The sequence below is a fragment of the Lynx canadensis genome, chromosome B3, assembly GCF_007474595.2.
Source record: "Lynx canadensis isolate LIC74 chromosome B3, mLynCan4.pri.v2, whole genome shotgun sequence".
In the NCBI taxonomy this organism is placed as follows: Eukaryota; Metazoa; Chordata; class Mammalia; order Carnivora; family Felidae; genus Lynx; species Lynx canadensis.
In genome coordinates this window covers 140,622,806-140,763,901 of record NC_044308.2, presented here as the reverse complement: position 1 = coordinate 140,763,901, position 141,096 = coordinate 140,622,806, and the positions used below count along the sequence as shown (strand labels likewise).

General features: G+C 52.6%; 1 protein-coding gene across 4 annotated transcripts; it reads left to right on the top strand.

Annotated features, from left to right (window-relative positions):
- Positions 1-20,146: 20,146 nt before the first annotated feature.
- BCL11B (BAF chromatin remodeling complex subunit BCL11B) lies at positions 20,147-117,225 on the top strand. Of its 4 annotated transcripts, none has more exons than XM_030319936.2 (4): positions 20,147-20,298; positions 33,831-34,196; positions 60,995-61,207; positions 110,094-117,225. In XM_030319936.2, exons 1-4 carry the CDS (start codon positions 20,241-20,243, stop codon positions 112,142-112,144), a joined length of 2,688 nt encoding a protein of 895 aa, XP_030175796.1. In that variant the 5' UTR covers positions 20,147-20,240; the 3' UTR covers positions 112,145-117,225. The 4 variants fall into 4 exon arrangements, with proteins under 4 accessions (XP_030175796.1, XP_030175795.1, XP_030175798.1 ...); XM_030319935.2 differs by having other exon boundaries at positions 33,828-34,196; XM_030319938.2 differs by lacking the exon at positions 60,995-61,207.
- The last annotated feature ends 23,871 nt before the right edge of the window (positions 117,226-141,096 follow it).

Sequence of the window (141,096 nt, the reverse complement as noted above, 5' to 3'; positions counted from 1 at the left end):
AAGAGGCATACACTGTCATTTAATGGTAGTGGTGGTGATGTTATCTTTGATAATTTGGTTAAGATGGTGTCTTCCAGGTGTCCCCAGTGTAGTTACGATTTCACCTTTTGTAATTAAGAAGTATCACATGGGGAGACACTTCGAGACTATGTAAATATCGTGTTATTCCTCACACTTTTATCCATTAGTTTTGGCATCCATTGATAAATTCCTGGCTGATTTATTTATTCCTGTCATCATTATTACCAAATGGTGACTTTCTAAATAGGTCATTCCTTCTACTTTTCTTAGTTGGCTTTCTACTGTAAGGAAGAGTTTTGGGTCTCATTTATTTATTTTTTACTTATGAGTCACAATGGCCTCGTAGATTCTTACTTTATTCTGTAGGTTACCATCACTTGCTGCCATTATTTATTTTGATGGTCAGGTTGTCTCAGATTGGTCCAGTGAAAGCCCCCCCAATCTGGCTATGTGCTTTTCACATGTTTCCATCACTTTGAGGTACCTCCTCACCTTTTGCCACAGGAAGATGTACCAAGCTCATCTCGTACTTTCCCTGCCATTTACTCCTTTTAGTGGAGAATGATGTTTATATGCCGAGATCTGGTCTATACATACGTGCCCTGCTATTCAGGTCTGTTAGCACAGAGAGCTGGGGAATTTCACGTGCACATACACACACACACACTCATATACACAGTCATATACATTTATATTTACTTCTATGTTTAGCTATCCATATGTATTAAAACTATTAGTTCATATTAACAACCAAATCCAAACAATGCCTCATGGTCCATTTTATATATCCCCTCTCTGCATTGGCAACTCGTTTCTTGACAGTGAAGAGTCTGGATCCCACTGTCAACAATATATTTGTATATTTGTTCCATTCTGGAACGTGCAGAGAGTAGTTTCAGAATTGCTAACCCGTTTCTTTGCAAAAAGGAAGGCCACTAATTAGAATTCAGGATTTGTTTAAAGTCTTTTTCTGCTGTCTGGGGGCACATGATGCAAATACTGAGTTCGAAATTTACTTAGTTCTCCCCTTTGTTTTGTTCTCCCCTTTGTATTGTTCTGTGATGTCTGAAACATTGCTCTGTGTTGTTTATATTCTCATTTAGGTCCTCTTCCCCAACCTTGTTGATTTTTCTTTTCTTTTCTTTTCTTTTCTTTTCTTTCTTTCTTTCTTTCTTCTCTATTTCTTTCTTTTTTTTTTTTTTTTTTTTTGAGTATGTGAAACATTAACACGGTCAGGGTTATACAAAATATTATAGTCAGAAAAGTACATTCCACCACCTCCCATCTTCCCTATTCTTCCCACTGCATTCTCACTCAAGCTCTGCATGCAGCTGTTATGGACTTATTATGTACCTCACAAGTCCATATGGTGAAGCCCTAACCCCTGGTACCTCAGAATGTGACTGTTATTTGGAGATAGGGTCTTTAAAGAGGTAATCAAGGTTAAGTAAGGTCATATGGGTGTGACCTAATGCAACAGAACTCTTTGCTTTTAGAAGAGGAGGTTAGGACACAGATAAGCACAGAGGGAAGATGGTTATTTATAAACTAAGAAGAGAGGTCTCAGAAGAAATGAACTCCACCAACACCTTGATCTTGGACTTTCAACCTTCACATGTGAGGATATACATCCCTGCTGTTTTAGTGCCCCCCACCTCAACCAATCTGTGATACTTTGTTAATGCAGCCCCAGCAAACATACAGTAACCAACCTCACTAGTCCTTCATTTCTTTCCTGTTTTTTTTTTGTTATTGTTGTTCAAATGAGCAGGCATGTGCATATTTTTTTATTTCTCCTTTTCTCTTACATCAAATGTAGTATACTATAGTATGCTTGCATTTTTTCCTGTAATGTTATGTCCTAGAAATCACTCCACATCAGTACATCAACTGCTGAATAATAAGCCAACCATACATTCCTAGAGTAAATCCCACTTGTTCATGATGTATCATTCTTTTAATACGTGTATTAAATTTTCTAATAATTTGTTTGGGATTTTCACATCTATGTTCATAAGGGATAAAGGTCTGTAATTTTCTTTTCTTGCGACAATCTTGTCAGGTTTTGGTATTAGTGTTAGTTGTCCTCATTAAAGGAGTTGGGAAGTGTTCCCTCTTTCTCTAAAAAAATGCATAAAAATTGCATAAAATTGGTGTTATTTCTTCCTTTAATGCTTGGTAGAATTCACCGGTAGAGTCATTTGGGTCTTTTTTTTTTTTTTCTTGTTTGTTTTGTTGGGGAAAGGTGAGGAAAGAGGAAAGGAGAAAGGTTTTATTTATTTATTTACTATTATCATTATCATTATTATTTGAGAGAGAGAGAGAGAGAGAGAGAGAGAGAGCATGTGAGCAGTGGAGAGGGAGAGACAGACAATCTCAAGCAGGCTCCATACTCAACGTGGAGTCTGACATGGGATTCAATCCCATCAAGACCTGAGATGAAATCAAGAGCCAGGTGGTCAACCAACTGAGCCACCCAGGTGCCCTGAGGAAGGTTTTAAATTACAGATTCAATGTTTAGCAGACATGACTGCTACAGCTTTCTGTTTCTTCTTATGTCAATTTTTATTAGTTGTGTTTTTCAAGGAAATGTGTCCATTTCATCTAAGTTGTCAGTGTTTTAATGTACAATAGGCTGGTTCAAGAGAGCCTCTCTGTGAAAGCAACATATGAGCAGAGACCTGAAAAGGGGGTGGGGGCAGCACGTCATGAAGATATCTGGGGAAGAGTATACCAGAGAGGGAAAACAGAAGGTGCAAAGGCCTTGAGGCATGCATGTGCCTGGTGTGCTGAAGAACAATAATCAGGCCAGTGAAGAGTGAGAGTGAGAGAGAGAGAGTGATAGATATGAGGTCAGCAAGGTAATGGAGCCCACACCACTTAAGACCATCTAAGCCATTGTCAGGTCCTTGGCTTTTGCCCTGAGTAACTGAGGGTTTTAGGCAGAAGTCTGTTGTGATTTGACTTATGTTCCAAAAGTCAGACTGGCTATTGAGAATAGATTCAAGGATGGAGAAAGAAAGACCACACAGGAGGCCTTTGGTCTAGGGAGGTGGCCGTGCAGGTTGTGAGAATTAGCACATCTGGAAGGTTTTTTAGCGCAGAACCAGTGGGATGCGCTGATGGCTTGGATGTTGGGTGTGGGACAAAGAAAAAGGGACAGGGAAGACTCTGAGGGTTTCAGCCAGAGCAATGACCATTTACTGGGTTAGGGAATATTGTGGGAGGGGCAGGTTTGGGGGAGAGTTCAGAACTCAGTCTTGGAAAGGTATTATTAGTTTATTATAAGACACCCAGTGAGGAGTTAAGAGCACGTGGTTGGGAATGTGCAAGCAGAGTTCAGGGTAGGGATATAAATTAGGGAGACATTGGCATGTGGGAAGCATTTAAAGTCGTTTGACAGGTGGATGTCACCAAAGGAGTGAGTGAGAATTAGGAAGAGGTCTGAGGGATGACTCTGGGGCTGTCCTATGTCCACAGGTCGAGAGATGAGGGGCCAGGAAAGAGATTGCTGACCAGTGAGCAAGAAGAAACAACGAGGGGCATGTGGCCTCCTTGAAGCCCACTGAAGAGGAGGGAGGTCAGCCTTGCTATAGGCTGCCAATGGGTCTGGTACAGTGAGGACTGAGCGCTAGCTATTGGATTTAGCAATGGAGGTCACTGGTGACCTTGACAAGAGCAGCTGGGCACAGCCGGAGAGCCAAAGCTGACAGAGTGGTTTCAAGAGGGAATGGGAAGACAGTAATTCAACTTAGTATGTGTAGACAATCCCTTCCAAGAATCTGGAGAATTTCTTGGAGAAATGGGGTGGCACCTGGGGGAAATGTGGAGAAAGTACAGTATATTTTAATTAAAGCCACAAATACAAGAGCCATGTTCTCCATGCCTAGGATTTGTCACTGCTGTAGCACTCTGGGGACTCAGAGGTGATAGAAGATGCCATCTCTGACCGCGTGGAGTTCAGCAGCAGAGATGGGTCTATAGAGATTGACAGCCCAATGCGTGATGCACTGCGATGGGTGAAGCCCACAGGCTGGTGGGAGCCCCGCCGTGGGGCCTGAAACCAGCTGAGCAATCCGGGAAGTCTTCCTGGAGGAAGTGGTGCTGGGCTGAGACTTGAAAGGGAGGCGAAGGGGCCTCCACCCTGGGGAGGCTTTTCCATAATGTCTCTGTTTGGTAATCTTGCCTTTGTTTTTGCACGGCATTCCCCACCCTTGTCTTCTTAGAACTTGCTTCATTCTGCTTCTATTGGTCATTTATGTGGATTCCACTTCTGGGTATCAGACACCTTCCATACCCAGATGCTAAGCTTGGTACTTTCTCCTGCATTATCTCAGTGCGTCTTCAGAGAAGCACCGAATTGCCCCTTGCCTTCCTTGATCTTTGAAGATTCCCACCACGCCCATCATTTCCCTGTCACCTGGTGTTGTCCTAGGTGACTGGGATTCATGGGCCTGTTCCAAGCCTTTGTCAGGCCTAATGGAGACAAAGTCCTATGGTTTCTCAACATCCTGTTTCTTATTGGTTGATGGCACATTTAAGAGAGAGTTGGGGAATGACTGGGGCCGCAGCCCCAGGCCCCGGGATCAGGGGCATCAAGGCCCACCTAGAGGCCTCAGGCACCCGCTCTGGGCATGTGCCTCCTCCCCTGGCCTCAGACTCTCTCCTGAGGTAGGTGGACAGCATCATCTCTCGGTTCCTCCCAGCTGTAAAGTTCTCTGTTCTAAATCCATCCATCAAACACTATTTTGAGGGTTTCGAAGTGCAGCCTGGGTGTTTTACATTATCCCACACACCTACCTCACACCTTCCAGAGTTCAAAAGTCTCTTTTGATTGGCACGGGCGGCAAACGGACACATTTCCGGACCAGAGGGGCTCCGTCCGCGAGCCTCTTCCGCCCGGGAGCTGACTGGTCGTCACCTCCAAATCCTGCAGGGTTCTGTGCTCCCGGCGGCAGGTTGCACAGCGAGGAGCAAATTCTCCTAAAGTTAGGCCTCTGAACCACCCGGAAGGGCCCTTATTTCTTCAGTGTGGCGCGGCCAAGCACAGGAAGAGTCGGATAAAGACACAGGGCCATCAGTAAACACCGGGGGATCGGGAGCTGGGGGGTGGGAGACCCCGATTGGCTCAGCATGAGTAGCCTAAGTCCAATCATGTCACAAATCCTGCGTATTATCACTGTCACGGAGCCATACTCCCGCTCCGCAAATTGGTGAATACATTTCCAGTTAATTCCCCTTCGCCCTTTCAGTCAGGACGCTCACGCGGTTCCTGGATACGGTGGCCGAGAGGCACAGGCCGCCGGAATCCCACCCACGTTCGCGCCCACATCTCCCAGCCTCCCTTGCGGTTAGGCGGGGTCACGTGAGGAGCTCTGGCCAATGGGCTTGAGTGCGAGCGGGCTGAGGCCCCGGAGAGCCGGCGCGATGCTACTGCGTCCTCCTTCCTCTGCGGTGGCCTCGGAGGCCCCGAGGTGTGGCTGGAGCGGCCGGAGGACCGCCCCGGAGCCCCGTGTGGACGCTTTACGGCCAGGGGTTGGTTTGTACCGCAGCCTGCCTCACCCTGACGGACATGAGGACGTGGAAGGGAATGACTCCCGAGCCCCTGGCAAAGCAGCCTGCGGGCCCCGCCTCTGCTGCCGTGGGCAGGGCGGCGCTGGCCTGGCGCCGAAACTCGGGTGTCCCCTCCGCAAACTGGGATACGGAGTCTCACTGACAGGGCGGACGTGCCGGAAGAGAGGATTTGCACGTCCAGCTGGGGCCTGGGCCCCAGGAGGGGCACGGACCGGTGTCAGTTCTCCGCTCCCTCCGGAGCTTCGCGGCCTCGCAGGGAGACCAGCCCCTCCAAGAGCTCAGTGACATCAGCTTGCCATCCGGGCGTACGTTTGGTCAAAGGTGCAGACGCCTGTGCCTGGGCGTGAACCCAGCACTTCTCAGAAGTGTGAACTCTCCGCTCGCCTCCCCCGCGGCTGCGCACGCAGGACCGAAGGCGGCGGTGGAGCCATCCGGAGTCCGCCCTGCCCTTGGCGTCAGCTTTCTTAAGAGGGTAGGTGGACGAGGAAGGTAGAGAGGCCTCTCCCTGGTCTTCCACATGTGCAGGAGCAGGGCTGGGTCTCTTTGCCTGAATGATACCACGGGTGTGTGTTGGGGGAGAGAGCAGTGCTTCTTCACTCGGTTACATCCAGAGCGGTTTCAGCAAAAACGCAAGAGACCTGTCTTTTATCCAGTTCCATCTTCCTGAGCACTGTATGGTCAGTTACTACCACTACCACTTAGCAGTCGGTTCCTGTTGTGTGTGTGTGTGTGGGGGGGGGGGGGTTAATTCTTTGCTTGTTAAACCCCAAAGTGAAAAATGAAACCCAACCACCCACCAAGCTAACACCTCCAGCGGCGGAAGAGTTTCAGAGAGGTGCTGGCTTGTTTTGAGTGTGCTTCCTTGGGGGCTGTGATCGGAGGCTGCTGGACGGATGCTGGAAGCTCCCGGATATTTCCTCCACCAAAATGTGGCTTTTCCCCAGCTTCTGCCACTACAGTCGGAGTTTGAAGGATGCACCAAGCTCCGAGCTGGGACAAGAGGTTGGCGAGGGATGCACGAGTGGGTTTCTGGGTGGAAGGATGAGTCTGCTTTCACCTTGGCCTCCAGATAGTCATAGTCCAGTCATTACTACCCTTTTTTGAGGCCAACAGTTCTCATTAACATTTTTGCAAATGCAACATTCATGAGTTGTAGGGAGGGCCTGTGGCCTCTGAGCCCCCTGAGGGCAGGGTCCTCATCTGTGTTGTTCAGCTCTGCTCCCCTGTGCCTCGTTCATGCAGGAGCATTATTACTTTCCTGTGGCTGCCGTGACCGAAGTATCACAAACTAGGGGGCTGAAAACAACAGACATTTACTGTATCCCGGTTCTGGAGGCCAGACGTCTGAAATCAAGGCATTGACAGTGTTGTGCTCCCTCTGAACACTCTAGCTTCCCTCTGAAACCCTGTGTCTCCTTGCCTCTTCCAGCTGCTGGTGGCTGCTGGGCTTCCTTGGCATTGGATATATGACCTTTCCCCTGTGTGTCTACTCCTTTTCTTAAAAGAACAGCAGTCATTGGATTAAGAGTTCACCCTAATCCAATATAACATCACCTTAACTAATTACAGCTGCAAAAGCTCTATTTCCAAATAAGGTCATATTCACTGGTACAGGGGTTGGGGCTCAGCGTATTTTTGGGGGACACAATTCACCCCGCCACAGAGCGCAATCCGTACCCACCAAGTGAAAGATCAGATGTTTGGGAGCAGAGAGGGCATGGGAAAATGAGGCAGAACGGGTCACGGAGAGATGGGCTTTGCATGGCAAATGTGCTTATGTAGCAGTCCACACACCGTGGTACGCCGTGATGCAGGAGAGAGAAATGCTTTTTACCCAGTTCACCACTTTGCAGAGGCCCAGGGTCTTTCTCTTCTAAGGGCCATTGTGCACTTTTGCCATTCATTCATTCATTCATTCATTCAGTGACTCTATTGAGGCCAAACCCCAAGCTGAGAAGTAAGATACACTTCACTCGCCCCAGGAGCTCCCAAGCGAGCAGGGGAGGCAGCTGTGACAAGGATAATTCGGATACCTTGGGCCGGTAGATGTAGATACAGAACTCTATAAGGAATCTAGCAAAAATGTGGCAGAGCAAGGTTTTTTTTCTTTTTAAACATGCCCCTTTCTTGAGTTTTATTTTATCCAGATCAGGACCCCTGGCCTGAAAGCTGTTTGACCTCATGATTATTGGGGAAAATCTGGGTGCCTTGACAAGGCTGAGGATGTTCTCTGCAAATATCAGAGCAGTGGCACTGACGACAAGGGCACTTCCCCACGACTGCTCAGGGCTGGAAGCAAAACATCTCGAACACAGGTTGTGAAGGTTCCAGGGGCGAATGTCCTCTGCAGGAAGAATAAGAGCCATCCTGTAGACTTCCCTGTTCCAGAAGGCTCCGTGGTGAATACATAATTAGGCCCTCTGTAATTACCAGTTTGAATCTGCCTAGGACACTAGGGCTCCCACCCCCTAATTTACCTTATAAATTTATTCTGCTAAAAAAGTCGAAAATGTCAGTCTTCTGTGAAAGCTGCATAAATGAATTATCTCCCCGGATGACAGAAGGTGGGAAGGAGGGGGAAGCTTCAAGAGGACATTCTTCATTGTGAGTGTCTAAAAGTACCCCACACTTAGTGTGCACCCAGCACAGAGCCCAGCCGGGCTGCTTTCCGAGGCCGAGGCCCAAGCTGTGTGTGTGTGGGGGGGGGGGGTGGTGGGAAGCCTGAGCTCCACCAGGGCCAAGAGCATGAGCTCCACATCCCTGGTGGGTGGGGGGAGGTGGCGTTTCAAACCAGCCTCTGCGGACCTTAGAAAATCTTAGCTCTGAGAGCCGTTTCACATGCTGGAGGCCCCTAAATGGAAGGGAATGAGGGAAAAAAGAGGCAGCTTCTTGGGAAGGGTCTCATCCAGTCCGACAGTCCCCCTGCACCTAGGATGGCCCCATGCCAGGATGGGGCCCTTCTGTGACCCTGCATGCATCTCAAGGCCAGATGCCCCCATGGAGCTCTTCACAGCCCAGTGCTGGCTTTTTTAATTCTTTCACAAACCTATATAAAAAATGTATGGCGAGTCTTCAGTGACGTTTTAGGAGGTTTGGGAAATCAAGTTCTTCTAAAAGCCCTTCTAATGCCATAACCCTAGCACAGTATCGGCCGCCATTCCGGTATCTCTGTCCAGTCTTTTTTTTTTCCACAGGTGGCTTGTATGTTCCCACCCCCACCCTCCAAGCACTGCTGCCGCAACTTTTTTAACTTCTGGGGGCAGAAGTGCCGATCCTGGGGAATTTCGAGACTAAAAGGAGGGAATGACTGGTGGCACTCTGGTCCCCTTCTCTCAAGTGACACCCACTCACATTCTGAGAGGCTTCCTCCCGGCCTTTGTTCTGCGGGCTTGGCTCTTCCAGCTGCTGTTCCAGGTTGTGGATGTATGAGTCTTGTACTGAGATCTAGCTGGCTCATTCATTGATGACCTACTATGTGCCCACCGAGGGCAGGGGAGAAGAGGCACGTCCCGGCTGTCTGCTTGGAAGAAATCAAGGCCCGGCTCCGTGTGGCAACCCACTTGCCGATAAAGACTGTGGGGTTTTCCTCTGGGTGTTTCCAGAGGCTAGTCGGATCCGTGGCACATAGTAGGGGCTTCATCAGGATTAGTTGAATATGTTCATGAATGAAACCTGGGGAGGATTCCTCTCTTCCTTCCTGAGATGAAGTGCTGAAATGCACGCAGGTTGGGTTGGATGTGGTTCTCCTCCAGAGCCCAGCACGAGGCCACCAAAATAATAATGTATATAAGTTGTTAAATGCTTACCGCGGGCCAGGCCCTGTGCCTGGGGCTTTCAGATAGGTGACCTGAGGTAATCTTCATGATCGTCTCAGATGTAACACAGGGGGACCTAGGACGCCAAGACCAAGAAAAGAGGCTGTTGACCTGAGGTCTACCAGCCACCAGTGGGCACAGTGAGGCCTGAACCTGTGCCTCTCGGAGGTGTACGTCCGAGCTGCTTGTGCCCTGCCCTGCATATCTCACAAGGTTGCTGGAAGGACAGACTCAAGTCAGGGAAGTGGAGGGACTTTGTCCCCCGTGACGCTCTGTACTACTCTGAGTTAGTTGTCTGTTCCAGAACTTCAGCAGCAGAACCCCTGTCTACACCACTCCCTCTCCCTGCAGAGGCTCATTGCCTCTGTGAGTCCTTTTTGGGATTCCAGATCTTACTTCTCTCTCCTTCTTCATCCCATTTTTCTCTGCCTCTGTTATTTTGGTTTCAGAGCCATCGGTCATGTTTTTTCCGGGGATGTTGCCATCCCAAATGAAAGGGAAAAGAAAGCTTCTTCTGCTAATCCCATCGTAGACCTGGTTTCTTTTAAAATTTTCTCCTTCTTCCTCTGTCCTCATCCTGTGCTGACTTGGCCTTTGCTCTTGTGGTTCTGCATCTAGTCGTGTCCCCAGCTGCTCGCTGCTGTGGCCCTGCAGGAGGGCTGGAAACCGAGTCTGGGTGGAGACTGGTGTGGTTGGACATGGAGACAGCCTGGGGTTCATTCTGGCCCTGCCTCTTAGTGGCTGGCCTTGGCTTTCCTGGGAATGAAGGTCCTTATCTTCCCAGGATTAGATCAGGCAAATGAACTAACAATGTCATTAGACCATCGCTCTTTGACCTAGTAGGCCTTGAAGGTCTTGGAGAATTCTGTCATCTGTGACCAAAGACCCCTGCCCCCCATTCCTGTGCTCCCATGGCACTTAGGACACATGGGCTGGAGTACTTTTGGGGGGCTCTATTAGATCTGGCATAGTCCCGTCACTGTGTCACTGACTTCTGCTTTACCTTGTGTATTCCTCAGAGCAGGGGCGGTATGTGAAATTCAGGCTTGTCTGAATGAGGAACCCGGGTACTGACCGTCACACGATGCTGCCATCTGGGGCCCCAGCCCTCCACGTTGTGTCTAGCAAGCTGGCACCTTATCGGTGTGTGTTGTTGAAATGTTACGAAGTGACTGCCATGTGCCAGAGCCTGGGCCAGGCCCGCTCACCTCTGCTCCCACGGGTTCTGAAGCCCTGTCTGATGAGGGAGGTCACCCGGCAGAGAAATAAACGCCCTCTCCTCAGACCACCCAGCTGCTGGGTGCCTTTCACGTGGTGTGAGACGTCAGGTGTGCCCCCGGCTGCATGCAGCACAGGATGGTGCAGGGTGGGGGCCTGTGGCGGGGGGACTTGGGGCAGCAGGCGGCTCTCTTGGCTGGTGGGGAGGGGGCTGACAATTGGCCTGGCTGTCACTCCTGGCAGGCAGGGCTCAGGGGGTGGATGCCTCATCCAGACCCAGTGTCCATTTTTCATTCAGAAAGAACCCTCGATGGGTGCTGTGGCGGTGGCTGAGGCCAATCGAGTGGTGCTGGGAGCCAATGTCCTTGTCACCTTCTAACAACTCATGGGGAGCTTCCGCCCGATTACGTGGGATGTTCAAGGGCCATGTACGTCAGTGGCGGCTGTCACCACCAGAGGCCGGGCAGGGCACCGGTGCAGCTAGGGAACCTGTGCCACTGTGTGTGACCACTGCCCAGCCCGGCAGGACCTTTCTAGTCACCGGGAATGTTGAAGTTAAAGACTTTGATGGGGAGCGGCAGCGGGGAGCAGCCCAGCGCATCGCGGAGGAGACGGTGTTTCCTAACACTTCTGGAGGAGAGAGTGCCAACTGGCGTGGCCATCTCCGCTTCGGGGGTCTCCTGCAGCCTCTGCCCAGGAGTTCTGGGGGCTGACGTGCATTTGCCCCTTACTCGGGAACCGTAACCCTCAGAGATCAGAAGGAGCATGGGAGTAAGACGATTCAATAAACTCACAATAAAACATCCAAAGCCTTTCATACTTTCTCACTTTCTTTAACTCAATTTATTTTTCATTTTGTGGACAGAGATTTAGTCCGGGTATTAGTTTATGATTTTTTGCTGAAGGAATTACTCAACACACACACATATAAAAAGGAAATATTATTTTTATCATTTATTTTGTGCCATGTATACCATAGGAGAAAAAAATGGAGCGAAATCACTTCAGTACCGCTGTGTTTTTCATTACAAAGTTATTACATATAGAAATTACTCCAAATTATCTGAAATGAATGGAAATTATGAGGTTTAAATTCCCCAGGTTACTGCAGGCACAGCTCTGGAAATTTATTTTGTCATCTTGCTGAACATAATTGCTACAACAAAATTTCTTCCATTTTACAACTGCAGCATAACTTATTTATACCGGTGTAGCTGTAATTTTACATCAATAAGTTGAATGGGAAGGAATACACAGGTGGTAATTGAAAACAATAATTTGTGCTGAGGTCCAGGTGGAACGGTTGGCTGAGGAAAAGACTCCAGTTACCATCGGCAACAGCTTTGTGTCACTGCGGCCTCTTCCCGTCCCGTTTGCCAACACCCGTCGCACCATCCAGACATCCTCCACCGTGTCCCCCGGGGCTGCCACCGTCAGAGCCAGGGTTCGCCCGGCTTCGGACGGTGGCCCGTAGATCCTGGTCAGGAAACTGAGGCCTCGGGGCCCTGGGGGGGACCGAGGGGCCCGTGCTGCCTCTGCGGCTCTAGTCCTTTCCTTCTCATGCTTTCCAACCTGCCTGTGGGTTGGGTGCCTGTAGGTACCCGCAGCTAATTAAGGTGTTTGATAGATTTCAATTGGAGTATGAGTTCTTGCCAGAAACATTGACAGTTCGATTCCCCGAACGCAACGCAGAGTGTTAAATCCACTAATGCTTTCTGCGTTACTGTGTTCCTTCCCAGCCGGAATGTGTGGTCTGGGTACAATCCCGAAACGGTCCCCAAGCAGGCGTCCTCACTCTTCAGTTCTCTAATTGTTCCTGTTAAGCAGATACAAATAATGAAACTGCAGATGCCAGAGCTAACTCCCAACAGCTGATGAATCTACCCGCATGAATACAGAGGTCCAAATTCAGATAAAAAAAAAAAAAATGACCGTAAATCTGTCCTGTTTAGATTGCAGCCCATTGGAGACAGGTAAGAGAGAGGTGGGTGTCTATGCTCCCGTCTCGTGTCCCACTCCAGGACACGTGTGGGAGGGGACGAGGGGCTTTGTCACAAGTTCAAATGGGAAATGTTACTGCCACAGCCATATTTTAGAAGCCATTGTTGTTTCAGTGTTCCCAAAGGCTTAAAGTCACAGTGAAATCATCTTTTTTAAAGGACCCAGATTAAACTAATGCCAGAATGCACAGCAACCCAGCATCTCGGTTTTCCCTGGGTGGCATTAATTATCTTTTGTTGTAGCAAATTGTCTGCCTTGTAAATTGAGCCGAGAGAGTGTCTTCAAGCAGATGCAATGGTTTAATATGCGCACAATGAAACAACTTTTATAACTTCCATGTACTCTACATATATTATTCCATCCCCAATTATGTGCCTGCAGTTCAAACTTTGTCACAGAGGCTTGCTTGTCGTCCTGCACCCTGACCCCTTCTCTATGGAACAGAGGGGAATCCACTTAAGTGTTTTCTAGCATACAAAGTACCTTTGTTGAATTCACTGGGAAGCATTTGTGACTGTTTCTGAAACTACAAAACAACAGACGAGACCTCCCAGATCCCTTTTTCTTTTCCAGGTCTGGAAGGCATATCTGAAACAAGGTGTTGGCTGGTTCTTATTTTTATTTTTTTGGTAAGCGCCCCCTTGCAGCATTTCATTAGCTGTGCCTTCTGAGGGATGCTAGCCTGACTCATGCCTCTCTCTCTCTCCTTCTCTGTTTTTCCCTAAGCGAGTACTTCCCTCTCACTTCCCTTTCCCCCACTTCCTTTGTAGAGCGCATCAAGGCGCAGACAGGAGTTTTCAGAGCCTGGGATTGGGGGGGGGGGCGGGTGGAGCTTGCAACTGAGTCACACTCACCTACAACTCCAGTTTAGCATTTCCTGAAACTTACTCTTTCTCAAACTGCTTAAGGATACAAACTAATTAATCCTCACAGCCTCATAAAACCCTTGTTAGGAAGGTGATCATTATTGTCTCCAACCCCAGCTCCTCCCCATCTTCTATCACCAGACACCTCATTGTAGTGCCAGTCCTGACGACAGCGGGTGACAGCCAGACTCAGAACTGAAAATTCCCTTCTGGATCCCGGTTCTTTCTCCAGATGAACCATTTCAACTCTCTATCTCTTCCTTGTCTGTGCTCCAAATAGGGTAGATCGACGGTCACCAGACCACTAAATTCAGACTAGCGTGTGCATGTGTGTATGCACGCATGCATGTATGTTTTGCATTTTCAGTTACACAATTTGTAGGCTCGGTGACTAGAGGGAAAGCAGCATAGAGCCCCTTTCTGTGCAACACACACACACACACACACACACACACACACCACCGCTCAGCCACTCTGTCTCTGTATAAGTAGGGGTGGGGGGTGGGATTTGGTGGAGTTTGATCATCTTTGTGAACAATATTTTTTCCCAAGTCGACCAACTGGGTGATGCCAGTCCCTACCAAATTTGAATTGATGACTCAGAATTAAAATTAGCAAGGCAAGAAAATTCCAAATGAGGTGAGAAAGCAGTAGAAATAGTTCCAGATCCCCTAGTCCTGAGCCATTCAATATCATTTCTGATGACAGGGACAGAGCTAGGAACATTCCATGTGGGTGTGAGTCTTTTTCATATACGGAGAGTTGGGTAAGTATTTTTAAGGAAAATAATACATGAATCAGGAACAGTGAATTTGGTTTAACCCCCTGCAGGCTGCAGCTATAAAGACAGCAGGCAGTGATGTTTCTTAGTTTTCCTAGAGCTTACCTATGCTTCATGTCCTTAAAGCAATAGTTGGAAATTTACCAAGGTATCAAGCCCGTGTTTCTTGCAGAAACAAGTGAGGTGCAATGATAACCATGTTTTAACAAAAGCAACGTTGCTAAATTCATTACATGGAAAGAATCAAGCGAACAATTGCTGGAAGGCAAGTGTTGTGGTCCTGTCTCTGCAATAAAGTGACAATGCAAAAAACCCCTCCAAATCCAGCACAGCCTTAATTGAGTCCTTATGGCATTTAGAGGTTTGCTGTAATTTTCAGAAATGTCTTAAAATAATTCTAGAAGATATGCCAGGAAGCACAAAAGGCCTCTTTCGTCTTTTTATGCTTCTGGATTTGAGAGCTCCTAGAGATTCTAGAACTGTAAGGAAGGAGATAAGGGCCATTTTGAGAGCCTTATTAATATGTATATTAAGAGGCACCTGGGTGGCACAGCTGGTTAAGCCTCCAGCTTCCACTCAGGTCATGATCTTGAGGTCTGTGAGTTCGAGCCCTGCATGGGGCTCTGTGATGACAGCTCAGAGCCTGGAACCTGCTTCGGATTCTGTGTCTCCCTCTCTCTGCCCATCCTCACTCATGCTCTATCTCTCTCTCAAAAATAAACATTACAAAAATTTAATATGTATATCAATATGATTTGCTTAGTACCACGATTACAGTTTCCTCAAAAATTAAAACAAGTCAATCAATCCACTGATCAGATTGATGTGTTTTATATGTCCTCATCTTTAGTCCATAGTGTTTATAGATCCTGAGGTAAAGAAATTAACAGGCAGTTTGCTTCTGAGTTTGCTTTACACCCGTGAATATGGAAAGATCTGCCTTTTCTTTGCAGATTTTTTTTTCTTTTTAAGCACCAGAAATGAAGCCCAAAGTAATTTGGTAAGATGTGTTGCTCAGTTTTCGCATTGCTACAAAGTTATTTGACTACATTTTAGAGGGTGGATCCCTGTTTAAAAAAAACAACAACAAATGAAATGTGGATTTTCCTTCTACAGAAACATTGGGAGTTCCCATTTCTATTGACACGACTTATCTTGGTTCTTTCCAGATTTTTGTAAAGACGTAATATAAAATATAACTGCTCAGAAGGCAAAGATAACATTGTAGGATCTCAAATAGAACCCCACCTCGGCTAAGAGCTAAATATTGAGAATCATTCAAAGAATTTCAAACAAGAAGCCTTGGCTTAGGGGGTCACGTGTGTGTTTAATCTGCCCCCACTGCATGGAATGCTGCATGCGCACACACAGGGAATCCGAACCCCACACAAGGTTAATAAAAATGCACTCTGATTTGATGAAATGATTTATGATTTTTGAACTACTCCTCTATAAAGAAATTTAAAGTGACTAAGAATATGGGGGATTATCTGCTGGAATGCACTGTGAAGCTAGAAAAAGAAGAGCAGGGAAATATTTGTGAGTTCAGAAAGCTTTCTAACATCTGGCTTTCCTCTCCTTCTACCTCCTCCTCCCCCGGAGAAAAGCGTAATACGTGCCGCACGAAAGCCCGGCCTAATCCCTCCTTCCTTCCTTCCTTCCTTCCTTCCTTCCTTCCTTCCTTCCTTCCTTCCTTCCTTCCTTCCTTCCCTTTCCCTTCCTTCCCTGCAGAAAATATGGCATTTCTTTCCATCTAATTCCAGTCTGCACGAAACCCCCAGTCTGGACCAGGCACACAGTAGGTCTACAGCACGTGCTGGAGAAATGAGTTTGAGGTATGGTAATATTACTTCAGGATCACATTTGTACCTGTACTTTTTCTTTTTATATGTTACTGTGTTAAGCACCTGTGCGCACAAGTGCGTGCACACACACGCACACACACACGCTTTTTGAGGACAGGACAGACTTTTATGTATAGAAATGTTTGGTAGATAAAGGGGTGGGGTGGGGTGTGTGTGCGCGCGCGCGCGTGCAGTGACCTTCTCGGAAGGGTACTGGGCACCCCGCCTGTCTAGGGTCCTGAGTAAGGAGTAGGGCCCAAGCTCCGCCACCCCCTCTGGCACCGTCTGTGGTCTGGGCATCAAGAGAGGGGACATATTAGTGGGGGGCTAGCTGCCAAAGCCAGGCGGGGTCGAGGGAGAGGTTAAGGTCGGGGGAGAGGCGGCTATTGATCTTGCGTGGAACGAGAGACAGAGAGCGCGGCAAGACTAAAGGGGGAGCTGTGAGACCAGACATTAACAGCTTTCAGCGCTAATGATGCCCGTGCCAGACGGGCAGAGGGAAAAAAAGGAGACTGGAGCGGCAGCTGGGATTGCTCTCTGCCTGCACCCGGCCGCCTCTCGGGCGAGAAGGAGGGAGGTGGCGGAGGAGGACGACGAGGAAGGGGAGGAGGAGGGCGAGAAGGAGGAGGGGGGGGGGAGGAGAGGGCGAGGGGGCCAGCCCAGGGCTGGGCAGGGGCAGGGCGGCCTCTCCCCGGCCGCCGCGAGGTGGAGCGCGCCGGCGGGTGGCGGCGTGTCCGGCCCTGCGCCGGCCCGCCCGCGCGTCCCTCTTCCCGCCGTCGGGGCAGCGCGGGGCCAATGAGGAAGTGCTCTCCGGGTCCGTCGCGGCCCGCGCCGCCCCCTGCCCGCTACTTCCTGCCAGGGGTGGGGCAGGGGTGCCCGGGTCCGCAGACCCCGCCGCCGGAGCTCCTGCCGGAGCTCCTGAGGGTCCTGCGCAGTACGCGGAGGGGGTCCCCTTTCTTGCAGAGGGCTGTCGCAGCCCCCCCCCCCCCGCCCCAGGCCACAGACCGCGTCCCCAGTCCTGGTAATTAACCCCAAGAGGGCCAGGGTCGCAGGTTGGAATTTTGGGCGCCGGGCCACCGGCGGTGCCGAGCAACAGGCTAGCCTCGGCGATTTGAGTCAGACCTGCCCCAGGCGCTGTGTGACCTTGGGCAAAGCGCTAACCCTTTCTGGACTTCACCGCGCCGGTTCTCAGACTGAGAGCTAACTCCCAAATTTAGGAGTGTGGGCCGGTTGGGATGACAGTTTATGCTTTTTCTTAAGTTTATTAAAGGTGCGTGTGAGCATTTTTTATTTAGGCCACTTTCCTGGAAAGATTTTCACGTTGGGGCTGGATGGGAGGAGGGAGAGGTAGGTACTTCTGGACTTTGGGCCACGTGGAGGTGGGGTGGAGGGCAGCTGTGTGTAGTCGAGGTGGGGGGAATGCCGATTCCTACCCACCCCCTCCCTGCCCGGTGCTCACCTCCTCGGACGCAGACCCTTCAGCCCAGTCCTTAAAATTGCATGCTAGGGCACATTTTATTGTTATTAAATTAGGGGTGGGGGTTTGGACTGGGAGTTCACTGCGCTCTAAGTTGTTGGTGCCTTCGCCCCACCCAAGACCTTGGGGGCGAGCTAAAACTCCATGTGTCCCCCAAGGAAAAGGCCCCGAGGGAGGCGGCGCGCCGGGAGGCGTCACCGCCCAGCCAGTCGCTGGAGTGCAGCCGCCAGAGCCCGGCCTGGGGGCGGGGTGGGGTGGGTGCAGCTGGGCTCGCCCGCGAAGCCCAGCCCTGAGCCAGGCCCCGACCCGCCCTGGCCGCCTCCCGGCCCAGACCAGAGGAACCCTGAGATGGGAGAGGGGTCCGGCGCGTGGCGCTCCCAGCCATGGAGGCAGATCATCACACAAGACGAAGTTGGCCGCGGCCTGCGGAGGGATGGGGCGCGGGGTGAGGGAGATGTCCACGCGGCCGAGGCCTGGCCTTGTCCCCAGGCCACGGACAGGCCCCCACAACTCCTCTTGTCCTCGCCGGCTGGAGATCAAACGGCTGACAAGGCAGCTGTGTCCTTCCCAGTCTGACGGGAGATTTCAAGTCCTGCCCTGGGCGGAGGCGCACTGGGGGTGGGGGTGGGGGTGGATGCTTACTTGCAGGTGTCAGTAATTGTCAGGGGGGCGAGAGGGGACTGGGGGACCGAAGGGGGTCACCCACCCGAGTATCTTCAGCGATCCGGCCACGCCCACTTCTGGGCCAACCCGTGCATGTCCCTCTCCTACGCGGAGCACCCTGTCCCCTGACCCCTACGCTTCCCACAGACCCAGGCCTCAGACCCGTGTTTGACCTCAATGAGTTTATGGGGGAAAGGCACAGATTCGGGTGAATGAATATTCCCTCCGGAATGGGACTCACACAAGGTCTCACGTTCCCTTTTCCCCCAGTTAGGTGCTCTTAATTCTTTCCTTCTCTTACTGTCTTTTATTTTGTCGGCGTGGCTCTCCCAGAGTGTGTAATATAAGGATTTCTATAGGAGACATTTTTTGGAAGTTTAACCCCGACCCCCCCAATAAAACAAAAGTAAAAACAGCTAAGCTCTTCTCCAAGGGGGTGAAATAAACTGACCATGTCCCCTTGTCGACCCCAGTCCCCTCAACACAGCCCTTCCTCCCTTCAGTCCAAAAGAGCTTTTGGCGGGGTAGGTGGGGACTAGCGTTGATTCAACTAACTTCCACGCACTCCTTACTCCTCCTTCCTTCTCAGGGGGTCCTGCTCCCCGGAGGGGAGGAGCGATGAACAGGATTTTCTTTTATTTAAAAATACCCTCCTACCCCTCCCCTTTTGCGCTGCGGGTGCACAGTGAGAAGAGGAGCGCCCAAAAACGCTGTTTGCACGTGTGGCCGGCCTGGACGAGTGTGCGCACGGGCGAGTGTGTGTGTGTGTGTGTGTGTGTGTGTGTGCGCGCGCGCGCGCGCGTGTGTGTCTCTGTGTGTGCTTTCTTGTTCTCTTACAGGGTACAATGTTAAAAAGCCACCGCTAGTCGCCCCCAGTGCTCCGACTCTCTGGGTCTTTTTGTCTCTAGTGCAGATTAAACGTCACGTCCGCACTTGAACTTGAATTTTATCCCATTGTACAGAGGCAGCCCCAGCCATAGAGAGACCGAGAGCTCCCAGAGAACCCGGACTCCGCCATCTTCACGTTGCAATCTATAGCTCCCAGTCCGCGCCCGCACCGACCCAGGCGCACTGGGCGAGCCGCCCCTCAGCCCCGCTCCCCCCGGGCCCGCGGCGCCAGGGGAGCGCTGGGGAGCGCTCGCGGGGACCCGGCAGCTTCTCCGGCCGGCGCCAGCCTGCCAGGTGAACTGGGAAGGAGCCGCTCCTGGAGTCCCCCCAGAGCCTCGGAAGGGTCAGTCTCCGAGAAAAAAACAGGCAGCCCGCAGAAAGCCCAGAAACAACCGAACCCGGGCAGTTTTACATTGCTTTGGGTTTTTTGAGGGGGCGGGGTGAGGGGGTACGAGACAAGTCCCCAAGTTTTCTTTGCTTTTTTTTCCTTCTTTTATTTTTTATTTGTTTGCATTTTTCCCCCCCCCCCCCACCCCACCCCCCCCACCTCCTGGTAGAAGTGCGCTTTCCACCTACCAGACCCTGAAAGAAAGTGTCAGGAGCCGGTGCAAAATCCGGTTTAAGTTCAAGAAGACATTTGGAAGTCCAGGAGGCCAAGCAGTTTGAAGAAGTGTAAGCGATTTTTTTTTCCTTGAAAAGAATATATTTTTAAAGAAACCAGCCAGTCCGCGGCAAGCAACAGCAGATTTTTTTTTTTTTTTGCCTCTTTCTCCTATTTTAGATCGAGAGATTTTTCTTTTCTTTTTTTCCTTCTCTTTTTCTTTTTGCAAACAAAGCAAAAAACAGCATAGAAGAAAGAGCAAAATAAAGAAGAAGAGGAGGAGGAAGAGAGGGCAAGAGAGGAAGGGGGAAAAAAAAACACAAAACACCAACCCGGGCAGAGGAGGAGGCGCGGCGGCAGCGGCAGCGGCGGCGGCGGCGGCGGCGGCGGCGGCGGCAGCGGCAGCGGCAGCGGCGGCGGCTCGGACCCCCTCCCCCGGCTCCCCCCATCAGTGCAGCTCTCCGGGCGATGCCAGAATAGATGCCGGGGCAATGTCCCGCCGCAAACAGGGCAACCCGCAGCACTTGTCCCAGAGGGAGCTCATCACCCGTAAGTGTCCGCTGCGTGCGCGCCAGGGGCCGGAGGATGGGGCTCCGGGTGCCCGGGGCTGGGTACACCGAGCCGGGCGCTGCCAGGCCGAGCGCCGGGGCCGCCCGCGGGCTCGCAGAGGCAGCTGCGTCGGCCCAGAGCATGGTGGGGGGCGGGGGGGGCATAGGAAAGTTTCTTTGCAGCCCCGAGAGTCGGAGCGCTGCGCAGGCAGACGCGCCTCGGGCTCGAGGGCCTGCGGAGCGGGCTCCGGTCCGGGGAGGGGGCGCGCAGGCTGGAGGAGGTGTGTGTGCACGCGGAGCCCGGCTGGACGCTCGCCCCTCCGAGCGGCGTGTGTGGCGGCGGCGGCGCTGGTGGCGGGGTTTGGAGAGGAGGGGGAGGGGGCTGGGGGAGCGGAGGGGGAGGGGGGAGCCGGGAAGTGGGGAAAAGTTGGCGAGCGCGTGGGTCCGCTCTGACGGCGCGGGCGGAGGAGAGCGGGGTGCGCTCCGGCCTAGGGGAGATGCGGGGCTACGGGCCGCCGGCGGCTCCGAGTCCCCGGTCGCTGCACTCGGCCGGGAAGGGCGCCGGCCACGCCGGTCCTAGCATTCCGCCGCCGCCTTTCTCTCCCCTCCTCTTGCTATTTGCAAAAGAATCCAGCTGCGCGGCTGTTTGCTGGGCTCTTGCCTCCCCCCCCCCCCACACCCCATTTCCCCACCTCCGTCTGTCTCCTGGGATGATCTTGTCTTCTATCCCCCACTCCAAAAAAAGGTGGGGGGATTGGGGGCTGGTGAAAAAAACCCCGCCACGGGGAAAAAGAAGGATTGCCAGCCAGGATTGGTAAGACAGGGATGTGCTTGTAAAATAGGAAAAAGAAAAAAAAAAAAAAAAGAAAAAAAAAGAAGAAAAAAGAAAAGGAGAGAGACCTATCAATCTCTTACCCATCTTTCTATCTCAGTATGTTTCATCTCGCTTCTCTAAATAAACAAGGCAGGTCGCCGTGGAAATCCGCCGGCTGAAATCGTGTGGATTTCCAGCAAGGGGCCGGGCAGGCAAAGTCAGGCAGCGGGGCAGAGACGCAGCAGTTTCCAGCGCCCCAGTTGGGTTTATTTAGAAAGGGGAAAAAGCGAGCGCGAGCCGGCCAGGTACGGTGTTTGCAGGGGAGCTCGCCCCGAGTGCCCGCACAGTTGCAGGGGGAAGGACGGCTCGCAGCGATCCCGGCCCGGCGCAGCCCGCGGGGCCGCTGATCCGCGGCGCGCGAACATCTCCCCGCGGTCCTTTCTCTCGCGGTGCCTACCTAGATCGCCGTTGCTTTCTTTCTTTCTTTCTTTTTTTTTTTTAATTGCAATAGAAATAAAACATCCTCAGGGTGCCATCGCGACCATGGACAGGTTGTGTTCCTGGAATCGTCCGAGCACCTCGTCGGGCTGGGGCCGGGCAGCCCGCGCGGAGGTGGAGAGGGCTGCGCGCCCAGCCGCAGCCGAGGACTGGCTGCGGGGCGGCCGAGAGCCGAATATTTATGTTATATTTTAAAAAATTTAAATAAATAAATAAATATATAAAGGGGCTCTCCCCTCCCCTGAACACCCAGCATAGGAGCCATCTGCTCGGAGCATTTGCTGCTGCCGTCTCTCCTTTGTTACAGCAGATACGTTAGTAAGAATTTGTGGATTTATTATTGTTTTTTTTGGGGAGGGGAATAGATTTTAAAGCGGGGTTCGCCTTGGGAGAGGGATGCGTTTTTGGTGGGAGGGAACAGAACTTCCCTTTTATTTTGCACCATTGAAGACTCACTGGTTGCATTTAAAACAAAATGTTTTACAACCAGACTTGAGCATGGTTTGATTAAGGTCCCTTTTTGGCCGGTTGACATTCCGTCCTTTTACCAAGCCAATAGCCATCAGCTTATGCCTCTGCGCCCCCCCACCCCCTTTAGATGGTGGACTGGTGGTTACAATGTCTATATTGGCAGAGGTTAATTTCTCTAGGAGGCAATTTGCCCCTCCATACCCTCTGTGTAATTGTGAGGGGTTTTGAGGAGGGGGAAGTTGAGGGGGGGTGTTCGGGCAGTGGGGAGTAGTCTTAGGGCTGCATCTCCAGGCTGGAAGCAGCGAAAGGAGTCGGGAGTGTTTGCAGTTGTGTTTAAGGGGGGGAAGAAGCAGGTAGGTTTGTTTTGCCTTTGCTCTCTCCTCCTCTGGCATGCCTGGGACAACAGGAGAAAGCCCTGGTCAGGAAGACTGGTGGCAGCTGGGTGTGGGGGACAAGGCGTGCCTGGTGCAACATCCTTCCATCCTTCATTTGTTCCCCCTCTGTCTCTCAGCCTTGCTCGGAGTGGTGCTGGGGACAGACAGCCGCTGGCTGCCACTGGAGCAGGGAGGGAGGGAGAAGAGAGAGGCAAAGGAAAAGAGGGGCGAAGGAAATCTTGCCTGCCTTTCAGGGGCACATGGAGCTCAGGGCATGTGCAGGGGGTCAAGCAGAGAGAGTGGTCCAACCAGTTTTCAGACAAGGCTATTTATGATCAAAAAGCAGCTGGCTTTTCTGTTTGTCCTGTGTCACCCCGGGAGGTGGGAGGGCAGAAAGGGGAATGGCAAGAATTAGATGCAGTTTAGGCTGCGTGGCCTGTGGAAGTGTCTCTACACAGTGATGCAGGAGTCGTGGGTTTAGGGTGCTGGAGAGCCCTGGCCAGCAAAATGAGTGCTGTCACAGCCCTGACCCGGGGTTCGCATTTTAGATTTTAAATGTGAAAGGAACTGCCCCAAATGTGGTGTGTCTTCAGTGGGGTGGCAGCCCGTGGTTCTTTAGAGACGATGCAACTTAGCATAACTGCTGGTCTGGGAAACGGGAAGAGCACAGAAAAAGCAGATAATCTTGGGGGGGGGGTAGAAGAGCTCTGTAGTGAGCTGGTTAGATATACAGACAGGGACGGAGAGAAGTATAAACCAGTGTGGGGGACAGCTGGGGATGGAAACCTGGGCTTCTGGTTTGTTTCAAAATATTTGACCCAGATGGGTATGGCTTTTAGAACTGGAGGACAGACACAGCTATTAATAAAAACAAACACAAAACAACACAGTGACAACAGTGAGGAGGGAAGAAGAAGGGGGCAGTGGCTGACCAGGCAGAGGGAAGGGTTGTGAGCCCACTGTGCCAGACAGGGAGAGTAGGGGGAATGAAATGCAGTCCAGTCCATGAAGGAGCTCCAAGGCTCTTCAGAGAAAATAAGATGTCCATGGCAAATTATACAACCCTAGCGAAGGTGATTTTTCAACAACCTACCAACAGGTTTCCTTGGAAGATCAGTGATTTTCTGTATGAATTCACGATTTTGCAAAACAACTAGAGACCCAAGGTTTGACACGGGAAGTTAGGCTAACTGTGTTAATTTCACGGTTGCCTTTTAAATTGGGTTTTGCTGTGGCTGTGTGTTTTGGAGGTGGCTGGCTTCACAATGACCTTAACTCTCTGGGGTATAGTGTATCTCCAGTTATCCACAGTCTTTCAAGATTGGGCCTCCGATAAATTTCACAAGCCATGGGCCCCTCTTTTTTTGGGGGGGGTGGTGGGTAGGGGGAGTGAAGTTTGTCTCCCACTCTGCACAGAAGGGAACCCCATATCATTAGAAGTGTGATATAAGTCAGCTGCTATGATTCCACGGGAGAATAAAAACGTGTTCATCAGAGGTGTTATGCCAGGCTGATTTTATTCATTTGTAATTCACACCTGAGAGAAAACAGCCGTGAGCGTATTTTAACAACCCTTAATATTTTTAAAGGGTATTCTTTCCCTCCCTGAATATTATGTACATATGCATATTTCTTCCTTTAAGGGTGGGAGCTTGCTATCTGCCCGGACTTTGGCCTTGGCGATTTTTGTCTGGCCTTCAAAATATTTCGTAACCGAAAACGAATCATTTCTCAAGTGCTGGAGCGAATGCGGTGGCTTTGGTGAAGCCTTAGGAACATGGAGGGAGGCTGGGGTCAGACGGCTGGGGTGGGACACTTTGCTGACCACAGTGCAGGACCAAAGGGGGCTTCCTGACCGAAGAGAAGGCCAGCTTTAGGTGCATCTGACGGTAATTGGCGTTGGGTCTCAGGTCAGATGGAAACACGCAGAGCGGTTCGTTTACAGATGCCAGCTGCTGACTGTGGAGCGCACCAGTTTCTAGCGCCTTACCACAAGCGAGCTCTCGACGCTTTGAGCTTAGAGCATGTCTTCGACCAGCCTTTCCTTTTCTCCTTTTTCATCTCCCTTCCTGATTGCTTTGCATTCTCTGTTGCTTGTTGTGATAAAATACTTTTCCAAAACAAACTTTCAGTTGAATTGGCTTCTGGTTGATGGCAAGCCTGAAACGCCGCGCCGTGCCTGGTGCCACTTGGCAGCTAGGGGGAGCTCGGTGCCCGTGTCATGCCTTGGCGCCTGGCTACAATGGGCCAGGAGCGAGCTTCCGTGGGTTTCCACCCGCTGCCGCAGCACTTTGCATTGCTGCTGCAAAATGTCTTAAGTGTGAAGTTGTAATATTGATTTTCCTGCAGAGATTCGAGCGGGACAAAAATGAGAATATAAGTTTGAGAAATCATTTTCAAGCTATTGGCATTGATTTACAAGCCCTCACTAGGCAGATGGGGGCCTTTTTCTTTTTTCTTTTCCCGATTTTTTTTTTTTTTTTAAACAGTTAGAATGGTTAGTTCGAACGGGTGTGTTTCCCCCTATTAGTCTGTGGTCTTGACTTTCTGCAAATTCCATTAGGCTCTTAAGGCATCCGTGATCAGATTGAGGGCGGGACTCTGGGAAGAGTATACATCATTTTGTCCATTTCTGTGTTGTATGTCAGAGACCCGGGGAACGGTCGAGAATCACTGCTTTTGGGAGTCATGCTCCTAAAACAGCTTGATGAATGGAAATCCTTTCAGCTCAGGTTTTATAACACTTGGATTCTCAATTCCATTTATTAGGTAATGTTCCCACTGTACTAAGGGAAATAGCACCATTCCCCAAAGATATCAAATGCCAACTCAAATAATGTGTAAAACTTTGTTTGGAAGGAGTATAGGCTTGCTAGACCCAGCGTTGCTAATACCTTTCACCCCCAACAGTGCCCTTAATGGATGGCTCTTAATGAGACTCTTTCTCTCCTAAACGTGTAATTTAGTGCTGGGGCATATATGTGCTTTTGATCATGGGGTTTCTGGATCTATCATGTCTTCTCCAAGTTCAAGAAATCTGCAGACAGCACAGTTAACCCCGAGTCTTGTGCTTGAGTTCAGTATATGGGCAGAAGAGGTTGCCCTGAGACTGGAAAGAGTGCTTTATTCTAACCTGAAAGAGAAATAAATTAGGTCAGACAAAAGCCTAGTGCTGTCATCAGCTGAGAAAGAGGCTTCACTCTCCAGTGCGGAGGGCCAGCAATTTATCTGATGATTTCTCTACTTCATTCAATGTTTGAATTGAGCCAGTCTCGAGCATATCGCGGCTCATTTGACAACTCAAGATGAAGTGGCACAGTCACCTCACAGCCTTGGGCTGGGCAGTGGCCTTCGGCCTGCAGAATATCGTGAAAAAAATTCAGTTTAGAAATAGCCAATCCTTCACCTTGGAACTTGGGAGAGTTTCACGAGCTGTAACTGAATACGGACTGCAGATATGACGGTGCTTGACAAAAACAGTGTATGTGGGGAGGGTAGAGATGGGGTTCTTGACCTTTGGGGACGGCCTCCTGCATCCCGTGTGGCTAGAGGAAGGCCCCTCTGGCTGTCCCGTTAGGGCCTACCTTTAGCGGAAGCTCTCTGAGGACTTGGGACTCCAGGTTTAATGCTGGGGTCACATCTGGGAGGACAAGGAAAAATAAATGCTCCTTGGGGACTGCACCCAGCACCACACGGTCAAGTTGCTGATGCCGGCTGAGCATCCTTCTCTGAAGGTGGTGTTAGCTGTAGGCACACTGACGTATTTTTTCATGGGGAGAGGGCACAGAGAGATACTGGGAATGAATGAATGTCACCCAGCTGCTCTGAGTATGGCTTTGTCGCTTCGCAGTGCTCTCCATTTACTCACACGATCGGGTCTGGGGTCCTGCGTGCCCTGTGGGCCCCCCCCACCCCATTCCCTCTTCCCACAAATCTCTCTTCCTTTCCAGGGAGGCAGTGAGATCTGCTCGTGTTCTGGTCCCCATTTCTCTACCCCTCCCCAAGAAAAGCTGTTTGTTGATTGCCTCTTTTGAGCAGTACTTTCCCCAAGGCGTGTATAAAAAGTGCCAACAGCAGGCTATTTGGAGACCCGCGAAAGCACAGGGACACACTTCTTTCGTCTACTGCACGAGCCAGTGGGGGGGGGGGTGCGGGGGGTGGGGAACAGCATCGGTTTTACTGGCAAAAGTGACACCAGATCGAGGTTTGATTAATGGTGCTGCGTTCACCGGGACTTTGCGTCCGGCATTTTGACACACGCAAGTCTTTTGTGTAGTTGCTGAAATTCAAGAAATTCATTCTTTCTTTCTTTCTTTCTTTCTTTCTTTTTTTTTTCCTCCAAGAGAGCTGATAATCTGCTTGGGTGTTGAATTAGCCAGCCCGAGTTATTTTACTAGAGTGAAATCCCAGACCACACAAAATTAAGTAACTTCAAAGTAAAAAAAAAAAAAAAAATCCTCTGTTGTATACAACTTTTTTTTATGACCTCCTTCCACTGAACTGCAGAAATACAAATACATTTGTGAATGTGCTGGTGAGTTCTCTACTAAAACAACGTGCATAAATGACTCGAGAAAGTTGAATGCCAGTGTTGCTGTGATTAGCGTGTGCTTCAGAAATGGATGTGCTGCTAAGAAAAAAAAAATTTTTTTTCATGGGGTCATGTTTAAATTTCTACCTTGGAAAGGAGATGTTGAAAATGGCTTCTGTCCTTCCTCTGTCGCTCTCAGCCTCAGAGAATGTCCTCCGGCTAAAGGCTTACAGGCTGGTGTCCTGTAAGGGTCCTTCTTTTCTTCTGCTTAGCACCTTTGGAAAAGCATAGCATTAAATAAAACAAATCTCTTCATTTGGCCTCAAAGCGTGCTTTTATATCCTGCTTTTATATTTATATGAGCCCTGTTGTGGCTCTGCAGATTTAAGGCATTTGCAGCTTTGTGGACTCTGCTGAACGTGCTCGGAAGGGTTTCTATGGTGGTAAATCTTTTTTCTTTCTTTCTTTCTTTTTTTTTTTTTTTACTTTTAAAGCAACTATTTTATTTATCAAAACATAGGTCACTCCATTCTCTGGTTTTGTGGAGTTGGCTTTTTATTAGCAACCTTTTAGTCATGGACAGGATCTGTGAGTGCACCTGTACGCTGTTTTCTTTATTCATTTCGCCCTTTTTTTTTCTTTGGCTGCCTTTGAATGTGTGAGACCAGGCCCCCTGAGCTCAGTTTTTGGAGTTCTGGAGAGGTGGATGCGGTGGGGGGGAAGGGAAGGTCGGGTGATGGTCTTCAGTGCAAGTTGGGATGTTTTTCAAGGAGCTGTTGTTGAAACCAGGCTGGGTTGTGTAGGGCAGTGTGTGCATGTGGGGGGGGGGGGTCCTCCTCCCACCCTCAGACCTCCCCATCCAGCCTCTGTCACAGGGCTGGGTGACTGAGATTCTTCCTGTACCCCCAACAGGAATCCCTGCCTTCCTGGAATGCAGGCCAGACTCAGGCCTTCCCCTGCAGGCCCCGTCAGCCAGACCCCAGGTCATGTCCACGGGTTGCCCAACAAGGAGGTGTCTTCAGTCTTCTCCCTGTCTTCCTACCCGGCTGCCAGAAATCGCGACAGTTTCACTGGAGGCTCCAGCAGGGGTTGGTGTGGAGCAGAAGGGGCCTGGTGGGGTGGTGGCCCCCACGTGTGCCCGTCCTGACAGCGGATTTGAGGGCGGTAGACAGGAGGCCTTTGGAGCATCTGGGAGAGGCACAGGGTCTCGGCCAGCAGCTCTGAGACCTGGACCGGCTGCACTGCTCAGTCCTCCCGAGAGGGCAGGGGGTCAGGTGAAGGAGCTCACCTGTGCCAGGCGGCCTGCTTATACCTGCCAGGCTGTGTCCTCCCAGGGCCAGAGGCCGCCCTCGGCCTTGCTGGCTGCAGGAATTCGGTGGGCAGACGGGGCTGGGGCCCGGACGGTGGCTCCCACCCTCAGACGTGTTCTAACCCCTCCTGGCCCCGTGAGGCCATTCCTCCTAACGCATGCCTGGCTGGGCTGACGTTCTGCTCTTATCTCCGCTGCCTCTGCCGGGCACTTCATTATTCCCAATGTTCGGAGAACTTCATAAAACCTCTTGTCGTGCCTTTAAGCGCCATCTAGTCATAGATTATTTTCTCCACCAAGAATTGATTCCTTCTCTCTCCCATCCACCCGTCTCCTTCCTCCCCTCCCCACGGTTGTTATTTTCTCTTGGATCCAATAAATTAAAAATTGATGGCAGCTCAGAAAGTGTTGTGCTCCGTCGAGTGCGCGTGTTGGTGGCGGTGTCGGTGCCGCCTGGAGTCTCGGCCCCTCCCGGAACGTTCTCGGGGAGGAGAATGAAAAGATCCCTTCACAGATTATTGGTGAGCATGGCTTCCGTCTTCGTAGGAAGCAGGTGTAAAGTCTCCAGTCGGACGCAGAGCTCTGGCGGACAGATGCTGAACATTTCTCGTAAACACGCGTACACATCGTGATGGCGGCTGTGACGTTGGTGGCACACGATTTTAAGAGCCTGGCACCCCTCCCCCCACATCCTTCTCCTACCCACTCCCCCATCACCGAAACAATAATTCTTCATAGGTTTCTCTTGGACTGGGGCTTAGCGGTTAGGGATTTGGATTTGAATCGGTGCAGGGTAAGGGCGACATGGGCCTGTGTGCTGTATGTGAAGCAATGCACGCACACTCTGGGGACAGCAGGCGGTCGGCCCCTTGGCTGGAATCCCCCAAAGGGCAGGTGCATGGGCAGTTGTTACAGATGGACCAGGGCGGGTGGGGCCCTTGGAGCCCTGCGTGTGGGGGAAATCACTGGCCAGGTAAGGCCCTGCTAAGCCTTTGCAGCTGCTGGGGGGTCCTGTTGGCTGCTTGGCCGGGTCGGTGTTAACGATGTCTTTCCATTTCTGTCTTCTGCCCCAAATTCCTTCCCAGCGGAGCTAAGGCATGGGGGAGTTTGTCTTAGGCTCAAGCGCTTCCCCATCTACTTGACAACAAATAACCATTATTATTTGCGAACCCTGATTTCATTGCTTCTAAATGCGTTTATCAGCTGCGAGGAGGCCTACCCTTGTAAATAAAATGTGGTTTTGTTGTAAAAGAAAATTAACTCTGTGTGTGTGTGTGTGTGTGTGTGTGTGTGCGTGTGTGTGTGTTTGAGAGGCAGGGTATGTATTTGTCTGGGAGCTTTAGGATTTCGTAGTTCAGAACTCACCCCAATGTGACAGCTGACCCTGCGTCCACTCGTTTTTCCTCTTAATAAGTCAAACATTTTAGCAATCCCTGTACTTTATTCGGCTCATAATAGTGAGAGCAGCAAGCAGTATTTTCCAGAGCCGCCTGACAGTTGGGGAGCTTTTCACGAAAGCAGAAATCCTCCCAGAGGAAGGACCTCATCTCTGCCTTCTTTCTTTAAGGCCTGAGTTTGCCAGACAAGGCAGCCTGAGGGGCTGGTTTGTTGGGTGGGTCTGGGAATTCGAAAAGCTGTTTTTGTTGTGTGTCTTTTCTCTTTCCTGGTGGTTTGTTGTCTCTGGGTGACCGTTTGGGCCGCTCCGGCTCTTCCAGCAGAGGCATGGGGTCAATGAGCTGTGTGGGGCCCTGAGGCCCCAGGTGCCCGCAGGACAGGGAAAGGAGGGTTCCCGGAGGGCCAGACGTGTCTCCCTTTGCCCTTCCTTGAGCGTGGCCAAGTGGCTTTTTCTCCTTTTATTTCTTCCAGCGTCGATACGGTTCTAAGAAGGGACGCACACGCGCGCGTGCACACGCACCCCACACACCCGGCTTGGTATCCGCCTGTCGGCGGAAATGAAACCACAGCCCGTCTTTGGGGGTGTCTCCGAGGGCTGTGAGCACAAGCCTCCAGGCTCAGCCAGCTGTCTCGGTCCACCCCCTGCGACCCAAAACTTGACAGTTGAGGGGTTCATGCTGACTCTGTTCCCTGAACTTTGGGGGTGATGTTGCCACCTTCCTGGGAAGTATCTCACCCGGCAGGGCCCCACACCCCAGGGCTGGAGAGAGGAAACCCCATTCTTGGAGCTGTCATCTTTGAGTTTGACTTTCAACACTGACAGTGGGAGGCAAGATTTGTTTGTTTCTTTTGCCCCTGGCCCTCCCTGGGAGGCCGCTAGCTGGGCCCTGGGCCCTGGGTCTGGGAAGTCCGGGTTCAGAGCTGTGCTGTGGGACACCCTGCAGGGCTGGCTGCCCAGGAGGCTTGGCTGCAGACCGGGGGGGGGGGGGGGGGGGGGGGGGGGGGGGGGCTGGGGGGAGGGGCGGTGCCCAGAGTCAGGACTGCAGCACAGTGAAGGGTTTTGGATACTTTCAAACTCAGTGCAGGGTATTCACAGGGCCTGCTGCATGAGGAAAGTGAAAAGGCGGAGAGAGCCAAATAAAGGAAAGAAAACCAGATGTTGCCAAAAAAAAGAGAGAGAGAGAGAGAGAGAGGTTGAGAGAGAGAGAGAAAGGAAAAAAGTGTTGGTACTCAGTCCTTAGCAAAGGATAGTAGGCAGAGTCAGGAGAGCTTGGGGACAGGCAGGCTTCCTTGACCTTTGCTAATTCTGAAAGAAGTCTGTGTTTCTTTTGAATTAAAGGGACGAATTGAAATTACGTAGCTTAAACCCTGGGAGCAGAGAGGAGGTGTTGGAGCTTTCTAGAGCTCCTCCCAGGGGAGCGGACAGACAGGGCTGAAAAAGTTAATGAAAAGCAAAACAAAACACAACAAGGAAAAGAAAGATTAAACTACTGAGCAGCAGGAAACACCTCCCGGTCCTCAGCGAGGATGGTCACGCTGGAAGGGTGGCCGCCTCGGTGACGGTGACGCAGCAACGTGCCAGGCCTACTTGCGAGTGGCAGTTCAGACAGGACCGGGTCCGGCCACCCTTCCCACCACGGAGCTTGGAGCTTGCCCCGTCTGTCGGAATGCTCTGTTTCATTTTGTACATTTTTTTTTTTTTTTGCTTTTCATCTCATTTCCTTTGTGCTTCTCTCCTTTTTTTTTTTTAACAAAACAATATTTTGACATCCTCCTCCCATTTATTAGAGCTCCCTCTCTAGAAATGGCGCACAATACATCCTTATATTTCTAAAGAACTGTTTTCACAGCCCTCTCCTTTGGCTCTGAAATTATGTATATGTAATTGGTAATTAAAGGTGCGAGCTTTTCAATATAAACAGTATTGCTCAATGTTAGATCATTAAAGGGAAAAGAAGCACCGAATAATTACCTTTTTTACATTCTGACAAACCGTTCGCAGGAATGTGGGTCCCCCCTACAACCACCGTTCGGGCGTGAGGGTTGTGATTACATTTGAGCCATACCAAAGCATCTTTTCATAAAATAAATTGGTAAATTAATTATGTATCCAACTCCTTTTTAAGTAAATTCTTGATTTCTTTCTTTTTTCTTTTCTTTTTTTTTTTTTTTTTTTTTTTTAGAGTGTAATGAACAGTTCCCAGGGCCGGCTTGGTGAAAACTGTTTCTCTTACCTTTTAGGTTCTTTGTGTTAGAGGTATGCCGGCAACAGATTTAGGATTTCCTCATCTTCGTGGTATTTTTGTGCTGCCATGGGTCTCATGCATGTCTCCGTGTAATTCACGGAGGAATCTGTCTGTTTTTCTGTAACCACAGGCAGGATCTCAAATCGTAACTTCCCTTCCCAGCAACACCTGCGTATCAACCTGTCCACGCGGGTTCGACCACGTTCTGTGGATTACACAGCCCGTTCTAGATTCAGCATCACCCATGGACTCTCACAGGCCCTGAAGAAGCTGTGTTTAGAAAATACAGAACAGTGATTTATATGGAGGATAGAAGATGCCACAGAATTTTTTCCTTAAATTATCTGTTCTTTGGCTCTGGCCCGTCAGTAACTTCACTGCCACGGAATGTGTTTTCCTCCCTTCCATTCCTTCTCTCTGTTCCTCTGTGGTTTTCATCATCCCTCACTAAATACCATACAACTGAAAATTTACCTGCCTCCTCGGGTCGCAGACCTCTGGCTGTCCCTTGGCTTTTCTGAGGACCCCGACACTTGCTCTGTCTTTACGACTAAGTCGTTGGCTCCTGAAAAATTACAACCCAAGTTTGCTCAGACCCCAAGGGAGTGTGCAACCTCGTTGCCCACTTCCCTTATTTATGACACTTTCGGCTGCAGAGCCCTCCAGTTTTCCCCCTGGGGGTTGCTGCTTTTTGAGGCATTTATTGGCTTCAAAATATTTGGGTCCTATGTCCCCTACCAAAAAAAAAAAAAAAAAAGGAAATATATCTGCTGCTAAAGAAACGTGAAAATGTACAGCCCATTGAAAGTGTGGCTTGTCATCTGCCAAGAAATGCGTTTGGAGCCTGAACAGTTTTTTTTTTTTTTTGTTTTTTGTTTCTTTTCCTTTTCTTTTTCTGGGAGTGAAAATAAAACCAACCAACAAAAAGGACAGTGGGGGAGTTGATGAGTGTTGGGAAATCTACAAAGTGGTGGAGGGCTGACCAGGAGCAGGGTGTTTGGCAGGAAAGCCGGCTCCCTCTTTCAGCCAGCCGACTCTCTCGGCGTCCTTTCCCCGGCATTGTGTTTTTCTTCAGCATTTCTTTTTGAACCAACACTCACTTGTTGCTTTCTGAGCATGCGGGCTTCTTTCTCTCCTAAGGACTGGCTGCCTGACGCCCGTCTGGGGTTCTGCTTTCTTGTCTGGGGTGCAGCCAGGTCTGAGGTAGAGGAATACAAGCAAGGCTCCCATGAATGGGGAGGACATGAATGAACGGTGGAAGGGAAGGGGGGAGGGGCGGCCGAGCCAGCCCAGGCAGGGGGAACCGGCTGGAAGCTCTCAGCCTCGGCTGCCCACTGGAATCACCTGAGGAGTCTTAAAAAAACAAAAAGACAATCTGACGTTTGGATCTCCCTGTAACTGGTCTGGGCTGCCATCTGAGCACTGTGTGTATGTGTGTGTGTGTGTGTGGGGGGGTGGTGTTCGGAGCTCCCCGGGTGATTCTCAGAGGATGTAAAGTGGGAGAGATTCGTCTCTAGCTTGAAGCACTGGGCTCGTGACACTGAGCCTCTTGTGAAAGCGGGATGGGTGTTCTGTGCACGCGCACGTGTATGTGTTTACATGCCATGTCGTAGGGGGGGTGCAGGGAGGGGGGGAAATCGACAGCAAATAAACTACAAAGCAGTCAGTTCAGCAGTGAGTTAAGCAACAAACGGGAGCTGCGGAGTTGCTCCTGGGGCCTCAGTTTGCCCATCTGTGGCTTCCAGGGGTCATGCGCGGACTTGGTGACCTCTAGTACCCTGCAGCGGAGGGGCCCCCTCTTGGTGGGGAAGGGTTGGGATGGCCGAGGGGTGCCTGTGATTGCCTAAGCCCATCTCTGTCTTCTCTACCCCCCTCTCCTCTCTCTCTTCCAGCAGAGGCTGACCATGTGGAGGCCGCCATCCTCGAGGAAGACGAGGGTCTGGAAATAGAGGAGCCCAGCAGCCTGGGGCTGATGGTGGGTGGCCCCGACCCTGACCTGCTCACCTGTGGACAGTGTCAGATGAACTTCCCCCTGGGGGACATCCTGGTTTTTATAGAGCACAAGAAGAAACAGTGTGGCGGCAGCCTGGGTGCTTGCTATGACAAAGGCCTGGACAAGGGCAGCCCGCCGCCCTCTTCGCGCTCCGAGCTCAGGAAAGTGTCCGAGCCGGTGGAGATCGGGATCCAGGTCACCCCCGACGAAGATGACCACCTGGTCTCGCCCACGAAAGGCATCTGCCCCAAGCAGGAGAACATTGCAGGTATGGAGCATTGCACTGGCCAGGGCACCGCTGCAGCCACCTCCCGGGTCCCACGCCTGCCTCCCCCCTCGCTGTGCCGGGGGTCGGTACTGGGAGGATCTGGGGCCTACGGGGATAGGACCGCCAGCCAGGGCTGGCCCTTTCTGAGGGGCCACTGTCTGGGTGACCCTCGGGACGAGACAGGCCTGGGGCTTAGAGAGGCACAGCTGGCCGCTGGTGGCTTTGCTTTTGGCAGTGAGACTGTGTTGTGGGGCCTAGTCTGCAGGTGGCCGGGAGTACGGAATGGAAATTCGGAAGGCTAACTGGCCCTCGGTTTGCTGGTGTTCTTGGCTCAGTCTCTGGCTGTGCAGCCAGATAGTCTCGGGTTGGCGTCTGTGTTCACGACTTGGACAAATCAGTTTTTCCATCTATGAAATGGAGCTAATGAGACCTATCTCCGTAGGGTTGTTGTGAGGTGGAATGAGATGTGGCCTGAGGGGAGGGCCTGGCGGGCACTTTGGAACAGGAGCCCTCATTTCCTCCTCTTCCTCTCTCTGGCCTCAGATTCCCATCTGTAAAAAGAGGTGATCTCGGAGGCCCCTTCTGATGTTGCCTGATCCTTCCAGGAGGTCTAGGGAAGGGCCTGTGGGGACTTGTTGGAGCACCGCGCCCCTCCCCTTTGGCATGCCCACTCAGCTGACCACCTGGACAGCCGACTCTTACCACCTGGACGGGCAGGTGTCAGGTTGCGTCCTCCAGCTGGGGCTGCTCGCCACAGTGAATGGGCACCCGTCGGGCCATGGCTGTGGCACACCAGAGCCTCGTCCGGGGAGCCCACGCTCCGTGGAAGCTTCTGGGTCGTACTTCTGAGCCTGGGAGGCCCAGCAGAGAAAGAGGGCCTTGGTTGCCCGTGTTCCCTAGAGCCTACAGAAAGATGGCGTCAGGGTGCCTGCGGATGAGGGCTCAAATCCTGCCGGTTGACATTGGACAAGCTGCGTCATGAGTCTAGGACTCAGTTTCCTCATCTGTTAACAGTGGGTGAAAATACCGGTGGGCCTGGGGTGAGGACTGAATGAGCAAGGGGCTCCATAAATGATTTGCTAGCGGAACTTTCCCATCGGGGTCCCCTCTGGTGCCTCAGTGTGCGAGTAGGTGCCGGCTGAGTTTTCGGCACGGCAGCTAGCAGAGGTGCTGGAGGGACCGAGGCTCTGTGTGTTCCTCCTCGGAGGGTGGGCCTGCTGGAGCAGAGGGCCCCGTCACCCAGGAGGCAGTCAGGGCGATGCAGGAAGCAAGCCACCTGGCAGCTTGGAGAGGTTGGGCCTCAATGTGCCCATCTGTAAAATGGGATGAATGAGCTCTCTCTTGGGAAGAGACTGTGGTTGTGTGCAGACTCCCACTGGCACATGCGGGTGCTGGGGAGACCCCGTCAAATCCTACTGGCCTGTGGGCTTTGCCTTCTGGTGGGGGTCCTGGAGTGACCCCTCTCACCTTGTCAAGTTGCCAAGGGCTCTGAGGAGAATGTCCAAACACGCTCAGGGCCATGGTCATGTAAACCCCGGTTTCTCAGAATGCCCTGTGGAGCTTAGCGATGCTGCCTTCGTTAGGGTTGGAACCTCCGGTCGAGAAAGGTGCTGGGTCCCTTAGGTTGGTGTTGTTGGTGTTCCCGTGGCTTTCTTTTCTTTGACACTGGGGGCGTAGTTTTCTCCAGTAGAATAAACACCTGGCGTCAGTGTCCACAGACCTTTCTGGCACGGGGGGGCTTCTGCCCATGAGACTCTGGTCCCTACTACTGTTTCAATGGATGGAAAGGCATTTTGCTTTCACCAAAAACCATCCGAATCCTCGTTTTACGTTGAAGGTATTTCCCAGCGAGAGCCTGCCGATCACTGTGGGCAGGTTTGTTTAAGAAAGCCACTGAATGCGATTTCATAAAAGGCAAAAGTTAATCTGCAAGGCGGCTTTGTCCTCATCCCCCCACCCCTCCCCGCGCCCCTTTTCTCGGGTTCTAATACTGCAGCAGCCTACAGTATTTTTATTTTATGTGTGACGAAAGATATTCTTGGCCTTTTCTGTTCAGCAACAGGACGAATGGATTCCTTCATTCTCGAAGAAATATGTAAAATAATCCCTTAGAAGTCTAAAGAGATATGTTTGTTCAAAGCATTTAAAATGTTATTTTAATCAAAGGCACAAAACAGTCTCCATGCTGTGTCAGCTGAAGACAACCACGATGTCTAAAGACATCATGCTTTCTTTCCAGTCTCCCTTTTCCCTTTTTCCCCTCCCCACTTGGGCACCAACTTTTCTTTTTCTCCTTCCTCTTCTTCTTCCCCTCTTCCTCCTTCTCCTCCTTCTCCTCCTTCTTCTTCTTCTTCTTCTTCTTCTTCTTCTTCTTCTTCTTCTTCTTCTTCTTCATTTAATAAAAAGGAAAAGATTAAAGAATAAAACTTCAGTGGCTCCAATGTGTAAAGGAATTTAATATGGTGGGAGCATTAATTATTTTAGCTTAATTGAATTCTGAGGACTTGCATTACTTGCATTTCTGTAGACAAGCCCTGTTTATTATTTCTCTGTGTAGATTAACAGTAAAGGAAACACAGATAACTTTCAGTTATTTATTGTAAAATAAATGTGTCAATTCATGTGTAAAGCAAGCTGCTCAAAGATAATTGAGTCTTTATATTTTAAGAGGGGGACTAGGAATCACAGGCGCTTCTCCGCCCGGGCTTCCGGAAATCCGCACAGCTGCTGCCCAGGCCCGTGGCACCGCTGGCCTCGCCCGGGCCTCCCCTGTTCCTGCTTCCCGTCTGTGTTGGGGAGGGATGCGCTCGAGCAGCCCGTCTGTGCCCCGCTGTGCTTCCCAAGGCCGGTTGCCGGTGAGCCGGTGGCTGTTAACCTCTTGGGTGTTGGTCTCTGGCTTGGCTGTCGCGAGTGAGGTGCTCATGGTGACCCCGAGTGCCTTTTCTTTCCTGGAACCAACAGTCTGTGTGTGTTGTCCAGACGGGTTCTAGCCCTCCATGCTTCCAGAGGCGGGGATCCCGAGATGGAGGGGCGGGGCTGGCCTGTAAATATGTGGGCTCCCTTTCACCCTCACGGCCCGCCCCCCCCAGGGTGAGATGGGGGTTGAAATTCGGTCGGTCATTGCACCCCGGTAGGACTCTGGATCAGCCCTTTCCTTGGGACTCTGCAGTTTGGAGACGGGCATAAAAGGAGTAGTTAATTATTTCTTTTCTTTTTTTTAATGACAGAGAAGTAGGAGAGTGGCAGGAGGAACTTTCTGGACTTTGTGTCCTGGAGGGCGTTCATTCTTCGTTCATTCATTCATTCATTCGTTCGTTTGTTCATTTACTAAACAAGCAGCTGTTGCTCTTCCCCTGCCCGGAGCCTCCCCACCTGGCCAAGGGGTGACAGAACCCCCAGGGGGTGGGAGCATGGCCTTCTGGGCTGCTTCTCTGTCCCCCTTGGGGGACATGGCGGAGTATGAGTAGGTAGCAACCTCACTCTTGATGTGTGCAGTTACGGCCCTGGGCCCTGCACCTTGGCCGTGTGCTGCGGCCAGGGGAGGTCCATGGTGCCTGTGTCTGAGGCCCATCTGGGGACAGACGGGCGGGGGCGGGAGGGGGGCGCTTGGGCAGAGGTGGGGGCTTCGGCCTGGAGACCCGACTCAGGGCAGGCGTCTGCCTCTGTAGGAGTTCTTCACATTTCCTAAGTCCCCTTCCCACTACATTCTCCCACCTGTGCGGAGGGTTCTGATGGAGCTGGGAGGTGAGGGTAGCAGATCCTGGGGTGGGGGGAGGGGGAGAGGAGGTGGGTTCCGTGGTTTGCAAAGAGCGGGAGTCTCTGAACCGTTATCTGGGACGGGTGACTTGAGGAGGGGTGGGGAGAAGGGGGCTTGGGGTGCTTGGGGCTCTCAGCCTGCACCAGGGAGGCCACGTGCTGCCTGCCAGCCTTGGCCGGGTGACCTGACCTTCCAAGCTGCAGTTTCCTCACCCAACAGTAACTGTGGGGCGCGGATGATGTGTGCCTGGCACCCGGCCCACGTGCTGCGGCCTTCCACCCTCCTCCTCCTCCTCCCTTGCTGGTGCTGTTACCCCAGCTCCATCGTTCCGTGCTGTTAGTGGTGCTAAAGTAGGCCTTCCAGGAATTGGGGAGAAACTTCCATTGGGCTCGGAGAATTCCGCCGTGGGAAACCGAGTCCGCACAGCTGTTGTGTGTCCCCCTCCCCCAGCCATCTTTGGTCACGTTACTGTCGCGTGGTGACCGCGCGGATAGTGGGTCACCCTGGGGAGGACCGTGGGCAGCATGGGCTTTGGTGGCGGTCGGGAGGGGTGCGATTCCAGACCCCACCCAGGCAGGCCGCCTCACTTTTCTGGGCCTCGGGTTCCTCCCCTGTACCTACTTTTCAGTCCCATGCCAGGGACGGACGGAGGCCTACAGGGCACCCACCTAATGCAGGGTCCCCCTGCAGCCAGATGCCTGACAGGCGGAAGCTTCTAAAAAGCTTTCTGAAAGAGCGTGGACCCTGCTTGAAAGCACGAGGTGTTTGCTCCCCAGTGAGAATCTTGAAAACTCACCTGGGGTATCTCTCTCAGCCATTGACGCCGATTCCTCCTTAGAAATCCCCATTTTATAGCCACTGGAGGGAAGGCTCTTGATCACAGGTAATTCGTTTTTACGTGTTATCACCCCTTCCATAACCAAATGGAGCTGTAACCGGAGGAATGAGCCATCAGCTGTCAGTCATAGGTTTGCCTTTTGCCTTTTTTCCCCGTCCTTTCCCCAAACCCCAAATGTCAGATTTCTGGAGAAATGCAGGAGGCAGGCAGCGGGTGACAGGAGGTGGCAGATCCCCCTGGGCTGGAAGGAGCAGGCAGTTCCCTGCTGCGATGGCCCCACCCGCTCTGCACATCTTCATCTAGAACCTAAGAAGGGACAGGGATGCGCCTGGAGACAGGAGAGGGGGGGTGGGAGGGGGTCCTCGTAGCAGGCGGGACGCAGGCAGGGGACTTGGTTTGGGGTCCCAGTGACCCATCACTAGTCAAAATGTGTTGCAGAAAAGGGCTTCTGATCAGCCAGAGGATTTACATGCCGCTCTGCAAATGTGCACTTCAGACTTTAAAAAAAAAAAAAAAAAAAAAAAAAAAAAAAAAAAAAAAAGAGATAAATGTGAAAAGGAGAATATTAGCTTGGCCAGTGGAAGAAACTAAATAACTTGCTTGTGCTGGAAAATGGAGATAAACCCCACTTGCAGGGTGTCTTTAAAAACTTGCGCTTGATATATTTAGAGTTGTTATTTTGCCTCCAAATTAAGATTAGTTAAATCCGTGTGTGTTGTAGCATGGATTATATTTTTGTATTATTAAATTGTGACAGCTAATTATTAGTTCTGTCTGCACCAAGGAATAGTGGAGGGTGCTGCCTGAGAGACATGGCCCTGGGGCTAGGCATAGTAGGGCTGACCCCAGAACTTGGGCAGGGCTGGTGGCCGATGGGGAAGAAAGAGGGGGCCTACCTGGTAACCCACATCGTGCTAGGTGCTTTTCTTGGCTTATGTCGTCTTGAAATAGATACCAACCTTAAAACAGATACCTCTAACCCCGCTTTGAAATAGGTATTTCTAACCCCACTTTGAGCTGATGCTTGGAGGGGCTAAGGGGCTTGCCCAAGGTCACACGGCAAAGTGGAGTCAGACTCGACTCTGCCTGGCTACCTCAGGTAGCCCAGGGAATGGAGGTTTCTAGGGAAGCGTAGTCCAACGCTGCCTGGCTGGCGAGACCTGTGGGGGCAGGCGCTACCTCTAGACCCTGTCCAAGGTCTTTGAAGAGCATCCCAGGGTATGACACTTGCGGATATGGCCCAGGGCCTTCAGGCCCCAGAGGTCTTGACCCACGGTCTGTGGTAACATCATACTGTTGTCTGTACTTCGTGGTGAAGGTTTTGGAGAGGTGGGCAGTGGGGGAGAAGGCAATAAGATATGAATGCAGATGGGTGGATCTGGGCTGGGATTTGGGGGTTGCCAGTGACTTGTTGAATGACCTTCAACCAGTTTTTCACCTCTCCAAGTCCCCATTTCCTGTAGCATGGAGATATCTTTCAGGCTTGTTGCAAGGTTTGATTTAGACCACGTATGCACGCACTAGGTCCTTGTGGAGTTGTTAGCTGTTATTAATAATGGAGAACCACTGGAGGGATCCGTGTAGGGATTGTGGCCTCTTGGCCTGAGCTGGAAGGGTCTCCTTGCTGACCCTCCCATTCTTACCTGGAACTGGTTACTGGCAGGGCTGAGCCCAGACCCCAGTTATCTGGAGTCAGGTGCCCTCTCGCCACACCAAGCCGTGTGACTGGAGGCAAGCCCTTTTCCCTTGCGGAGACCCAGTTTCCTCACTTGTAAACGGGGGGCCAGAGACTGAAGGTAAATGGTACCAACGGCTGCAGAGTGTCAGCAGCTGTAAACATGACCATCGCACTGAATTGTAGTTGAAAATTGTATCGAATTAAAAAGAAGACAAGGGACGCCTGGGTGGCTCAGTCGGTCGAGCGTCCGACTTCGGCTCAGGTCATGATCTCGCGGTTTGTGGGTTCGAGCCCCGCGTCGGGCTCTGTGCTGACAGCTCAGAGCCTGGAGTCTGCTTCGGATTCTGTCTCCCTCTCTCTCTGCGCCTCCCCCGCTCATGCTCTGTCTCTCTCTCTCTCTCTGTCTCTCGCTTTTGCAAAAGTAAATAAACATTAACAATAAGTAAATAAATAAATAAATAAAGACAGACAAAAAAATCCTAGTTAGCTACAGGGTCATTTTGGTTTTTTTCCTCAGGTTTCCTTTAGGTTTGGGGCCCTTATTATCTGTGATTTCCAAGCTTGCAGAGCCATTCAGGAAGAGGAGAGGAAGTTAAGGAAGGGAGCGAGGCAAGGCGCTGGTTCTCAGGTGGGGAACCCTCAGCCTCAGTTATTATTATTATTATTGGGTTTTTCATTTGACAGTAAATAGATAGCAGTTGGCGTAAGTTTTTTATTAGGCACTTGACAGCTAGCCTTTTTTTTTTTTTTTTTTTGCCAATTTTCATTCCTGACTGATGCATAACCATTAGCTGTAGAAACTGTTAGGAGGGGGCTCTGTCAGCAAACTATAACTAGGGCAGTCCCGCTGTCACCCCTGTGCCCTCGGGTTCGTCTTTTCCCTGAAGAAACAAAAAGACTGCATTTTCATATTTGGGTTTTGAATTTAACGCGTACTTACAAGAACTTACGGTGGACCACTCACTGTTTGAAGGGCTTGGCAACTATTGACTGATTTAAACCTCCTCACACCTCCAGGAGCTAGGGTGCTGGTATGAAGCCCACAATACCAAAGAGGAAACTGAAGCACAGAGACATTGAGTAATTTGCCCAGGGTCACACAGCTGGTGAGAAGGGGCCGAGGGTGTGAACTCAGGCAGTCATGCTCTTCCTGTGGCGCCGCTGTGCTTCCCGTGGTCGTAGTTCGTCCTCTGTTCCCATCCACTGTCTCTGCCCCATGAGAGGTGATAAATCAGTTACTACTTTCGTTTTGTAGATGAGGAGACCGAGTCCTAGAGGGGTTAAGAGGCTTTTGCATAAACACTTCTAGAGGCAGCGACAGAGTCGAGCCTGGGCGCCGGGCTCCCGACTCCTGGCCTGTGACCTCCTCACAGGGAGCCCAGGGGACCACGAGGGTCTGTAACTGCGGCTGGCACAGGCCGCTTCTGCTGCCAGCCAGACGACGGGTGATCTCCACCCGGAGGGGCAAGCTCCGCGACGAGACCTGGGGTCTCGTGGGAGCTGAAGAAGTCGGGACGGTGGACCTGCCCCCACCCCGGTCCTGTGCACGTAGGTGGGTTTTGTGCCGACCGCTGTGCAAAGCCGCCTTGTTAGGGGCTGAGCCGGGCCTACTGAATGCGGGTGGGGACTGGCAGCCGGAGTGGGCTCGGGCCAGAGACCCGGGGGGTACGCACGTGTCCATGCCCTGCGGCTGACGGGCGGTGTGACCTTGAGCGGACCCTCCCCCTCTTTGGGCCTGAGCTTCCTGAGCTGAAATAGGAGAAGGAGCTACCAGTGGTTTCCAACAGCTGCAGGCCCACCCCCCGCCCCGCAACCCCTGCACGTGTGGGGGAGGGGAAGCTTCCTACCTACACCCTCCCACCCAGCCGCCCGAAAGGCTTTCCTCCTTTGGGCTTAGGAAGTAACTTTCTTTGAAGACACTGGTGGCCGAAATGAGAACTAGTTCTGCTCAAAGCTGCAGAGAGCCTTCCGGGAGGATGTGCTGCCTTCACGGAGAGGGTGACCGAGTGTGGGCTCGGGACCATTCGTGTATGTCTTCCAGGCCCTGACCCTGATGTTGTGGGTGTGGTTTGGTGTTTTTTTTCGTTGTTGTTGTTAAAAGGACCTCCCTCCCGAATGGTATAAACCTCAGGCCCCACAAAACCTGAAGCCAGCCGTGACCCAGGCGTTCCTAGGTGGTGACCGGTTGACCTAAGGGTGTAGGGGTGTCGGCCTTGCCCAAATTAAGCCCAAGAAGGAGCTCCTGGCTTCTGGTGACCAGGACTTGGAGGCTCCGAGCTGGACCCAGGGACCTGGAGGCCTTTCTGGAGAGGGCAAGGCTTCTAGGTTTTATTTTATGTAATTACTTTATTTTTTAGTTTGAATGTTTGTTTATTTTTGAGAGAGAGACAGAGACAGAGCGTGAGTGGGGGAGGAACAAAGAGAGGGGAGAAACAGAATCCAAAGAGGCTCCGGACTCCGAGCCATCAGCCCTAGAGCCGGACGTGGGGCTCCAACTCACAAACTGCGAGATCATGACCTGAGCCGAAGTCAGACACCCAACCGACAGAGCCACCCAGGCGCCCCCTTGTTTTATTTTTTTCATTTTTATTTATTTGTTTTGGGAGAGAGAACACGTGTGCACATGAGAATGGCTAAGGGGCAGTGAGAGGAAGAGAGGGAATCCCAAGCAGGCTCCAAGCAGAGCCTGATGCGGGGCCAAACTCATGAGCCATGAAATCACGACCTGAGCTGAAATTGGCCGCTTAACCTACTCAGCCACCCGGGTACCCCTAGGTTTCATTTGTATTTTGTTTTAAAATTTTTTTTAAACAATTTTTTTTAAGTTTATTCATTTTTGAGAGAGAGAGAGAGAGAGAGAGAGAGAGAGACAGTGTGAGCAGGGGAGGGGCACAGAGAGAGAGAGAGAGACGGAATCCAAAGCAGGCTCCAGGCTCTGAGCTGTCAGCACAGAGCCCGACATGGGGCTCGAACTCATGAACCGTAAGATCATGACCTGAGCTGAAGTCGGACGCTTAACCGACTGAGCCACCCAGGTGCCCGTTTGTATTTTGTTTTTAAGTGGGTTTCCTTAGGGCCCTCCTGGTGGTCTGCTGGTTTTGATCTGGAGGAGAGGGGATGGCTTAGGAAGGATGATTCTGTGCTGGGGTGGGGGTGGGGGGATGAATGACAGGAGAACGAGTAATCACTTGATGAGAGTTAGGTTGGGAGAGTGCTTGCTGCCGGTCCCAACTGCATGAAAACTGGGACCCCAGGCTCCTTTGGGTAGAAGGATATGAACAAAATGGCCTTTTGTTGGAGGTGAGAAGTCAGAACCCCCCATTCCTGCTGTGGAGAGAAGACAGCTGTTCAGATGCAATGCCGAGGGCAGGGTGAACCTCTCAGCTCAGGACAGCCACCTAGTTTTCTAAGCCAAGGCAACGTTTGATCAGGGCTGTTGACCGCCCCGGGGCTGAGTACCTGCACACCTTCCATAACCTTCTGGTTGCAAGTGTGGACACAGCCTTAGATGCAGGCAGATAAGTCCAGACTCAAAGGTACAAACAGGTGTGTGGGTCAGTGCCCACCCATGATGAACCCCCATGAACAGAGCCCTGCCCCTTGTTAGCCCCCGTGCCTGGATTGTGAGGAAGCTACAGTGAGGACATCTGTCCAACCCTGCAGTGTCCAGAAAGCACAATTCAGCTTTTCTGACTTCAGGTACCAAAGGAATCCTTGAAAGTCATAGAGAAAGCACTCACTGGCTTTGTTTTAAAGACTTTTCCGGGCAGAGCATGGCATCTGGAGAATGTAGTCCCCCAGCTGGGTTCTAGGGGTCCCCCCTTGACCGGGGGGGGGGGGTGGCCAGGGACTGTCTGTCCTGGGCTTCCTCTCTAGCCATCTAGGGTTCTTTGTTTCCCTTATGGAGAAACAGGACAAAGCTTTGATGACCTCTTCCCACCCCAGCAACTGGCTAAAACGTTTGATTGAGGTTGGTAGACCCCACAAAACTAAGTTCTCCAAGGGAGCCAGAGTGGATTCCTTCCCCCTCCCACCGAGAGTTCAAAGCCAGCCAATTAAGAAACCTAAACAGTGTGGTCTTCTCCTTGCATCATTGACATCATTGGCTTGTAAAACTTTCCCTGCAAAGGAGGCGCCTTTATTCGCTGGGAAAAAGAAGTATATAATTTTCCTGACCTGGCTTTTGCTTTTGAGGGGAAGGAAAAGCGAGAGGGAACTCATTTCCAGAAACAAACAGGGCCCAAGATAGCAAACAAGTTCCACACTCCGATGTCCGGGACTTGCTTTCCCACAGCACAGCCATTCGGGACACCGAAAATGGCATTTAGTGGAAGACGCGAGACCCTCGGGGCTGCCTAGTGCTGGGGGTCCCTGGTGGGGGGGCGCCTTCTAAGACTATGGGGAGCGGTGGGGAGTTGGACATCAGAATCCAACCAACCCTGAGACTGAACTTCTGCTCCCATGAAACCAGGCGCCACCTGCCTCACCACCAATGCAATGTCCCGTGTGCCCCGACGGTTGCAACTTTCAAGACTCATCTTGCCCCCTTTCGGGATCTCCAGCGACCCTCCCCACTCCTGGCCTCCTCGCCTCCGTCCCTGACGGTGCGCCCCTAGCAAATCATTCCCTTCCACGTGGGAGGGGGCAGGGGCAGAATTCCTGACAGGCCCGTCGGGGACTTCAGGCCCCGCCCCTGGGGGGGCTCCAGGGTTGGGGTCCGTAAGTCTCCCCTCCTCTCACTTCCAAGCCCGGGCACACCCGAGGCGGGTGGTGCACAGCTCCGGCGGACCCCGCGCGGAAACGGTCGGACACTGGCAACACCGTGATTGCACCGGGGGCCTTCTCCGCGGTCGGTGCCCACCCCCCATCCGGCCGGCTGCGGTCCCGCGGGGGGCTCTGAGGCGCCGCTCCCGGGCCTTTGGGCGCGCCTGGTCCCCTCCGGGCAGCCGGCTTCGCAGATTCGCCCGCGGCCTCTCCAGCCTGCGCCCCGGGGCGCGCGGTTAGGCGACCATCGGCCACGTCTCTTCTGCTCTCCCGGCCCCGGCCCGCCGCGCACGTTGATTGTGTCTTCTTGGGGCGGGAGGGCCGAGGGGGCTCCAGGTCCATGCATAATTCGGGGGCTTAATGGGCCAGCTGCCCGAGCGGGGCGGCGAGGGGCGGGCGGAGGCGCAGCTGACCCTGCCCGCATCTGGCCTCGCCGGGAAGGCGCGCTTCTTTCTTCCTCCCGTGACAGCTCCCCTCCCCCTCTCGGCCCGGGTCCGAGGGGGGCGGGGAGTGGGCGAGTCGTAGGGTTAGCCCCGGGGAGGGGGCTTCCTCGGTGCATTCCAGCAACTTTTGCTTTGGGGGGGGGGGTGGGAGGCGTGCAGTGAATCGGAGCCTCCCCGGGACCTGGCTCCAGAGGGAGCCGGGGGAGTTGGAATGCAGGTTTCCTCGGAGCACTCTGCAGCCCTCGAGTCTTTTTTTCCGAGCCCCTTTCCCCCGCCCCCGGCGGCCCCTTGTCGGCCCCCGCCCGGCAGCAGCCCTGCGAGCTCGCCCTTGGCCCCGGGCCAGCCCCCTTCCCTGGCAGCGGGCGGAGATGGATGGAGGCGGAGACCCAAGGTCAAGGGCGGGGAGCCCGCCGGCCCGGGGCCCCTTTGTGCGCTCGGGCCCGCCCCTCCTCCACCCTCCTTCCCCTCCCGGACCCCCAGGCGCGCGCCCTGACTAGTGACCTTCCCGGGCGTGGGGAATTGCATTTCAGGACCCCTGAAAACTCCCGCCAGTGGCCCCAGCCTCAAAACCAGCGCGCGAGGGGCGGGGCTCCTCTCTGGGGTGGCGTTCCTTCCCGGGCATTTGTCTTGGGTCCTGGGGGCGCCCCGGGATCCCTTCTCCGCCCGCCGCCAGCGCTCTGAAAGGGTCGCGCCCGACCGAGCCCGGCATCAGCCCACCTTGGCCCGACAGAGCCCGGCAGTTCCCCGGATCCAGGTGAGGCCCGTTTGCAGGGAGCCTCAAAGAGTTCCTTTGTGCGTTTGTGTCCATCCAGGGCAAACAGTCCCGTCCCAAAGTGGTTTTCTTTGTAGCTTTCCACACCCCCCACCCCCCGGTGGGGGGAGGAGGGAGAGCCTGCTTTTCTAGAGGGAATTCCTGGGGGCTGGGATTTTAAAACACTCAAGAACAAAAGTGTTTTCCCAATTGTGTGGGAATGGAACCCTCTAGTAGAGTAGGGCACAAAGCCTCGTGGAATTACAGGGAATTAATGTCAGTCCTTCCTCCAACCCGACTTCTCTTACAATAAGCACCCCCCGAAAGAGAATTTGTATGCAAATGGTCACCTTGCTAGGAGTCTCTCTTTATTTTTGCTTCTTAAAAATTGGCCTCCAATTGTTTAAAGCACTCCAACAGACCCTTAAAGACCCAGAAAAGCAGTGGTTGGACGCCCAATGTATTTACCACAAAGCTCTTAAGAAAATGTTCAAACATTTTCCCAAAGCTGTTACTCCAGAAATAAAAATGTATGCTGTTTGCCTATAGAAGATTAAAAGTTTACCTTCACTGTGACAGCTTTTCTAGGCTACAGTTGGAACCACGTCTCTATTTTCCATTATTCAGAAATAGGTCTGAACCAAACGGAATACATTTGCTGTAACAGGAGTCGAGGTAATTTTTAAAAATATGTATATACGTATTTATTTATGATTTGGGCTGACCCAAATCATAACAGAATATCGCACTTTCTGTGCTATCAAAGGCTAAACTATTTTGTAAACAATGCCTTCATGGCATTTAGAGTAAGAGTCAGTCTTAAATCTCAGATTTAGCTATCCCGAACTTTGAGCAGCTTGCTTTTCTTCTGGAGGAATCTGAAGGCATTTGTCAATTTATTTTTTTGAAAGGCCTACAGAAAAGGTAACAAATTCAACACTTGGGAACTCAAAGCTGCTGGCAGTCCTGGACAGGAAGGTTTTCATATCTGCCTGAACTTGCTCGGTGATTTCTCAGACGTCCATTTATAACAGTTCCAACAAGATAGAATCTGCCTTTGAATATCTGTAAATATCTGTAAAGATCACAATCCGGCACTCGTAATGGTCCCAGACTGGAAAGGCAGATTCTCGTGTTTGATTAATATTTATGTTACCGGATTCCTTTACAGAAAGAAAGATGAAACACTAATTATGTGTGTGTGTTTGAGGGGCCCTATCCTAGGTCTCTGCAGTCCCTTTAGAGGGATGTGATACATTTTAGGATTTTTGGAAAGAAGGTGCCTATGGGGGGAATTGTTCCTGTTGGGCTTGAAAGGCAGGTAACTGTGTGGTTGGGTGACTTAATGGCTATTACACGGAGGAGGAGGAGGAAGCCAGCTTATCTCTGCCTTCTTTATTTTGACGACTCCACAGTGATAAAAATTATGGGTGATTTCTCCCTCTAGTTTTAGGTTAAGCTTTGGGGCAGGGCAGCGGAAGTTCTCTGGTCTAGAATCCTCCTGGAAGAGAGGATTCTGTAGCCCTGCCTGGGTGCCCTCGTGCCTTCTGAGGGCACACACCAGTTTGTGTCTGAATGACGGGGTGGGCTGCTTTGTGTTGTGGTCTCTAAGCCACTAGCCCGGTCTGCGAGGTGCAGGTGATTTGCCCTGCTTTATTCAGGAGCCATGTGTGGGACATTTGCTTGGGAATGGGGGGTTTTGTCAGCCCTGATGCTGTTGAAATACCAATGGAATTGTTATCTAGAGGGATCCCGCAGAGGCCTCCTTTGGAGATGCAGTTAAACATCTTCAGTTTTATTTGAGAAATTGAGATTTCTGTGTAGGATTTTCTAGAAGCGTGGCCTCCCGGAGCAGCGCACCTGAGCCCCGGTTAGCCTTTCGATCCCTTTTTGTTGCCACTGGAGTGTTAGGGGCCACTGAACTCGTGGAAGCACCGGAATCAGGATGTTCACACAGTCTCAGATGTGTTTGTTCCTAAACAGCCCCGGGCAGATCAGTTCGTGTCTTAGTTTCTTCACCTATAAAATGGGGATCTCCAATTGATTATGTTTCTGCCACCGTATCCAGATACAAAAACAAACCATTCCGCGAGAGTGAAGTAATTGCTGATTTCAGAGACATCGCAAAAGTATAGACTCTAATGTTGTTCAGTCCACGGGGGCAGGGTGACTAATTTGCAAAAGGGAAAGGAATCAAATAGCTACTTGTGTAGCATGTCATTTTCAATGCAAGGAGGAAGAATTAGGGGATTTAGGGGGGAGTCTAAGGGGGAGGGCTTGAATTTTCAATTTAGTAACCTAATACCAGTAGGAAATACTTCTCCCCGATTCCCATTCATTTTGGGGGACTGACACGCCACCCCAGCTCTTTGTTCCTGTTGGGGACTGTCACGTGATTCAGAATCTTAACACGGAGAGTGGGGTTAGCTGTTACTCTTGACCTGAATATACCAGAAGAGGTATCTTTACTGACGTTTGGAGTGTGGCCCCAGAAGGACAGGGGTTGGGCAGAGGGGGTGTAGACTTGGGGGTGCAGAGGAATGCATACAGCAGGCAGCATTTAAGTGCACAGTCTTGTTAGGTGCAGAGGAGGAAGGAAGTCGGTGCAGACTGGTGAGGAAATTCTCCTTTTTTTTTTTTTTTTTTGGCCACCACCTCTCAAAGCTAACAAAAATAGGCATTTATGCTCCCAGAGCACACAGCTGGCTGTTCTGAAATGGCACCTTCACTGGGGAAACGGGGAGCCCTGACTGTCCTTTTGGGTCTCCATCTTACTTTTGGGTTGTTGTTTATCTTTTGATGAGGCTTGGTTCCTTTTTTCCAGCCAATGCTGAGTGGAACCTGAATTAGATTTTTAAAAGGAAGGACCTCTGGCAGGGCCCAAAACCTCTGGTTTAGTCTCACCAGTTAGAAAATACAGATGCTTGCTTTATGTATTTTGTTGGTTCACCCCGGCAGGACTCAAACCCCAGGCTTGAGTTTGGGGGTTGGGGGGGGGGGCAGCGTGGCACTCTGCCTTCTCCACCGGGGACTTGATAGAGCCCTTGTTCCCTAGCATTAGAGCCAGGGTAGGGTGGGGGGCACAGCAGATACCCGTAGCCTGCTTTGGTGCAGGCAAGGAGCCAGAAGCTGTCTGGTGCTCCTTAATTGAATACAGATCTCGCTCAGTTCCACGTGGCCCTGTGAGGATGGGCAGGGAGGGCAGCGGTACTTACCCCCTCTCCCCTGTGTCTGGACTTCGAAGCTCAGAACCCCCTCCCACCAGCTTGAGGGGCCTCAGCGCCTGTCCCAGCCCCCAGACCAAGGCTTTGCAGAAAGACCAGGGAAGTGGGCAAGAAGATTGCGCGACGCCCATGTAAATATTGTTTGCAGGAGCTGGGTCTTGTATCTTTGTTAGTGGCGGCTCGTTAATTAACTGGCATATTAGTGTTGCCTTCTTTTGACACATGCGCGTATTTCGGGGCAGAAGAATCTTGTTCTCCTAAAACTGAACCGAACAGTTTAGGAAGTCCTCGTACAGAACCGCCTGCCTCCTCTCTCTGTCCCTGTTGTCCCCTGCTCCCTCTTCCTGTCCCCTCCTCCCCACCCTTCCTTCAACCCAAGTGGGCTCCTAGTTGCATAGAGGACAGGCACGTTAAACACAGCTAAATAAACCGTGTTTACGCTTGGCATTCTTGGTAGTGAAAAATCTGTTGCCTGTTTTTACTTCCTTATTTCTCAGCGTTTGCTTCCTACCTGTTTTTGAGCACATGCCCAGAAATAGTAGTTTTGTCAAATGAGGGGATAATGCCAGCCAGCCTTTCTTGCTGCCAAGGAAGCTGCTGGATTTTGCAAAACAGAGTGACGTTTTTTTAGTGACACTGATGTTTTTTTTCTCCCCCCAAGAAATTAGGATGTAGCATAAGAGCATTAAAATGCACTTGGGGAAGAAAAAAAAAATCCCATGCAGTCACCCCCGTGGCACAGGGACACGCGTGGAGCAGGACAGGTCTCACGTTCGTCTGCACTTGGCGGCTCCAAGGGCAGGAGGCAGCCTTCAGATAGGAGAGGATGCTTAGGGCCTGGAGAGCTGAGTCAGGCTCCCTTCCCTTCAGCCCCAAGACTTCATTTTCTCTGCCATTTTGGATGATGTGGTGTAAAGATTCTGTTTTTCTTTTTTTCTGGTTGGTTGTGTGTGTTTCGTTTCTGAGGCCTTCTTGAGCAGTGCCTGCTCTGTGCTCTTCCTCTGAGGTTACCGTTAGATTCTAGTCCTGATCCGGGTCTGGAGCTATCATTGTTTATATAGAAGAGTGGCCAGGGAGACCCCTCCCTTTTTCTGCATCTTTATCCACCCTGTCCTTTGCAGGGGGGGCGGGGTGGGGCGGGGGGTAATCTGAAAAGTCATTGTCATGATATGCTGTTTGCTGGGCAGAGAATTGCAGCCGAGACAACAGATTAAAAAAAAAACAACATTTTTTTTTTTTTTGAGCAGTTTCAAAAACCATTAAAAAAAAAAAAAAAAAAAAAAAAGACAACGCTGAACGCTCCTACCCCAGGCTTGTCTTATCCGGGAATCTTTGCTGGGTTTCTGCAGTGGGTTCTGTCTGAGGCCCCAGCACATCGGCTCCGTTTCAAAGACAGCCAAGGGAAAAAAAAAAAAAAAAAAAAAAATTACAACAAAATCAAAGTCCGCGTGCTATGATTTCCCCCAATTTCTAATGGGAATACCCTGCAATAGAAATGATATTTCCATGGAGGACTGTGCTACCGGTTTCTTTAATTACATTAAATAGCGGCATAAACCTCAGCTGCTTGTAAACCTCTGTTACACTGGCAGTGGCTCGGGGAGCGTGGCTAGATTGAAGCCTAAGGAGCAGCGTTCCCCGTGTTAATGTGCTAACAATCTTTATTCAATTAATCCCGCGAAGTGTTAATTTTTACAAATTTTGTTGTGCACACACTGCATATCACCGTCAGTGTGTCAGGAGAAGAAAATGGATTTCACGTCAAAAAACAAGGAAGAAGGTGGCTGTCAGCCTGCTCCCTTAGAAGAAAATTTGTGATTGTAGCCGTCAAATGCTACCCATGCTGAAAGGAAGGCTCACAATATGTATATTACATGCCGTCTACATGCAGAAAACTCCGTTTAAAGGAGCTACTTTGTTGAAAGTAATTACAGGCCTGCTCAATGTTTTAGGCAGTGACATTTCAGACTTGGCTTGGAAACATAAAGAGGCCACAGAAAGATTTTGTTCTTACGGGATGCAAAGCAGCGCGCCTCAGTATTCTCTATGTCCATTAGTAGGAGGTAAGAAGAATGAAAAAGGAGAGAAAAACAAAAGACTCCGTCAACAGCAAAAGGCAGGGGAGAGCTGGATTTTTTTATTGATGGTAGAGATGGTTGCACGTAATTCTCACACATGTAAGTGAAACCAACAAATGCATTTAAACTATAGCAGTGACTCCTTTTCTACAATTTGTTCTTTCTTTCCTCCTATTTTCCTTTCTTTTTTCATCCTTCCCTTCTTACTCCTCCTCCTCCTCCTTCTTCCCCTCCTTCCTTCCATCCCTCCTTCTTTCCCTCCCACCCTCCCTTCCTTTCTTCTCCTTCCTTTCTTCCCCTTCCTTCCTTCCTTCCTTCCCCACCTACTCACCAAGTTCAATTTCTTTCCCTCTAAAACAAGAAACCCTGCTGGCCCTCATGGTTGCACATTCCCTTACTGTGCAGGTAGGGATTTTAGAGTCCAGTCTTAATAAAGGTTGATGATGCTCTCAACAGTCCTCAAATCCACGACTCCGTCTGTACCTGGGACTGCTGTCCCTTTTCCTGGCTGCCTCTGGCTTGGAGTCCTTGCAGTAACCTCCTTTCTGGGCACTCTGTTTTCTTGATGTGCTTTTTTATTGGCTGTGCTGAGTTGTTTTCATTCTCGATTCTGTGGGATGCTCAGAGTTCAGACCTCCCCCTTCTATTTACTACATCGTGTTCTCTGCGCGTGGGGGCTGAGCCAAAGCCAGTGTTGGGAGTTGGTGGGGCCTGCAAACCGCAACAACTTTTTGAACTCACCAGTTTTTAAACATGTTCTGTAGAGGACCAGCTTTTTTTTTTTTTTTTTAATTTTTTTTTCAACGTTTATTTATTTTTGGGACAGAGAGAGACAGAGCATGAACGGGGGAGGGGCAGAGAGAGAGGGAGACACAGAATCTGAAACAGGCTCTAGGCTCTGAGCTGTCAGCACAGAGCCCGACGCGGGGCTCGAACTCACATACCGCGAGATCGTGACCTGGCTGAAGTCAGACGCTTAACCGACTGCGCCACCCAGGCGCCCCGAGGACCAGCTTTTTAACAAGTGTCAGGATTCAGTGTTTCCAGGTCATTCCTCAGATGTCAGGCACAGTGGATGCTGATGGGGGGGGGGGGGCGGGGAGAGTGTCCTTAGTTTAAAACTCACTGTAGGCACCAAATCTTGAAGAGTCATCTCGTGGTGTATTTCCCTCCTGTGACATGTGGCTTCTGTCTTGACTGAGGTCCCTCCCTGTCCCCCCACCAACTCTAAACTAATGCACTCCACGGGGAGTGTTCATGGGGAGGGACATGCCTAAGAGATGCCTGGCCAAGGCTATCATTGGAGTCTGGCCACAAAGTGCGCATCTGGGAAAGGGGCATGGGATCCTGACCCCAAGTCCAAATTCTAGATGTTTGGAATCCAGATGACTTATCCAGCTTTTTACTTCAGTTCATAGGATGCGCTTTGTCTCCAGGAGTGCTTTGGGAAGGTGTGCGTGATGTACTGTTAATGGCTCCTAGTGTAACGTAATAGGACATTACTGAAGGATCTTGGGTAAATCGCAGTCCAGGGCAGAAACTGGAAGACTGAAGCAGCTACCCAGCCTCTGATCAGAAAGTCTGAATCTGGGGAAAAGGGGCAAATTTCTCTGCTGGGTACTGACCAGCTGTTTTTAATGGTGAGATTCAGAGAATCTGTCAACTCCTCTTTGTCCTTGGCCTCTGTGGATTCCCCGGTATGCATGGAGACATTTGAACGTGGCCTACGTTGCTGATATATGCATGTATGTGTGTATATGCATATATGTATCATCTCTTTACTAGATGTGCATATGCACATTTTTCTAACGGGTGAAACATCTGGTTTCACCTTCTGTTGTGCCCAGGCCTGCCCATTCCAGGAGCGTGGGCCCCGATCTGGTGGACCCTGACTGCTGAGGTCACCCGAGAGGACTCCTGTCTGTTTTTCTGTGTGCGTCTCAAAGCCGTGGTTCAGAGGCCTCAGCATCCCGGCCAGAGGACAAATGATGGCGGTTTATTTGCATTCCAGCAGCTGAGAGGGCTCTAGGGATTTCCCTGAATGACGAGCAGAAGAGTTGAAGCTGTACGTTTTCCCTGGCAGCTGTCCACTTGGGGGTGGAGTGGTCAGCCCCGAGCACTTGGTCAGTTTACCCTGAAGAGTTGGCAGAATACGATTCAGACACATCCTTCCTCCCGAGTAGCACCTGACATTTCCTGTGCTACTTTACCGGGCCTTTTGGAAGGGCCATAGAAGGTTTTGAAATTTGTGATGTAACCCTTACAGATCCTTGGCCCAGGGCGTTGCCCCAGAGTGTTTCGGCTTCTTGCATCTTGAGGAAATTGGGGTCGGTGGCCATTGAAACAGGTGCTTTTGGACCCGGCGATGGGGTGGGCGTGTGTGCCTGCTTCTGACTGCAGGATGCAGTGGCCGGGGACGACCTTCCCTTTCCAAACCTTGGTGGAAGTGTTGTCGAAGGGCACGGTCGTTGCTTTGCCTTGCCTCTCCCTTTTCAGGGATGCATTAAATGTTCAGCATGCTGGGGAGCGAAAATAGTTGAAGCGGTGATTCACTGTGACAGATCTCAGGAGTGCGCGAAGGGGGAGGCGTGAGGCGGAAGGTGGCCTGTCTCAGGGTGCTGGAAGGGATTTGCTTCTTGCTTCCGCTCGGTGGCCCAGCCTTCTCGGCGCCCTGATGTCCACGAGGGCCATGAGGGCATGTAGGGGTCTCTGGATGGTCACTGGGGAAATGGCACTTGGACTGGCCTCAAGCCCAGAGATGTTCTTGGAGGCCCTTGGCAAGCCCACCGCTCCCCGCTGCCTGGCACCCGCAGGAGCCCTCTCTAGGCCTTCGGGAAACCAGGCAGGCCCTCTCACCTGCACGGGAAGGAATCCCCACCCTCCCAGCCATGTGAAAGGGCTGCCGTTTTTAGCAGGAAGCCAGAGTAAAGGCCCAGCTCCCATTGGAGCTTTGTTTTTATGGCCCCCATGTGATGGCCCTGAAGGATGTCTTTAAACACAGCTGTGCAAACCCTGTGAGACCTCATTTCCCCTTTCTGTTGCTTGTCTTATAAAGGACGCTAACACGTGCACCCCCGAACTCAAAGCCGTTGCAGCAAGGACCAGAGACCCGTGATGGGCACTCAGAGTTGGCCTGACTTAGAAGGAGGATCCAAAAGTGGGAGGTGGGGACTTGGTGGCCTCAGCTCCACGCAGAGAATTTCTCGATCCCCCAAATGCTCTGGTGCACTGAGCTGAGCCGGGCTGCACACACAGCCTGCTCTCTTGGCCTGACTTGGGGACCTGTCCTGACATTTGTGGGTTTTCATGGTGACTTACATGGCGTTCACGTAAATGCTTGGATTCCCTTTCTGCTTTGTTGTTCATGATGATGATGATGATGATGATGTATTTTATAACGAAATGAAAAAGCAAGTTCTAGCGTTTGCTGGTTACCAGCCCTTGGTGGTTAAAAATGAAGAAAAAGACATTAAATGATACCTGTGGAGTGAGGGAATTTATTTTCTGAGTGCCCCGCCCCCCCCCCCAACTGGTGTAGCTCTGAAATTGAGTAACAAAGAAGGCTGCTTAGAATCCTTCTCTCTTCCTGCTGTCTTAGTCCCCCCCCCCAAAAAAAAAGAGAGCTGAGAGAGACAAATGGTGGGAAGGCTGGGTCTTGTGGGGTGAGTAGCCATTGCCTGTCTCATTTAAGGTGGTGCTCCACTTCTTTCAAATAGGAAATTGCCAAAATGGATGTCATCGGCTGCTAATTAGATGTATTTTAACTGCAGGATCATTTTACCAGCTAATACTGTTATTATGTGCTTCAATGTGAACCCATGGTGGAGCTGTTAAAATATGAGCCAGCGGCCCTAGCGCACAGCTAATGAAGCCTGCACGCCATCGGTGGGGCTCTTCCCTCGGTGGCTCTGAGGATGCCCAGGCCAGGCCCCGTGGGAAGGCTGAGTCCTTGCAACTTCCCAAGACGTGCCTCCGTTTATTCCCTGTGACCACCTTGTTTATGTGTTTTGACCAGGGTCCGATTCCAGGGGAGCCCCTCAGCTCTCTAGATCTCACCATCCACCCTCTCGGGCCTTTGGGCCAGCCTAGAAGCAACTCATGACCACCCGTCCTGATGTGCCAACCCAGGCCCCATCACTGTTGGCGGTGGGTGCCCCAAAACAGTCAGGCCTGAACCTCAAGCATTGGGTTTTCAAGCCTGAGCTGGCTTCCCTCCATCCTCTCTGTCTAGCAAACCGGAAAAAGAGTCCTGATTTCCCGTCGGTGTTGGGGGGAGGGGGGCTAGAATTGGGATGTTTCTTACATGCGAGCAGTGCATTTGACTTTACTCGGTTTCTCGGTTCCTCGGTCTCTCTCCCCGCGCCCCCCCCCCCCCATACATAGCATTTTGATCATCCTTAAGACAAAGTAGCTGGCAAAATATTTAAGCGATCCGAAAGAAATGTTTTTATTTGCCCGCGTGCAAGTTGGGTTATCTGCCGATCTTGTTTATGAAATTTGGGGCTGCCTTTCCAGCAGTCTCTTCGCCTCTCAAATCTTTCCCGGCTCACATTTCCATATTTCTGCGTGCATGTTCTTTGTTAATCACTTGGCAAGCGCTTATTTGAATATTAAAAATTTCTTTAATCATCAAAGGCAGGAGCACAGTCTCATGAATATTCATATTTTCCCCCCTCCTCAGACTGGATTCTAGTTCATTACCCTGCAGTAAAAGCCAAACAGCCATCAATCGCCCTCATTACAGGCTCTGGCGTTTTGATTGGCTGCCTGCTGCCCAGAGCTTTTTTTTTTTTTTTTTTTAATTTTTTTAATTTTTTTTTTTAATTTTTTCCTCTTCTCCTATGAGCTGTCTTGTACAAAAAAAAATCAACAATGCAAGAATAAATTTCTCTGGTTGAAAAACAACTTTGCAAACTTGTCAAACAGCCCTCATGGCTTGCTGCTGCTGAAGCGGTCACCAGCACTACCCCCGCACCCCCTCTTAAAAAAAAAAAGAACCCAGGAAAAAAAGGGGGGGGGGGAATTAAATAAATAAATAAAAAGGGAGAAACTTGAGCCTCAGAGATGAATATTTGTCAAGAGAGTTGACGTAAGTTTCATTTGCATAATGACTTTGTACTTCTGCATTAATAAAATTTGCATATGAAGCCATGTTAATTACTCCTGATCATGCTTTTTGCATTCATGCATAGTAATTTTCTCCGACTTGTGAGAATTAATGTCTTGGCATGGGGGGGAGGGGGCGCGGGGATTGTCAGGTTTCCTTGCTAGTGGCCCTCACTCACCAGCGCTCGCTCCCTGTCTGTCTCCCTCCTTGATCTATGACTCATTTTTGCGCTATCAGTAGGAGTTCTTGGCTTAAAAAATGTATCAATTGAAAAGCACCAGTAGGGAGAAAAATACACGTCTCCTGCACCGCGTCTTCCCGAGCGCCCGGCGCTCGCTGGGAATCTGGAACCCTCCGCGTGGGAGGGGCGCCCGAGGATTCAGCACTGGGAAAGGTGCTCGCTCCCCTCACGACCAGGCTCGGGCTTTTCCGGGCGCGTTTTTTTGTGTCTACATACCGGTGGGTGTGGGCGTGCTCGCGGGGTAGTGCGCATGTGTGAGTACCAAGCAGGACCATCTATCTGCAGGGCTCCTCTAGGAGAGAGCGCGGCAGGTTCCAGACCCCCACGGAAAGGATGCCTTGCAAACTGCCCTTACATCCTGATTTGGAGCCTAAGAAACGTTTTTAGGGATCTTATTTTTGGGCCTTTTGGGGCCTCTAGAGCAACATTCTAACCTCTGTGAGCCTCCATTTCTTCATTTGTGAGGGTGGGGGTCGCTGGCCCTAAATACTATGATACGTGTATTCGTTGTTTTTTTTTTTTTCTTTTCTTTCCCTAATGAAAGTGAACTTCCATGACAAGGAATGGAGCCAGCCAGGGCTTTATTTTTAAGCCACCTGGATCCTGAATAAAGCTGACATGGCGTCTTGGTGTCCCTGTGCCACATACCTCGGTGCTGTTCCAATCCCAGAGGGGGAACCCACCTAGAATCGTTTGTAAAAGAGTGTCTTGCAGGGCTCTGCGGGTGCTTTCCAGAGCCAGGAGAGCACCCGGCAGGCATTCCCAGCCAGGCTGTGGGAAGACCCACAGGGAGCAGGAAAAGTTCCAGAGTGGAAAATAAATGGACCATAGTAGCTGTTTATCCAGTGAGTGTTCGCTAGAAGCCAGGCTCTGGCCAGGCTTGTCCTGACCTTCCTTTAGAGGCAGGGCCCCCGAGAAGGTGACTCGCCCCAGGTCACGTGGCCAGGAAATGGCAGAGGGGATTGGACCCACGCCTCTGCTCCCTCTGCTCCAAGGCTGCTTCTGAGCTCCGGGCTTCCTCTGTGTTGCCAGCGTGTTGCCTCAAGTGCTCTGTCTGGTGCATTCTCAATTTCCTGTCTGCTCTTCTGAATGCACACACTTCTTCCTCGAGGACCGGTGAGGGCTGGGAGGTGGCCTGGGAGGCCTGCTGAGGCCAGAGACAGTCCTCGCCTTGGACTTCGCCAGTTGAACGATTCTAAGTTGGTGATTTTGAGTATATTCGCGGCGTTGTGCGACCATCACCACCACTAATTCCGGAACCGTTCATCACCCCCAGTGGAAACCCCGTTCCCACCAGCCTTCATGCCCCTGCCCCCAGCCACTGGCAACCTCTTGTCTACATTCTGTCTCTATGGATTTGCCTACTGTGGACATTGACTATCACACAATGGGTGGCTTTCGGGGTCACCTTCCGCTTTTGCTCTAGCTTCAGAAGAGGTTTTCTGGAGTATCCACCTTTGGACTGAGCTCCAGGTTTAAGTTGCTCCGGGTGAGGGGGATCCCCCCAGGTCGGAGGTCCTTGGAGAGCACCTGGAGTGTCCTCTGTGGGCAGCTTAGGGTTAGAAGCCACTCGCTCTTGCTGTCCTCTCCCTGCCTCCGCTGAGCCAGCCCCTAGAGCAGGTGGTCCTCAGGTTGGAATTCTTAAGGAGGCTTTTGGAAGCCCCTCCAAGGGGCAGCACGGCCCTCACTGCTACCTGAGTTGGGGGACGACTTTGCCTTTACAGGCCCTGGCCTAAGCCTGGCCCTTCCAGAAGGAGAGGTTTGTGGCTGGACCTGCCCTTTGACCCTTCCTCGCAACCTTGGAGACCCAGGTCCTGCTCCGTCACCGCTTGGGAAGACAGTCATCAGGCCCCGGACACTCCTGTCACTCTTTCTTAGCCATGGTAAATGGTGGTGGCTGTGTCACCGCTTCACCCAGAGCCTGGAGGCCTGGGTTTGCTCTTTTTCAGCCTCCCGTGGCCTTACTGAGCCCAGGGACCCTCCAGCTTCCCTCTGCTCCACGCGGCCCTTCTTCTCAGCATCCCAGGGCACCCCGGTCACTCCACCCCAGCTGTAGCCCGAGGGCTGGCGGGACATATCCGGCCTTTGGAGATGCAACTGGGTTCAAGTCCCAGAATTCCCGGAGCTCCAGCACCCCCTCTGGGACGGGGACAGTTTTCCCTGCTGAGTGACGTATTGGTGGTGGACTGCCTGCTGTGGTAGGTGCTCTGCACAAAGCCGTGTCGGGAGCCTTCCGTGGGGCGAAGCCAGACTGACGAGGACAGGGCCGAATGTGCAGTGTCCAGTGCTGGGGTGGGGGTTTAGGCAAGGACTGGCCAGGGCAGGCTTCTGGGAGGAGGCAGGTGACGCTGGCCTTAGGTGCCTACTTTACTTGGGGGCTTGCACCGAATGTGTGGCTGGAACTGTGTGGGGTCATTGGCCGTGCCCTCCTGGGACCGTCCCGGGCTCAGCAACACCCCGGGTCCCGAGCTTAGCCTCATCCGAGGTCCTCATTGGCCCAGGGGAGCCCACGTGGCTTTGGCTTCTTGGCAGGACATTTGCAGGGCTTCTCAGGGGTCCCGAGGCCCCCAGCCCTGGATAGCACACGTTTTGTAGAGGCAGGTGCTGTAGCTAAAGAGTTCTGGTTCCCGGAGCCGGGCGGCCAGGGTTTGGCGGGGGTGGCTGCTGGCATCTACAGTTTTCTGTGGTCACGTCACCGGCTTCCTGGTCTGCGCAGTGGGTCTCCCAAGCCCTGCCCCGTGGATGTGTTGGGAAGCTCACTCAGGATGAGGACTGACAGGATCCTGGCTCGAAGTGGGCTTGCAGGGTCCCGTGGTTCTCCTGGATGGGGGAATCCCTTGTGGGGGCCACAAAGTGGGCAGACCTCCACCCTGCAGATCCGTGCGGGGTGGTGAGCGGCCTCGGGTGGCCTCCTTGGCAGAGCTGGCCCGGGGCCCAGCTGCCCCTCATCTCGTTGATGTTTTCTTTTTGTCTCCCTGATGCTTCCCTGCTCAATTATTTACCCGGGGAATTTGGGCTTCTTCACTTGTGGTTTTGGCAAGGGCTTCACACAGACTTTTGCCCTGGTGGTCTCTTAGCCATTTAAGATAAACGGCCAAATCAAACGCAGGCCTTGCTGGGGAGCCTGCGAGCTGTGGGGCTGGGCGGAGGCAAGCCAAGCTCCTGGCCCTGTGTCGTGGCTGTTAGACTGGGGGGCGGGGGGGGGGGCGGAGACGTCCCAGCCAGGGCTGAGGTGTTAAGAGGGGTGGTGGGCAGTGCCCGGGGTTTCCTGGGGTGGGGGAGCGTTCAAAGCCTCTCGAAAAGCCTGGGGGCTTGTGTGCCGTGTGCTTCCTGCTCAAGTTGCTAAAGAGGACGCTGGGCTGGAGAGAGACACCAGCTGGCCGTCCGCCAGGCCGCAGGCTAACTGGTGCCCAGGTGCTCAGAGGTAGACTGAGGTGTTCGAGGCCTGAACACACAGCCCGTCCTGATAGGGCCAACGGTGGTGGCTTGGCACTTCCCAGCTCTTCCAGAGGGGGGGTGGCCCAGATTTCTGGGAACGAATCCCCAAAGGAAGCCAGATCCAGAACACTCTAGAAGCCCCCACATGGCGGGTGGGGGGTCTTCCTGGGTACAGGGGCCCTGACAGCTTCTTTTGCCCCCGCCCACCCAGGGATGGGAGTCTGGTCCCAAGACGGCCCAACCTGGCAGCTGTGGAAGTAGGACCCCCTCACCCCTCACCCCCCACTTCCCATGGCCTCTTACCCGCTCCCCCAGCCTGTGCCCAGGTGCCTTCCCTGCAGGGAAGCCTGGCACCCCGGGGCCTCCCACTCTGGAAGGGTGGCCTGCAGCCCTCTGCCCCGGGCCCCTGTCCCGCACCCCGGGTCCCTTGTATGGTCCAGGGCCCGACTGACCAGTCTTTTTTATTGTTTTTTCTCCAGGGCCGTGCAGGCCTGCCCAGCTGCCAGCGACGGCCCCCATAGCTGCCTCCTCCCACCCTCACTCATCCGTGATCACTCCACCTCTGCGCACCCTGGGCGCCCCGCCGCCCTGCTTCCCCCTGCCGTGCTGCAGCGCACGCCCGGTCTCGGGTGACGGGACTCAGGGTGAGGGTCAGACGGAGGCTCCCTTTGGATGCCAGTGTCAGTTGTCAGGTAACAGACGGCCGCGGTGGCGGGGGGGGCGGGCTCCCAGGGGTGGCGGGGTGTGCCCTGGGCAGGGCCGGCCGCTGCCTCTCCCAGGTGGGCCGGGCAAGGTGGGGACCCAGGGAGGATGTGTGGTCCCACCCCAGTGGGGCACCGGGGAAGTGGTGAAGGACGTCAGCGGAACTGCACACTGGTGCCCCTGTCCCCATCACTTAGGAGGTCCCTGGACGCCTCCGCCCTTTGCGAGGGTCTCACTCCCAGAATGCATTCCTTCAGCTTCCAGATTTCATCTCTTTGGGCTGTTTAGCTAAACCTTAATTGGATAACGCTTAACATCTGAGGTTTTCTTCTGCCCCCGCCACGGCCATCCCCTCTCCCCCACCCCAGTCGCTGCCCCCCTCCCCGAAGGCAGCGCTGGGAGAAGATTCCCTCCCTGGCTGCCTGTGTCCATCGCTGGAGTTTCTCTTTGCCAGAATGTGTTGCCCATTAACTCTGAGACAGAAGAGTCACTCCGAAGGAGCCCTTCAGCTGTGGCGGTGGGAGGGGGTGAAGCCTTGTGGGGTTCCTGTGGGGTGGGGCTGTGCACACGCCTACTGTGCGCCTCTCTGCAGGTCTTTGCGGCTGCCCAGTATTCAGATGGGCAGACGGGGGGTCAGCACAGCGGAAAGACCTGTTTTCCATCACCCTCCCCATCTCCCTTCCCGAACACGACCCGCACTCGTGCTGTGGCCCAGGGTCCCTGGAAATGGCAGGCCGAGGCCTCCCGCCCCCTCCTCTCCTGGTCAGGGCCTGGTGCCAGGATGCTGACATAGACACAGGTGGTGGTGAGGGCCCTGAGGCCTGGTTTCCAGGCAGGGGCCAGGAAAGGAGAAGGGTGGGTGCAGAGCTGGGGCAGATTCAGTTTGTCTCAGCTTTGTCCCCAGGCGTCTTACAGGCTTTCCCTTGATTTGGGTAGAGAAAGGAAAACGATTGTTACCGGACAGATTGTGCTTTAATTGAAACTGTCTGGAGGGACTGTCCGTGGTGGAGCCAGGTGGCCCTGGCTGCAGGGGCCAGAAGTCCCTAGGCCTTCCTGCTGGTCAGGTGGCCTGCAGCCTTCAGCAGCTCCCGCTCCGATGTCTGGTGGGCTTATACCTGGAAGTCACAAAGCGAAGACTAAACATGTCCGGGAAGGGGTCGGCACCACTGGCAAAGAAGCCAGCTCCCTGCTCGCGGCCACCCTAGTGCCCCTGGGGGATTGGGGCTCCCGTCCCAGCTCTGTAGGTCCGTGCTGTGATCCCTGCTTGCTGAGCGAGGGATGCCTGCTTCGTCTGGGCGGTTGCCCTGCTCTCGTGGCTTCCTGTAATTAGTGCTGCAGCCCCTGCAGCCACGCGGGGGGTCGCGCTATCAAAGATCAGCCTGAGTGTTTATGACTAGACTCGGTCAAGGTCTGCGGTACAGAAACATGATTTCCCCGGCAGAGGTGCACCCGGGGCTTTGCTTAACCCTCTGTTGGCTCTGGCTCTGCTTAGAAGCTGCCGCTGTGCTGAGCGGGAGCTGTTACATCCCCATTTTGCAGATGGGGAAGCAGAGGTTCGGGGAGGCTGAGTGGCTGTCTTCGGGATGCCTCCCACCCAGGTCACCCTCTTCCCACGGAGCCTCGTGCCCCTGCCTGCATCCAGGGGTGTTCGCACTGGATGGGCTCACATGCTCGCCCGCAGCCGCCCTACCGCCCACTTCCTTCTAGGGACCGTGTGTGGAGGGCCTGCTGTGTAGCCAGTGCGCTGGGCCTTTCGTGTGCCTTCTTGGATTCAGTTCTCATAGGAACCTTAGGACGTCACTCTCCCCACTTTACAGATGAAGACATGAGGCTCAGAGATGTGGAGGTCTGATAGCTCACATCCATTCATTCATTCTTACACGAAAAGCCCTTTCTTGGGCACCTAGTTTGTGGCACTGGGCAAGCCAAGGAGTCAGGCACGGTGGACCCCTGGCCTCTGGCAGCTTGCATGAGTGGAGATGGGGAGAGCGGGATCAGGGTCCCGCAGAGAGTTCGCTTTGAAGGGGATGGGAGGGCAGGGGTGGGATTTGACCCTGGCTGATCGTCCAGAACCTGCTTCATCTTTCGTGTTGGCTCTGCTGGCTTAGAGGCCTTCTTGGGTTTTAGAGCTTGATACTCTGAAGGCTTAGAGTCCGTGAGCAGCCCCCAAATTGATGTCGGTGCTCAGGGAGGAGAGTGAGGCAGGGTGAGCTCTGTTCCTGGGGTCTCTGGGACCCCCCCTTCCTGACCCTCTTCAGAGGCTTGTTCTCGGCCTCTGGTGCTAGCTAGGCTGTGATTTCCAGGACCGTCTTCGTTCCCTGTCGGGTCCCCGTTCATTAGTCTGCTCCGGGTTGTTCCCCCCATCCTTTCTGATCAGTTTCAATACCTGAAAATATCCTGCTCCAAGGGTTTTTGTCCCTTGGTGGCTTCTGTCCCTGGCACTGGGCTGTTTGCTGAAGTGTTTTTAGTGCCTATTTAATTAGTAGTTGGAATGCAGTCATTAAATCCACAGTAACCCGTTAGGAAGAAGCAGTCCTCTGAAAAGACGGAGAGGGGCCACCGTCCTCACTTTGTTTTGTCTCTTTTCAGATCAGGATGCACTGAACCTATCTCTTCAAATTAATACGGAAAACCCCGGAGTAACCGTGTTTCACACAGGTTAATTGCATGCCCGTGAATGCGTTCAGAGTTATTTATAGAAGGATGTGATTTTATGGGGGAGAAAGCCACACAGGTTTGTGTGTTTGTGTATCTCTCTGGCTGCTAGTGTCCCAGACAGCCCCGCCTCCCAGGACCCCAACCCCAGACCTCCTGATGGTCACGGTGGGGAGAAGGGATTTGGGCTCTTTGTTGCTTTTTGACTCTGCTGAAATAGTGGGGGGGCTTTGAGTCTGGGCATTCCTGGAAACTGAAGTTTCTCCCCCAAGAAATTTCATGTAGGAACCACTCCAGGGTGCGCCCGTGGCGTCCGGAACCTCGGCCTGTGGTCCTGGCCTTTGCGCCACCTGGCCGGTAACCTTGAATAAGCCAGTCTCCCTCTCTGGGCCTGTTTCCTCTTCTGTAATAAAAAAATATATATGCCTATATACGCTTACCTAGGTATCATATCATCTATTTACATGACGTTTAAAAATGAGACTCCACGTTTGACTTCTAAAACAGATGATACTGATCATTGTAGTTTCAGTTACAGGCTGCTGTGGATGATTGGGCATGTGACTTGGTTAAGGTTCCCAGGGCAGGGGTGGGGTGTTCAGAGAACAGTTTGAAAACCTCTGGGCTTTGGCTCCCCTGAACCTTTCCCCTTTCTGAGGTTTCTAAGAGTGGCAGGCAGTCATTAGAATGTATCCACTGCCTGCGTGAAGGCTGCTGCCCTTTATGGCTTTGTGACCTTGGGCGAGTCATTTCCCTCCTCGCTCCTCAGTTTCCTCACCTATAAATTGGGGGTAATGATAGTACATGCCTTGCAAGATTGTTTTCAGGATCGAATGAGGTCATATATGCCAGGTGCCGAGCCCAGTGCCTCACGCTGAGTAAGCCCTGTGGAAGTTCTGATTCATGCTCGAGCAGAACGGGTTTTACAACACCACGTCATTACGTGTCCCTCGTGTGGAGTTTTACTTCAAGCTGGACCTCCAGGTTCCACTCTTAGAGGCCTTCAGCCTCTTGGCTGGCTCAGATCATGTACCAGCATCGTGAGGTAGACAGGGAGCCGAGAAACGTCATTGCATATTTAAAAGCCACAAATGGTCATCAGCCGCAGTGATTGATACACGCGCTTGGTGAAGTTCAAGGTCTCACGGGAGTGGAAGTGTTTGGATTTAATAGAAGGAGTCAGTTGCAGCCATTAGTAGATGCTGAAATCACAGGGCAATCTTGTAAAGTTAAATTCAATTTACTTTTCTACTGAAATTGTGCTTGCTGTGTTATTTAACTAATCTGGGGTTTCTTGGCACGGGTTAAAGGGACAATAAAGATAAAAGAATACCTGTAAGTAAATAGTAGGGTTTAACAGTAGACGGTATCGTGTCCTCCTTCAATTATATCCCAGTGTTCATTTGTGTTGGTTTTTATAACCGGAGCCATCCAATGGGACACTGCGGACTAGACCACCCTAGCTGTGGAAGCTTGATGCAATTAATACAGTCTGTCTGGAAAGTGGCCTTATTTCTGGAAGTTTTATGTTAATGATATGGTCTGTGCTTTGCACATTTTATACCAGAACAAGAAGCACGCTGTAGTTTCATTCTGGACTGGGTTTGATTAACACCGGAGGATCAGTGGGAAGCCAGAGGGTGATGCCGACCGAGGTGGCGGCACCAGCCAGGCCCCCACCGGCTCACCGCCTCTCTCCTGGTGCAGGGGGTGCAGGGGCGCCCCAGTAGGGCATGAGGGCCTCCCTGGAGACTCTGGAGGGAGGGGTGAGTATGGGGGTGAAGAAGAGAAGTGAGTGTTGGGGGAACGCGTGTGGACAGAAGCACTCCGTCTGGGGAAGGTTCGCGACGTGCTCTTGCGATTTCCTTTGCAAAGTTGCATCTGCTGTGAGTCTGCCTGGGCTAACCGGGTCCCAGTGTCAGTGGGGGCTGGCTCGCTGCAGAAAAAGGGCTCGCAGGGGAGTCATTAAAAATTTAAAGAGTCATCTGTACGCCTTGCGATGTCTACCTTGCCGAGGGGGCCGGTGGTCCAGCATTTACAACCCATGAGTGATTCTTGCATGCCTGTTCCGCGTTCTGTTGTGGTGTCCTCCTGCCTCTTGGGATCACGCCGCTGCAGAGGCTGCCCTGGACCCTGTCTTTAGAGCCCAGATGCCTCCTTTCGTGACTGGGGGAGGTACCAGGAGAAGCCACGGAGAGCTGGGGATGGAGGGAGGGGGGCAGAGGGCAGCAGGGCCTGGGAGCACCCCAGAAAAGCCCTCTATCCGGGAAGTCACGTCTGCCCCGACACCTATGGGATCCAAAGGCGCTGGGTCTCCAGGGACCAGACAGAGCGCAGTGCTGTCTAGTGGGGGAGGGGGGCGGGACTGAGGCAGGGGCACCTACCGGCATGACTGTCCTCGGATAAAAGGGGTCCCAGCAGCGTCCCGGAGAGGAGACCGCTGCAGCCACGCCAGATTCCATTTCACTCTGAGCCGGCCCTTCGGACGTTCTGAAGGCAGAGCTAAATCAAAGAATTCTGTTCAAATCCGTACAAGATGTTGCTGTTTTCCTGCTCTGACAGGAGAGGCATTTGGAAGTGCAGTTTCTTTCTTTCTTTCTCTTTCTTTCTTTCTTCCTTTCTTTTTCTTTTCTTTCTTTCTTCTTTTTTTTTATAGCTGTCTTAAAAAGGAGTTTGGCTGTTTAGCACAGCTGGTGCTCATTACATTATGCACTGGCAATAAAATAGCATGTGTAATTAATTTTTAATGCGGCACTGGATGCAGCGCCTTAAAGCAGTCAGTGGATGTGAGGAACCAGCACTGGCCACCGACATCAGACATCTCAGAGCACGTGGCCACATTCTGCGGCCTTAAAGGGCATCCGAAAGTGGCCGAGGAGGCTGGGGCCCTCCACGTGGAGTGGAGTAGTCCAGACGTGGGTTCGCCTCGGCAGACCTGAGGCTTGAGTTCCTGGCTGCTGACCTAGGACCAGGGGTCGCAAGAGATCACCCCGTCGAACGCCTTCATCATCTGGGTGGGTCACCGGGGCACAGGCTGCGTGTGACACGAGCTCTGGGTCCTTGATGCTCTGCCCGCTAGGCCCTGTTACCTCCTTGAGTTTAGACTGCAAACCGGGGAGGGGGTCACCGTCCAGCTGAAGCCGCGTGAAACGGACGATGTGAGTCGGCGGCAGAGTTTTTGCTCCGAGGAGCCCTGAACGTTCAGCTTCTTGGGCCCTCAGTGTTGCCATCTGCGGTTGGAACACGCCTCCGTGTGCCCTAGGCTTGAGACGTTCTGTGGTTGTGCTCTGATCCCTGGCTTCTGCACCCCTTCTCAGGGCTCTGTGATGCCGATTGGTGCTTGAAACGAAATGTCACTGCGGACGCGTACCGTGCGGAGAGCCGTGGGCCCTGTGGGACCGTGCTCCGTCCTTGTTCTCAAGGTGCCTGGGTGGGGATATGTGACCCTGGGCTGGGTCTCAGTTTCCTTCCCTGTGAAACGGAGCCACTGGGAGTACCTGCTCATCATCTGGAGGCTCCACCGCGTGGCCACTGTGTTGGGGTGGCCACGGCTGAGCACCAGCGTGTGCAGAAGCAGAGGCAAGGGGAGAGGGGAGGGACAAGAAGGAGGCCGCCGGGCTGTCGAGAACCCTCGGGTGCCCCGTGCCCGATGCCCACGTGGCTGCCGTTTCTTTGCAAGTGTGCTTGCTGCCTGGGAGATTACCGTTGGCCCTGCTCCTGTGACTTGCCAGTGTTTCCCACCGGGCCTACTGTGTGCCAGCACCATCCTGGTCACTTGGCAAACTTTGCTCAGGCCACCCCATCCTCCTAACGCCCCTAAGAAGAGGCAGCCCCCCTCTCCTTTTGCTCATGAGGACCGTGGGGCTCCCAGATTGTAGCTCTCCCCTCCTGTTTCCCGTTGGGGTGCACAGTGGCTCAAAAAGGGGCAGTGGGAATGCAGCTCGAGGTGGGAGAGCAGACCACATTTGAACATGGGCCTGGGAGCATCCCCAAGGTCTCCCTTCATTCAACGGCCGTGCTGCTGCCTGATCGGGGGCAGGGCGTGGGGGTCAGGGCGTGGGGGTCCGGGAATGAGCGCAGTTGGGGGTCTTGCCACGGTGGTCGGGGTTCACGATGAACGTGAACCACGTGCTCTGGGATACCCTTTCTCTGCTGAAGAAAACTGAAAGGACCAGGCTTACAGGAGCAGGGAGGTCCCTGCAGACCTTCTGGGATTTTCCTGATGGGGAAGGTGAGGCTGGAGGCCAGGCAGCTTCTTCCAGCGGGTGCCCAGTGACAAATGTGGATGTGGGTGTCAGCTGGGAGGGGTCCTGCTGACCCAGAGAGCCCCCTCCAGCTCTGGCTGCCCCCGAGAGGTCTGAGCTGTGAGTGACTGCTAGGCACACAGAGTAACCAACCCTCAGGCCACCAGAGGGAAGGTTGAGGCCTGGGGCATGGGTAAAATTTTTTCTCATGTCCTCGCCCTCAAATTGGGTTTCTGGGGTCTGGCTGGGGGTCTGGGAGCCGGCAGGTGGCCTCATTGAAGCCTCTATCAGGTCCGTGTGACTCCGCATCTCTGGGTTTCCAGTGCCCGGGTGGCTGTGGTCCTGTAGGTGCCCCGGAGATGCTGGTAGACGGCCAGGCCCCAGGAGGGGTCGTGTTCGTGTCTGTGAGAGAAAAGAGGAGACACAGAATGCTGTTAGTTACCGCCTCATTTTTGGTACACAGTCCCCTAGAAGCAGTTTTTCTTCACCGGAGAGAAACAGACTTGTGTCGTCCTTAAAGCTCGAGGTGTTGTCTTTTTTTTTTTCTTTTTTCTTGGTGGAGGGGAACAAACTGTGCTTGACTTTTTAAACCCGAGGGCCAGGCAAGGTGGAGGGGCTGTGTGCTGTACATATTTCACAATCAAACCCAAATAGTCTAAGCCGTGAAATATAGTTTATCCAAACATAATCAAGGCTGGCCGGTTTAATCCAAAAATCTGTGGGGAGAAACCCTTGGTGGGCAGGGGTCCCTCGGGGTGGGATTTCGCACACAGCCTGCCATCACACCTGAGGAGAAGTGCCACCTGCTGACCTCTTCAGGCCCCTCCTTGGGGGTGGGCGTGTGACCGTGGTGTGTGGTCAGTGGGCGTGGGAACGTCAGCCCTGCAGGGTCTTTCTTACATTTGGCAGTGGGGCCACCCGGTTATGGTCGGGTTACCATTTCTGGGCCCTCACTGCGTGTCAGGCCCTCGGCAGGGCCTTCCTAGACATTTCAAGCTTCCCAGCACCTTTCCCAGGAGGCAGCCTATTCTGTAGTTTGCAGGTGAGGAGACAGGCCGGGGAGGTGGTAGAATGTGCCCGAAATTGCACAGCAGGTCGGCAGTGGACGTGGGATTTGAACCCAGGTCTCCTTGGGTCTAGGGGACACAGCCTGCTCCTGTCCTTGCTCTCTGGCTCCCAGACCACCCTCCTGCTGGCCTGCTACCTGGCAGGTGTGAGTGGGAGCCCCAGAGGGAGAGGCGTGAACTAATGAAATTATCCTGGAGTGCTGGAGGACTGGCCGGAGCCCTGGGTAATAAGAACGCCTGTACTTCAGGCCGAAGACTTCAGCCGAAGGGGTCAGAGGACTTGGGACTTCTTGGAAGAGGTTAACGCAGAAATGGAGTCACTACCTGCAGAGACAGGGGCATTTGGAATCTTTTCGTAAATCCAGACATTTTTAATCCATGCCTTTGTTAATAGGAGGTAGGGAATGGCTGATGGGAGGGGCCCCTGGATGCACACGTTGGCCCTGAGAGCTGTATTTAGCCCGTGCCTCCTGATGCACCCTTTCTGGACTTGGCGTGTGCTTTGTTAACAAGTGCCTCATTTTAGTCTTCTTTTAGAAAGTTTATTTATTTTGAGAGAGAGGGAGAGAGAGAGAGAGAGAGCGATCTTGAGCTGGGAAGGGGCAGAGAGAGGTCCCCAAGCGGGTTCCGCACCATCAGTGCAGAGCCCGACGTGGGGCTTGAACTCATGAACCCTGAGATCATGACCTGAGCCGAAATCAAGCGTCGGACCCTCAACCGACTGAGCCACCCAGGTGCCTCTCATTTTAGTCTCGATCTGATAGCAGAAGGAGCCACTGCTTGTGGGCCCACCGTGGCTCTGTAAGTGTCCTCTCCGCCGATTCTTTCTCACAAGGGTGTGAAGATATGTCTGCTGCATCTTTTTTTTTTTTTTTTTTTTTTTTTTTTGTAATCTGTGGTAAAGCGTACACAAGTATTCCTTTTAGTCGTTTTTTAAGCGTATGGCTCTGCGACATGAAGTATATTCACGTTGTTGTGTGTTCCAGTGCTACACCCCCGCCCCCGCCCAGCTCCAGAACTTCTGTTCTCCCAAACTAAACTCCGTCCCCATTGAAAGCTAACTCCCCCACTTCTCCCGTCCCACATTCTACTTTCTGTCTCTACGAGTTTGACGTTTGTGAGTATCCCATGGAAGGGGAATCAGACAATGTTTCTCCTTCTATGACTGGTGTATTTCACTCAGCACGATGTTCTCAGGGTTCGTGCATGTTGTAGCACAGGTCAGAATTGCCTTCCTTAAAAAAAAAAAAGATATTTACTTTGAGAGAGAGCAAGCACGTGTGAGTGAGCAAGGGGCAGAGACAGAGAGAGTCCCAAGCAGGCTCTGTACCATCAGTGCAGAGCCCGACACGGGGCTCGAGCTCACGAACCGTGAGATCATGACCTGAACCCAAATCAAGAGTTGGACGCTTAACCGACCGAGCCACCCAGGCGCCCCAGAATTGCCGGACGAATGATATTGCCTCGTGTGGCTACGCCGCGTTGCGTTTGTTCATTCGTCCTGCAAGGGATGCTTGTTTTTGGCTGTGGCGAAGGGTGCTTCTGTGCACGTGGAAGTGGAATCGCTGGACCGTGTGGTCATTCTGTGTTCAGTTCTACTTACTGAGGAGCTGCCCACCTGTTTTCTGAAGGTGGCAGTATTTCACGTTCCGCCTCAGCAGTGCTCTAGAGTCCTGGTTTCTACACTTTTCACCTGATACCCACCCCCCCCCCCCCCCCCCCCCCCCCCCCCCCCGCCCCCGAGACTCGGGTGTGGACAACAACTGGCCCAAGTTACATGGTAAAACGGGAGGGTCTGGAATGCGGCCGGCTCTTGCTGAGCTCAGACGTGGCGCTTGTGGCTGTCGTGCCGGGCCACGTCCCCCAGGATGTTTCCTTTGAGGGTCTCTCACCCTGGGGTAAGGGTCTCTTATTTTTCTTCTAAGTGCTTCTTCCCAGGGACGGCCTGTCTCCCAGGCTGCTGATTTTTAGCAGTCAGCTAAACATTTTGCTAAGCTTGAGAGTTCGGGGAAGAAAATTCTGCAAGTGGACAGTTTTCACTTTCCTTTCTGCTGTGTCCTCAGGGTGTTGGTTTGGGTTCGGTGTAGCAGGAAGAGCCGCACACTTTAGAGTGGGGACACCTGGGAGCAAGGGAGAGCCTGCTGGTGTCCTGGGTCCCACCGTGCCCCTCTGCGAGCCTCTCTGGGTCCCCATCTCTTGGGTATCATCATGCCAGCCTTGCTTCCCCAGCTGGGCTGGGAGGAATGGGAAGGGCGGCCCCCTGAGTTGCACTGTAGGATGTCTGCCTGGGTCTGCCTCTGTGATGGGGTGGCCTCGGGTCCTTTGTGCAAGGGGGCTGGGGGAAGTGATTCTGGGGCTCAGTGATGATTATTATGTAAGGCTGTGGTTTCTGTTGCCCTGTATTAGTTCCTAGGGCTACGGTAGCTAATGACCACAGGCGAGGTGGCTTCCAACAACAGAAATTTGTCACCTCGCAGTTTTGCTGGCCACAAGTCCAAACTCAAGGTGTTGGAAGGTCTTTGCTCCCTCTGGAGGCTCCAGGAGAGGATCAGTTCCTGGTCTCCTCTAGCTTCTGTGGCTCCCGGCGTTCCTTGGCTGTGACCACATCCTGTAGCTCTGCTGCTGTGGTCATGGCCTCATCCTTGGGGCCTGTCTTCTCCTCTCCTGGACAATTAAAACTAAAAGAACAGTTGTCATTACACTTAGAGCTCACCCGGATAATCCACGGCGATCTTATCTCAAATCTGGAACTTAATTACACCTGCAATGATCCTTCTTCCCAGTGAGATCACGGTCACAGATTCCAGGGATTTGGTTATGGACATCTTGTTGGGGAGGGCACTCTTCAACCCACAACATACCCCTTGCTGGATTGTAAGCCCCTTCAGGGCAGGAACCCCATTTTGGTGTCCCTTGTGAACAACCAGGTTTTGGGACCGATTCAGGCATATGCGACAGAGATGTACTGGGTTGAGCCTGGAGCCGGTCTTCAGTGAGATAGCCACCTTGCCCCCAGGAATGTGGTGATTTTCAGATGCTGCCACCTTTGGGCAAAACTCAGACTTCCATGTTTTATAGAAGGTTGTGTACCCCTCCCCCCACCCCGAGTCCTGTCCCTGTGCCAGATCAGAACACAATTATTAACAAGGGGGGGGGGTGGCTTTAAAAAAAAGTCTGCAGTGATTATTATGAGAAAAAATTAGCAGAGCTGAATAGGAACTAAAAATAGCTGGACACATACTTGCCTATAATCTATTTTTTTTTTAAGAAAATATAATTATTTTTGTAAACTGGCTCTGAGAAGCCAGGAGTATTTTTAGTCTGCATCTTCTAAGACGTGCATCTTTTCAGGAAGAGCAGCTTGGAGCCCACTGGAGTGTGATGTCACCCAGCCAGGCTGCAGAGGCTTGCAGAGCAGGGGCGGGGGTGGGGTGTGTGTGTGGCGGGGGGAGTCAGAGGGTCAGGACCCAGTCCCGGCCCCGGATTGCTGAGCATGTATTTGATGGGGAGATGGTCCACGAGCAGATGGACTGTGGCCTCCGTGGGTGCCGGTTGCCTGGGATGTCCCGTCCCAGCCCCACCGGGCCAGGGGCTGTTAGCATCAGGAGGATTGCAGCTGGCTCGCCATGGGGGTCGGGGTGGTCAGGGGTTCCTTGTGGGCAAGGCTGACCTGATCTGCCGCTCTTGCTTGATCCGGGTCTGAGTGGGCCTGTAAGAAAATACCCAAGACTTGAGGGAAAACATTCCATGGCTTTTTTATTTGGAGCCAAACATTGCCTCATGTAATTTTCTCCCTGGTTTTTCCCATTGCCTCTGCCAGTGTCCTTGGGCCTGGCACAGACCCCGTAATAAAAGGCCCTGTGTGCTTGTGTGTTTATGTGTGAGTGTCTCTGTGTGTGTGCCTGTGCGTATACGTGTGTAGTGTGTGTGTATATGTGAGCGTGTGGGTGTGTGCACGTACGTTGGCGGGTATGTGAACGTGTGTGTATGCATGCACGTGTTCATAAATGTGCACGTGTGAGCGCGTGTGTGGGTACACGCATATACACACTCACGCGTATGTGTTTTCATGCGTACACGTGAGTGTAGACGAGCAGGTATGGTGTGCGTGTGCATGCATGTGTGTGGTGGCGGGGCACTTAGTGGCACAGCAAGGGTCACCTCCCCTCCTCGCCCAATGCAGGGTGTTTATGATGGAAGCACTTGGATTATTTTCCTTCCTGAACTTTGTAATTCTCCCCGGATCGTGGAGTGCGATCGTGTTTCAGTACCGAGGCTTGCTGTGAGAGGCTTTGAGGGCGAATCTCTCTGGGGGTGAATTTGTCTTCTCACTCCCTTCCAGGGGAGGCCGCATCCCCGAGCCTGCCCCAGCCTCAGACAGGACCCACTGTTCACAGTGCTAGAAGACGTGGCCATGCTGGTGTGACCCACCCAGGAGGGCGTGCGTGAGGACCACGGGCTTTGGATCCAGATGGCCAGTTTGAAATCCCCGCTCTGACATGTACCAGCTCTTTGACCTTGGCGAGTGACCTGGCCTTTAGGACATCGGTTTCCTGGTCTGTGAAACGAGGTGGTGGCAGCTTGGTGGGACGGGTAGCAGCCGGCTAGCCATTTAGCGTGGGCTTCACCCTCAGCACCCCTCACCCGGCCTCTGCAAGGAAGGCACTGCCGCCCCCGTTTTACAGGTGTGGAAACTGAGGCAGCCTGACTTCAGAACCCTTAACTGCACTATTAGACTTGAAAACCTCTCCCAGTTACCTTCTACCACCTTCAGCAGCGGCTGGTGTATGAAGGTGGCGAATGGCGGCAGGTATTACTCTAACGTTTTTGCTGTCATTATAACTATAATTATTACTATCACAGTCATCATCATTGCCATTTCCCTGGGTGGAAATATTCCAGCATCCACGTGGCTTTTCCCCTTGTGGCCGAGTCCCGCCTCCCGACATCTCTGGTTTCCGGGGAGGCCGTTTTCATCCCGTCCTACCCACGGCATGGGCATTCTTACCTTGCGTCCCTTGGCCCGTCCCCCTGTCCTCTCCCCCCCCCCCCCCCCACTTTAGGGTCTGTGTGCATTTGAGTTTTCAGAAAGTCTTTCTCCTCTAATCGAGATAATGAGCACAGTATTTCCAGAACCGCTGCACTAAAAGTCAAGTGCAAAGTGATGGTTTTCATTTGTTGTTCTCTCTCCTTCTCTCTCTCTTAATATGCATCTCTTTAAGGAGGGATTGGCTGAAAGCAAACGGCTAATAACCTATGGATTTATGGAGCCAGCGCGAGCCGGCTTAATAAGCTTTTATACCTGGAACCGGCGTTCTGTCCCTTTAAGTTGAAACTCCGACTTGCTTGGTATTTTACAGTGCCTGGTTTCATTTATGCTGGAGCCAGACTTACTATGTGAGAGCCGTCCGCATGCTGGAATTAGTCTTAAGCTTGCTTCTGTGGCGTTGCCAAATTCCATGTTTGTGTTTTATTTAGAATTCTTTTCACGGCCAGCCGATTCTGTTCCGGCACACACAGGCGCTGTTGCGCCCCATGGAGAAAATAAGCAAGCTTGCGTTTTCTTTGGCAGAGGCCGCGGCCACAATAGACTGCGGTCTCCGAAACATTTTTTAAAAGCTATTTTAACCCATAACAGATGCATAAAGTCGGCACAGGCATGCCAGTTTTCTTAGTTTTAATTAAAAAATAATTACGGTCTAATGGGATGTTAGTGACACATTTGGATGAATGGTGGGTGACATTATCTGCAACTTAGAAACGAGTGCCTCTCCCTTGGCCGGAGCAGAGGTGGGGAGGAGTTGGGGAGGGGATCTGGATATCTGTTCTTCATTGCGGGTTGGGGGTTGGGGCAGTGGGTGCCGTCCTGGGCACCGTGGGGCTAGTGGAAACCTCCGTGAGCGGTGTGCCGCACTCAGAAGGGACATCCTGCTGTGGCCGGCCGGGTGACAGAGCTCCCAGGACGCGGCGACGAGCGTCCCAGGAACAGTGGTATTTTGGTGCAGCCTCCGTCCTGGCATGCTCGATGGGGAAATTCTCACCTACGGGGCTCCTCAGCAGGCGACAGTGGTACCTGGGCGCTGTGGCCTCAGACCAGCTTCTCGGCTCCCGTGATCCCCCTTCCCCCTCAGGAATGACCCATCAGCTCTGGGACCTGCTGGGGGCCGTGTAAAGTAAGAAGATGCGTCTGAAAGGTACAGAGGCAGAAAGACTGTCTTGCCCGGTACTGCTGTTTCAAGAAGTCTGCCCCCCAGATGCTCATCCTGGGTTCCGTTTTTATGCAAAACTTGACTCTCCTCGGAATCCAGAGTAGAGTGTGGTGGGCTGGGACATCCCCGGGAGGCAGGGTCTCTGTGGAGACTCAGGGCGGGGATGTGGACGGAAGCATGCGGACTTGGCCAGGAGGAAGGGATGGATGAAGGGATGGGTGTTTCTGGGGCTTCTGTGATGGATGTCTCATTACCCCCACTAACTAGGCAGCCCCCACTAGGGGGTGGCGACAGGTTGTTCTGACCTCCGAGCCTTGGTTTTGTTGGCCCGTACCCAGCGTGAGGAGCACGCCCTGGGCAGAGGGAGGAGTCCATGTCCTCGGGCTTAGTCTCCCCGGAGCCAGCTCTGCTGGGAGGAGGACCCCGTAGGGTCGGAATGATGGGGGCGTAGCTCTCTAATAGGCGCTGGGAGCTGTGTTATCCAGAGCCTTCCAGATCAAGAGGAAGATGCCTAGCCTAGCTGCGCCCTTGCACCCTTCTTGCTGTTGGACAGCCTCATGTCCGACTCACGCAGCACGCCCTGTCCGGGCCCCTGCGCAGCATTACCGGATGCCCTTTGAGTGGGCACCCCCGCAGAGTGCCCCAGAGACAGGCAGGTACTGGCTCCAGGCCACCACATTGAGTTAGGGCCTGCCTGGCTGGCCTCAAACCTCTGGGCAGGCCCACGGGGGACCACCCCATGGCTCACAGTGGGTTCTGAGAGACAAGGGACAGGCTGGAGACCTTTGTTTTTACTTCAGGGGTGTTGCAACTCACTGTCGGTGGAGTAAAACGAGCGCTTCTTAGACAATGTTTCCCTGAGTCCAAATTCCTCAGAAGTGAAAATTAAGTTCCTCTATTAAAAACATGAGTCATACCAGCCCAGATGAGAGCCATCGTGGCGTTCCTCGAATTTTTGGAAGGGAAACATCGCATTCATGTTAATCCTTTTCAATTATACCTCATTGCTGACAATCCACTGGGCGTTTCACATCGCGGACCTCTGCACTCTGATCGCTGTGGAGGCTTGCACGCAGCACCCGAGAGAGAGAGAGAGAGAGAGAGAGAGCGAGAGAGCGAGAGAACGAGCACATTGGGCCTCTGTTTCCCTTCATGTGGGCACACCTAGGTCCGGGAGCCTTGCTGCCTAGCGCCCCAGGGCTTCCTTCGTTCCCTCTGCAAGGAGGGAATCTTGGGTCTTAGGTATCTAATTGCTGCAGATGATTAATGTCCACTTGCAAAGATTCCATGTCTGTCTGCCCATGCGAACTGGAAGCAGATGGGAGTGGGGTGGAGTGGGTTCCCTGCTCCATGCCTGGCCCTGGCACAGAATCCCGGGGTCCCCTCTTCCTGGTGGGTTTCCTGCCCGGGTGACGGTGCAGACAGGCTAGGTTTTTTGTTCCCTCAAGGAAACTGGTCTGTAGATTTGGTGTTATCGTATCCTTCCCAGAATGCCTCCAATAACCAAGTCGGGGACCAAGATAGGGAGGTGTCACTGGAGGGGCAGGGACAGACCCAGAGACTTCTTGTTTTGGGGGAAAGCAGCCAGAGATGCTGGGGAAGTGGGAGAGGGTGGTGAGGCTGGGGTTAGCTTCCCTTGGCTGTCGCCTCTCACCTTGACCATCACGACCCACCAGGCCTGGGCCACAGGTGGGCTGACCTTCGGCCCCAGATGCAGCTTGCAGGGGGCAGGGGGGGGAGGGAGTGTCCTCTGGGAAACTGCAGCTTTCTGTATGTGAGAAATCTGAGACTTGCAGTTCAGCAAGACACAGCTGTCAGACCAACCCGGACGGAGTTCTGTCTCTCCTGCTTGGGGTGTGCCGCTTGAGTTTTGGAAATTGAACCGTTTTGGGGAGAGGGTCCATTTTGCTTCTGCTCCTCTTTATTCAGCAAGATGCTGCACCCTGCCCGCTGCTCAGGTGAGTCCTCTGGTAGGAGGAGCAGTGTTGAGGGATGCATCTGTGGAGGACGGAAGATGAGTGGGGCACGTCAGGACAGTGGAAGTCATTGACCCGAAGGGGACAGGCTCTTGGATTTGGAATCGGATACAAAGTGTGGTTTCTGAGTTGGGAACCATCACGGTTTTTTGTTTTTTTTTTTTTAATGTTTATTTATTTTTGAGAGAGAGAGTGAGAGAGAGCATGAGCGGGGGAGGGGCAGAGAGAGAGAGGGAGACCCAGAATCTGAAACAGGCTCCAGGCTCCGAGCTGTCAGCACAGAGCCCGACGCGGGGCTCGAACCCACAAACCACGAGATCACGACCTGAGCCGAAGCCAGACGCTCAGCCAACTGAGCCACTCAGGTGCCTCTGGAGCCATCACGTTTTGCAGGGGTGATGTGTGTGGGAGATTGGAGGGGGCTGGACGTCAAGTTCATATACTCCCGTTCAGCCGAAGTTTCCTCTTTTTATAAGAACAAGCCCCTGTAGCCGATGAGAAGGTCAGGCCGGAAAGCAGACTGTGTTACTCATTACGTCCCTCAGAAAGTAGACAAGGACTTAGAATGGTGGCACCAGCAGTGGGGGCTCCAGAGAGCAGGGAAGAGCATGATGAGAGCCCCTGGACGGGAGGTGGGCCAGCGTGTCAGCTGTGGGACCTCTCCGTCGGCACATTCATTAACTTTAAGGGGGTCAGGGGAGTAAGAGTGACGGCCCCATGTGTCCGGAAGTTGTGTGTGTGTGTGTGTGTGTGTGTGTACATGTGCACATATGGGTGTACGTGCATGTGTGTGCGAACGTCTGGGACCAGGCTCCTGGCCAGCTGCTCTGTGGTGCTTTGTAAAGGGCCAGGGAGCAGACCAGGAGGCAGTGAGGTGCCCAAGTGCCACCACGGGCTCTCCTGAGGATCCCCGGATCCTTACCCCTTTGGGTGCCCACAGACTGCCCTGAGGCTGCTTTCAGAGGCAGAGCCTGGTGGGCAGAGAGCCCTGCCGGGGACCCACCAGGCCTGAGATTGCTCTGGCTCTGCCCTTTCCTCACTGGGTGACCCTGGCCCTTCACCTCCATCTTGGAGCCTGGGTTCCTCGATCACTGAAGGGAGACGGTGAAGGGTGTGTGCCCAGTGCTAAATACAGGGCCTGGCATGGAGAAGGCCCCAGCGAGGGGAGCGATTACTGATCTCATGATGACAGTTGTCACCGTAGGTAGAGGACAAGGAATCTTCTCCACGGTGACCCAGCAGTCTGCGGTGCTGCTTGCGGCCGAGCTGAGCCGGTGGTGGTGAGGGCTGGGCTCCCTCCCACATCAGGGACCTCCCACATGCTAGGTGTGGAGCCCCCAGGTTTGGGAGTGTCCAAGTCCCCTCTCCTGGACCAGTGTGAGCTGTTGTGTGGGGGCAGCAGTAAGTGCCTGGATTCAGTTTTGGGGGCATTCTTGTCCCTAGAGGGGAGCCCTGCCCTCAGTCTCTCTGCTCGGGCCACCTGGAGTCCCCTGCCAGGTACCGGCTTTCCGGTTTGCTGGCCTGTGTCTGCTTCTTTCCTTGAATGGCCACCCACACCTTACCGTGGACTCAGACCTCAAGCTGTCGGCTTCTTGGTGTTCGGGTATGAGCCGCTGGGGCTCCTTAGGGGCCTGTTCCAGGCCTCGAACAAAGGGGCTGGAGCCAGGGAGCTGGCTAGCTGAGTAGAGAGCTCTATTCTCAGTAACTTCTCCCTGGAGAGAGCCTTCTTAGTAAACACCTCTGCAGTCAAGGTGGACTGGAAAACTGTGCCCTTGCATTTACTGTGGCTGATAAAGCCCAGAGATGTATGGAAATTCTAGGCAACTCTTCCTCCCCTTCCCTGGTTTCAGCCATTCTTTTGGACTAAGTCTCCCAGCTTTCCTCTTTTCTGCAATCTTTGTTGTGTCTGTTTTTGTTTGTTTCCCAGAAGAAAGGGGATGCTGTGGTCCGGAGATGTGTTAGGGTCCTGTGTGGATATAGCAGGCACACCTCCAGTGCTGCCTCCTATACCTGTGGCAGACATCACTAGTTGATCACAGCACCTCTTCCCTCTGGTGGTGGGGTGGGGGGGGGGGGCTGGGCGCCTCAAGTGGACAGGTGAGGCAGCCACTACTCATCGATCACACCGGCCCAGAAGTTGAAATCTCATTTCCATCCTGGCATGCCTTTGAGGAAAAGTCGACGTGCAGACTTAGGCAGAGGGCATGGTCGACCTGGCCAGTTCAACCCTGGGCTGCGGTCTCTGGGGTCCTGCCTGGGCCTTCCTCTGATCTAGCTTCCGGGAGCAGTGGGTCCTGCCGGCCTGAGGCCCAGGTTGCCCCCCACCAGGCCCAGCCAGGCTCCCCAGGGGTGTGTGTTCCAGCGGCACCTTGTTGACATCACTGTGAGCCCTGACGGGTGAGCTTCTCGTTCCCTCTTGTCCCAGTGCCACGGGGGCTCCGTGGCTGTTCTCCGCTCCCAGCCGGGAGCCCTTGCACTGACCTTGTCCTGGCCTGGGACTTGGCTTGTTCTGTCACATGGCCTCTGTGGTCTCCGTGGATTTCCACCCCAGGGCCGTGGCCTGCTCTCCGGTCTCTTGAGAATTCCCTGCTGATGTCAGCGAGGCTGTGTGTTTTGAACAACAAGCAGCAGAGTTTTGGGGTCTAGTGTGCACAGGGGCTGAGAGAGGTGGGATGGCAGCTGCGTCTTACAGATGAGGAAACTGAGGCTCAGAGAGTCAAGGCTCCCCTTGGAACTGCATGGCTGGGAAATGGCAGCAGAGGACTCCGTGCTGGTCGCGAGGTCCCAGCCCTTCTGTCCTTCTCGTGAGGCACGGTTTGAGTGCAGAGCCTATCCCGTGCAGCTGTCTGAGTCTCGTCCGCTGTCACTGTGCTGTGCCCGGGACACGTTCTGGCTCCTCTGTGGAGCTGCCCCCACCCTCTCTCCGCCTGGGCGTCCTTGTTCCTGTCCACGCTGGACTTGCCAGCTGCAGTGTTTGTGCCTGTGTGTGTGTGTGTGTGTGTGCATACGCGTGCACACCTCCCCTCTAGACCGGACCTTGGCTGAGGCAGGGACGGTGTCTTTCGACCTGTGTATCTCTGACATGAGCGTCGTGGATGGGTATCAGACTGATTCTTCCAGCAAACACGCCTCCGTGCTACCCCATTGTGCCTTGGGCCAGGAACGTGTCAAAATGGGGCCCGGCCAAATTCTGGAAAGGGGCTTTGCCCCCAGCCTCCTTGGACAGGGTGGAGGCAGCTGCATGTGTCATCTCCCAGGCGAGCGTTATAACCAGAATCGTGAAGTCTGGAGCCACAGGGAACCTGAAAACCTTCTTTCCTCTTGTTAAAGGCCACCCCGTACTTGGTCTTGCTTTGGTTGGTTCCCCGTCTGGGCCGTGAAGGGATGGCTCTTAAGCGCTTCTGGAGACCTCGAGAAAGCTAGGTGTGAATATTAGAGCCTGCCAACAGCCAGTGGCAGCAAGTTCCTAATAAACAGACTCCCAAGTAAATAACGTGGTGATTATCAGGCCAGCAGCCCCAGAGACGCTGGGCTCTGTGGGGGCTGGTCCCCGCCCGCACCTGGGATCCAGGGCTCAGGGCCTGTGGCTGACACCCCAGCTGTCAGCCTGGCTTTGCCGGAGAGGGAAGAGATGGGGCACCTGGGCCAGCTCAAGTTCAGACTGTGTGGCCCAGAAGGATGAGGGCTGAGGTCCTTCAGCTCTGGCTTTGAAGGGCTCAGAGTCCCCCACGAGAGAGTGAACTACCTCTGGATGCGTTCACGGCCTCCAGGGCCCGCTGGACTCCTCTCCCAGTGCTGCCTGCTGTGCTCAACCATGCTAGCCAGGCCTCTGTCGTAGCTTCCATTTGTTATAAGATGCCCACTCTGTGCCAGGCCTGGTACACCTGTTACCTCATGTCCTCCTGAGGCTGCTACTGTGATATTGGTATGAGGAGGCGGGGACGTGGGGCCTCTGTGACTCGCCCAGAATCACCCATTAACACATGGCGTGTTTCCAGCTGGAGCTGTGGGACCCTGCTCGGCCAGAACCTCAGTGCTCAGGGCAGGTTACTGTCATGTGTCTGAGCCTGGCCTCATGGGCTTCTCGCTCTCTCAATGGGCCCTGGGTACCTCTGCCCTCCAGCCTGGCCAGACTCTGTCCAGGGAGTCCCTGGGTCTCCAGGCAGCCGGGACCCTACTCGGCGAAAAGCTCCCCCAGGCAGCGCTCAGTACACGCCTGTGGGCCCAGCTGGTCAGGTTGTATCCTTGTGCGGGACAGCAGGGCTCCCAGGGCACAGGGTGTGCTTCGCGTGTCTGCCTCTGGGTCTCAGCACTCAGTGCATGACTTGGCACCCAGGAGGGTCTGCATGAATGAAGGGTGTGTTTGGAGCCTTCTTGCTACCAGGAGTGGGTGGGGGACTGGAAGTGACTGGAGTGAGTGCCTGAAGCTTGCTCAGCTGCATCATATGCAAGAATTTGAGTCCAGAGGACTTGGCTGGAGGGGGCTTAGGTAGGAAGGGAAGGAGTGGGGGGCCTTACCCAGGTGAGGTCTGAGAGTGGCATCTGCAAAGGCTTATGGTGATGCAGAGGGACCCCTGAGCTGGAGTGCCATCCCGTTCTCATGCCCTCTTTTGTTATTCATGCCGTAGCTGCTTCCATAATAAAGGGATGTGAAATCTCTTACTTTAAGTAAACCAGTGGCAGGAGCCTTCAAACAGCCATAAAAGGATGGGAGTCATACAAGCAAGGAAGGGACTGGAGAGCTCGTCCGGCAACCTGTATTTCAGTGGAGCACAGAATTTGGCTCTGAGCCTCCTGGCAGCCTGGCCACAGGGGAACCCGGGTGAATTCTGCTTTGCTTAGGAAAGAAAAATGGTTCAGGATAGAAAGATTTTTGCGGGGCGCCTGGGTGGCGCAGTCGGTTAAGCGTCCGACTTCAGCCAGGTCACGATCTCGCGGTCCGTGAGTTCGAGCCCCGCGTCGGGCTCTGGGCTGATGGCTGAGAGCCTGGAGCCTGTTTCCGATTCTGTGTCTCCCTCTCTCTCTGCCCCTCCCCCTGTTCATGCTCTGTCTCTCTCTGTCCCAAAAAAAAAAAAAAAAATTAAAAAAAAAAAAAAAAAGATTTTTGCATCAACCTCAATCCTGGGAGACTTCCTCCCATGGTTTGTTAGCTCAGGTAAGGCCTTTATCTAACATGAAAGTCCAGATAGTAAATATTTTAGGCTCTCCGGGCCAGTGACCTCTCTTGTAGCTAACCAGCTCGGCCATCGCAGAACGAGAGTATTCATGGACAGTGTGTATGTACCCACTTGGGTACGACTGTTGTTTCAATAAAACTTTATTTACAAAAGCATGTGGCCAGTCCATGGCCTGTAGTTTGTGGATCTCCAAGATAAGGAGTAATGAATGTGATGCTGAGGGATCGTTCTAACATTAGCACACACAAAAAGCAGGCATCTTCTCATTGACCCTGGTGGTAGTTGAGACAAAACCTAAGTAGAGAGTCTGATCCGTCTTCCGTCAGATCTCCTCTGTCCAGACCATCTCCCAGACCTCATTCTGCCCCTGGAGAGAGAGAGAGTTACATGTACATCCGGTCGGGGGCCGCTGGCCCAGGCGTTGCCCTCCCAAAGCCTCAGCCTGCAGGTGGAAGGCAGCCCTGTGGGCTCCCCTCCTGTGGGACCAGGCTGTCCCTGTGGGGTTGATCTTCCTTCAACAACTTGTTTCTGGAAAACAGATACGTGAAGGAGGACCAGCAGTTGTTGGAGGCAAAATAGGAAATTTCTGTGAATTCCACATATTACCACATACTTATTTTTTTAAAATGTTTTTATTTATCTTAGAGAGAGAGAGAGAGAGCCAGAGTGCGAGCATGGGAGAGCAGAGAGAGGGGGAGACACAGAATCCGAAGCAGGCCCCAGGCTCCGAGCTGTCAGCACAGAGCCCAGCGTGGGGCTCGGACTCGTGAACCTCGAGATCATGACCTGAGCCAAAGTTGGACGTTAACCGACTGAGCCACCCAGGCAGCCCCTTTACCACGTCGTTTCAGTTTGGTTGTTTACTCACTCCTCACCCCCGTTCCACAGAGGCTGTGAGGACTGCATAGACGTGCGTTTTGCTTCTTTTTCTTCCTCTGCAAAATGGAGGTTCACAAAGCACCAGGACAGGACAGGCACACAGGAGGTGCAAGGAATTAATTTTCTTCTTTCCTTCAGTGCTAGAGTGGCCAATGCCTTGTAGTATGGTTGCTTTTAACTAACAACCGTCAGAAGTGGGTGGTGCAGCCTTCGGGACGATCCTTGAATTTTTCCAAAACTGTGGAAAACCTGAATGAGGGCACCAGAGTAGACAGGAACTCTCTGGGGGCCCAGCTGGCTCTGGCATCCTGGGTGGAGAGAACCTCTGGCCACCGGGTAGAAGCACTGTCTGTCGCTGGCAACTCCGGAATTCTCTCTCAGCTGCCCAGATGGTCTTACTTTCACGGACCTGCATTATTTTAATTCTCCCTTCCCGCTGCTTCGAAAGATCGCGTTTCCATTAAGTAATGATCATTGCATCCAACTGGGACCAGGTGGGCAGAGTCTCGGATCACCTGCGGGCAGGTGTTCAGAAGATGTGCCTCCAGACTCTGCCCACCTGGTCCCAGGTACCTGTCGGTGAGGCAGTGGCAGTAACGGTCTTGTCGCACCAAGTGGGCTTAATTTAGGTTCTAAGCCAAGCGACTGTGTTTTACTTTGCCCCTGCGGCCCTGTTTTGGATACATTCATAAATGTCTTTAACATTTTGAACAGTTTTAAAAATGTTCATTTACTCACTTTGAGAGAGAGAGAGAGTGCGTGTGTGTGAGCAGGGGAGGGGCAGAGAGAGAGGGAGAGAGAACATCCAGAGCGGGCTCTGTGCTACCAGCACAGAGCCTGACTCGGGACTCCATCCCACGAACCATGAAATCACAACTTGAGATGCAATCAAGAGTCGGATGAGCCACCCAGGCGCCCCCTTGAACATTTTTGAACAGTGTCGTTCATGATGACCTTCAGGGACCCGAGGATGGAATCAGGACACTGGTGCTCAGTTTCGTCCACTTGGGCTCAGGCTCGTGCTCTGCCTGGGAATGAGGCGCGTTGCCCATGAAGAAGAAGGATTTAGAAGTCTTGTCGGCTCATGTCTGTGCCCAGCTCCCAGCTGCCCAGCGCTGGCCTGGGCACGGAGGATGTGCTCGGTGCCCTCATGTGTTGGGAAGGCAGCTGAGGGGCCACTGAGTGCCCCACCCGCCTTCCCGGGCACTGTTGGGGGGAAATTCCGGGGCAGGGGGGCAAGCTTCTGAACCCGCCACCTGCCTTGCTGTGCCGGCTGCCCCATCCCCCACCCCGTGCCGCACCTGTGGTCACTGCAGACGGGAGAGACTCGGGGCCGCTCAGGTACAGGCCAGCAGCTCACAGCTGCCTCAGCCGCTGTGCCGATGATGCCAGGGAGGGAGATGCCTTCGCTCCAGATGCCTGACGAGTGGCTGGCCCCCAGAGTCCACCGGGGGCCTCCCACACAGCTCAAGCATGGGTGCTGTCTGCAACAACTTCCTGGGACGGTGGCTGTCCCCCTTCAGCTGCACACCCCCCATCATTATACCCGAGGTGGCCTTTTCCATTCCAAGGCTAGGATGTGACTTGAGCAGGGTCCCAGAGGGTCCGTGCTCTGTGGGCTGGGGCCGGGGCAGTGGGAGAGGTTGGGGTTGTCCTCGAGAGGTAGAGAGGGCCACTTCCTCCGGTGCTGGGCTGCAGTGATGCTTTTAGGGGTGTGTGGGGGGGGAGGTCCCTTCATAACTGCGCCCCCACCCCCCACCTGAGACAGCCTGCTGCAGAAGGTGCATATAATGGACCCATTTGTGAAATGAAAGAGCAGAGAATGAATGAAAGAGTGAGCTCTTTGAAGGCGGTCGTCTTGTCAGGATCCCCACGGTGCCTGGTGCGTAGTAGGTGCTCAGGAAATGCTTGTTGAACAAACAAACAGAGGAGGAACCCGTTTTGAACTCGCTTTTGAGACATTAAGGCCACGGACACAGCACCGTGTGTTCTGTCCATCCCACATCCTGAGGATGTGTGCGCTGTTTCTGCTGAGGTGTAGACAGGATTTACAGGTGCGGACCCTCCATTTGGTGCCTGCCGTGGAGACCTGCTCTGCCCTGCCGAGGCCGCAGGGGACGAGAAGGGGGCCGGTGGGCAGCGGTGCTGCTCTCGGGTCCTCTCCAGTCTCTGAACCTCTCTGGGAATGGGCGATCTTTGACATAGCGCATGGAGGGGCCCCGCCTCATGCCTGGGCCCGCTGGGGCTTTCTTCTGTCAGGGCAGGGTGTGGCTAGTGAACGGCCGACGACCGGGGGTGAAGGGGCCCCGTGGGATTCTCTGCGGACGCAGTTTCCAGTGGCTGCCCCTCCCCCGGAGCACGTGGGCCACGAGGCCAAGTTGTCTGGTCCAACTCCCTGCCCCACCGGAGACCCAGGTCCAGGGAGGGGAAGGGTCTTGTTCGGGTCACTTAGCAGGGGCGGAACTGCATTAGACCCCAGGCTTGTTCCACCTTGCTGCCCCACTGCCCCCGGGGTGAGCTGGCCTGAGCGAGGCTGGGGTCAGGGGTCACACTGCCCTGCACTCATGAGGGCTGTTGGACGTGGCCTCCAGTGGCCACGAGGTGGCTTCTTCTGTCTGCCCAGGGCTTCGGAAGGATGCAGGCCCTGCCCTGGCCTTGGGGGGAGCCTTTGGGGGAGGCGCTCTTGCTTTCCCCTCGACCCTCCATCCCTTGAGCTGTCACGTGGTGCCACGGTCTGAATATTTGTGTCCCCCTGCCTCCAGTTCATGTGTTTAATCCTAGCCCCCAAAGTGATGGTATTAGGGGGCAGAGGCTCGAGGACGCGATTAGGTCACGAGGATTAGTGCCCCCTTTTGTAAGAGACCCCAGAGCGTCCCCACACCCCCAGTCTCTTCAGCCACGGCAGGAAGGCTGCTGTCTGGGAACGAGGCAGGGGGCCCTCACCCGACGCCCCATCTGCTGGTACCTTGATCTTGGACTCTCGGCCTCTGAAACCGTGACAAATAAAAGTTGGCTGTTTGCAAGCCGCCCGGTCTGTGGTACCGTCAGAGCGGCCCCAGTGGACTGAGACGGCTTCAGGACGGGGAGCCCCTGGGCTTTCCTTTTCATTCCAAGGCACAGTCGGCTGACCAGCCAAGTGCTCCCCGGCACCCTCTCTGACCAACGCCAGCAGACTTGGTGAGCTCCTCCTGGGCTCTACCCCATAGAAAGCTTTCACAAGAACAAACAAACGACCCCGGGTGTTCGCACGGAGGCCAGCGTGTCTGACTGGTGCCTGGGTGCGTCCCACTGGGTGGTACCTGAAACCCCCGCCCCTGGAGGCACCAGGGTCCCGAGACAGGTGCGGTGCCCAGAGGTGCCACGTAAAGAGCCAGGGGACCTTCAAGGAAGGCGGGGAGCTCTGGAAGGGGGTCTGAGCCGGACGTGACGGAGGCAGAAACATTCCCCAGTGGTACAGAGCGCGAGAGACCGTGTGAGGCAGAGGGACTGGACCGCCTGGGGTGTGAGGGAGCAGGAGACTCTTCGGGACTCAGGAGTAGCTGCAGTGGCTCGATGTGGGGTGCCCGTCAATGAGGGCAGAGAGGGTAGAGAAGGCTGCTGGCAGCAGATGAGGATGAGTTTGGGACCCCGGTGTGGGGGTCTGCTGTTTCCCCAGGAGGCAGTCCTTGGTAGGCCCCTGGGGGCCCCTGGCTGTGTGACCTTGGATAAGTCACCTCACCTCCCTGAGGCTTAGGTTCTCATTCATAGACTGGAGGGACCCCGCCCCCACCCCACCCCCACAGTGAGATGATGATCGTGCTGATGAGGACGAAGGTGGTACCTGCTTCATCAGGCGGTTGAAGGTTTGAAGAAGGGTCTAGTGTGAGTGTGCCTAGTATTTGGGAAGGTTGCCCTGATACCGTGTGGCCCCTCAACTCCCCCAAACCCCTAGTATTTGAAGCGTAAATTTTGATAGTTTTTCTTTAAACAATTTTTTTTTAATATTTATTTACTATTGAGAGACGGAGGCAGAGCGTGAGTGGGGGAGGAGTAGAGAGAGAGGGAGACACAGAATCTGAAGGTGGCTCAGGCTCCGAGCTGTCAGCACAGAGCCCGACGCGGGGCTCGAACTCACAAACCGCGAGATCGTGACCTGAGCCGAAGTCGGACGCTTAACTGACTGAGCCACCCAGACGCCCCAATTTTGTGATAGCTTTGCAACTACCGATTGGCTTTAAGCACTTGATGGTCAGTTTGTTTCTCAGACATTCTTTAAAGTGAGTCTTGTTTGGCTTCCAGGACTAGGAATCTCTGGCTCAAGTTGCTTTTTCCTTTGTAGAAATATTTGCATGGGCCACTGGCCACTTCCCTTGGGCAACTGGGTGCTCTGCGGTGTGGATCCTGCCCTTAGGAAACCACTGGGTGTCTGAAAGTTGGGGTGATGTGTGTCCACTCTCTGACTTGCCTGGACGCCAGGCCTCCTCCCCACCATGCTGGGCCTGGCTGTGCCAACTTCTCTGTGTCAGCGGAGTCTGGTCTGGGAGGAAAAAGGCTCCAAGGGCTGCCTGAGGCAGCTGGCCGAGGATCGGGAGGGAGGGGGTGCTTTGCATTTGGTTTGGGTCAGCAAACACTGACCAAAGCTTGCTCTCTGCCAGGCCTGGGGGAGGCCCTGTCCTTGAGTGCAGCCATTGTGGTCTCCCAGTTTCCATTGTGGGTCGGTCCGGAAGTGTCCGTGCCAGCCTCCTGCCCTATACGTGGGCAAGTACGTTTGTAGGGGAGCCCAGGGCCCTCCCTGGCCATGACCCTGTCTGGAGGAGCGGGCCACGTGGGGTGAAAACAGATGGCCTTCCACCCTAGTCAGGGTCCCATGCAAGGTGGCTTCCCTGGGCTGGGGCAGAGGGTCATCTCCCTTTTTGGGGAGCAGACGAAACGCCTGGACCCCAGAAATAGGCCTGTCATGGTTGAAGGGCTTCCAGATGGGGGATCCTGAGCAGAGCGTGCTGAGTAGACCCTTTGCCCGATGGCTGCTGTGCCTGGGCCTCAGTTGCCACCCGCGTCCCCCGCCTCCGGCTGTGGGCGCTGGCCTTTCACACTTGGCACCGGCTCAGCTCTGGGCTTTCTGAGCAGGGATGTCAGAGTTCCAAATGGGACTTCCGCGGGGCCCTCCCCTGCCCACCAGGGTGGAGCTGGCTCACCCCTCAAGTCTGACCGGGCCTGGCTTTGGGGGCCAGGGAAGTGGGCGGGCTCTCTCTCCCCTGTGACGTGGATCCCTGCCACAGCCCAGATTTCTAAACACTCACGGGTGGGCCTAGTGGGGTTTCACTGCTCACCCGTGCTGTGTTAATAAGATGGTTTAAAAAAAAAAAAAAGAAAAGAAAAAAGACAAGAGCCCTGCCTGCGGTGGGATTTGGTGCCTTTAGAAGCAGAGGGACAGAGAAGTAAGGGGGAGCTCTTCCACAAGAAATAGACTCTCACATCTTGGGATTTGGGGAAACAGAACAGGCGAGGCTTTTTTTTTTTTTTTTTTCTTCCTTCCTTCCCAGGCACTCCGTATTATTAAGACACTCTGTCTTATAAGGGATGCCGGATAATTAATCCTGTGGCGAGGCAATAGCAACAAACGTTAGAATATATTTAAATAATGAGGAAGCTCTTTAATGTGGACCTGTAGAATAATTGTGGGCCAGTGGCATGAAGGAGCGGGGATCCAGATTTATTGAAATGTGGATTCACCCCTTCAGAAGACGGGGGGTGTGTTCTTTTGTGTACATGCACACGCACACGCACGCATGCACACACACAGCGTTTAGCCAGAACCCTGCTAAGTCTTTTCCCTTTTCAGTCGAAAGGAATCAATTATGCCTTGTGGTCGCTTTCCAAAAACCACTTTTGATTGTGTGATTTTGTTTCAGTCGAGAGCTCCAATCAGCCCCTCAGAAACAAGCCGGGGAATAAACCCTCTCACCAAATATCTGGGCGTCCGTGCACATTCTCAGCAATTGAGAATATTGACAGCGATCAGAATTCCGTGGCTGTTGAAACCTCGCCTCTAATTGAACTGGGAAAGGTAAACCCAGATTCAGGGCTCTGCACGCTGTAATTGCAATAATTTAATTTAGCTATTTAACCTGTAATTCAGTGGTATTTATTAAGGAGCACGGGAGAAAATGAGGCCATTAGGAGCCAGAGATGAATACATTGAAATGAAAACGAACACTTCTAACTGCCAGTTGACCTTCGGTTTGTAGCAGTTTTTATTAGGCTGGTCACGGTAATTACCAGGACGTGAATCAGGGAGGAAAGTGAATAATTCCGTAATGAACATTTTTATTCATTATCTCGCATTTTCAGGAAGCGGAGAAGCACTGCGCAAAAGTATCGGCAACTCGCCTTTTCTGTTTGTTTTTTGAAAAATGATTGTTTGTGGACAATGGCCCCGTGCACAGCGTCATCCTGAGGAGGGAGTTGGCAGCCCGGGAGTCGGGAGAGAGGCGCACGGGTGTGTCGTCCACGCTGGGCAAGCTCCTGGGCTGTGCCGGGGAGACTGCTGTCCAGACGCGGTGGGCATCCACCCGGCAGGGACCAGGAGAACCACATGCCTGCCGGGCCGGCCGGGGATGCTTTTCCAAAATTAGTGATCAAATGGGAAGTTTTCTTGACGTGTGCTGACCCAGGCGTGGGGTCAGCCAGCTGTTCTTGCACCCTGTCAGGGTGAATGGTCTAGAGGTGCAGGGTTTCGGGGGCCCGGGGGATAGCTGGGAACACGTAGTGAGATGCTTCATACCCCTGGACCTGCATATGGGGCGCCATCCTGAAGGTTCGCCAGGGATGTGCGGGAGAACGTGTACACGCGCCTGCAGGCTCCTTGTAATGATGGAAAGTTCTGGAAGCAAGTAGATCCCAGGAGGGAGGAGGATAGCTAGAAGGTGCAGTCTCCCGATCGTATGGTGGGACACACAGAGCAACCAAAAATAATGACTTCACGGTGTCTCTAGCGATGTGGGAAAATGCTCCCAGTGTAACTCCAGGAGAGAAAAGCCCACACCAAAACTGTACGTGATATTTCTTTAAAACTCAGAAGACCCTGTCACGTTGATTTCAAAAGTTATGGTGACTTTTGCTGATTGGAAAGAGAAGTTTCTAGCCGGGCACCTGTGATTTCATTAGCTCCTCCTGGCACTTCCCAGAAAACCATCCAGCCCTTTGATGTAGCAGGGGCACGTACATGAGCTGAAGACTGTGTCAGCCCAGCCGTGGGGACAGCTTCCCAAAGTGGCTCAGTACCTTTGCGCCATTGGGAGGCGCCTTTGGGAGGCGCCTTCTTTCGTTGACATTTCCATCTCTGCTAGTGGCTCCAAATGGGAAGTCAGGGCCTCTGCGGTGCCCAGGCCTTCCTCCTCTGGGGCTGGGGTGCATGCATCCGAAGTGGGACATCTGTTGAGTTGGTGGCCCTGGTCCCTGCATCTCCTCTTCTGCTGCTGCGCACCACATCTCTGGCTGTGGTCCTTTCCGTTCAGATAGAGATGTTAGACTCGCACTCTCTAAATGCAGCTAGAGGAGCAAGTATAGTGTGTACATGTGTGCACATGTGTGCGTGTGTGCATGTGTGTATGTATGCATGCATCTGTGTGTATGTGTGTGCACATGTGTATGTGTGCGCACGTGTGTGCATATGTGCGTGCGTGTGTGTGCATGTGTGCATATGTGCACGTGTGCACGTGTGTATGTGCATCTGTGTGCATGTGTGTATGTGCCCGTGTGCATGTGTGCATGCATGCATCTGTGTGTATGTGTGCATGTGTGTGCATGTGTGCATATGTGCATGTGTGTATGTATGTATGCATCTGTGTATGTGTGTGCACATGTGTATGTGTGTGCGTGTGTGTGCACATGTGTGTGCATATGTGCACGTGTGCATGTGTGTATGTGCACGTGTGCATGTGTGCGCATGCATGCATCTGTGTGTATGTGTGCGTGTGTGTATGTGCATGTGTACATGTGTGTGCATGTATGTGCACGTGTGCATGTGTGTGCACGCATGCATCTCTGTATGTGTGCATCTGTGTGTGTGCGTGTGTGCATGTGCATGTGTGTGCATGCATGCATCTGTGTGTGTGCATCTGTGTATGTGTGTGCGTGCACGTGTGTGCATGTGTGTATGTGTGTGCGTGTGTGCATGTGGGCGTGTGCATCTTGGTGTTGTCAGAGGAACCTCATTAGATACACGGATGATACCCGTTCCCCCTCAACAGGGTCTTCAAGTCCTCCCTGGAGGCTTGCTTCTTGGGGGGAGGTTGGAATTCTCTTTCCAATTTCTAATTTCCCAGCTCCACTCATTTTGTTTCTTAAGTGCACTATTGGTTATTGGGGGAAGAAATACAATGACAGGTCAGCCCTGAATTCAGAGTGTCTGGACCCCCCTTTGTGTAACAACCTCGGCTGACTGGCAAGAAGGGGGGAGGGGGGTTCCTGCAGGCCCCAGGGCGGTGCCTGCCACGTGCTGGGCCCTCTGCCCATGTGCCTGTCTGCCTCTGGTCTCCTTCTTGCTCATCTGCCTACTGTGTCCGACCTGATACCTCCATCTGTAATCCTGTACAGGCGCCAGAGAGATGACTATTGGCAAAGGCAGTGTCGGGTCCCTTCTTAGAGCACAGGCTAGGGAGGCTGGAAGGCCCGCCATTGGCTTCTGGCTCTGCATCTCGGGTCTGGGTGTACTCCCAGGTGTGAGAAGGAAGTTCCCGAGAATATGTCCATGTCTTCAGGCCAAGTTCTAGCACAGAGTAGGCTCCTGGTGAAGGTTCCTTGTTCCCCCTCCAGCTCCGAGCTTGCTATTACCATGCTCAGCATGATAATCACAACACCTCCCTAACTGCAGAGGGCCCAGTGGCACCTTGGATGTGAAAACACCCGGCTTATGCCAGATGCCCATCGAAAGAGCTAGCTGGGCTTTTGAGGCATCTAATATGGCTTCAGAAGCATTTGCATTTTTCAGAGTAGATGGGTGCACACGCTCTCTGCACACAGGGCTTCTGTGTCATCGTCAGGGGCCCCAAGATCCCCTTGCCATCTCTCCCTGTCCTGTGGACACAAGGTATGTCTTCTCGGCCATGGGCACATATTTCCCCAAAGTGCAGCCGAGCCCTCTGAACCTCTGAGGCTTTGGGTCTCCTGGAATCTCGGGAGCATTTGCCAGAACAGCTGCAAACGGTGCGTGGCCAGAGGGAAGGGGCCGCTGCTAAGCAGGAGCCTGGAAAGGCTGTGTGCGTCCTGGGACCTTTGGCTGAGGACGCATTGATGGCCATGGTCGTTGTTGGAGGGGGCATGGGGCTGTCTCCTCGCAGAGCTGGCTGGCCCACCTGCCTTGTAGGGGAAGAGGGAAGGCCAGAGCATCTAAGCCTCCGTGTTGGGGGGATAGCTAGGGCACCCCCTCCTCATTTTCTTAAGGTTCAGAAGAGAGGGTCACGGCGCTGTGTCCCAGCAGCCACCATAGCAGAACGCGGCCTCCTCGTTCCTGTGGAGGAACTTTGGAACCTTTCCTCGTGGTTGCCTGGTTACAAGATCATCTGCCCAGAGTTCCCCAGAAGGGGCTTGGCTGGGGAGCCACAGGCAGGGGAGTCGGGGGAGAGTGGCTGCTGTTGGGAATGCAGTGAGTACATTCGATCATATCTAATTCCCATTTATGTTACGTCGGACAGCCCCACTGCCCAGCTGCCCTCTTGAAGCCTCGGACCGCTGGGGTTTTTTGATGCATGAATGAAGCCTGGGAAGTGGGCCAGGACTTGGCTCATGGGCTTCTTCATCATTTATTAGCTTCTAGTTTTAATTGTTTCCCGACTTCTTTCCAGATATTTATCTAGCAAGAATTGTCAGTCCTTGCTGCGCTGTGCAGACGCAAGGGGCGTGCGCCAACTGCAGAATGCTAACGGCTCTTCTGGGCGGCGGGCAGGCATTTCAATGGAGTCAAGCAGGTGTCGGGAAAGCAAGCTCCTACTGTGCGTCGTCAGCCGGCGCCGCGTGATGAAGGGGCCCGGATGGACCGGATGAGGCTCCTATTACAGAGAGGCCTGCTGTCCCTGGGGAGGAGGGGGAGGCAGGTGCTGTCACATAGAGACGTACATTTTGTTTGGAGCGCCACCTGGGTTACAGGCCCCAGGACGTGTGGCCTCAGGCAGAGACCTCTCTGAGCCTTGGGTTCTCTGTCTGGGATCTGAGGTGACAACCCTAGCAAAGGTTACTGAAAACGCTGAGATACTCGGGAAGTGTCTGATTGAGGGGACAGGCAATTGTTTTGGGGGTGCTGTGTCCCAGGGAAGTGTGGTGGGGCAGGGTGAGGTCAGGACGCTGGGCTGTATCACCTGCCATTTTGTACTGGTCCCCCCTGGGAAACGGGTTCTGGGGGAGCTCTGCAGACGACCTGTAGGGCGTGATGGGGGCGCCACTGGCAGCTTCTCTTCCTTCCCTTCCAGAAGGAGCCCTGGGTCCGCCATGTTGGTGCCTGAGGCAGTTTGGGAAGGTTCCTGAATCAGGAACCAGGGCTTGGCTGGTGTGTGACCTTGGGAAGTCCTTTCTCCACACCGGGCAGCCTTGGTTTCCCCATCTGGTACTGGTTGGGGTTGGGGTCTGGGCGACCTTGCTCGTCACCTACCCTTAGTTTCACGATTTGGGTGGCCTCAGGCAGGCGTGAGTCAATCCTCAGCCTCGGCTTCCTCGTCTTTGAACCTCAGTGAAAATCCGTACTTCAGGGACCGCCGTGGGGGTGGAGAGGGGCCCTGCTGACCAGGTGCCCGAGATGCAAGTCTGTCGGCTCTTTGAGGGTCACCGTCATCAAGGGTAGTCGGCTCTGTGGCGGAGATGATGGGCTCTTGTGCCAGACTGTCCAGGCCTGGGTCTCGGCTCCTGCACTTCCCTTCGGACCCTGGGCCTCGTAAATAAACCCGTTGAGTCTTATTTTTCTCCCCCAATGAGAGAGAGATGAGCTTACTGTTGAGGCCATTTTACCGATGAGGACTGAATGAGAGGCACAGAGAAGTTGAGTGCCTCATCCATGGTCGTCAGCTAATAACTACTGAGCCTGGACCAGAAACCCATAGTACACATGGGGCAGCACTCCTGGGGGGCCAGCCTTACACCCAGGCCCCTGGCTCTGCCCCGCACTGTAGAACAGGGATCCAGAAGTCCCAGCTCCTTGGCAGGCCTGGCCCACCAGACCTGGGTGTGTTTTCTGAACCAGTGCAGGCCATGCACTGACAGCTTCCTCTGCCACTGGGGACACTCTGGGACTGGAAATGTTTGTCTTCCAGAGGGGGAGGAAGTGGGGACAGGCACCCCGTGTGGCAGCCCTACCCCCAGCCCTCAGTTTCCTGATTTTGCTTCTTTCCCTGTCATGTTTCGGAGATTTATGGTGGAGACCAGATGCTTCGTGTGCAGGGACATACACGTTTGTCACAGAGTTCCCATTCCTTTGGGAACCTGTTGAATTTGCAATTTGCTCTGGGGCCGTATTGATTGGCAGAAACCATCAAAACCCGCGGTGCCCTCGTTCATGTTGACAAGCGCGGGGTCCGAGAAAATGGCTGGATCTCGTGGCCCTAAGGCCCTGGTTTGAGGCGGCTGTAGGAAAGGCGGGGGAGGGGGGAATAAAATCCCTCGGTTTTCAGCTTGCTTCTTGAGCGGGAGGTTAAAAAGCCCATTTTCGACGTGGGGTTTTTAAAGACCGATCCCTTCTGAGATTTGGCCCAAATGATTTGAAACAAAATGATCATAGGGTTGATTAAAAAGTGTGCCATCAATCTGTCTTTGTGGTCTGGACTGAAGCCCCTTGTTCACAGTGGAGTTTGTAAATGTTGTGTGTTTGACCATTGTTTCTTCACTCAGTTATGTTTCTTATCCTAGATTTGGGTGTACACACTTATTTCTTAGAAGGGAAGTTTTTTTTTTTTTTTTTTTTTTTGCAGAAGGGAGTGGTGAAGTGGATGGGGGAGTTCACCCCTCTGCAGGCAGAAGCTGAGTTCTCTAGCATGTTCTGCCCAGCCGATGGTTATTATTCCCCCAGAAAATAATGTCCTTTTTTTTTTTCTTTTCCAACTTGCTTTTAACATTCTGCCCTTGGCATCTGTTCTAGGCATTGTGGACGAACCGTAGACTGTGTTCTGACAATGGGTTAAAGCAAGCACTTATTGAAAAGCATTCTCTACTTAATTACATTTCCTTCTTCTGGAAGCTATTTTAATTTTTTTTTTTTATAATCACATGTTAATTGTGTATTAGCGGGGCCTTTCTGATTAGTTGAAAACATAATGAAACCTTTGTAAACAACACAGAGAGAAAGAAAGGAGGAACGTGTGAAGCACAGGCAGTGCTGAGAGGCCAGAATGAGTGCATTTCTTGATTCCGGGGAGGGGTGGAAATTGTACCTGGATGTCCCTTTTTTGAGTGATGACCCCCGCTGCCCCAACCCCCCCTGTTGGGGGAGGGGTGCGGGATCATGGCTACCGATCAGTGAAGGGAGGAGGGGTAGCTTCCTGAGGGGTCCTGCTCTTCCTGCCTCTGAGCTCTGTCCTGCTGCCATTCATTCATTCCCTTACTCATTCATTTCCTTTGCTCATTCATTCATTCACTCATTCACATTCTTAGCAGTAGCTTCCTCTGCTGAGCACCAATCAGGTGCAAGGTTCTTTACACGCACGCTGTAGACCCGCGTACAGGGGTTCATGCCACTTGGGGAGAGGGGAACTTAGCTCACACTTGAGTTCACTCATTCACGTTCAGCCGAGCCTAGAAGCCGGAGAACCGGATCTGTCAGGCCCAGGGACCCACATCCCCCAGTGCGGTTCTGAAGTCCTCGTGCCCCTTCCTGCACAAACTTCAGCAGGCTCGGAGACAACCTGGTACCTGTCTAGAGGGCAGATGGGTAGGAGGAGCCAGCCGGGCTGGGCCTCTGCCCGTGTGTGTGTGTGTGGTGGGGAGCAGGGGGCGCACGGAAAGGAAGCGTGCACCCGTCCCCAGAATGTGGCAGCATTGTTTCGTTTTCCACCTTTTGACATCTTTATTGAAAGCCCCAGCCCCCGTTCACGGCCCCTATTGTGGCGGGAGGGGCCCCGAAAGCCCTGCTCTGTTCCCCATTTGGAGGGCTGGGCTTACAGGGGTTTTGCAGTTCCCAGGCTGTTATTAGGGAAGCGTGGCCGGGGCGTTTGAAATGCAAGCGCTACTGTGAGCGAGCGCCAGGTTCACCGTGCGCGCTCCAAGGAAACGCGGCCAAGGCAGTGTTGTGAACAGCCGCCAAGCAAAACACACGCATGCCGTCCAGCGGAGCCAGCTCACTTCTGCAAACAGAGGAAAAATTGACTTTCTGATTTGGAGTGTTTCTGCAACTAAGAAGAACCACTCCAGTGATTGTTCTAAAAATATTCTGGAGGCAGCACGTTCTCGAAGGCCTCGGGATTCTGAGCGGTCCTTAATTGTACTTTTTATGTAATCTCTCTGGATCGTGGTTTTTAAAAAAAGGAATTTGCTTAAGCCTGTGCGGTCATCTTCCTGCCCCCCCCCAACCCAGCCGCTCATGTCCCCCCCCTGCCCCCCCCAAGTATTGCTGCAGCGTGAAAGAGTGCCATACACAGCAGAAATTGTATTTTTATCTCTTTGACTTCAGGAAGTATATTTGGGTTTTCATCTCCTGCAGCCGCTGTCGCAGGGCTCACATCTGAGCAGCCGAATCTAGGGCAGCCCCTCACGTCCCTGCTCTGGTGGCCGAACCCAGTTCTGGAGGGAGGCGTCCCCCAGGCGAAAGGGCTTCTCAAGGAGGGCTGGGGCGAGGGGGTGCCGGCACCTTTGATGCCCCTGCTCCCTCTGCCCGTTCAGCCTGGCGTCCCCCTTCACTAGGCGCAGAGCTCCCTGGGAGCCCCGGACCCGCCGTTCCCGGCGACTGTGGGATTCAGATGATTTCTGCAATAATGAAGCTGACTGGGTTGCCACCAGCTCCTTTACTGCCAAAAAAGTAAACGATGTCGGCCCCTCCTCCTTCTCTCTGATTCTCTGTTTTCTCTCCACCCTCTCTCCCCACCCCTCCTCGCTCTCTGCCTTTACCCCGACTCCCCACTTCTCCCTGGCTGTCTGTTTTGCAAGTTCAGCCCACAGCGCCTACAAGGCTGGAGGATTTCTTGTCGTTGGGTGTTGAACAGCATCCCTGCCTTGACCCAGTGCCAGTGACACCCTCACCTCCCCCAGTCGTGGCAATCAGAAATGTCTCAAGACATCGCCAGTCCTCACTGGAGGGGTTTTTGTTTTTTGTTTTTTTTGTCCCAAACTCTCAAGCAGAAAAAGGCCTGGAGATTATTAGGACCTATTTTTAGGCTTACAAATAAGCAATAATAGGGTGGGAGCAAAGGCCTTGGAAATGGAGAATGAGTCCCCACTTGAATTTCACCCCCCAGAGTGAGTTTTTAAAAAAGGAAGTCGCAGGATGTTCCCGGTTTGAGGGATGGCCCCGGTGTGGCCGATGAGGGGCGGCGAGCTGTCCCTTCACAGCTGTGTTTGCAGGAGTTAGAATGACCAGTCTGTGCCTTCACGTAATCAAGCTGTTTTCTCTAAAACGTCTCCTGTGCTGAGCTTATCAGACAGCTTTGCTAGTGTTAGGTAACTGATCACCTTATTAGTGAAGCGACAATCGAGAGGAACTTGCCAGTGGTTTTGGCATCATATGCCAGGACTTGCTCTGTACGATTGCCCTCCCTCCCTTCTTCTTTCCTTCTCTGCCTCCTTTCCTCCCTCTCTCTCTTCACTTCCCCCCTTCCCTTAGAGATTTTTACCCCCGTGGTAGGAATCAGACGTTGCCTGCTCACTGGCAAGCACCTCATTTTGACGACACAGGCCGTTCCCCGTTTGCAGGAATCCCGTCCTGTGGCCTTAAACGCTGACTCATTACTGGGGCAGCCAGGAGGGGTCAGGTGCCAGGTCATTTCGCCCATCGGCAGACTCATCTTCGAGGGATCTGGAAGTGGGTGGTCAGCGGGTCTCGTGCCGGCCTTCCTTGGGGCGTGCGTGGCCAAGGATGCGTGTGACCGCGAGAGAGCGATTTCCTGGGCTCAGCCAAAACCCATGCTTCCGCCGGCTTCTCTCCGCCAGCTGGCCACCAGAGCCAGCCTGGAGGTGCGAGAGCCATTTGGAATCACGGGACTCCACCTCCCCTGAGGCCTGGGCTTCTCGGCTTCGGGTTCTCCAGTGCAGCCCGGACGGCACCACCCTGGGGGCCTCCTGGCCCCAGATTGTGCAGTCGGTTTGGGCTGCTGGTCCCCTGCGCGCCCCCCTCACTTGCTCCGCCCACCCCCTGTGTCACTAGCACGGCCCCCTGCCCCTTGGCATTGCTGCTGCTTTCATGTGCCCTTTTGGGGGGGGCAGTGCTACGAGAACCAGCTGGCACCTGCTGGGTGTGCCACCGGCAGGAGCCACATCTCGCCCAGCCCCCGAGCCGTGGCTGGCTCTGGCCATTGGGCCTGCCCAGCCACCACGCTGAGGCAGCCGGTGTTTCCAGAGGGGCCATGTTGTAAGCGTGCCCGTCATTCTCTCCCCTTCGCAGGTGTGCGTGCGCGCCTGTGTGAGAACCCGTGTGTCTGGGAGGTGGAAGGGTTAGGTCTGTCTTCTCCGTAACCTCCGAGGCACTTGCTACATCTCTGAACCCTCTGATTTTCTTGGCGGCACCGGGCAGCTTGGCTGCGCGCGGAGCGCCCCGCACTGTGGACGCGGTGCGGCGCCTGGCGAGGATGACCATCTCCCCGGCTGCCGGCGGGGCTGGAGGAAGCTGGCACCGTGGCGGAGGCGAAGCTCTGCAGAAGTGCCGCGGGTTTTTCATATGGAAATGTGAAATAATGGGGTGATTAAATAGAGCTGTATATTAAAGTACATCTGACATTAGAATTACCATAATGTGCTGTAGCCTTAGGCTGAGTACTTTATTTGCCATCTGCGTCGGCCCAAAATCCCCCGGGGAAGCGCTAAAATATTCTGAATAAACTCAGCCCGAGTTCTTATTGAGAGTAAAATACCATTTGTGGCACGTCGTATTGATTCGTCTTAATTGTGGTGCAGAAAAGAACATTCACTCGCTGATGACTTTTGTGCTCGGTGACAAGCTGGCTGGAGTAACTCAAACACTGCAGTTGGTTAACCTGGACGGGGCCAGGCGGGCACCTAGGCCCCAGCCAGGGTGCGGCGGTGCCCCCCCCCCCCCAGGGGACGCGCCACAGCTGGGGCTCCCCGCCAGCCCCACCGCGCTGTTCTCCAGGGAGGGTGCCCGGGAGATGGGTGCCCCATTCGGGGGGCAGGGGAGGTTCCCGCGCTGCCTGCGGGCCCCTCGCTGTGCCTGGCCTTGCCCCTGCAACCGGGGGAAGCGCTGACCGGCTGCGGAAGGACGATGTGTGGCCCGTTGTCCTCAAGGGGCCATGGCTTCCGTCTCAGCCTGTGGTCGGAGAGGCGTACTGTGCCTATTGAAGAAAACAAAACTAAAGAGAAGGAGAAGGGGAGGAACCCACCCACCCAGGCAAACCCAAGCGTGGCCGGTTGCCGGTTAGTGGCGGTGGGACCGGGTAACCGTCCCTGCAGCCCTTTGGAAGGGGTGGGGGGAGGGAGGGCGGCACAGTAAAGACAGATGACTGGTTGGTGGGAAAACACTTGGTGATCCAGACAGCGCTCCCCCATTCGCGCGGTCCAGTTTTTATCCTATAATTGCCTATCATTATACACAATTTAAATATTCAAACATTCTCCACAAACCTTGGGCTAGCGTGTTTTTATTACAAATTCAGAACAAGGGAATAACCTTTAACTTCAGAGACAAATGAGACAAATTTACAAGTGCATGTCTGCTGTTTTCTTGTGTTTTATCAATCCCCGTGGACCGGAACACTTTTGCTATAACGCCACTCTGAACAATATACATATATTACTACTTGTTTGTAGTGTGTCGGTAATGAGTCCCCTCTGCATTCGCTAACCTATATAACTCGGCGTCGAGGCTCTCCATAACGTCAATTATCTCCTCGGAGCTAAACGTACACTCCATTAAAACGAGATTTACTGCCCCTGCAATACTTCTTGGGGTGGAATGCGGAGATTTTTGTGGATTTAAGGAAAGGAAGGAAGCCTTATTCCTGCCTGGTGAAGGAAGTCATGAATAATGGAGAAGAGAGACTTCCTGTGTCAGCCAGAACGCGTGCGTGAGGCACCACGAGGTGCGCCCACGTCTGCTCACAACGGCTCTCAACACACACCCGCGGCGCGTGCCTTGATTTTTTTTTTTCTTACCTGTTCGTTTCTTAATTCACTCTTTATTTTTCCATTAAATGATAAGGAGGATTTGCACCATGCTTCCTCTTCACATCCTCTGCTAAGTTCCTGTCCCCAGAGTGCCGGAATCCTTTCAGAAAACCTCATATTTGGGGGAGGGGGGGTTGGGAGGGGGGGGCCAAACCACCAAAATACGTTTATCTGTCGGCCCGCCACATCCCACTGTTGTAGGTCCTTTTCAGAGAAGTCTGCAGAAAGATTTCAAGGGAATCTGACGACGCGTTCGTCTATTTTGGGGAAGACATACTATTTCCAGCTGATTTGAGCGCCTTATGCAAAGGGGGGGGGAGTTCTATAAAGATGATCTTGAGGAATGTGCCATAGTTTTTTGAGGGTGCTGTAAGTGAGTTGCCACGTCTCAGATCACTCTGTGTGTCCTGCCTCTGGCTCCTCCATCTGACTAGCACACAGTGCTGTTCTCACCCTTCCCCGAGATGCCCCCGCGGTCAGCAGTATTGCTTTGTTTCAGGGCTTGGGTGGCTGTTTCCTGAGCCTGAAATGCACACCTGGTCTGACCACAGAATTGAGCAGTTGAAATCGAGACTGGGGGGGGCGGGGCGGAACCTGGGGTGCATGGTGTCAGCAGCTGTAGTTGAGTTCTGATACTTTGTTCCACTGAGAACCTGGCCCGCCCTGTTCCTGAGGCTGGCTCACGGGTCTACGGGGTTCAGATGGGAGTCTTGCTGGAATGATAGAACTCCTGCTGGAGAGAGTGATTTAGAAGCCACCTTGTCGGGCCAGCGGTCCTCACAGATTGGATTTTAAATTTCCTCCTTGCATTTCCCAGGCCCCCCTGGCTTCCTTTCTTTATATCTTACGGTTTCATAGTTGGGGAAGGGTGGATCTGGTCTCAGAAAGAGCCATCTAAGGGGTTCTCCTGTGTCCTTTGGCTGTACTGTCATTTTGTAGTATGGAACAGTTTCTGACTCGAGTAGGCCTTGAGTGTGGGTTTAGAAATCTTCATATTAAAAAAAATATATATATATCAAAGCTTTCACCGTGATGGAATTTCTAGCAATGGAATTTGTTCTGTAGCCAGCTCAGTTTCTTTGTGGGTTTTCAGAGCCTCCTCAGATTGATCCAAAACCACATTTTCAGTCCCATATCCTTTTCCTCGCCTCTGTGAGTCTGGGGTCCCATGACCCTTTGTGCATGCCATTTCCTCTGCCTGGCACCCCCTTTCTCTCCTTTCTCTGCAAGATAGACTCATTTTTCCATCAGAATTCAGCTCTAGGACCTCCCCTTCTGAGAGGTCTTCCCTGATCCTCCCACACTGCCAATCTCTCCCTCCTCTGGGTCCCGTGCCACATGTCACACTGTAGACCTCGTGGCCTGAAGCCTTACTAGAAACGTGTGGAATTATTAGCTCTTGAACTCAACTGTGGGCTCCATGTGGGCAGATGTGCATTTCTGTGTCCCTTCACTCAGCACGGGGCCTGGCACGCGGCAGATGGGTCCTGCATTTGTAGAGCAAAGGGAGGAGGGGGGAGGGGCATACGGCTAAATGATATTGAAGACATCCTTTCATCCCCAGCCCCCTACCTGTGGCTCCCTGGAAGGGAGGGGTCACGGCCGGTCCCCCTGAATAGTGCTTGCCAGGTTGGCATCTGGTGCATGATGGCCGAATGGAGAATGAATGAATGAATGAATAAGAAGGGCATGTCTCTAGAGCATTTGGGGCACAGTTAGATTTCCTTGGGTTCACTAACTTCCCAGGTGTGCCTCTTTTGCTGGAAGCAAGATTCAGTGGTGTTTTTGTGCATGACCAGCTGTCTAGAGGAACGATAGAGGCTGTGGGGGAGGCTGGAGGCCCAGTCGCCCAGCCCCGAGTTAACTCTGGGCATATGAAGCACACAGCTTACCTGGGCCGCAAGGACGCTGGCAGGGTCGGCGGACTGTCCCCCAACACTGCGAGGCTGCGTGAAGTTTTCCCACCCGTGTAAGGTCTCCGTTCTCAGCCAGGGTACGTGTGCTGTCTTCTGCGTGAAGTCCGCAGCTTGCTGGTGTTCACCAGCGGGTAGAGTGGTTTGCGTGCCTGCTCCGGGTCCCTCCCCGGGGCCGGTGATAGTGGCCTTTGTGGTTCCATGGACAGGGCAGCCAGGTGCGTGTCTGGACACAGCACAGGCCCTGGGCTCAGACCCTGTGTGAATCTGGGGTCTGTGAACCGTAAGCCGTGCGAACTCACCTGTGATGAGACTTAGTTTCTTTTTTACACCAACTCTGGATTAAAACCCACTTTCCAAAGTTGCCGTGAGCATCTGCCTAAGAGCACAAGTCCAACACTGGCACGTGCAGATCGCAGGCAAGTTGAACACTCCAAGGTCAAGGACAGATTATGATAGTACGAGTGATCAGTATCAGGTAGTATTCCCTGGTTGCTGTGGAAACATACTGGCGGCAGGGGGGTGGGGTGGGGGTGTGCTGGCTCTCACAAGACGTTTTGCAGGTAGAGAAGCAAAGGCAAGTATTCTGGGCACAGGGAAGGGCGGGTGCAAGCTGGCGTGCAAACATGAGGACTAAATGGGGCCTTGCGGACGAGAGCCCCACAGCGCAGGCTCTGAACCCAAATGCAGCCGAGCCCAAATATTCTCCCCTCTTCCGGCACCACGGCTGCCTACGGAGCAGTGCTCGTACCTTTCATCAAATGACTGAGAGGGGGCATCGGGTGTTCCGTGAGCTCTGGCCGCCTGGGGAGAGCCCCTGGTGGATAAAGGGTGCCCGGCTCCTGTTTGTGCAGTGAATGAATGAAGAGCCCGCGTGGCCTTTGCCCTCAGCAGGACACCCACTGCTGCCTACTGAATTCAGCCCCGTCTCACCGGGCTCCCCACTTACCGGGCTTCTGTGGCCCGGGGTCCACAGATCCCAGACAGTGGCACGCTTTACGTGGTGATGAGGGTCGAGAGGATTCCGAGGCCTGGAGGGAGAGCGCAGGGATGGAGCGGCCGTGTCTCTGCCACAGGCACTGGTGGAGGGCGTGGGCTCTGCTAACCGAGCCAGCCGAGGCTGGCTAAGCACCCGGGAGATCGTACAGGATGGTGTATGGCTTTTATCACCGCCACCAGGACCAAGAAAGTGCATCTGTTCCCCAATCAGCGTGACTTCACAGAGTTACCGCGGTGCCAGCCCAAAGCAGCACATCTCCACTTTTGAGTTAGCACACGGGCTGGAATGAAAGGTCAGGTAACCAAGGCATAGCCTCCCCATTACCATGTCCAAGTGCCTGGGCCGGGGCCGAGGTCTGTACATTCTCTCCCTTGACCAGGCTTTTATCAGTCAGCACGTAGCTCAAGAGCACGCCGCGGGGCTGACCGCCTTCTCTCTTCCAGCCCTCCGTGTCCTCATCTGTGACACGGTGCCTGGGACACCATGTCCTTAGTTGGGGGTTGTCTGGAGCCTCGGCTGAGGTCCCGTTCTAGTCAGCTGCGGCAGGCTCGTGTAAGGATTTAATGGCGGTTAAGTTACTGCTGTCATTATGCCTGTAGCCGTACCTTCCTGCTCCAAGAGGCTGAGGTTTGACAGACCATGTTCAGAACGAGCAGGGGTGGTTGTAGATTTTGTAGATGGCCATGCTCAGAAATAATACAGACGGCAAAACCCACGAAAACCGCTGGGGTGGCCAGCTGACATTTTCTCTCTGGGATCACGAAAGGGGAGACCGACTGTATTTAAACTAAGAAGGGGTCTGCACATTGGAGGGATAATAGTGATGATAATTATTATCATTTTGGAACTGTGGGGACGGTATTGTTAGCAGTCACAGACACTGGAGGAGGACTGGGTGATTGGCTGGTGACCCAAGTGCACCCTGATGTCCAGAGACGGGAAGGGCCTGCTGTAGGGGGACCCTGAGATCCAGCATCCTGCCCCTGCATCCAGGTCCTGGGTCCTGTTGCCCCCCCCCCCCCCCCAGCCCCCCTGCCATGGGCTTATTTGCTTTGTGAAACATCTCCCTCCAGGGGCAAGGCCTGCGGTGGCCCCGAGTGGGTTCCATAAGATGATCGGTACCCTTCCCTGAAGGGACACGCAGCGTGGCAGGTGAACCTCTTTTTTGGGTATTTTCATTGTAAAACAGGCCCTGACAAGCATACAAAGAACCATCCATCCCTCGGTGGCACTGCGTGCTGGAGAGACGGCCGGGACCGAGCCTGGGGTCTGAAACCCTGAGGACGGGCACGGCCCTCTCCCTGCTGGCTGTGGGACTCTCCCTGTTTCTCAGAGCTTCCGTTTCCTCACGTGCCGGCAGGATACAGCCCTCGCCTGGCCTTCCTCGGAGGTCATGTGAGTAACGATGAAATGCGCTAATGCACGCAAAAATGCCAAACCAGCTGTAAAGCACTTTGCAAACTGTGGAGGGCTGTGTGAAGCCAAGACCCAGGTCTGACCTCTGCAGCCGGGTGCCCGGATTCTAATTTTGCTGCCGGCTTTGGAGAACATGGCCCTGCTCAAGCTGGGAGTTCAGGTACCCTTGCTGTCCCCCTCTGAGCAGCAGTGACCCACTGTGTCTTCCACAGGTCCGAGTGCCCTTCCAGGTGGTATCAGCTGGCCTTTAGAGGGACCTGTTAAACTAGCACGCTCAGTTATGGCCTTTTCGTTGACTAATCAATTAAAGGTGTGGTTTTTAAAAAAAATTTTTTTTTTATGTTTATTTTTTTTTTGAGAGACGGAGTGAGACAAAGTGAGAGTGGGGGAGGGACAGAGACAGAGGGAGACAACAGAATCTGAAGCAGGCTCCAGGCTCCGACCTGTCAGCACAGAGCCCGACCTGGGGCTCGAACCCACAGGCCGTGAGATCATGACCTGAGCAGAAGTCGGACGCTCAACCGACTGAGCCACCCCGGCGCCCCAAGGTGTGTTTTTTTATTGAACATCCCCGATACCTTTATTGGTGTTATTAGAATAACCGGCATGCCAAGGAGGAACAATTATTTAAATGCTCATTAAAAACAAAACAAAACAAAACCCCTCCTGGCAGAGGGAGACTCTCATTTCATCTGCAAGAGTCCAGTTGCCTGTTGGTTCCCAAGAGGCACAATGAAAAATGATGTTTCCTCGACGTTTGCAAGTTCTCACTTCCTCGGAACCTCTAATGCATTAGGCAGGCCGCGTTACAATTCCTCCCAGGTTTCATTACTGCCAGACTTACACAGAAAGGCATCGTTGAAACGTGGATGCGCCTGCCAGGTACGAGGATGAACACTAAACACCAAAACCTACAAACTTCTGCACAGTGGTGCACGATTTACGGGCGTGTGTCCACATACAGGGTCTCATTGGATACCTCCAGCCCTCTTTGGAGGCAGGCGTTATTATTCCCATTCTACTGATGAGGAAACCGAGGCTCAAGGAGGTTGTGATTTGATCGACTTCACTGAGCTGGAAATGTCAAGGCAGAGGTGTGAACCCATGCCGCCGTCCAGGCTCGTGGGAAGGGAGGGTTTCGAACTTGAGAAAAACACAAGGACTGCCTTTAGAGCTGTTAAAGCGAAGCAGCTCCAGTCTGGGTTTCTGCCAACTGAGGAGTAAAAATGTCTGAGGAAGGAAGCAAGCAAGCAAGGACAGACACGGGCCCTGGCTTCTGAGTTGCCAAGCCTGATTTAGTGATGCAAGTACAGCTGACATTTCTAGGTCTCTAGGCCGGGTCTGACGTCAGTTCAGAATAATCTAGGCATCCACCTGTCACTCGGAACCTCAGCAGCCCCAGCAGCAGCGTGGTGGGAAGTGGATCCTGTCTGGGCTGCTGGCAAAGTCATCACCTCATGGAGCCTCCGGCTCACCTCTGGGCAGGTGGCCCTGAGCTTGAGGAGGGAGGGGATCATCACCTCTGGTCCCGGGGAGGGGAGGGGAGGGGAGGGGGCCGACCCTCTGGACAAGAGTCTTCCCTTGCGTCTCAAAAAATGAGGTGTCTGTGACTGGTAGGCCGTGAGTGTAAAATATTTAGCGAGTTTTCGAATAGAAAAATGTTCCGAGTGGCTCTTCAAAGACTTCTGACACTGTTCACTTGTGAAAAGTGAGCAGCCCCTAGTGCTCAAGGCTACTTCGAGGCAAGAGAGAACCGTGAACTGGTAATGTGGAAATGAACGTTTTATTAAAAAAAAAAAAAAAGGTCGGGGAGAGTGGAAAGGGACTCGTCTAGGGAGGGCCTCTGAGGGCTGTGAGGTTTTTAGAAAAGTCAGAAGCTGTCAGGTCCCGGGAAGGCCGTCCCTGGCAGTCTTGCCTCCGCGAGAAGGAAAGTCTGGGAACCGAACCACAGCGGTTCATTTAGGGGTGCGGGAAAAGAAAGGGCTTCCTCCGGCGTGAGGAGTGGCCCTGGGATCCGATGTGACAGACGCCTAGCTCTTCCCCACCTGATGGTGGTTTACGGACAGGTGACCCCCTCTTTCAGCCGCTCCAGAATTTTAGCGGACATCTTTTTTTTTTTTTTTCCCTTTTCTTTCCTTTTCAGAAGTGGAAACATCTGAGCTCTTTAGAACATGTAGCTACATGCTTCCCAGCAGCTGCCATTTTGAGTTACAAAAATGTTTTCATCGGCCATTTCGGCTAAAGAGCAGTCTTTATTCCTGGCCTGCCAGGGAGTTCTGCGTTTTCTTCTGACATCCCCATCCCGCACCGGCGGTGGAACTTTTAGAAAACGTGTGGCCATCAGAACAAGAAACAGGAAGTGCTCTGGAGTTGAAGCCCAAGGAACGAAGATGATGAACAAAGAGATGGGGGGGGGGGGGAGGCGGAAGGAGGTGGCCCCACTTAAAAACATGAAGAACAGCTGTGTGCCATAAATCGATTAATTAGAGTTTCCGAAGCCAAGGTGAAGGGTACAGAAACGCTCTTTAATTTGAAGATCTATGACCTTGTGGGACGTGGCACTTCATTTGCGTTATTAGCTCCCGTGTCAGAAAGGGACATTTTATTTATCTTCTTGTTATTTATTACGTATTTATTCTGCCTTGCTCTAGAAAAGGATTTGAGCGGGACTCTAAATATTATGGCTTCTGGCCAGCTCTCTTGTGAGGCAGTGTGAGGCGAAGGGTTCTGTTCTCCCAAGTACATTAACTAATAAGCTAGGACGGGAGATGGCGTCTTCTTTGCCAGCTGAGGGACGTGTGCCGGAAGGGAAGGCCCAGGGCCGGTCCTGCTGAACGGCGTCCCAGGAGAAACATGGCGGCCCAGGGCCTTGGGAGGCCCCCTGCCATTTTCCACGTGGGCAAAAGTCTCCTCAGGGACTCCCAACACGGGGAACTGAATTACCCAGACGTACTGGGCACACCGGAGGAAGAGAATTGCCTCAGCAGATCTACTTGAGCTGGTTTTAAAAGTGAAGTGAAGTTGAAGCTCAGAATTCTTTTTTTCCTTCTCCGTCCTTCCCCCTGCCCGCTGGTGTCCTTGCCACCACACATGTATATACAGACTAGGAGACGAGAGTGGACTGATGATTCTTGGAGGACACCAAACCTGGAACGCACGTCTTGGTTGCCGGTGGGGGGTGATCTGGCCCAGTTGGTTGTGTGGTCTGGGAGGATCTCCACCCGGCGCCATGGGATGTGCGCACGCTGCCCCCCGAAGCTGTACGGCCTACCCTGCATAGGACTCAGGCCGTTGGGTCTTTGAGTCGCTTGGTTTTTACAGCTAAGCATGAAGTCCTCCGGAAACATAATTCGAACAAGTCAAAATAAAAACAAATCTCTGCATGGGATTTCAGAAGTCCTAAAGTCTTTGGGGGAAAGGTCGAGACGGAGGGGGTCTTCTCCACTCTGCACTGCGCTGTGTTCTCACGTCATCTTCCTGACTTGGGGCGTGGAAATTCATCTGCACCTTTGGCTTCTCCGGGGAGTCTGCGGCTACCATGCCTTCTCAGCGTTAAGACCTTCCAGCTACAGGAAAGCTCTTAAAAGGGGTTTTTCAACATCGCGGCTGTGATGTCTTGTTCTCTTTTCCCTCCCGGCCAGCGAGCGAATCTCGGGTAGAAAGCAGGGCCCACCCGCACCTGCGCCTTTATAGGAAGCCCGAGCAGAGGTTCAGACGGAAAAGGCAGAGTTTGGCCCGCAGGGTGAGGAGGGAGGCCACGAGACAGGTTCTGGCTGAAACATTCAGCCTCCATTTTGTGACGGCCCCGATGATGGACAAAGACAGTAACGTTTTTGGCTCAGTGCCCACAAGTGTCCACTACGATTTGCTTCCGACGCCACGGGAGCCAGTATGTAACAAATCCACACTTGCCACCATTCATCCTGACCACCCCGTCAGATTTGACATTCCCCCGTGCGGTTAGCATTCTGGCAAAGGACTTCATGGAGGCCAGTGGCCCCCTATCCAGCCCCCTCCCAGCGGCTGGTGGAGGCCGGCTTCCGTGGTTAGGGCCATGGGAGGAATGGGGGGGGGCCTCCGTGTGTGAGGCCGTAGGAGGAATGGGGGGGGCAGCTGCCACACAGCAGCGATCTTCTTATGCTGAATTCCTTCTGTTCCTTCGTATCCACGTTTGAATTTGATGGTGCTTTCTGCACGCAGTGTGGTGTGTGAAACCCTAGAAGGTCCTACAGCAAAAACCCCCAACGATGCAGAGGGATCAGCCATGTCACTTCGAAACAACGTCCGCCAGGCAGTTGAGTGTGACTTGTGTGCTTTAGAACCTCCTTGGATCAAGTGTTGACTAACCAGTGGTTCTAAAGGGGGGGGCATTGAGCTGCGGTTTTGCCCCCACCAGGGGACACTTGGTAACGCCTGGAGAGTTCTGTGATCCTCATAACTGGGGGAGGGAGTGTGACTGGCTTGTAGGGGGTGGGGGCCAGGGATGCTGCTGAACACTCTACAAGGCACAGGACCCCCCTCCCCCCAACACAGTCATCGAGATCCAAATGTCACCAGTGGCCTTGGTGGATAAAACCCTGGTCCCTCACGGTTGTGGTGTCCCTGCTGTTTTCTCGTTGACATCGGTCATTCTCACCAACGCGGCCTCATTTGGCTTCTGAGGCAACGGGGACAAGAGCGCCTCTTCTTTAGGGAAAGCAAGCAGAAGCCTAGGAATTTGGGGTTGCTTGCTGAGGTCGTGTGGCCGATCTGGGCTCCGCGGGGGCAACCTGCCCACAGAGCCAGCTTGCCTCAGCCTTCCAGCCCCGTGGAGCCTTGGCCGGAGCGTCCAACACGTCGCCGGCCTCGGCCTGCTCCGAAGGGGCCCCGACGCCGCCCTCCAGAGCCGCGCGGATCCGGGACTCGCTTCGCGCCCCTCCCCCCCCCCCCCCCCCCCCCCCCCCCACCGCCCCCCTACATCCCCACCGCGCGCCTTCAGGTCCGTGGCCCCGCGGCGCGCGCGCCCCGTCCGCTTCTCACGCTCTCTCTGCCTTTCTGTCCGTGTGTCTCCCCAGGTAAAGATGAGCCTTCCAGCTACATTTGCACAACATGCAAGCAGCCCTTCAACAGCGCGTGGTTCCTGCTGCAGCACGCGCAGAACACGCACGGCTTCCGCATCTACCTGGAGCCCGGGCCGGCCAGCAGCTCGCTCACGCCGCGGCTCACCATCCCGCCGCCGCTCGGGCCCGAGGCCGTGGCCCAGTCCCCGCTCATGAATTTCCTGGGCGACAGCAACCCCTTCAACCTGCTGCGCATGACGGGCCCCATCCTGCGGGAGCACCCGGGCTTCGGCGAGGGCCGCCTGCCCGGCACGCCGCCGCTCTTCAGCCCGCCGCCGCGCCACCACCTGGACCCGCACCGCCTCAGTGCCGAGGAGATGGGGCTCGTCGCCCAGCACCCCAGTGCCTTTGACCGAGTCATGCGCCTCAACCCCATGGCCATCGACTCGCCCGCCATGGACTTCTCGCGGCGGCTCCGCGAGCTGGCGGGCAACAGCTCCACGCCGCCGCCCGTGTCGCCGGGCCGCGGCAACCCTATGCACCGGCTCCTGAACCCCTTCCAGCCCAGCCCCAAGTCCCCGTTCCTGAGCACGCCGCCGCTGCCGCCCATGCCGCCCGGGGGCACGCCGCCGCCGCAGCCGCCGGCCAAGAGCAAGTCGTGCGAGTTCTGCGGCAAGACGTTCAAGTTCCAGAGCAATCTCATCGTGCACCGGCGCAGCCACACGGGCGAGAAGCCCTACAAGTGCCAGCTGTGCGACCACGCGTGCTCGCAGGCGAGCAAGCTCAAGCGCCACATGAAGACGCACATGCACAAGGCCGGCTCGCTGGCCGGCCGCTCCGACGACGGCCTCTCGGCCGCCAGCTCCCCGGAGCCCGGCACCAGCGAGCTGGCCGGCGAGGGCCTCAAGGCGGCCGACGGCGACTTCCGCCACCACGAGAGCGACCCGTCGCTGGGCCACGAGCCCGAGGAGGAGGACGAGGAGGAGGAGGAGGAGGAGGAGGAGCTGCTGCTGGAGAACGAGAGCCGGCCGGAGTCGAGCTTCAGCATGGACTCGGAGCTGAGCCGCAACCGCGAGAACGGCGGCGGCGGGGTGGCCGGGGTGGCGGGCGCGGGCGGCGTGGGCGGCGCGGCCAAGGCGCTGGCCGACGAGAAGGCGCTGGTGCTGGGCAAGGTCATGGAGAACGTGGGGCTGGGCGCGCTGCCGCAGTACGGCGAGCTGCTGGCCGACAAGCCCAAGCGCGGCGCCTTCCTGAAGCGCGCGCCGGGCGGCGGCGACGCGGGCGACGACGACGACGCGGGCGGCTGCGGCGACGCGGGCCCGGGCGGCGCGGTCAACGGGCGCGGCGGCGGCTTCGCGCCGGGCGCCGAGCCCTTCCCGGGCCTGTTCCCGCGCAAGCCGGCGCCGCTGCCCAGCCCCGGGCTCAACAGCGCCGCCAAGCGCATCAAGGTGGAGAAGGACCTGGAGCTGCCGCCCGCCACGCTCATCCCGTCCGAGAACGTGTACTCGCAGTGGCTCGTGGGCTACGCGGCGTCGCGGCACTTCATGAAGGACCCCTTCCTGGGCTTCACGGACGCGCGCCAGTCGCCCTTCGCCACGTCGTCCGAGCACTCGTCCGAGAACGGCAGCCTGCGCTTCTCCACGCCGCCCGGGGACCTGCTGGACGGCGGGCTGTCGGGCCGCAGCGGCACGGCCAGCGGCGGCAGCACGCCGCACCTGGGCGGCCCGGGCCCCGGGCGGCCGAGCTCCAAGGAGGGCCGCCGCAGCGACACGTGCGAGTACTGCGGCAAGGTGTTCAAGAACTGCAGCAACCTGACGGTGCACCGGCGGAGCCACACCGGCGAGCGGCCTTACAAGTGCGAGCTGTGCAACTACGCGTGCGCGCAGAGCAGCAAGCTCACGCGCCACATGAAGACGCACGGGCAGATCGGCAAGGAGGTGTACCGCTGCGACATCTGCCAGATGCCCTTCAGCGTCTACAGCACCCTGGAGAAACACATGAAAAAGTGGCACGGGGAGCACTTGCTGACTAACGACGTCAAAATCGAGCAGGCCGAGAGGAGCTAAGCGCGCGGGGCCCCGGCGCCCCGCACCTGTACAGTGGAACCGTTGCCAACCGCGAGAATGCTGACCTTGACACTTGCCTCCGCGTCTGCGCCACTTCGGCACCCCCCCCCCCCCCCCCGCCCCGGGCCTCCCACCCCCACCCCCGCGCGTCCCCGGGGGCCCCGGGGGAGGCGGCGCTCCAACCTAACCTGTGTCTACGAAGTCCTACGGAAACCCGAGGGTTGATGGAGGCAGTAAAAATTGTGGAGCCTTTTAACTGTGCAATAATTTCTGTATTTATTGGGTTTTGTAATTTTTTTGGCATGTGCAGGTACTTTTTATTATTATTCTTTGTGTTTAAATTCTTTTAAGAGATTTTGTTGGGTATCCATCCCTTCGTTGTTTTTTTTTTTTTTTGTTTTTTTTTTGTTTTTTGTTTGTTCGTTTGTTTTTTTAAACCCAGTAGTAGCCTGAGCAATGACTCCCGAGCAGTGTAGAAGGGAAGCTTATCTTTTAAATTATAATTTGGGGGGGAGGGCGCTGCTTTTTTGAAATTTAAGCTAAGCATGTGTAATTTCTTGTGAAGAAGCCAACACTTAAATGACTTTTAAAGTTTACTTTTTTTAATTCCTTCTTTGGTCCTGAAATAAAAAGTGGCATGCATTTTTTTTTGTTTTGTTTTTTGTTTTTGTTTTTTGTTGGTTTTTTGGTTTTTTTTTGGGGGGGTGGATGTACAGCGGATAACAATCTTTAAAGTCGTAGCACTTTGCTTCAGAGTTGGAATGGAGATGTAGCACTGATGATGTCCTGAGTAACAGAGGCCTTTTCTGCAACCTTTACATTATACAAGGAAACGTTTTAGTGGTGGGGGCCCCCACCCCGAAAATTCCACACTGCCGGAGAAATGCCAGTTTTTGAGAGCTGCGGGGGGGCGGGGGGGATGGCCTGAGAGCATTCTACAGTGGTGTGGCATCAGCAGATACTGTCCTTTTCTTGGGGTGTGGGTGTGCCCTGGGGTGCCGCCTTGGCTCTTTGCTGTAGATTAGGCTACATAAAATGGGCGGAGGGTACCTTTTTTTGGGTAGACGGTGATCTGCAGTGACACAGGAAGAAAGCCACTGTATTCTTTCAGGCTTCTTCTGGCTTGATGGCTTCTCTCTCTCTCTCTCTCTGTCTCTGTCTATCACCCCCACTACAAAAAGTCCCAAGTCCTATGTTGCTACAAGTGATAATTGACCGTGTCTCAAGCAGACAAGTGCCCTGGACGAGGTGAATTGAGAGACGTTAGTATTCTCTCATTTAATGCACACTGATGACATTGTATGGACAGGGGGGAAAATCTTGCAAATTTCTGTTCCCTTTTACTGGAAAAGCAGGGAAAGAGTTCCATCCGAAGGTGCCCAGCGCTACTTTCCAATTTTTTTTTTTTTCTATCCCATTAGGTTGGAAGGTACTAAACATTGGACTGTTAAGATTAGACATTGGAATTCTGTTGACCCGCACTTTAAAGCTTTTGTTTGCATTTAAATTAAATGGCTTCTAAACAAGAAATTGCAGCATATTCTTCTCTCTGGCCCAGAGGTGGGTTAAACTGTAAGGGACGGCTGAGATCGAGTGTCAGTGTTGCTAAGCATGGCATTCACAATACTGGCACTATAAAGAACAAAATAAAATAATTTATTGGACAGTTTTTCTACTGCCATTCAATTTGACGTGAGTGCCTTGAAAACTGATCTTCCTATTTGAGTCTCTTGAGACAAATGCAAACCTTTTTTTTTTTTTTTTTTTTGGAAACGAAAAGACTTTTTAAGAGTAAAACAAGAAAAGTACATTCTTTAGATACAAACAAAGCCACCTTTACCTTTAATTAGATTAAATTTTAAAAATCCTGGCTGAAGATAGAGGACGTGAAAATGCCATAAGGACCCAATCAAATGAAGAAATAAACCCAGCACAACCGTGGACATCCTTAGCTGAATTATCCTCAACCCCTTTTGTTTTTGGGACAACGCTGCTTAGATTTGGCGTGGAGGTGATTTACTGCTGAATTAAAACTCAAGTGACAGAAGTTACACGCTGATATCGTTGAATGAAAAACAAAACAAACAAAAACAATTCAGGAACAATGGCTAATTTTTTTTCTAAAGTTGAATTTAGTGCACTCTGTCTTAAAAATACGTTTACAGTATTGGATACATACAAGGGTAAAAAAAAAATCGTGTGTATGTGTGTTGGAGCGATCATTTTTTTTTTTTCAAAGTTTGCTTAATAGGTTATAAAAAAAATGCCACAGTGGCTGCGTGTATATTGTTTTCTTTTGGTGACGGGGTTTTAGTATATATTATATATATTAAAATTTCTTGATTACTGTAAAAGTGGACCAGTATTTGTAATAATTGAGAATGCCTGGGCATTTTACAAAACAAGAAAAAAAAAAAACCCTTTTCTTTTCCTTGAAAATGTTGCAGTAAAACTTAAATGGTGGGTCTATAAATTTGTTCTTGTCACAGTAACTGTAAAGTCGGAGTTTTAGTAAATTCTTTTCTGCCTTGGGTGTTGAATTTTTATTTCAAAAAAAAAATGTATAGAAACTTGTATTTGGGGATTAAAAGGGGATTGCTACACCATGTAGAAAAAGTATGTAGAAAAAAAGTGCTTAATATTGTTATTGCTTTGCAGAGAAAAAAAAAAATCACATTTCTGACCTTGACCTTATTTTTCTCTTCCCGCCCCCTCTGGAATGGATATATTGGTTGGTTCATATGATGTAGGCACTTGCTGTATTTTTACTGGAGCTTGTAATTTTTTAACTGTAAGCTTGTCCTTTTAAAGGGATTTAATGTACCTTTTTGTTAGTGAATTTGGAAATAAAAAGAAAAAAAAACAAAAACAAACAGGCTGCCATAATATATTTTTTTAATTTGGCAGGATAAAATGTTGCAAAAAAAAAAATTTGTATGTTAAGTCCTATTGTACAGGAGAAAGAGGTTGTTTGACAACCTTTGAGGAAAAGAAACAAAAGGAAGTCGTTAAATGCTTTGGTTCACAGATCCTTTTAGTTGTATATATTTTTGTCGGAATTGGCCTATACAAAGGACTGTTCGAGCAGGGCTTCTCCCTGAACGCCCCGAACCTTGCATCAAGGCTCCCTGGTGTGGCCACAGCAGACCGGATGGGAAATCCTTTATTCGCGTTGAGTGGGAAAATCGGTTTTCGTAAAGATGTTGGTGACATCTCGCAGGGTCCTCTTGTTCTCTGAGAGGCCATCTGTAAGATGTCAGGGGTCCGAGGAGAGAGCGAGAGCATCTTCCTTCTCTACCGTCCATCGTGGCGGTCACCACCACATCTCCCACCCGTAAGAGCAGAAAGAAATGCAAACCGAGCTTTCTTTAGTCCTTGGGAAAACCTGAAACAGACAAACGGAAGATGTAACAACAAGAGCTGGTGAATCAGCTAGGCACAGGTGACGTGAGCTGCTGTTGAGAGCAGCACACACTGGATTTCAGGAAGGAGTCCCCGTCACAACCAGGGCCTTTCATGCCGCGGAGAGTGTTGGCCTGTTGTCTTTCTTACCTGCTCTGCTGCTTTTCTCGCTGAAACCTACATTCCGTCAGTTTCCGAGTGCCGAGGGCCTGGGATGAATTCGGTGCCTTTCCATATCTCTCTCTCCTTCCTCTGCGTTTCCTCTCCCTCCCTCTCTATCAGCCCGTTGTTTGTCTTCTTCGTCTTTATTTAATTTCTTCTCTTTCTCCCTCCCTGTACCCCCCTTTTTCTTCGTCCTCTTTTTTTTTTCTTCTTCCTTCCTTTTCTCTTTCTCTCCCTTTCTTTCTTTCTTTCTTTCTTTCTTTTTTTTTTTTTTTTTTGTAAAGCCAAGTAGCTTTAAGATGAAATAAAGTGGTGGTTTTTTGGATGAGGGAATAATACATTAAAAAAAAAATACCTATATCAGGAAGCCATTTTTTTATTTCAGGAACTGTAAAAACCATTATTTCAGGTTGTGAAAGTATAACCAAGCATCTTTTTGGGCAATTTCGTTACCAAATGCAGAAATCTTTCTTCTGGGAGCTTTTCCGTTCAGTACGCCCCTCCCTCCTTGCCACCTACCTTTGCAAAGTGAACAGAAATGGGGAGGAGGGGAGAGAAAGCTGAGATGTCAGTTTCTTACCTGCCCGACCCGACCTGAAGACCCAGGGGCTGCCCTTTCCTTCGGATGCCCTGTTAAGGTACTTGAGAGCCTCCAAGGTGGTCCTCCTGTCATTGCGAAAGCTAGCCAGCCCTCACCAGCTTACACAAAGTCACCAGAATGCCAGGACTAAGCCATCCTAAAGCACAAAGATTGTGTCTCTGTCGACCGCAGAGAAAAGCGCATTATGCTTCTCTCTCATGTTTAAGAAGCCAACACTGGAGCAGATGACGCAGTGAGAGGGGCCCTGAGCCTGGGTGACCCAGCCGACCTCAGGCCGGGTTCCATACTGCCACAACTTTGTTCAAAGTTGCCCCAAATTGGAACCTGCCACTTGCCATTAGAGGGTCTTTTACGGGGAGAGGGGGAGGCTGAACTACTCTAAAGCAAAATGTCAGAAAGTAAGGAAGCCAGCCTTTCATCCCGGTCCGAAGCGACGTAGCGAAGGTTCGGTTGCACACAGGCAAACCCGTGATTTTGGTGCTCTTTGTATCTCAAACCCTGCAAAGCAAAGTTCCATTGATTTAAGTTGTTTGCATTTGTACTGGCAAGGCAAAATATTTTTATTACCTTTTCTATTACTTATTGTATGAGCTTCTGTTGTTTACTTGGAGGTTCTGTCTTTTACTACAAGTTTGGAACTATTTATTATTGCTTGGTATTTGTGCTCAGTTTAAGAAACGGGCACTTTTTTTTTTTATTATGGATAAAATGTTGAGATGACAGGAGGTCATTTCAATATCGCTTAGTAAAATATTTATTGTTCCTTTAATTCTCTGTACAAGATTTTGGGCCTCTTTTTCCCCTTAATGTCACGATGTTGAGTTCAGCATGTGTCTGCCATTTCATTTGTACGCTTGTTCAAGACCAAGTTTGTTCTGGTTCCAAGTTATAAAAATAAATTGGACATTTAACTTGATCTCCTAGCCTGGTCCTCTTCTGTGTCTTTGAGGGGTGGGTGGGGGGTGGACAGCTCATTTCCAAGGGGGGACTGGAGGTCTTTCTCCATTTTCCTCTTGACCCAAACCCTTGTGCCCACATCTGGGAAGACAGGAAATAATGGCCTGAGACACCAACAGTTCTCTTTGTTTATCTTGCGGAGCCGCGTGATTTAGATCAGGGGTCCTCAGCAGCCAAGGTGGAGAAGGAAGAAGGCATTCTTCCGGGTTTCGGCCAGTTAGGCACACAGTTCCCTTCCGTCTCCTCCTCGTGAGTGAGCATCTGAGCCCACGGCTCTGGGTGCAAAGGGATCAAAGGTCCCCTGGGTTCTCGTCCGCTCTTATGTTTCCTGCTCTTAAAGACACACAGAACATTCCACGCGAGTCATTTCGGCAACCTCACTGGGCACCACCGTGAGCCAGGTCCCCACCTAGGCAGCCCGGGGAATCTTGGCAAGGACGCTGCAAAAAAATGAACACACACCGTGAAGCCATGCTTTGTGGGGGCTGTGCCCGCAGAGATGGGAGGAGAAACCCGGCCGCGCGTTCCTCTGTGTCCCGTTTTCACCCCAAAGAGGTCACCGTTCTCCCGAGGCCATGCCTAAGCACTGGAGGACAAGACGTGGGATTTGAACCGCAGCACCAAAAATGGTAGCCATTCAGGAGAAGACCTGCCCTGCTTTCTAGGGGCTCAAGGAAGAAGAATCCCCAGAGAGGAATTCTCTTCTTTCCCGTGGGCCCTGGGCTCCGAGTCTTTTCCCAGCTGGCTTTAAAACACAGGTGTCCGAGACTTTGTGTGTTTTCCCACCCAGAAAACCGGGCAAGGGACAGACATGAAAGGCTCACCTGCTGTCTTGTAGCCTGTTCCCTCCCTCAGCCCTCCTAAGAAGGCCACGTTTGAGGCTTGCCCGTGGGGGCAAAGGAAAGGCTCTACTTGATTCTCACCGTTGTCCCATAAGTAGCCCTACCAGCCCAGGTCAGTCCTTTCCCTTTTCTGGTCTCAGTTTCCCCACTCGTAAAATGGAGACTTAAGGCGATCTGGAAGGACACCTTTTGCCTTTGAATGGTTGGACCCCGATGACCTCTGTGTGCCCAGAGTACCAACATTCGGTGGGCATGTGTATGTCAGAAATGTTCCCCATTCTGATGACACAGATCAGGGCGAGAGTGAGTTTCCCGGGCTTTTGCTGGTCGCAGTGAGGTGTCCTCAGCCACCCTGCAGGTCACAGATTCTGGACGTTTTCCAAGGAGTTCCTCCTCGTACTTGGGGCATCAGAGCAGGCTGCTGAACACCTGAGTCCGGAGCTGTAAGCTCCTCAAAGTTAGAAAACATTGCCTTCTGCCTTGGAGAGAAAACGAGGTGGATAGAACCTCAAAAAATGTTAAATGTGAGGGGCGCCTGGGTGGCTCAGTCGGTTAAGCGTCCGACTCTTGATTTCGGCTCGGGTCATGATCTCACGGACTGAGCCCCGTGTCAGGCTCCACGCTGAGCGTGGAATCTGCTTGGGTTTCTCTCTCTCCCTCGCTCTCTCTCAAAATAAATAAATTAGCATTAAAAAAAAATGTTAACATGTTAAAATATATGACGAAACTTATGTGACCTCCGAGCCAGGGAGACGAGGATTCTGACCTCTTGTGTAGATGAAGTCTGGGTTACCAGCTGCCTGCATGGCATAGCCTTCAAACCAATTTTTACTGGATTCTGGTGACAGACCATCTAGGATGCTCTAAAGAAGTTGAAGCTGGTTGAGATCAGGAGTCTATTTCACTCCCCAAGCAAGGCCTGAGCTGGATATCAGGTCTGGGCACAGAGGGAGGTCTTGGGCCCGGTCTTTCCTCTTAAGCAACTCCTTGTTCAATGAGACAGATGCACTATGAAACCAGACTGCAGGACGGGGTGGTGTGGGCAGCGAGAAGGGCGCAGGGGGAGGACAGCTGATCAGCTGGGGAGAGGGAGGAGTAGGGAAACTGTGCAGCTCTTTAAAAGATGAGTAAAGATTCACCATGATGATGAGGACAGTGAGGGAGAAAAGGCACGTCTTACAGTGGGTATGACAGGGGAAGATGCATGGATGTTGGAAAAGCACAGTGAAGCCCACGGACAAACAGAATTTTATAGTTGGCTGAGACTCTTAAAGGTCATCCTGTATTATCCCATATAACATGGGAATCCTCTCCCAAATCCTAAGGTATAGCACACCCATCCATCTACCCATCCATCCACCCATCCATCCACCCATCCATCCATCCATCGGTGCATCCACCCATCTACTCACCCATCCATCCATTCACTCATCTATCCACTCACCCATCTATCCATTCACTCATCCATCCATCCATCCATTCATCCACCCACCCACTCACCCCATCCATCCACCCACCCATCTGTCCATCCATCCATCCATCCATCCATCCACCAACCCACTCACCCCATCCATCCATCCATCCATCCACCCATCCACTCACCCATCCATCCATCCATCCATCCATCCATCCATCTGTCCATCCATCCATCCACCCATCCGGCCTTCCACAAATAGTTCATTTAATAAACATTTATCAAGGACCTAAGCTGTGTCACAGACTCTTCTGGGAAGCTACAAATCAATAAGGTGCACCCTTGCCTTCCAGAGGTTTCCTTTTCAGTGGGCAGGATAAGACATCCATCATTATATTCAGTTATTTGTTCCCTTAACTATCCTGGGGTTCCTGCAGAGAGCCCCCATTCTTAGGCCTTGGATACAGTCATGCCCCGGCTGACGCTAGTTAGCTGGGGAGGCAGAAAGTGAACAATCAACGTTCTTTCTTTTGGATGGGAGCATGGGCTCCAGCAGGAAGCTGGAGGGGACATTAGTGTTCTTCATTACAGATTAGGAAACCCAGTCTTCGGCCCATTTCATACTGCCGCCATCTAAACTGTCTTTCTTTACTATGGCTTATTCCTCACAGGCTGTAATGAACATATATTTGTGTTTCTGTCATCTCTTATAATTCAACATTTTTAGAGTAAGAAATGTCCAATTTAGGACACATCCCAGCATGGGAACCCAAGGCTCCTGTCTGGAGGAAGTGGTGGTTACTCTTCCTGTCCCAGTTCCCACATATGATAATGGTGCTGGCCTATCGCTGGTGAGACAGGCCATATGCAACTTCTCTTGCCTCCAGATGCACTGCAGGCTCCAAAGGGGAGGCTGGTCTCCCACCACCTTCGGCGCTCAGCACGACCTTTGTTTGGAGGTACCCGTGAGAGTTCAGGTTTGTTCCCTATATCATGTTTCAACCACATTCTCCCATTTTTCTCTCAAAAGCCCTGGATTAGTGTGTACCAAAAGCCTAATGATATCCTGACTCTTTGATCTGGTGATGTAATCCTCAGAAACGATACTAAGTATACTAGTTAGCGACTTCTTGAGAGAGACCTATAGACAGGTTGCCTCAACATTTCGTTCAATTCCTTATTAATAATTTCCATCCTTCTTCCCCCCACAAGGCTGTGAGCAGGCCAGTAGGAAACATAGTAAAATATGAAAAAGCAGTAAAACATCAGGAGCGGAGAGATGAAAAGACAGAGTAAAATGTAAATACCTGCGTAAGAATATAGCCTAGAGAAACAGGCTATATGTTGCTATGCTTAAATCATGTATTGGAGCCTAAGCTTCTTGGGAGCAAAGGGAAAAAAGAAACATAGACACAATGCTTATGATTCAAGAGGAGAAAACATGCCAGCGAATGACACATAATAGCAAAATTTTCAAAGCAGCCTCTGTGTTCAACAATAAAAGAGTGAGTGAATGAGAAGGTCCATTATGGGATGTTTATATCCCCCTAACACGAGAGGTTGAAGACTTATGTAATACTAGGAAAACTGTGCGTGAGATAATGTTCACTTTCAAAAGAACGGAGACCGTGCGCGTGCTAGGGTTCCACACGATCGCCGCATGACGCGGTGTCGATGTCTCTCAGATGCGAATGCTGGAAGGAAAGCCTCAACAGAGGTATTTTCTCCTACCCCGAAGTTTCAGGGGGCTTTGCCCTATTGCTTTTGCAACTGAAAATATTCGAGTGGATACTGGGAGTTAGGCCCTCCCAAACGCCTTCCCAGCCTTCGCTGCCTCTTGGAGCCATTTGTTCTGGGTAATCATTCCCCAGGAGGTGCACAAGTGGGGCACACGGTCAACCACTGGACAATATGGAAATGCCTGCACATCCCATAACCGAGCACTGATTGCAACAGAAGCAAACGTGTCTTTTTTGATTAAATAAGCAAAAAGGGTTTTTTTTTCAATTTTTTAATGTTTATTTATTTTTGAGGGGGGGGGAGGGGCAGAGAGAGAGGGAGACACAGAATCGGAAGCAGGCTCCAGGCTCTGAGCCGTCAGCACAGAGCCCGATGTGGGGCTCGAACTCACAGACTGTGAGATCATGACCTGAGCCGAAGTCGGACGCTCGACCGACTGAGCCACCCAGGCGCCCTATGATTCTGGGTTACATTTCAGTGAGCCCCTTCTGGCTGTATGTGGTGGGCCGACTGTCATGGGCAGGAGGTAAAGCAAGGGTTGGGGAAGGAGACAGGAGATTAGCTTGGACTGACATCAAAAGAGGCGGAGGTGGCCAGCAGAGGTCCGATTCAGGACTCCTTCCGGAAATGGAGAGAAGGAAATAGAGACGTGCTGAGGGATTGGTTGCGGGTGTGGAAGAGAGGTCACCGTCACGGATGACGGTGCGTTCTTGGCCCCAGCAGCAGATGCATGGCCACTCACGGACCTAGGGGGAGACTGGAGGTGAGGGGCATCATGGGGCAGGTGGGAAGGGGCTCGGGGTTCTCTCTGGCCTGGGAAGCTGGAGGTGCCCGCTGGTCAATTGCTGGTGATGCCTCTCTCACCAGGTTATCAAGGGAATTCAGAAATAAACATCTGCAGAGCAACAGCAAGGCACCGTTAGTGACCGAAGACACCAGGGGTACAGACTGCCTGTGTTCATAGCTTAGCTCCGACACCGATGAGCTGGAGATCTTGGCCCAATCACATAACCTGGTCGTGCCTCAGTTCCTGGCCCGTAAAATGGGGATGCTAATAGTGCTTCCCTGTTACAGACTGTTTGTGTCCCCCACAAATTCCTATGTTAAAACCCTGACCCCCCCCCCCCCCAGTGTGTCGGTATTTGGAGGCGGGGATTTTGGGGTGTAATTGTGGTTATGTGAGGGCATGAGGGCAGAGCCCCTTATAAGAAGAGGCACCAGAAGCTTGCTCTCTTACTCTCCCTGGGCACACAAAGACAAGGTCATGTGAGCACCCAGTGAGACGGGAGCCAAGTTCGGAGGCCTCAGCATGGAGTCTACCCACCGACACCTTGATCTTGGACTCCCAGCCTCTGGAACTCTGGGAAGCAAATGTGTGCCGTGCGAGCCCCCCCTCCCTCCCACTCCTCCCCCCCCCCCACCCCCCGTCCACACTATTCTGTTATGGCAGCTGAGCGGATCAAGGCAGACTCAGGGTTATGATGGGGATGTGCTTAATTATTATTTGCGCATGTGCCTCTGTATCCGGTGACCCAAGCACCTGGAAAGCTCTGGGCCACTGTGACTGGGCTTCAAGTCTGCCCCCTTTCTCAGAGGACCAGGTCTGGTGTTCTCACCGGCGTTAGCCCATGCTTATCGGTGAAAGTAGCCCGCGGACCCTCGTGCCCTCTGAACTGGACGTTCGGCTCTCTTCCAAGGAGCACATCGCACGCCTTGAGATTCACCGAAGCTCTGTTCTACCCACGTCAGCCCTCACCACCAGGTTCACTGTGATGTTATGTTCTCATCTGCCAGCGACGGTCGTTTCCAGGGCTGGCCACAGGAAGAATCAATCACTGTCACCTAGCGGTTGTCTCCACCACGGCCAAGGAGAACCAACGGGCGAGTTGTTTAGGATGCTTTCGGCCGCGTGGCCATCGGTTCTACGGTTTTGCTGCCGCTACTCCGGGTTCTCTCGTGTCGAGGATTCCTCATGGATCTGATGCCCTGGTGGCTGGTGGTTTTAGATTGTGAGCTCATCTTTGTGGGTTTTCCCTCGGGGTGGGTCCGATGAGGTCAGGTTATAAGAATGTCCTTCAGATCACATCCCGCTCCTGTGGGAGCCCGGGGTCTTCGGCCGGGAGAGCGGGTCTGGGTCCCGCACGTGCTTTTTTCCCACCCAAGCCCCAGGAGGGCCACACGCTTCATCCCCAGCGGGTGTCTTGTTCTGTTGTCGCTGACGGTAGCAGCTCTCGGAAATCCAGGCTTTACGCAAGGGGTGCCCAGCTTCCCAGGGGCTGATGCCGAACTCCAGCGCCTGGTTACACAGTCCCCTTCCGGGTCCGAAACCCACGAGCTACGGAATCAGCTCTCCCAACTCCGGCGTCAATTTCTCTCACTTTCAGTGATTCCCTTTCTTTCGGATTTAGACACACACACACACACACACACACACACACAGTTTGTATAACCATATACTATAACCACGCATTATATAACTCTACCAATATAGTCCTGTGTGTATAACTATATCTGCACCAATGGATACACACACCAGCTGTATAATTATATAGTTATACAGTTTGTAACTATATTGTTATATATATATACACAACTCGATTGCTATACACACATATGTTGCATATATAGTTAGATACATGTATGTGTATAACAATATGATAAGATAAGGGTTTGCGACATTTTATTCATCTGGAAGTCTCATCCATGATCTCTAGGACTTGGCATTGGGAAATAAAAATCTCTCTTGGTAAGTCAGTGGGTTTTGTCTTGTACCAGAGTCCCTCTTGTCCTCAGTTTTGTTCTCGAAGGTTCTAGTTACCTTCCGTCAACTGCAGTCTGGAAGCTGGTGAGCCTCTGTACTGTCAGGAGTAGTCTGACACTCCCTCACCCACCTCGCTTCACCCCCCGCCCCCCCACGTGGGCATTTAACCATCTCACATGGTCACAAGCAGGGTGGTCACAGGACACTAAGATATTCTGAGAGAGAGACAGAGAGAGAGAGAGAGAGCATGTTCATATAACTTTTATTACAGTAAATTGTTACAATTGTTCCACTTTATGGTTAGGTATGGTGGTTCATCTTTCACTGTGCTTAATTTATCAATTAAACTTTATCATCGATACGTATATACAGAAAAAAACCGTGTCTATCGGATTCGGTACTATCTACGGTTTCGGGCAGCCGCTGGGGGTCTTGGAGCTTATCCGCTGCCGATACGGGGGACTTCTGTGTTTGAGTCATGTAACTGGTTGTGTTTCCCTTTTCGCCACGACTTCCAGGAAGCCCAGGGTTAAAGTCGGGGTTCAATCCAGCATCCACGTATATATGTGATCTTACTGTTGCCTCTTCACTACTTTTGAGAAGATGGTAGGGCAGGGAATGAAGTAGGCAACTCCCGTCACCCCTGATGCCGTCACGCAGCTCTGCTCTTGCCCAGACCCCCGTCGTATCTGAAGCTTCCGGTCTATGGTCCACCACGCCTGCCTCGTGGCCGCTCTGATATCACTAAATTGCACGGTTTAAAAATCTAGCGTCCTGTTCTCTGTCTTCTCATCAACTTGGGCACTTCAGTGTGGCGGAAGGAAGTCCACACTGTTTAGGATCGGACACACTTGAGGCTGAGTAGGAAACTGAGCTCTGCCTCTAACCAGCTAAATGCCTGGGCTCTGTAGTCTCTTAGCCTCAGTTCCGGATCTGTCATACGGGGCCGAGGTATCAGAATCACACAGGAAAACGTAGATAAGGTACCTGGTGCATGGAAGGCGCCAACAGAATTCCATTTGCTTTTCCTCTCGCTTCCCAGCTGGGGTCCTGTGCTCCCAGCAAGCCCCTGACCCCACCCCACCCCACTCGGGGCCCTTCTGCTGGCTGCCTCCCGCCCCCAGGCTCCCCCACACTCTGCAGAGGCCCCGGCAGCTTCTGGCCTGCCTCCTCCTCTTCTTGGCGCTGTGCTCCTCGCTCCATCCCGCCCCCCCACCATGTGTGCGCCTCCGGGGAGCCTCGCCTGGCACAGTCACAGAGACACCCACTTGGCACAGCCCCGAGCGCCTGGCAGCTGGGCGGGGGGTGGCTGGCACGTGGGAGGGGGCCGGCTCCGGGGGTGGGGTGCCGACCCGGCCTGGGCTGCCCCTCACTCGAGGGAGGGCTCAGAAGGCCCGGCAGATGGGAGCGCGCCCTCCCCTCCCCTTCCCCCCACTGTCTTGCTCTGTCCGTCTGTCTATCCCCGAGTCTCCCTTGCCGCTGTCTCTTCCCTGTCACTTCCTGTCGCTCCTCGTGTTCCCGATGTCCGCACGGTCTACCCAGGGCCCCCGTCCCTTCTCCCTGGGCAGCGCCCAGCCTGGGCCGTTTGGAGGGCCCTGGGGATTGGTTGGCCTTCCCTAGAGCCCCACGGTCTCCCTGAGGACTCGGAGCCCCCCCAAACCTTATACTGTGAAACTCTTTGGGGCTCCCTCCGATGGAGCCACTGCCTTCATTCTGGGATTTTCCAGGAACATCCTTTGGTTTCAGCCTCAGGTGGCTCTGGGGCCAGACCGACTTGGGTTGGGATCCCAGTCACCCTCTTTCTATACGTGAGACCACTCTGTGCCCCTCTTTCCTCCTCTGCAAACCGTGGATCACGGCAGCACCTCCGTCCTCCCGCTGACACGAGTCAGACTCTCGGGGCCACTCACGCCAGTGGCCGCCACCCTCCCGCCACCCCAGCGACTCGGGGAAAGAAACTCGGTGTCGTCCCAGGCCCGCAAAGCGGATGGCGGGCGGCTTTCTGTGTGGCGACTCAGGGCTCCGGCCCCTTCCGTCTTGTGTTCCCGCCGTCTTGTCTTCTAGAACTGCGCTGTCCGACGAAGTAGCTGGCAGTTAGTTACATTTAAATTAACTAAAACATCAACGGAGCTAACATTCGGTTCCCCGGTTACACGAGGCACGTGACAAGAGCTCAATAGCCACTAATGGCCGTCGTGCCGCGCGGCACAGACCCGGGGCCTCTCCGCCACTGTGGAAAGTTCTACCGCCTAGCGCCGCTGGAGTCTCCCGGGGGGGCCCTCTGCACCGAGCCCTCTGCAGTAGAAGGTATGGGGGCCCGCACGCAGGGTCCTTCTGGGCCGGGCTTGGGAGTGGTGAGTGCCACTCCGTCCCCACCCCCTTGACCAGAAAGCAGTGACATGGCCCCAACCTAGAACTTCAGGGGAAGCTGCCGAGGCTTCCGCGTGGCATTCAAGTCCTCTACGAGTGGATTCAACGTATCTCCTTCTCTTCCGTTTCCCATCCCCACCCCACCTTTGCTCCCTCACCCCACGTGGTCCTGAAGGAGAGAGGGCACCGGTTTCCAGAAGCTCCCTCCGGGAAGACAGAGAAGCCCCCTTTCCTAGAATCCGCTGGCCAACTTCCCTCACCTGGAAATGGACCACATGGCTCTTCCGGAACCAATTCTTTGGCCAGAAGAAAGCCATAAGCCAATTGACTTAATCCCGGTTTTCGAAACCAATCAAGGTAGCGGCGGGGGGTGGGTGGGGGAGCTAGAATTGGAACGGAGACTGGGGGCCATGTTCCCTCCACCCCCAGGAGATAGCTGCGGCCCAGTGCGGGAGACACGGGAGGGATGGGGGGGGGGGAGGGGGGCACCACTGACGCTCTGCTGGGCCCTGGAGGTGTGGGTCTGACCCGAGCCTGGTCCCCGCTGCCAGCCAGGTCAGAGCCAGGTGGAAGGAAGTCTGAGAACCTGGCACGGGTGAGGGTCCGAGGCACGCTTATCTGGACTGCACGGCATCTCCAAGCACGTTCGGGAACCTGGCCGCTTTGTGCTTAGATGCTCTTTTATGCTTTATAGGTCATCGGTCACCTCCGGCAGGAGGAGCCAGAGTGAGTCAGCTGATGCTCATTTCTCTTCTCTTTCTGTTTCCCCGGGTCCTTCCTCACCTGCCTGGCGTTCCCTGCCCTCCTTCAGCTAGGTTTTGGCACGCCGGGTAATTTTTTGTATGTTGCTTCCCCCCCTAACGAATGCAGAATGCTTTATTTACTTATATTTACTTATTTATTTATATATAAATATATAAAATATATAAATATATTTTTATTTATTTATTTATTTATTTTGTCAGAGGCGCCCAAGCATTTAGCGGTTACCAATGATCAACACTACATTTTGCAAACAAGTAATACATTCTAAGGGCAATTTGTCTCCGAATTGTGACCTTTCGATGATGCCTTTGGTTCCCCACCTCCCGCCCGCCCCCCGGGGAAGTTGAGCTTCTTTGTCATACAAGTTTGATTCATAGTTTAATTTTTTTTAAAAGCAAATGGTCTGCACAACACATTGCTACACTGAGCTGATTGCCAACGCCGTCGTGGCTGCAGTCAATATTTCTAATTTACGCCCTTCGAGATACACAGGGAGCCCCCGGCCCACTTCGCCAGCAGCCGCAAACGCACACATCTCTGCCCCTGACATTTTATAGTCTGTAGTTTTCTTAATGTTATATGGATTTTTTTTTTAAAGGAAGGATAATTTATGCCAGTGCCTGTTAATGATGCACCTTTAAACAAAGATAAAACACGTCCCTTTTCCTCCCGATTCCACCCTTCTGGCCTGGGTGCTGCAGATCGTTTTTCTACGGAAAAGGAGGTCGGCTCTTCGAATCCCCCGACCGGTGCATAACTTTGTGTTAATTACCTCAGGACGAGAGAGCGGCTCAGAAGCAATCATCTTTGTTTGTTAACACACCCTCGCTGTGCCACCACTCCCCATAAATAAAACATAACTGAGATTACAATGTCATGTTCGCCGGGACTCCGGACCCTGCTAGCTGCTCTGGTAGAATGCACAAGACAGCTCCCGGCAGCCGGGTTCCGCTGTGAGGTGGCCCCATCAGGATCGCCTCTCATTTGCTCAGTCACCTCGTGCCCACCCGGCCCCGGCTGGGTCTGCAATCCCCAGGCGCTCTGATGTCGGGCAGGCTGGCGAGAAGCTCCCTTCGTGGCTCCTCCAATTCACGAGTCAGGCTCGTAAGTATGCGATGGTGTTGTTCGCCGCCCGGAGGGGTCCCGAGTGGACCGGCAGGATGCAGAGCTGTGGGCGGGAAGTGGGAACAGCTGGAGTCACTGACAGGCATGCGATTATCCCTCCACGCCGGTGCCTCGTCCCCCATGTACACAGATAAGAAAACGAGAGACGGCCGATGAGACGAATAAGTTGGCACAACGTAGTAAGAAGATTGAGGCAGGCGCCGGTTTAAATAGAATGAAAACACTCAAGGCGTGGGTTTTCCAAAGTCTGGTTTGCAAGTTTGGCTCTGAGCTTCCTGGCTGTCAGAGAGAAAAGGGCTACAGTGGGTATTACGCAGTATGGAAAGAATCATTGTACCTCAGGGCGAGCAAGGTGCTTCTGTGTACTTTAATCTCAAAACGGTTTCTCTAATGGACCCTCCTATGGAGTTATGTCTCTCAATGTGTGGTCCGTGACCCCCGGGGTGTGGTGGGGTGGGGGGCGGGTAGGAAAAGGACTCCCAGGCAGTCACAAGCTGCTTAAAACTTCACATTCTGGGGGCGCCTGGGGGGCTCAGTCGGTTAAGCGGCTGGCTCTTGATTTCAGCTCAGGTCATGATCTCACGGTTTGTGAGTTCAAGCCCCGCATCAGGTTTCGTGCTAACAGCATGGAGCTTGCTTGGGATTCTCTGTCTCCCTCTCTCTCTGCCCCTCCCCTGCTTGCACTCTGTTTTTCTCTCTCAAAAATAAATAAGCATTAAAAAAAAAATCTTAGAGATCAAATGCATAGACAGAGTTGAAATTTCTTTCATTTGGGGTGAAGGGCACTTCGCTTTTAGTGAATTATCAATGTGCTCTTGAACTCATGTGGTTTTCAAAGTTTTCTAGTCTTATACTGGTAAATAGATTGGTAGAATAAGTTAAGTGTTAATTTTGTTAATCTTTGTTTTTCTTGGTAATTGCTTTGGAAAGCAGGAATGGGTAGGGTACTGAACCTCAGGGCATTTGCTTCAGACAAGAGTTGAGAATCACTTATAAAAAAGACCATGACAAACCTCACCTGCATCCCAACACCAGTGTATATTTAGGCTGTGATAATCCTACACGCGTTATGTCACTAATAACCGAACTTTAAACTCTATGCAGCAAAACCTGATACAATTAAAAACAAAAATAGACAAATCCACAGGTACAGCTGGAGAGTTTTATTTTATTTTATTTTATTTTATTTTATTTTATTTTATTTGCTTATTTTGAGAGAGGGAAAGAGAGAGAATCTGAAGCAGGCTCTGCACTGTCAGCTCAGAGCCCAACGCGGGGCTCAAGCCCAGGAACTGTGAGATCGTGACCTGAGCCGAAATCAAGAGTCAGGCGCTCAACTGCCTGAGCCATCCAGGCGCCCCCAGTCGGAGGTTTTAATATTCCTCTCTTGACACTTGATAGAACAGACAGACAGCAAGTGAAAAAGCACGTCAAAGGTAACATTATCAATTAACACCGTCAGCTCACAAGGACCTGACTGACCCGTATAGAACACATCGATCAACAGAAGAACACAGGGAACATCCACCAAGGCGGACCATTATCTGGGCTATCCAAACAAGTGGTTTGGATCAGGAGAGACAAACTTCCAGTTGTCAAACAATTCATGGAAACGGAATGTACAACACAGAGAATGCAGGCCAATAATATTGCATTAATTTTGTATGAGGGCAGATACGAACCAGAGTTATTGTGATGATCATTTCCTAATGTACAAAGATGTCAAATCACTATGACGTATACCTAAAACAAATAGGATATTGTAAGCCAATTATACATCAGTAAACACGGAATTGTTATTTAAATCAACAAACAAATTAAAAAAAAAAAAACCCAAACCGGGCAAATGAAACATCAAAATTTGCGGGACACGGCTAAAGCAGTGCTTAAAGACAAATTAAATGTTTGTTTTAAAATTTTTTTTTTCAACATTTATTTATTTTTGGGACAGAGAGAGACAGAGCATGAACGGGGGAGGGGCAGAGAGAGAGGGAGACACAGAATCGGAAACAGGCTCCAGGCTCTGAGCCATCAGCCCAGAGCCCGACGCGGGGCTCGAACTCACGGACCGCGAGATCGTGACCTGGCTGAAGTCGGACGCTTAACCGACTGCGCCACCCAGGCACCCCTAAATGTTTGTTTTAGAAAAAAAAGTTCTCGGGGCGCCTGGGAAGCTCAATCAGTTGAGCATCTGACTTCAGCTCAGGTCATGATCTCGCGGTTCGTGGGTTTGAGTCCTGCATCGGGCTCTGTGCTGACAGCTCAGAGCCTGGAGCCCGCTCCGGATTCTGTGTCTCCCTCTCCCTGGCCCTCCCCCACTTGTGTTCTGTCTCTCTCTCTCAAAAATAAATAAACATTAAAAAAAAATTAAAAAAAGGAAAAAAAATTCTCAAATCAGTGATCTTCCACTTTAAGAAACTAGAAAAAAAATGCAACAAACTAAACCTAAAATAATAAAAAAAGAAATAATAAAGAGTGGAAAGCACTGAAACAGAAAACAGGAAAAGCTATAGAGAAAATTAAAGATAGAGTTCTTCAAAAGATCAATAAAGCTGATAAATGTCTAACTGGACTGATTAGGAAAAAAGACAGAAAACACAAGTTACCAATATTAAGAATGAAATAAGGGACATCACTTCATGTCCTACAGGCATTAAAACAATAATAAGAGAATGCTACGAACACATTTATGCCAACAAAGCCCACAACTTACATGAAATGGAAAAGTTCCTTGAAATTCGCATATTGCCAAAGGTCATTCAAGAAGAAATAGACAGCCTGAATAGCTCCATGTTTATTAAAGAAATCAAATTTGTAGTTAAAAAACTTCCCACAAAAACAAAACAAAACTGCCAGATTCAACTGGCTTCACCAACCGTTTAAGAAAGAAGTATTATTAATTGTACACTAAAACTTCCTGCAAATAGAAGAGGAGGGAGTAATCTAACTCCTTTTACGAGGCTCGCATTACCCTGATGTTTGAACCACATAGAGATATTACAAGAAGAGAAGACTACAGATTAATATCTCTCTTGGACATAAATCCTTAACAAATATTTAGCCAGTTGAATTCAGTATGAATTCATTATATGAAATGATGATATATCATGACCAAGTGGGTTTTATTCCAGGAATTAAAGTATCAATTAATGTAATTCACTATGATAGCAAACTAAAAAGACAAAAAATGTATGCTTATTTGACAAAATTATTTGAAAAATTATATTGACAAATATATGATATTTGACAAAATTTAACACTCAATGTTGGTTAAAAACCTTCGGCAAACTATTTATAAAGGAATTTCCTAAATCTACAAAAGTTTACAGCTAACATCATACTGAGTGGTGAAAAACTGAATGCTTCCCCTTAGATCAAGAACAAGGCAATGATATCTGTGTTTACCACACCTATTCATCATTATATGTGATATCTTAGACAATGTCGTAAGAAAAAAAAAAGACATATGAATTGGAAAGGAAGAAGTAAAACTTTTTCTTCCCAGATGACATTAATTTTTGCATGGACGATACCAATGATTTGACAAAAATCCATTTAGAACTGACAAGTGAGTTTGGTAAGGTTGCAGGATACAAGGTCAGTATACAAAAGTAGACTGAATTGTCTTTTTTTAAATGTTTATTTATTTTGAGAGAGAGAGAGAGAGAGAGAGAGAGCAAGCAGGGGAGGGGCAGAGACAGAGAGAGAGAGAGAGAGAGGGAGAGAGAGAGTCCTAAGCAGCCTCCGAGCTGTCAGCACAGAGCCTGATGCGGGGCTCGATCTCACAAACCATGAGATCATGACCTGAGCTGTTATCAAGGATATTGGATGCTTAACCGACTGAGCCACCCAGGCACCGCAAAAGTAAATTGCATTTCCTGCATAATATCAGTGAATACCTGTCATTTAAACTTTTAAAAGCAATACCATTTATAATTATATGAAAAAAGAAATGTTAAAGGAGAAATGGAACCAAAAACATGTGTATGTATACTGAACACTGAAAAACATTGCTGAGAAGAATTAAAGAAGATTCAAATAAAGGAAGAGATACATTATGATTACAGATCACAGGACTGAGTATTTTTTTTTGATGTTTATTTAATTTTGAGAGACAGAGAGACAGAGCACACGTGGGGAAGGGGCAGAGAGAGAGGGAGACACAGAATCCGAAGCAGGCTCCAGGCTCTGATCTGTCAACACAGAGCCTGACATGGGGCTTGAACTCACGGATGGTGAGATCATGACCTGAGCCAAAGTCAGACGCTTAACCGACTGAGCCACCCAGGCGCCCCTCACAGGACTCAGTATTAAATCTCCCTATATTTATCCATATAGTCAAAGAAATCCTAATTGAAATTTCAGCAGAAATTTTAAAAGTAGAAGTTTACAAGCTGATTCTAAAGTGTATGTAGAAACAACAAGCATTTAGAATAGCCTAAATAATTAAAAAATATTGGGGGTATTCATATGACCTGATTTTAAGACTTACTGTAAAGTTGCAATAATCAAGATTGTTGGTATTGGCAGAGAGGTAGATTTATAGATCAATGAACTAGAATACAGAGTCCAGCAATAGACCCAGACGTACAGGTTCACTTGGGTTTTGACTGTGGTCCCAAGCAACTCAATGAACCGTTGGATATCCATATGCAAAAAAAATAAACCTCAACTTTTACTTCCCATCTCAAAAAAAAAAAAATTAGCTCAGAATGGTTCACAACCTTAAATGCAAGAGCTTAAATTATAAAATCTCTAAAGAAAACGTAGGAGAAAATCCTCATGACCTTGGATTAATTAGGCGAAGATTTCTAAAATTTTTTTTAATGTTTATTTATTTTTTGAGAGACAGAGAGAGACAGAGCATGAGCAGGGGAGGGGCAGAGACAGAGAGAGGGAGTCACAGAATCCAAAGCAGGCTCCAGGCTCTGAGCTGTCAGCACAAAGCCTGACTTGGGGCTCGAACTCACAGACCGCAAGATCATGACCTGAGCCGAAGTCAGACGCCCAACCGACTGAGCCACCCTGGCGCCCCTAAAAATAGGCAAAATATTTGAACAAACGCTTTGCTAAAGAAGATACATGAATGTCAAATAAGCCCAGGGAAAGGTACTCAATGCCATCAACCATTAGGGAAATACAAAGTAAAACCAGAATAAGATACCATGACCAGCTAAGTCTAATTGCTAAAAATTGAAAAAAAAAATTGATAACCACAGTGCTGACAAGGATAAAGAGGAAACAGAACTCTCATACGAATGTAAAATAATTACATCGTAATGTAATGGAAGGTAAAATAATTCATAGCTTTGGAAAGAGTTTGGCAGTTTCTTACAAAGCTAAACACGCCTTTACTGTGGACCCCTGACAGTAGCGTTCCTTGGTACTCACCTAAGAGAAGTACGTAAGTTCGCACGAAGGTTTTCGCTTAAATTTATTCATAATAACTGAAGAGCCTGGAAACCACTCTAATGTTCATCGGTGATGATATGAATAAGCAAACAATGGAATGATAGTCAGCACTAGAGTGACAAGCTCCCCTTCTGTGCAAAACACGGTGACTCTCAAACACGTTACGTTACATGGGAGATGCCAAGTGGAAGAAGCTAGAGATTCTACGTGCGTTAGCTTCACTTGCGGAACATTCTAGAACAGGTAAAGCCGCAGTGATAGAGGGCAGACCCATGAATCGGAAGGGCGGGAAGAAGGGCACGAGGGAACTTTAGGGGTGATGGTGTTCTAGATCATGAATATAGTGGTGGTTATTGCGGTGGCTACATTTGTCAACACTTAACCAAACTGGACATTTAAAGTTGGTGAAGTTTATTGTACAACAGCTGCACTTCACTAAACCTGACTGAAAGAAGAATGCCGAGACTAAAATTCAGCTGTTCACAGGAGAGCAGGAAAGGTGAACTGGGGAGGAGTATGCCGTTCTGCGGTATTCTGAGCAATTTTAATTATTTGGAGGAAGTCATACAACAAAGGTTTGGGTTAAGTTTCTTGAGTCTGAGGACTTGGAACCAGACTGAGAAATTCCCAGAGTTTATGGTCCCGGTGCCTCTCGTGGCCACGGCCGACCTGACTAACCAATCATTGCTCTTGCTCACGAGCCCAAATGTAACTTCGAATCCTCCTTAGTTTAGGTCCAGCGGTCACAACCCTTTCTTGGACTTAGCCTGAGACACGAGATCGTCATCGGTAGGTAGATGTTCTCTCCATGGGCTGAAACACAGAATCCTGATGCTTCCAGGCGGATGGACCCTTGGACTTGACCTCCTCCCCGCAGGGGCTCCAAGTATATCCTGGGGGAAGGGCCCCCATCTGGATGTCACGGGGCTCTTTGTGGCTCACCGGGAAATTCCGATTCTCTCAATTCCTGGAAACCAGACCAGAAACACCTTCCCTAACAAGTCATATGACCCTAGTGTGTGATACCCCCAAATTTCTAGATCGCAAATTATTCTTAATTCCTAAGTATGAAGTTGCATTTGAGTAAAGATGAAGGCAAATGCATTTGAGTAAAGATGAAGGCCTTCCCATTGTTTTAATGGGAGGGGTGGACGCGGTGGGCTGAACCGGTGTCTGAAGTCAAAGTGCTGTTGGACACTGTTCTTCGACTTCCAGCCCTGCTGTCGTGACAGGGGAACGCACAATGCGCTCCTCACGGACTTACTTTGCGCTGTAAGAAGCCCCCGTTTTTAAACTTCTTAGAATCGGTATTATTTTTATAAGCGATGGATGTTCATTGTTCTAAAAACGTAAGCAACATATAAAAGGACAGAGATAACAAGAAAAAATCGCAAACACCACGCATTTGGTCACACCCCCTCCCCCAGGAAGTGCGCCTCATTCAGGAATCTCCTTGTACATGAGTCAGGTAGGGACGGGTGGTTCTTAGTCATGGCGCTTTGTGGTGAGAGATGGACATTTAAAAGAGATCCCTCTAAGATTAAAAGAAAAAAAGACCAGCCACTCTACCTTTCTCTGCCTTAGTCTCCTCCTCTCCAAAACGGTGGGTGACACTTGCATCACAGAATTGTGACAAGGGTCAAATGAGGCCACACGGGCAGAGTGCCTGGCCCCGTGTGGGCACGCTACAAATGCGCATCCTTTTCTTTCTGGTGGTTGAGTGGATGGAGGAATCGAGGTTTAAGTGGTGTAGGTCTGGGTCCTGGAGGGGAGTGGGTCACGCACTCACGAGGGTGTGGCTGGGGAGAGTTTAAGTAAATGATGTTGAGAAGTCAACGAAACCAGCAAGGTCTGGTGAGTACCCCATCGTAGCATAGGTGATGAGCTGTCCCCATCAGGTCTGGTTTGGAGGGGTGGTTGCTGGGCCTCGAGAAGGGGCAGAGGGCCAGGGGCCGCCCAGTAGAGCCGATCCACATGCTGCGGTGAAGCCTTTGCATGTGCTGTTCCCCCTGCCGGGGATGCCCTTTGCATTTTCCCCAGGCAGCCCCGTGGGGCCCCTCCCAGGGCGTGGACCCCTACCTTCATTCCACCCCTCTTGGAAACCAGTGTCGTATTCGTAGAGTAACTTTTTTTTTCTTTTAAAGCACAAAACAACTTTGTTATTGTTTTAAAAAGGAAAGCTGACTTGGAACCCGATGGCTAAAGCAGATAAAAGTGTGATTTATGAGTAGACGTGCTGTGCGCGTGCGTCTGTATTTGTGGTATTTACTGAGTAGAACTGTAGCGTGACTGGGAGGGAAAGGGTCCTTGCCACCAGGCCACGCTGCCTCCTTCCACGAGTTTGAGCTTAGAATTGGCCTTCAGCTGGGACTCGGCTTGACAGAGCCCCAGTGGCCAAGAGAGACAGAAGAACGTGGCAAGTGTTTGCAGAGGGGGGTTGGAGCGAGGCTGTCGGAGGAGTTCATGACGGCGTAGGTTCTTGAAGGGTGAGTGGGGTTTGTCAAGAGGAGATGAAGGGGCAGAAGAAGGTGGGGCAGCAGGGGTGACGGCAGAGAGACCTCGAGGACATGGCGCCTTCAGAGAACTGCCTGGCGTTCGTGTGAGGCCGGAATGTGGGGTGCATGTGGAAGAAGATGGCAAACGGGGACGTGCTCTTGTCATAGAAGAAGGACTGCTTCTCCCAGGAGATGGGATTCACTCTTGGTGGCTCCCCAGCCATTGACTGGCTCTCAGAGGCATCCAGAAGTAGGGTCTGGGGTCCCAACGTTGCCAAGAGGACAGGATTTCCTGCGGAAGATCAGTGTGTGCTCCTTTGACAGAATCTCCGAGAACCATCTTGCCCCGGCGGGTGATCCTTTGGGTGGGGGGTAGTGAAGGTGCGCCAGCCTGCCTGGCGGTGTGATGTTGGGGACGGCGCGGACCATTTTGTAGACAAGGTCCTCGAGCTCTGAATCTGTAACCTCTCGAGGTGTTCTTGAAAGGAGCGTTGTAAAAGGCAGAACTTGGAGGTGCCAGGGGGAGAGCAGGACCTCTGAGCTGAGTTAATTACCGCCCTGTAATGTGGCAGGAAATAGGGCCCCGAGGTCCAATTCCATCCTCAGTAACATTTGGACATTTTATGGAAGATGCGGTAGTTAACGACAATGCACAAAACAGGTAATTGTTTAGCAAAATGCGCCTGTCAGAACTCCGTGACCTCTGTGAATCATATTCCGCTCCTGGTGTCTTCTTGGGGTAATGAAATGCACTTCTGTTCCTTCTGTTGAGCTCTTTGTGTTCTCCCAGAATAACCGGCAAAATGGATGTCTGGGGAGGCTTTGGCTTGTCGTCCGCTTGCGTGCTGGGGAAACGTTCGATCGGGTTTCAGAGCAATTCCCAAAGTTTGGGAAAAATAAAATGAGGGAGGTGGCACAGCTCTGGAAAGCTCTCCAGGGTTTGCTCCGGAAGACCCCCGCGATCGTCAGCTCCTCCGGAGGAGGGATGTTCGAGGGGCCGAGCGTGGGCGGAGGAGCCCCAGCCGGAGTGGGGCTCCGGAGGGGACACCCTGGTCCCCGTCCTGCCAGATTTGCTGTATCACTCTTCGGTTATTTACCGCTCGCACCTAGAGGCATGTGATGAGTTGTGCCAGAGGACAGAATCCATAAGGAGGACTTTAGGATAAGAAGATCGAGAAAAGGAGAAAGAAAACGGAAGCCGGGCTGAACTAAGTTCATGAGATGCCACCACGGGCCCCTTACGCTTGCTAGAAATTTGGCTCTGATCTTCCCGCTTGCCAACGCAAAGAGGGGAATTTTAGCCACCCCAGATTACAGAAGAATGGAGGGTGTTTGGGCCTGGCTAAGTCAGTTTGTCGGACTACAGGAGTAGAGATGGGGCCTGGGGGCGGGCAGGGGACACGCTGGACAGCCCGGCCGCCTTTGCTCACTGTATTGGGTGGGAAGCGGTCAGGACGCTCCCCGGGGAAGGTTGAAGTGTCACAGGAAGCCGCTGGGCCATGGAGGCTCCAACCAGAGTGGTTTTCTCTACCCCAAGTGACCCTCTTACACCAGTGGGCGGGCTACCGAGGGCGCAGATGAAGGCAGGACGTGGGGTGAACCACAACAGCTCACGATGAAGGCCGCAGCCAGAAGCTTGTCAGGGATGTGAATTCTTGGGCTCCACCCCGGCCTGCAGACTCGAGTGTGGGATGAGGCCCAGGATTCCGGATTTCCGGGATCTCCCAGCTGATCTGACGCAGGCTAATGCTGAGAGTCACTGACGTCAAGCATGCTAAGTGGGGCGGGGGGGGGGGCGTGAAGCCGCCCCAGAAACCAGCTGAAGACACAAACCCTGAAGAAGTGCCTTACACGGACGTGAGTGCTGGGGCCCGTGTCAGACATAGGTCCCTGAACCCGGTGGTGGCTGAGCCAGCTGGACGGGGCAGCACGGGCCTTTAGGAACAGGGAGAAGAGTCACGTGATTCCCCAGTGTCCCAGAGGAGGGACTGGAGCTTGAGATTGGCAACCTTGCCCCGGAGGAGCTGGGAATGTAGTTTCTGGCTCACTGCTTGGGGCCGGGGGTGGTGGGGGGTGCTGAGGGGGGAGGGGGGGCGCAGACCTGCGGGGACTTCTTCCCTCCCAAGTCCCCACGCCACCGGCATTTCTCAGCATTGAAAACGAACATTCTCACGCGTGTCTCTGTGACGCGTTTTCTCCGACGTATGTGAATTCTGTTGATAGAGAAAAAACACAAAGTCATTTTAAAGGGTTTACTGAATTCTTCGTGTGTTTTCTGTCTCTCTGGGGATTCGAAAAGTGTTGGTGTTTTTTTGTTTTTGTTTTTGTTTTTGTTTTTTTTGTGGGGCTTTGAGAGATTTTCCTTTTTTAAAAAAATTTTTTATTAAAAAACTTTTTTTAATGTCTATTTTTGAGAGGTGGGGGAGGGGCAGAGAGAGAGAGAGAGAGAGAGAGAGAGAGGGAGACACAGAATCCGAAGTAGGTTCCAGGCTCTGAGCTGGCAGCACAGAGCCTTATGCGGGGCTCGATCTCACGAACCCTGAGATCATGACCTGAGCCGAAGTCAGACGCTCAACTGACTGAGCCACCTAGGTGCCCAAGATACTTTTATTTATTTATTTATTTATTTATTTATTTATTTATTTATTATTTATTGAGAGACAGAGCACAAGGGTGGATGGGCAGAGAGAGGAGACATAGAATCTGAAGCAGGTTCCAGGCTCTGAGCTGTCAGGACAGAGCCCGATGCGGGGCTCGAACTCACAAGCCATGAGATCATGACCTAAGCTGAAGTCGGAGGCTCAACCGACTGAACCACCTAGGCGCCCAAGATACTTTAATTAATTAATTAATTAATTAATTATTGAGAGACAGAGAGAGACAGAGCACAAGCGGGGGATGGGCAGAGAGAGGGAGACACAGAATCCGAAGCCGGCTCCAGGCTCCGAGCTGTCAGCACAGAGCCCAAAGTGGGGCTGGAACCCATGAACTGAGAGTCGAAGTCGGACGCTTAACCGACTGAGCCGCCCAGGCGCCCCGCGAGATTTTCTTTTTGACATTATAACGCAGTCCGCGACCTCAACGGGGTTGGGAGCCAGCGACCCCGGAGTTCACTGTGAGTGTGCTGCCGGTGGGCCATTCCTAGTCCTGCATTCGGGCTCCGTGATACGCACACATCTCCGTGGCGTTTCCATTCAGACCCGACGAGGAGCCCCTCGATGGCCCGTGTTGGGTCGGAGTCCCGTGACGACGGCGACAGAACCCAACTCGTCTGGGTTGGAGGCCAAGGGCCTTACTGTTCCGGGTGACTGAGATATCCGTGGGAACTTTCACGTGCAGCGGGGTCCAGGGCCTCAAGCGGTGCCCGCAAGCCTCCCCACTCCCTCACGCACCTCCCGGTCCTGCTGTCCACTTCTTGGCTTCATGTGGTAGGTAAGACGGTGCCGGCATCCTCCAAGCCTAGCAATCCCGGCGGAAGCCTGTGAGTGGCCTCTCTTGCCTCACGTAGCCATCCCTGGACGAACTGCTCTGGCCACCCGGCCCCTGCGGCAGAAGGGGGGAAACAGGACCCATGACTGTCCCCCGGGTACCATATACAGTGGGGGAGTCCTCCCAAGGAATGCCAAGGAGAGGGAGGGCGAAGGGTGAATGCAGACACAGTGGTTTACTCCATGGGTGCAGGTGGACCCCCTGACTCTCAGGAGGCAAGATTCAGAGGTCCTGAGGGGGCCCCGGTGAGCAGGATCCTGGCTCGGGGAGACCCATTTGCACAAAGTGGCACCGTGTGGTGACACACACATTGCGTGTCCCCGGGAGGCTTCCCGTGGAGATGGGGACGGTGAGCCCAGGGCAGGGGCTGGGCAGGGACAGGGGCTCGGGTCCCTAGGTGATGGGCTGCCTCCCTAGAGCCAGGGTCACATGAATGGCTGGCCACAAAGGTCTCTGGTAAAAGGGTAGATGACTCAGTCTAGCCCACCGGCATCTCCTGGAAAGGTGACGAACAGCTGTGCCCCGCAGGGTGTGGGCTGCTCAAGGCTGGGGTGGGAGGGGGAGGTGACAGTGGCTTGAGATCCAGAAGCTGGGTCCAATTGCTGGCCTTCCGCTGGGGTTCCCAGCTCCCCGCCTCCCGGCCACTTCCGGGCTCCCACAGGGAGACCCTCTCGGCACCTCCAGGCCCTGTGTTGTCCCTCCCTCCTCCCTCCCTCCTTCCTCCCGCCCTCCTTCCCTTCCTGCTTATCATTGGGGCTGCAGAGACAGTAACACCCAGCCTAGGTCTGGGGAGAGGGAGTCTCTCCTCGTAGCAGGACTGCCCCCAAGAGCATTCGGCCCTCTGGGGACCACACGGGGAAGCCCACGCCACAGCCAGCGCTGGATCCCAGGCCTCTCCGGAGCCCACAGGCCTCCCGCTGACTTTTCTTCCACAGCCGGGGAGCAGGGAAGGGGGCCTTGAGCAGGACCTGGGTGGGTCCCTGGGTGGGAAAAAATGCCGTCTGCCTTCTCTTAATCAAAAGCACAGCTCTTTGGAAGGGAGGAGAATGCGATTCCACGATTGGTTTCAATTAGAGATTTGCTACTATTTGATTAAGATGTATTATTGATTTGGGATTGTTTCAGGCAAGCCCGGGCCCCTTTTCTGAGGTGAAGGGGGGCGGTGGCGGCTTGGGAACTGATGGGCGCCAGGTGGGCTGGGACCCTGGGGGTCAGAGGCGCCCTGGCTGTTGTCTTCTGCAGATCCGGCTGTGATGACCACATCGCTGCTGTGGCCAAAGCCCGGCGGCCGGCTCTAGAAAGGTGACGTTAGCTAGCCAGCCTCCCTCCAGGCTTTTCCTGCTCCAGGCCTGCGGCTGCGTCCACTGCCCCCAGGCTTGGCCTCTGGCCCCCTCCAGCCTCCCTGGGCTCCCCTACA

What these genes read in the sequence shown, in the direction of transcription:
- BCL11B (XM_030319935.2), top strand. Translation starts at nt 20,241, where the DNA reads ATGTCCCGCCGCAAACAGGGCAACCCGCAGCACTTGTCCCAGAGGGAG. An exon ending in CAAGCAGGAGAACATTGCAG is followed by an intron (nt 34,197 to 60,994) that starts GTATGGAGCATT and finishes TTTTTTCTCCAG; the next exon opens with GGCCGTGCAGGCCTGCCCAG. An exon ending in ATGCCAGTGTCAGTTGTCAG is followed by an intron (nt 61,208 to 110,093) that starts GTAACAGACGGC and finishes GTGTCTCCCCAG; the next exon opens with GTAAAGATGAGCCTTCCAGC.